This window comes from Carassius auratus, chromosome 22 (assembly GCF_003368295.1).
Source record: "Carassius auratus strain Wakin chromosome 22, ASM336829v1, whole genome shotgun sequence".
NCBI lineage: Eukaryota > Metazoa > Chordata > Actinopteri > Cypriniformes > Cyprinidae > Carassius > Carassius auratus.
The window spans coordinates 1,126,692-1,270,870 of record NC_039264.1 but is presented as its reverse complement, the minus strand read 5'-3'; the positions used below and the strand labels follow the sequence as shown (position 1 = coordinate 1,270,870).

At 36.9% G+C, this 144,179-nt stretch overlaps 5 protein-coding genes and 1 long non-coding RNA gene across 6 annotated transcripts; all 6 read right to left on the bottom strand.

Annotated features, from left to right (window-relative positions):
• Positions 1-29,520: 29,520 nt before the first annotated feature.
• Positions 29,521-48,385, bottom strand: LOC113040731 (SLAM family member 5-like; the record flags this gene model as incomplete). Its single annotated transcript, XM_026198992.1, has 3 exons — positions 48,215-48,385; positions 29,967-30,336; positions 29,521-29,831 (listed from the first exon to the last, which is right to left on the bottom strand). Coding segments are annotated over exons 1-3 (852 nt in total), but the record flags the coding sequence as incomplete, so codon positions are not given.
• An 11,827-nt stretch (positions 48,386-60,212) lies between these two features.
• Positions 60,213-75,434, bottom strand: LOC113039316 (uncharacterized). The gene is made up of 5 exons (XM_026197147.1): positions 75,331-75,434; positions 74,336-74,659; positions 73,920-74,252; positions 60,787-61,101; positions 60,213-60,649 (listed from the first exon to the last, which is right to left on the bottom strand). Exons 1-5 carry the CDS (start codon positions 75,374-75,376, stop codon positions 60,516-60,518), a joined length of 1,152 nt encoding a protein of 383 aa, XP_026052932.1. The 5' UTR covers positions 75,377-75,434; the 3' UTR covers positions 60,213-60,515.
• Positions 75,435-76,522: 1,088 nt separating this feature from the next.
• On the bottom strand, positions 76,523-78,703 carry LOC113039313 (SLAM family member 9-like). The gene is made up of 4 exons (XM_026197146.1): positions 78,462-78,703; positions 77,382-77,711; positions 76,993-77,292; positions 76,523-76,885 (listed from the first exon to the last, which is right to left on the bottom strand). The coding sequence occupies exons 1-4, from the start codon at positions 78,508-78,510 to the stop codon at positions 76,725-76,727; spliced, it is 840 nt and encodes a 279-aa protein (XP_026052931.1). The 5' UTR covers positions 78,511-78,703; the 3' UTR covers positions 76,523-76,724.
• A 6,109-nt stretch (positions 78,704-84,812) lies between these two features.
• On the bottom strand, positions 84,813-94,385 carry LOC113040729 (uncharacterized). The gene is made up of 5 exons (XM_026198991.1): positions 94,229-94,385; positions 91,203-91,538; positions 90,686-90,739; positions 85,390-85,567; positions 84,813-85,181 (listed from the first exon to the last, which is right to left on the bottom strand). The coding sequence occupies exons 1-4, from the start codon at positions 94,383-94,385 to the stop codon at positions 85,407-85,409; spliced, it is 708 nt and encodes a 235-aa protein (XP_026054776.1). The 3' UTR covers positions 84,813-85,181; positions 85,390-85,406.
• Positions 88,737-89,591, bottom strand: LOC113039315 (uncharacterized). Its single transcript, XR_003274949.1, has 2 exons — positions 89,257-89,591; positions 88,737-89,068 (listed from the first exon to the last, which is right to left on the bottom strand). It is a non-coding gene; the product is annotated as an uncharacterized LOC113039315 (long non-coding RNA).
• Positions 94,386-116,043: 21,658 nt separating the features above from the next.
• On the bottom strand, positions 116,044-118,480 carry LOC113040728 (uncharacterized). The gene is made up of 2 exons (XM_026198990.1): positions 118,163-118,480; positions 116,044-116,372 (listed from the first exon to the last, which is right to left on the bottom strand). The coding sequence occupies exons 1-2, from the start codon at positions 118,449-118,451 to the stop codon at positions 116,044-116,046; spliced, it is 618 nt and encodes a 205-aa protein (XP_026054775.1). The 5' UTR covers positions 118,452-118,480.
• Positions 118,481-144,179: the final 25,699 nt, after the last annotated feature.

The window sequence follows — 144,179 nt, the reverse complement described above, 5'->3', positions numbered from 1 at the left end:
ACTTACCAAGCAGACGACACAAGAAGAACAAAACAAACATGAGAACCATCTTCAGATAACAGCACTTAAAGTGTGTGAATGATTGTGAACCCACAGAACAGTGTTAAACTGTCAGAGTGATTCATCCACCAATAATAGTTGAGCACCACCCACTCATTACACATGCACACACTTCTGCTTGCATTGGTTACAAATATTCTGTTATATATATATATATATAAATATATATTTAATCTTTGTTTTTTAAATAAAATTAATTTGCTCTTGAAAGTATAAAATGCCATTGTAAAAGGTGTTGATTATAACTGTTTTTCTGAAAAAAAACAACAACAACAACTAATATACATGTGAAGAAAGGAAATAAAAAAAATTCTTCATGTGTTCTGTGTGCGTCACAGTTGTGGGTGAACTGGTGTCACGTGTGCAAGTTTAGCAGAAGCAGGTAACTAATAATGAATGCTTGGTTTCCACACAAAATAAAAGAAAGAGCACTGAAGCAGCAGCAGACGGACTCCAGATTTTATTCCACACTTCACCACACAACACACAATACAACACACAACACAACACACAACACAAAACAGATGTGCAGCATCAGCAGATCACACTCACACACACCACACGTTTGATTATAGAAATGCAGAAGCTGTTTTTTTTTCACTCAACAGATCAAACCACATCTCATGAGGTCATTAGAAGTTTCAGTTTGACTCACAGATCGGAGAAGTGGCTAGAATTAGATTCTTTTCATGTATAGTCTCAAGTCAGATAAGACCAAGAATCATCAGGAGCTATTTATGAACTAACAGTCATCTCAAGAACATAAAACAAGGAAATGAGGTTGTATATACAGTATTTGGATCCCAGCACATTCAGGCATTATAGGAAATTAATATAAAATATTAGAATTATAAAATAGCCAATTAAGATTTGGAAAAAAAATAAAATAATAATATGATGACCAAAACAAGAACAATATTTGAAACAAACACTGAACAGGGAAACATCCGAATGGATTGTGTGGACACTGGAGCACAGAACATGTGCTTGATATCTGCAGGAAATATGAAATGGAGAGGAAGGATATGATAACAGACATGGACAGAATAGGACTAGAACGTGGAGTAAAGAACCAGGGATGTGATGTGAGTGAACAACTGGATGTTCGTAAGGTAAGGTGGATATGAGATATTACTTTTGTTTTCTTAAAAATTTGCGTTTAAATTGCTTTTAATTGTAAGAATGCTTTGGTCATAATCATAGAGAGTATCATTGCAAATGTGTGCGATTTCAAACACTTATGACATGTTTTATGATATAGTATTCGAATGCTGGTCTTTCAAAGTCTTATTTCGCCTAAAATGAACCATTACAGATGTCTTAAAATCGGTTGCACCCTTAGGTTGATGTTAAATTACGCAATATAGTAATTTTCACGTAATAGTTCCTTTAAAAACAAACAAAAATGTTAAATACATGTGACTTCATGCCACAAGACTGCTAACATATGAAGGTATAATTAACACTGGATTTATTTAACATGCATTATGTACCATGTGTTGAGTTCAGTGTAAAATGAATTGAGTAAAGAAGTTAATATTCAAGACTTGGTATGTCCTTGTGCTTTGGACACAAACTTTCAATAATGAAAAAAGTTATTTGACCCGTTAAGTAGTTTGACTAACCATAGGGTTGAAACTTGGGCCGGTGTAACAGTCGATTCTGTTCCCCTCGGAATGTCTGTTCCCCTTTACACAAACATACTACAATTCTTGCGTAGTTGCCGAGTTACTATACGTACAATCAGAACTAGCATGCGCAAGAAGCGTGACTGGATGTACGGCAAGTCAAATGGTTCAAAATACCATCTTAAATCCTAAACTTGAAAATAGTTTTAAGACAAGAGGTTTTTCAACTTGAAATGTATTTCCATTTTTTTTTTTTTTTAATCAGATTTATTACCGATTACAAGGTTATGCTTGAGGCTTTGGCTATTCTGTTTTATACTGTCGTATATTTACTCTTTTATTTTAACTTTTTTATTATATGCCTTGCTGTTGTTGTATTTATGTATGCACTGAAAGCTTAAAAAAGTATCTGTGTGTGGTGTGTGCAAAACATGCTTTAGAATAAGTATACAATGAACCATAAATGTTGTGTATAAATCAGAACCCTATGCACACATGAAAATTGTAAACTGTTTTCCCCTTTATTCAATAAACTATAAACCTGGTTAACAGACTATGTGCCTTGGTCAGAAAGAGTGGTCTGTTGCCCCAAACCTGTGAAATAAATTAATGCAGTACACAACTGCTTCATATTTAGTCAGAATAGCATAGGGTATTTTGTGTAATGGTCAATAAACTCATTTACATTGTTGGTCCTTGTGTCTTTCCCCACTAAATTCATCCTAGCTGTTCACATAATCAGTTTATGTCTCACAGCAATGTTGAAAAGGAAAATACTTAGTAATCTTTTTAACCATTTAACAACGTCCACCCCCATTCCAGGACAGTAGAATCTAGCTGAAATAAAATAAAATAAAAATTAGCTGGCCTCTTTTTGTCCAGCAACCACTTTTCTTCTAAACTTTACATTGTTTTTTTTTTTTTTTTTTAAATATGATCAAGTCTATCTGTTGAAATAGCTGTATTGATAAAATCTAAACAAATAACCTGCAATGAGGTTCTAAAGGCCCAATTGAAGGAATACACCCATTTAAACTGAAACTAGAAAACAGGTCATTGTCAAAGTGCTAGTTGCTTTAAGTCAGTTAAGTATAGTTTCTTGACAAGCACTGACTTTTTGTTTTGGTGTATCACTATACCTCACTTTACTATGAAAAAATGTGTCAGTGTAGAGAAGTTATCACTTAAAGTACTTTGCTTACCATCAGCTTGGAAACTGGAGGAACATTTGCAAATGAAATATTTCTGCTCTTTTTTTTAAGACAAAAGTTTTGTTATTTAGAATTTCCTCATATAGTTTTGACCTATATGAGGAGATTTGTCCCTTTTTGCTTTCCTTACATCCAGGTTTGTTTGGTGTATTTGCATGCGGCAGTGTTGTCAAATCTGCGGAATTTAGACTACTTTGGGGAAATGTTTGATTAACTATTTGGTTGGGTTTATTACACGGACCTGGCAACCGGAGGGGAAACAGCAATTCCAGAGAGGAACCGAATCGACTGCTACACCTACAATACCACGACTTAGGTGCCCTTGAGCAAGGCACCAAACCCCAAACTGCTCCCCGGGCGCCGCAGCATAAATGATGAACACTGCTCTGGGTGTGTGTTCATGGTGTATGTGTGTAAGTTATTTTAAGTTGGGTGGACTTAAGTCCCTGTATGTTGAGATACTCAAAAAAGCGCTTGCGCTAAGTTGCCTTTTTTAAGTTGACAGAACTTTTTTTTATGGTGTATCTTTAATTACTCACCTTCATGTCATTCCAATCCTGCAAGACCTTTGTTAATCTTCGGAACACAAATAAATATATTTTTGATGAAATCCGAGAGCTTTCTGACCCTGCATAGACAGCAACACTACTGACATGTTCAAGGCCCAGAAAGGTAGTAAAGACACTTTCACCCCGTCCCGTATACGAGACGCCTACATTTATGTCACTATATTACAATTAAATCTAATCTAATCTTGACAAACTATATATCGTCGGAAAGGTCTAAGACTCCCAAATATATATTTTACTAATGTTGTTTGTTAAAAATTATGTAGGAAAAGAAATAGATTAATTTATGACAAGAGTGCACCCTCAAAAATGTACATTATAACAGGAATTCTGACCTTTTTTAAAAAAGACTTCTTCGTTGCCTTTTTCTCTATCACATTTTGGAAATCATCAGAAATGATATATCAACTGAAAACTTAAAATCTCAAAATTCATCCTTTAACACCCATTTTAAAATCAGACATTGCATTACCATGTAAATGTTGGATCAATATCATGTTACAAAATGTTTTCATTCATTTAAGAAAAAAAATTTAAGTTTGGATCGTGCACTATAAAGTCTATGTTCAAGAATGTGAGTGACAGTTAAGGGGTTTTAAAATAGTCCATGGGTAAAATAGTTTTTGTGATACTGCAGCGAAGACTGACATGGGAAATATTCAATTGTTCAATAAAGTTGTTATTTTTGTTTTCTTCGCACATAAAAATATTCTGATAAGCTACTACTAAATATTGTAGAAACTTAATTTTCTCTAAAGTTGCTTTTCAATGATTTGTATTATAAATAACACTATACAAATAAACTTGAATTATATTGAATCGTAGGTTCATAAAATGGTTCAATAAGTTGAACCACTGATGTCACACGGTAGAGCCCGACCGATATTTTTGGGGGCCGATGCCGATATTAACTCGAAAAGAGCCGATTTATAAGCCGATATTTTGATTTTGAAAATTATCTGGATATTAGACCCATTTCCTATAAACTGCACTTACACAACATTCAATAGCAAAATATCTGCCTGTTCTATGTATGTGGGCTGTACAAACCATTTTCCAGAAGGGATTTATGTTTAAAAAAAAGCCTTGGATTACGGTCTCAATGACTAAACAATTGCACATCAAAAGTATATATTTTTTAATGATCAAAAACAGTCCGGTTTTAAACATTTAACACTTTTACTTTCTTCCAGTTGAAGCTGGTTTTAACAGTCTGTGTGTGTACTGTAAATAAATTATAATACTAAAGTTAAAGTATTTGCAGAAGTAGTCCCACACTTTGCTGCTACAGGATTCACCTTTTTCAGCCATCTGTAGGGCAGAAAGAGAGACAGAGAAAGAATAAGCATGTGTATTAATAATATCACCATCATTACTCATGTCATCATTAGAATTAGAATTATAATAAACTGGGATCTCCTACATAGGCAAAAATGAGAAATATATATATATATATATATTTTTTTTTTATTTGTCAAACTATAGGTATTACCTACTTAATATTATTTCAACATTTTCCTGTTATGTCTGTAAAGCTGCTTTGAAACAATATGTAAAAAAAGAGAAAAAAGCGCTTGTTCAGCTCACATTTATTTACATGTCCTCTCTGGTTTAATCATTTCTGACGCACCTACTGTAGTTACTGTAACTACACTATATTTGCTCTCACAGACACATTCACAACGGACCCGTATATGTTCTCCTCTTCTCTTTGTGCAGTCTGAATCAAAACATCGTCTTGCCTACTATTACCGGAAGATTACGGAATCAATTTGAAGTTGAATGGTTAACGTTAGTGTCAATTTTGAGAAGAACCACCTTCAAACAAGTTAATAGCTAGCATTTAAGGGGCCTGCTAAATAGACCCCTTTTGCACGGATGTCAGAGGTACGTCACGGCGTTAGCTGGAGGCAAAACAAACGGAAAACTGGAGGCGGCTAATGCAAACCAACACAGGGTCGGCTACTCAAGGAGCTTAAAATGTCGTCTTGTTGTGTTGTTGGTTGCCAGAATCGACGGAGAACATTTTATATACATTGTTGTGATTAATTGTGACCGGAATTTAAGAACATGGTAAGAAAGAATAAATACAGAAAGTTTATAATTAATTTGCAGTCTTCAGAATTTTTATTTCTAGAAACTATTTACATCTTAATAATAATTTTACTGTAATGTGACTCTTTATTTAATCTAAGGATTTAGACGCCCTCATTTTCTCTTTACTATACACGCTCGGTTTCTCTATCAGGTAAGTGTAACACTCAATCGGAGGTAATCCTGTCAGATCGTCCATCCAATGAGTTATTGTGTACGGGTCGACCAATCTGGTTCCGTCCGTTAAAGTTAACTTTTTCAAATAATTATCGCGGTCCCGGACAGTGAGTGACCTTAAATATTCAGATAAAGCAGATATATTCAGATTTTCTCCAGCCATTGTTAAAAAAACAAGCTAAGAAAACTCGCTAGCTACCGTTTGTTCAAGTGTTGAGGGGAATCTTTCTGCCTCCAGCTAAGCCCCGCCCACACAAATACGTCACATTGTTTACCAACTGTAAAAGGGTCTGTATGAAGCTATATTAGCGTTAGAGTAACGTAACCAGCCTGAATTCACCAAATTGTTCTCTGGACCTGAGGGTAGCCTCTTCTTCCTTGCTTCTCTCTTAATTCTCATCAGCAGGACTAGCGCTATCGCTCGCTTCTTACAACGGGACAGATACATGTTTGCTGCTGACCGAAAGGAGGAACAACAGACTATGAAAGAGCTCCCGCTAAAAGTTTTTAAAACTCTGCCTACGCCATAGCGCAGCACAAATCGCATTGTATCTGAATGGCAACGCTGAACCCAGCGGCAAGTGCCTACATACCGTGTCCTGTGTGAAGGGCCCTTTACGCGGTCATTAAGTGGGTAACACACCGCAATAGATTAAGAATAAGTTAAACGCTAACGTTATAGTTTGACCTCTTATTAACGTTCGCGCTCTTCCACTGATAAACATGGTATTAGCTTTGTTTAATCTAATATAGCAATGCATTAGCGGCTGTAAGTGATGTTACAGAATATTTAGAAGTGATAATGATAGGACCGTTAGCTAGAACTACCACACCGTTTTTATATACAGTGTATGAACTAAATCTACAATCATTTCACGAACGACAGACTCACCGTCAAAACAGTACATATCCGTGGCTTGGCTGATCGCTTTCTTCTGTAGTGAATTTCTGGCGCTGTTTCCAACTCTGGAGCTGCAGAGCTCCCTCTGGTGGGCAAACTATGCAACACTCATAACATGAGTGAAGCATGAGACTCTGTTTCTCATGTTTCATCGGCCGTTATAAACGCTGATGCCGATTTAAATGCAATTAGCTCATATCGGCCAGCCGATATATCGGTCGGGCTCTAGTTACTACACAGAGCCGTAGTCTAGAATCAGAATCAGAATGAGCTTTATTGCCAGGTATGTTTACACATACGAGGAATTTGTTTTCGTGACAGAAGCTCCGCAGTACAACAGAATGACAGCGACAGAACATAAAACACATAATAAAAGAATAAAAAATACAAATAGGTAGATAAGGAATGACAATATACAAATTGACAATTGTAGGCAGGTATATTACAAAATGCAGTTATGTATGTACATGTATATTATGTGCAAAATTTAAGTGTATACTAAGTATGTGTGTTAGATAAATAAGTGTATGTGTATATAAATATAAAGTGCAGTGTGTTCCACAGTTATTATCAGCTGTTCATAAGATGGATTAAGTTATCTCCGCGGCCGCGCTCTCTCATTTGACTAATATACGTATTATCTGATCCACACTCCGGAACAGAAGAGGGCAGTAATGAGCCAATAAGCTGGATGCCAACCGCCGTTAAACTGGAAAGAAGACGAATATGACAGCTTGCTGTGAGAGACAACGGTGATAATATTTTTCCCCCCCAAAATAATTATTTAAATTGAAGTGTATAAGTCATTTTCATACAAAGGTATTGTTTTTAGAGTTAATCATTTATTAAAACTAAGGCGTAAAGTAAGCAACATATAAGCAAAAGGTCTAAAGACGCTATCCCCAGGTTTCACAGGCTTAATCTAAACCTGTCTGTGACCTACACTGTTAAAAATCGCTGTAAAAAAACGGCCAAATTTTGACAGTAACATACTGTTTTTCATTAAAACGATGCATTCTGGGTAATATTCATCATTTTCGAGAAGGTAGCCTGCTGCTATATATCGTTAATTAACAACATTCAAAGTCGACACTCAGCGGCTGTGTTTCAAATCACACCCTACACCCTCATTCAATATTCCTTACATGAGTTTACTAATATAGTCCACCTGATAGAGAGAATGAAAACTAATAAGTGAATTTAACTACATGAACTACAACTGACTTCAGCCACAGCTTTAGATGAAATCAACTGAAGATTTAAACAATCAACAAACAGCTTTACCAACTTCACTCATTACTAACCAGACTGACTTTATTTCTATCAGATCAGAGATCAGAGATCGAAAGATCTTACTGAGAATTACAGAGATTTAGATGATAATGTTACTGTTTCGTTTGACGTTACCATTGTAGAGATCAGTGTTTACGTTAGTTGGTCTCCTGACCCTTGTCTTTTGTACTTTAAATTTTGTTTTTTTTGCTGTATTTGTTTCTTTATGATACATTTATTACAGCAGTATTAATTTTGATGGTCAAATGATTATGGCTGTTTCTAACAGGCGTGATCTATTAGACTGACATAAAGTGTTGCTGTAGTAATGAAATATTAGTTTGGTGTTGAAATATGTGAGTGAATAACACAAATTATTTTTGTTTCTTCAGTTTTGTAAGATTGAACCATAATTTGATAACCAGAACTTATAGATTTAACGACAGATTTGGTTAAAAAAGTATTTCGGGCAGCAGTCTCCACAACACTCAAAGAGAGAAATCAACAATCAGCATATGAATCTCAACAATGGTGACAATCAAAAGGTTCATGATGCAATGCATGCTGGGTACCAGCACAGGATAAAACTCATCCATGACTCCCAGCATGCATTGTGGCATGAATAAATTATGCCCCTGAATTGTTCACTTATTTTCTTGAATTATTATGTACTTATCATTTTGCATTTATTATAAGTTTTAGAAGCATGTGTTGTGATGTTCAGAACTGATCTGTTTATTTATTTTGTGGATTGTCACCATTGTTGTGATTCATACGCTGATTCTTGATCTTTCTGTCTAAATTTCAGCAAAGGTTTTTTTTTTTTACATTCTTAGTGAAATTTTCTTAACAGTCTTTCATGACTTATGGCTCAGCAGTGTATCTTCTTATGCTGTAGTATCAATAAGAGAAGAGACACGGGATTAGTTCACAGATAATAGTGTTTGTTCTTGTCAATCTATAAACAACAATACCAGATTTTTTTTTTTCTTCTGTGGACATTTGTTTTGCTATAACAATTTCCAAAAGCACATTGTTATAACATGTAAAAAAAAAACTTAGTTATTGAAAAGTCACGTTCAAGAGCCCAACTAAAGTAAACACTGATCTCCATCATGGTAGTGAAAAAAAAAAACACCTAAACCTATTTAACTCTCAATAAGATCTGTAGACGTCTGACAGAAATAAAGTCAGTCTGGTTAGTAATGTGAATCTGGTAAAGCTGTTTTAGTAGTAGTTTAATCAGATCTTGAGAGATTTGATGTATTCTTTTATTCAGTTGATTTCATCTAAGCCTGTGGCTGAAGTCAGTTGTAGTAGTTCTTGTGTTTCTCTTTCCTTCAGTGATTCTGCAGGTGTTTATCACTAATGCTCAATCATCAATTAATCACCGAATTATCTCATTAACTTCACTAATTTAGTGTTACTCAAACACTCTGTAGTGTGCACACATTATAAGTGTTCATTTAAAACTGAGGATTTTGTTGTGGGGTTTAAAGGGTTAAAGATTTAAGATGAAGAAAAAACAGCATGTAACATAATTTAACAGTAATAAACTGTAATTAATTTACTGGAAACAAACTGTAGAAAAACAGTTATTTACTGGCACCCCTGCTGCCAGTAAATAACTGTTTTTCTACAGTTTCTTGCCGTAAATTAATGGTTGCCAGCAAAAACAGTGTTTTTCTACAGTTTGTTGCCGTTAAGTCAAGGAAAAACAGTAATATACTGTAAAATGTAAACGTCAGATTTACCAAATAAAAAAAAAGTAAATTTAACTTAAATATTTATGGACATCCATAGAAAAAAAATTTGGCAAAGTCATACACTGATAATTAGGGGTGCTCCGATCACGATCGGCCGATCGTTAATGCGCATCTCGTCAGTAAAGCCGGTTCTCTAATCAGCTGTTAATTCCATCAGGTGCGTGATTTCACATAGAGCCGCTGTTACTACACAGAGCCGTTGTTAATAGAGAAGATGCGCCAAAAAACCCTGAAAATGAAGTGGATTTGCGCATCTTCTCTATTAACAACGGCTCTGTGTAGTAACAGCTGCTCTATGTGAAATCTAGGGATGTTCCGGTACTAGTCTGGACAAATTCCAAATGGAAGTGATCATCCCTATCCCCTTGAAGTGAGAACTTTGAAGTGAGTGGGGCATGTGCGTGCCATTAAGTAGTCGTTAGGAAAGCACTTTGCTAAAGGAGCGACATAATTTCCTCATTATCTTCAGCTGAGATGTTCCCGTGACAGCGCAGCATGTGTCCGTCAGCAGATGTCGCTGTTTTACTGTTATAAATGTTTATTTTTTTATTTTATTTTTATTGTTGTTCGCATAACCGTTGCAAATAAGCATACATTTAATATTTAAATACGTTTTAAAAATATGCTACACTGTAAAACCCGACCAGTAAACTTAACTCAAACCGTTTGAGTAAACAGATTGTCTTGATTTAAACCATGTAAGTTTAAAAACTTTGCATTCAAGTAATTAAGTGATTAACTAAGTGCTGATTGTGAATTAGTGATGAACAGCTGCTGTTAACAAACAGAATCACTGAAGAAAAGAGAAACACAAGAACTACTACAAATGACTTCAGACACAGACTTAGATGAAATCAACTGAAATAAAATACATGAAATCTCTCAAGATCTGATTAAACAACCCACAAACAGCATCAGCAGCTCCACTTATTAATAACCAGACTGACTTTATTTCTGTCAGACGTCTACAGAAGATCTTATTGAGAATGAACTAAGGTTTAGATGTTGATTTATTGTTTCATTTGAAGTAACCATGTTAGAGATCAGTGTTTGCTTTAGTTGGGCTCTTGACCCTTGACTTCTGTCTTTGTCTTTTCTCTGGCTGTTATAACCATGTGTTTCTAAAACATGTTTGTTGTATCTCAAAAACCCAGAAGAAATGTCATTAGCATTTTTACTTACCCCATTGATGAAAATCATCAATTATTGAAATTAGCAATTATTAAAATGATCTGAGTGTAACTTCTGTTGAAATGTGTGTTTAATTAGTTAGATAATATAGTAAAAGTGATGCTATGTAATTCTGTGATAATTATTTAATATAAAATACTTTCTAAACAGTGTGGTCTTCTACAGTGTCAAGCAGTCACACACAGACATCAATAATCAGCATATGAACCTCAACAATGGTGACCATAATTACAATAAAATGCAGCAGAGCATGCTGAGAGCCATATATTAGTTTTGTACTATAATAATGCCCAGCATGCATTGCTATTTTTTATTTTTTAGTGTGTGTGTGTGTGTGTGTGTGTGTGTGTGTGTGTGCCACCATTGTTGAGGTTCATATTCTGATTATTGATGACTGTGTGTGACTAATTCCTGCCATTGAAAAAAGATGAATGTGCATAATGTGTTCAGTATTGTTTTGTAAACTGATTTCAATGAAACCACAGGCTCTTTAAACATATTCCATTATAATGAAGTAAACTAATCATGCATCAGGTACTTTGTCAGGTTCAGACTCTAAACAGCTCCATAATTGACAGTTGTTATCACCAGGAAGCTGCATAACAACCAATATCTGTTAATAATTTTTGTCTGGGCTTTTGAGTTATAACAAACATGTTTTGGAAACACATGGTTATAACAGCCAGAGAAAAGACAAAGACAGAAGTCAAGGGTCAAGAGCACAACTAAAGCAAACCCTGATCTCTAACATGGTTACTTCAAATGAAACAATAAATCAACATCTAAACCTTAGTTCATTTTCAATAAGATCTTCTGTAGACGTCTGACAGAAATAAAGTTTATTTCAGTTGTTTTTCATCTAAGTCTGTGTCTGAAGTCAGTTGTAGTAGTTCTTGTGTTTCTCTTTTCTTCAGTGATTCTGTTTGTTAACAGCAGCTGTTCATCACTAATTCTCAATCAGCACTTAGTTAATCACTTAATTACTTAAATGCAAAGTCTTAAAACTTACATGGTTTAAATCAAGGCAATCTGTTTACTCAAACGGTTTGAGTTAAGTTATATGTCGGGTTTTACAGTGTATATAATATATAAAAACGAATATATTTAAAACTTTTTAAAACATTAAATGTATATTGTTTTTATGTCGAAGTCCATCAGTGAATCTGCTGTCACGGGAACATCTCAGCTGAAGATAATGAGGAAATTATGTCGCTCCTTTTGCAAAGTTCATTCCTAACGACTAGTTAATGGCACGCACATGCACTACTCACTCCAAAGTCCCCGCTCCAAGGGGATAAGTTTGGTACCGGTACTAGTACCGGAACATCCCTAGTGAAATCACGCACCTGATGGAATTAACAGCTGATTAGAGAACCGGCTTTACTGACGAGATGCGCATAACGATCGGCCGATCGTGATCGGAGCACCCCTACTGATAATGAGATTAAATACTGAACTCGACTGTATTAATGTGTGTTTGCACAAGAGAGATCTGTTAGTTTAATGTAGTTTTGTCGTTCACCATTGTGCTGGAGAGTAGAGCCTGTGCTTCAGTCAGTGATGAGCCACAAATTCTGATCTTCTGCTGCTTTATATAAAGACAGTAAATGTGGGTCCACTGATACAGTGGTGACCTCTGTGTTGAGTGTTTCAGCACATACATGTGTGCAGAGGTGGGAAGTCCAGGTGCCAAAGAGTAAAAGTCCTGCCATATTTTTGTTCCACCCATGAACTCATCAGCCGATTTCACCAGAGGAGGAACCAAGTCATTCCTTCCAAGTCACAAACGAGTCTTGAGTCAAATCCCAAGTCCTCAAAGAGTTAAAGTTAATGAGATAATTAAGTGACTATTGAATGTGCATTAGTGATGAACACCTGCTGTTATTGAGAATTACAGAGGATCAGATGTGGATGTTTTATTGGTTAAAAAGATGCCACCATCATGGAGATCAGTGTCTGGTTTAATTGTGCTCTTGACCCTTGACTTGTTGTGCTAGATCTTTCTCTGTAGCTCTGCATGGGTTGTTGTGGAGAAGACAGAACTGTGACATATGAAAAACATATAGTTACAATGAGCTGGTTTAACTATATCTCAAATATTTTTGTCTTTCATATCACATGTCTAGGTCTTGAATAATTCCAGTGAAACTACAGCATGCACACAAAAAAAGCATTGCTCTAATATTTACAGGATATGGATCATTTTTTATTTGTAACACATATAAAAGTTTGAACTCCAGTGCTTTTTAGACACACACAGATATCAAGAACCAGCATATGAATCTCTACAATGGTTACAATCAACAAAATGCTTCATGTTGCAATACATGAATTACTCCCATAATGCACTGCAGTATGAATAATTTTCACCACTGTTGAGGATCACATGATAAATGTTCATGGCTAAATGCCTAAATAAATTTTTTTTCTTAATATTGAAGTGTTATAAAGCATTATATGGTGGCATTTGCATGAGATTTCTCTCTTTTTTGTGAAAGTGACATACAGTTAAGTGTGGTGACCCGTACTCAGAAATCATATTCTGTATTTAACCCATCCAAAGTGCACAGACAGAGCAGTGAATTCACGGCAGTTCTCTCTAACAACTAAGCCACGAACTCTTCTCATATAATCAAGAAATTTAATCAAGATCATACAGTCATCAAAAGCATAAGTCACCTGCTAGATCAAGAGTTGGATCAGCATTGCACAAATGTTTGCTGCAAAATAATAATATAATTGTATAGAAGCAAATTTGTTAGATATCAACTGAAGCAAATACTCACCACAATTATGGTGGCAAAGTTTTTTTTTTTTTTTTTTCAATTGATTTCATCCAAGGCTGTGCTTAAATTCAGTTGTAGTTCTTGTGTTTCTCTTTTCTTCAGTGATGTTGATTGTAAACAGCAGGTGTTGATCACTAATGCACATTCATTTAATTAGTCACTTAATTATCTCATTAACTTTTACTCTTTGAGGACTTGGGACTTGACTCAAGACTCGTTTGTGACTTGGAAGGAATGACTTGGTTCCTCCTCTGGTTAAATCGTCTGGTGAGTTCATGGGTGGAACAAAAATATGGCAGGACTTTTACTCTTTGGCACCTGGACTTCCCACCTCTGCATGTGTGCTATAGCTGACAATGAGCTGCAGTGATTTGAGTAAAAGTCATGTATTTACTTACTTTATTACTGCACATTAAGTGTTTGCATCTTTATATTAAGAACTATTCCTTCTCAATGAAATCAAATGAAATAAGTTCATAGTACTAACATCGTAGGAATGCTAGTTTTCTCGAACTGTTTGAAGCAGTGGGAGTGGAGTTAATTTCCATGGTAGAATTTACGGTAAAATACTGTAAAAAAATAAGAGTGATAAATTAATGGTTGAGAGCTGTAAATTAACAGTACTTTACTGGCACCCCTGCTGCCAGTAGATTACTGTTATTTAACGGCACAATTTTTTACAGTGTACATAATATAGCATATTTGTGATTTTGCTGTAAACATGTTTTATACTGCATAACTAACAGGGAGCTCCATTAAGTACACGACTCAATAGTGGATTTACATAAACCATATATACTTCTTGAAGACTATTACTAAATATCTATTTATCATCTGACTGGATAATGTTTGATAAGTATTGTAGATGAGCACATCTAACAGACATGAAACAGGTGTCTGAGTGATGTGTGTGTGATATTGTGTAGAATACACTTTTGTCAACACTGTTATAGATGGGTGTGAGTCATGTAAACAAACAAATCTACATAAAGTAACTAAACATAAGTTATCTATTTTATTTGTCCATTTGCAATATTGATAATTTGTGAACATTTGTGTTGGATAAAAAGTGAGTTACATCAGTTATTAGTTCAACATGTAAATGTAATATTGAGCAGATAAATCAGAGAGGAGACTGACTCTTGTCTGGATGTTACAGGAACAGATGAGACACACGTGTGTTTATCTGCTGCAGAGAAACTGATGAAGGAATGCTGACATCAGATGATTTGTGTAAGTACACTACAAAAATAAATGAAACATTTTAAATCTTAAGTTGTATTTTATTTTAATTAATGTAATTTTAAACAACTATTACACCTCTTTTCTTATACTTGATTTCTGTACATTTGCTGCAGATCTTTTGTGGTGGAGCAGGACCTGCAAGGAAAAGAATAATGTAATGACGTTTTGTATTGTGTATGTGTATTTTTGTAGGACAATGTCTGTAGACTGGTGTGTGCACCGAGGATGGAGAAGACCACAGCATCATCCTGGAAATGATCGAGAGTCACAGATGAGACGCTCCCTCACTCCACCTGCCCTGTACTGTCTCATCAGGACCAGATGCTGCTGTGGTGTCTTCATCCTCAGTTCGAATACCAGGGAACACATGTTAGGTAAAAACTGTTAGTCTGAATGCACTGTAAGTCGCTTTGGATAAATTTATAATTTATTTATATATTTGAACCAGTTCAGTGGTTTAGCCCACTACAAAAGTAATAAATCAATGCATGTACTTGTTAACTCTGTGTAAATGTTTTTCAGGTAGTCGTGCTCATGGGGTGCAGGCACATGATTGTTTGGAGCAGACACAGCAGTCAGATTGTCCTGCACGTGTTCTTCTGATCTAACTTCAATGTTGTGTGGTTCAGAGAGCCGTCATCAAGGTCTTCTTCATCCTGTTGCTCAACGACATCCCTGTTGAGAAGAGTGAGATCGTGAAGTGCAGCAGCAGAACTGTATCAGCTGTGTTCAGATGGCAGGAGGATGTTGGGTTCACCATCTGTAAATACTTGATTGTTAGAACAATACGTTTGAATGAAGCTTTGTTTCATGTGTTGTTGACTTTTACATGTATGCATTTATTGTGATGCTAACTTTTATACATTATTTTAATCATTTAGACATGTTTTTTGTTGTCAGTAAATAAAATATACATTTTATAAATAATATATTTTATTTTATCCATTCATGTATTAATTGCTTGACTGAAAATTGATATATTCACATCGACTGCATCTGTTTAACTAGTATATATGAATGTATAGCTATGTCACAACAGAAAATACATTTTGCTTCTTTTACTAAAATTAATTAATAAAAAAAAATTATATAATTATTGGTTGGCATTTATCGTTATTATTGAATGTAAGTGTTGGGGTGGGCAAAAGATGCAATTCATTATGGGGTAATGTTAATTTTCGAGTAGTAATACTTCCATTTTTAGAGTATCAAATCAACAGTCTTCTCCAAAGGTGAGATCTTCAAGCAGCTGATCGACATAGCCTGTGAGAGTCGCTGTGAGGAGTTAGTGCACCTGACCCACTTTTTTATTATTATTTCCAAATTATTACATAAAAGATCATGGTAAGAGGTTGTATCTAACAATAAACAATAATAATGCTATAAAACAGTAAATAAAAAAATGAATGTGTTTATCATAGTATGAGATACATTTTTCACGTAAAATTATTAAAAAAAAAAAAATCAAGAGATAAAGATTTTGGGTTTTCTAATAAAATAAAATGATTGAAGGATAACACTTGATCACATTAGTGGAGTTAAAAATATAAAAAATTTAAAGCAACAGTATTGGCTGTACTACAATCACAAAATAAAAAGGCAGCCGTTTCTTCAACAAGACTACAACATGGGCAATGTTCTTCATTATCAAGAGACTTACAAATACATTAATTAAACCTGTCACTTATATCTTTTAAGTTTTTGTGGTTGTTTTAACTTTGTAGGTCACATGATCAACATAGCGGATGATGATATACAAATTGCATTCATACTTCATACATATGCATTTAGGCTGTAGAGTATTTACTCTTTTAGCGCTCGTTAAGTTAGTACTTATTGAAATTAAGTGCTTAATTAAAGGGTATGCGGTTTCGAACGCATCCCGATAAAATCTCGTTTTGACATCTCGCGTGGTTCTGTGTGATTTGAACAACTTCAAGTTACGCCTCCTACTTCAAGTTACGCCCACTTCAAGTTACGCCCCTGTCTTGCAGTCTGCAGACGTACACGCTTGGGGCAGTGGTCTTAAACTCAGTTCCTGGAGGGCCGCTGCTCTGCACAGTTTAGCTCCAACCAGCTCCAAATTACACCTGCTTAGAAGTTTCTATTAATCCTGAAGAGCTTTATTAGCTGGATCAGGTGTGCTGTGCAGAGATGTGACCCTCCAGGAATTGAGTTTGAGACCACTGCCATGTAGACAGTTAAAAGTTGCTCTATCTATCTATCTATCTATCTATCTATCTATCTATCTATCTATCTATCTATCTATCTATCTATCTATCTATCTATCTATCTATCTTATATTTATCTTTTTTTTTCTTTAATGTATACACATACATTGTTTTTGAATTTCTTTGCTACCTTCATTTTATTTCCACAATTTAATGATTTGGTTTTGTACGAAGAAATATGTTTCCTGACAGCTCTCTCTTATGTTTGTGGATTATGCACGAGAGATAGGAATCCTGTACTTAAACAGCAGTGTGGATGGATTCACTTTATTTCAATGTAAAATTGTTCTGCGTGGAGTAGAAGATGAAATTCATATTACCAGAAAGAGGAAAAAGAGTAAGCACAGAAAGTACAGAGACACTGTGTGTCCAGCAATAGACTCTCTAATTCAGAGTCTGTTTGTCCACCCAAAAGATCTGACCACATCTATTCAAATAAATATGTAAATAACTGTGATCACAACAGGGTTCAGTTGACTGTCTGCTGAAGTGTCACATGCATTCAGTGAATTATATTCTCTCCTCTAGAGAAAACACACACTGAGGTCTACGGTGAAACTATAATATATAAGCAAATTTCAACTTTTTTTTTATTATTTTTTTTTATTATTAAATACAGTTGAGGGAAATACTCTGCAGCCAGCTGTATTTGATAGGCTAAATGATTCAAATTATTTGTGTGTGCATTATAATCTTCTTGATGGCTCTTGTATAAACCTACGGATTATGCACCCGATAGACGCAGGCACGATAATAAAATAAGGTAATCAAAAATGGCCCACCCACGATAAGCGATTATGCTAGTTTTGAGTTGCATATTAGCGGATTTTGTTATGAAAACCTGGCAACCATGGCATTGCAGGCGGGGTTTCCTGTCTCAGCAAGAGACAGGAAACCACAGACTTACAGCAAAGCGAAAGACCATCTGATATCCAACGATTCTCCAGTGTTTATTTCATCAGAGTTACTCCAGTTAGAATGATGGGAAGATATATGCTCATTCTGTTTGCTTTTCTCGTGGAGGGTAAGACATCTATTTATTTCTGTAGGCTTTTTTTACAAGTTACGATTTCCACGATAAAAAAGGAGACATTTTCAACTTTGTCTAACAACATTTCACTTATCTTTCCTTTTATTCAGTGCTATTTTAGACATTACTATAATGAACGAATACAATGATTTTGTTCATATAAATCCACTTCATGGGTGGAAGTTGTTTTGTTTCATTAGTTCTTCCTGTTCTAGACTAGACATGGCGGACGAAAGTGACGCAGTTAAAATTCTTGAAGGTCATGTCCACACTAATACGTTTTCGTTTGAAAAAGTCTATTTTTCTCTCCGTTTTCGCATTCCGTCCACACTGAGACGGCGTTTTAAGTCAACGAAAACGTAGCTTTTGGAAAACGCAGCTTTTGGAAAACGCTCTTCAAAGCGGATAGATTTGAAACGCCGTCTTCGCGTCGTAGTGTGGACTGTGGAAACGGATGCTTTTGAAAACGATGACGCAAGTTTAGTCACAGTTTGTTTTATTTGAGTATTTGTAATGTGTATCTTTCTTCTCATTTTTAATAACAGAGAAAATAATGACAAAGGTCTTTACGATCTTTGCCCACTTTGGCAAAATATGAACCATTTATTTTTTATTAAATATTTTGTTACCTTGAAAGGCTTTGTCTTTATAATAGGGAAACTAGTTTGGCTGTAATGCTTAAACAGCTTGGAATATAGAAAAACCCACATGACAAAGAATCGTGAGATTTCTAATAAAAAATAAATATTTTTGTTTATATACCCATCCCCATTTAACATTTACTCTATTAACGAAGGTTAGAAAAAAAGGGGTTTATGTGGTTTTGTCACATTTAGTTCATTTCTGTTTCAAATGTATTCTAAAAATATTTCTAAGTCACACACAAACACACACACACACACACACACACACACACACACACATACATATATATATATATATATATATATATATATATATATATATATATATATAAATAATTTTTGTGGATATTATTTAGCCATCTGTTGTATTTATATTATTATATATAGTGAGTATTAGTGGCGTTCGATTATATATATCGTCTATTATAATTTCATAATTGTCTTAAAAAAATGACATTATGGAAGGTTAATTTTATAAACGAAAACTGAAACGAAGACTAAAACTGTTGACTAAAAAAATATTTTCGTAAAGTGTAATTAAATAAAACTGTAAAAATAAATGAAAAACTCAACAAAACAAACAACAGTAACTGAAAAACAAAATAATAATTAGCAAAAAAGTCTCCTGACCTGTGGTTGTTTAGGGAAATACCTGTAGATGGCGCTTTATGCACGTGAGCTGATTCATCAGTGGCTATCATACTCACAGAGAATGCCTTGCTGCTTTTGAAAAACAGACATGGGAAATGCAATCAGAAAAAAAAAAACTATCATGCAAATATGAAATTGGAAATAATAATAACACACGGATGTTTATAAGCATGCTTGACGTGCGAGAACAACACGAGAGTGAGTTAACTCATTTTTATTTATTTTTTGGATGAGCTGACTTTAGAGCAGGGGTCTCCAACCTTTTTGTGAGTGAGGGCTCCCTGAAGGGATAAAATAGTCTTGAGTACAGCCCGAAGCCATTTGTTTTGAGAATAATGGCTGGCTGATGAAGTTATTGGCTGGCTAGCCGGCTCAGCTAAAACCTAAATGGCTGCTGCAGCCGCCAAAATTTTCATAGCTGCAAATGGCTGAAGCTGCCACTTCATGTCTACAGATGTCTGTTATACTGATTAACTAGATCCCAATCTTTCCAAGCAATGCATGGCTTACACTATATTTCTACAAAATGCAATACAATGTAATAAAGAAAACACCAGATTTTACTTTCACAACGTATGCACATATTTATTTTGTAGTCTGTATGCTACTAAACATTTTCAAATAGCCTACAATGTGTTGTGTTTAGGCTAAATGTATGTTGTATACAATAACTTGGCATTATCATGGATGAAGCTTATCATATTACACCTGATAGTTTGCCATTGAGCAGTAGGCAATGGAACTAAACATGCATTCCACCGGCACACTACCGTTATGCATATATTTATGACATGTACAGTAATTTGCTGTTCAACTTTATAGTTAAGGCGAGACAGTACGGGTAAAATTTTTAACTAGCAGATATCACCATGAAACTTTCCCAGTTGATTACTTACATTAAGATGAGAAAAATAATTATTAAAAGTTTTCTTTAATTTAATGTTTAAATATGCAAATTAGGCAATATCTAATTAAATATGTGCTAATTTGCATATATTTAAAAATATTTATTAATTGTGTTCACATTTTAGATGGGGGGAAAATTACAGAGGGATTTATGGATATCTATTTTTGTTATCCTGTAAATCAGAACATTATATGACAATAGCCTTAAAAAAATTATTTTCGCCATGTTTTTTGGAATAACATGTTATATATATCAGGCTATGAGTATTATATTTACAAATCCCTCTGTAAATGTCTTCATAATATAACTAGGTACTACTGAAGTGGAGATTTCGGACTTGGAGTATGAGAGAAAGGTCATTTTGAGAAAACGGGCTTTAAAGATTTATCATCAGCCAATGAGATCGCGCATTCAGTCTTTTTACTTTCACGATTGGTTGCTGATAAAAAGGAAATGACCATATTTGGATCCAACAGGATTGTACAGAAGAGAGAGAGCTTCCTAACGGTGCATGTGATGAGAGGGTGACGGCAGAGATCGCGGAGAATTATGTTGATTAAGAACGCAAACTTTTGTTGAATTTATGAGAAATCTACAGACGCAAACAGACGAAGTGTAGTAAAATAATGACCTAAATGTCTATTTCGGACTTTTTTTCCACCACAAGTCTGAAAGAAGACATGTTATTGAAGACAAATATCCAAAAATCTCAAAATTGACCAGAAAAAAACACGATGTTTTTGCCAGAAATGTCTCGCCTTAATATAAACACACACTGTTATCAGTATTATTTTGGACAAAGTTTTGCACATTTCACTTCAATGGACAGCATGCGTCGTGAATTAGCAATGTGGAAACGGTGGTTTGTTACTGTAATATCACGTTCAGTGCTATAAATCTCTCCGTTCCAAAATATTTGGTTCATAACATCAATCTTTGATTCAGGTGTTTGTGCAACCGTGCCCTGAAGATTTAACAAAAGTCTGGGTAGGCCTAAGTTAAAAAAAAAAAGTAAGTAGGAATTAGGAAAGTATGTGAGAAGTGAGATCAAAATTACCTTGCTTGCTTCTTTCCGCCATTTAACCTCAGTGCGAGAAAAAAATGCATCGATTCTTCTGCGAGCAACTTTAATTGGTCGTCAATTCACTGTGAATCTGTGTATCGTAGCAACGAGCACAGGGCTGTGCTGTTATGAAACCAGTGGGAAAATAGATATCCTGTATTGTTTATATATTTCGTGTGTTAACGTCTCTATGTGATAGAATTATTATTATTATTATTGATGCAAATAATTCTAGCCGGCTCAGCCAAACTTTATCAGATGGCGGCTCAATTTGGCTTAGGAAATTATTGGCTGGCGGCGGCTGAAATTCTAAATGGCGAAAATGGCGGCGCCTGGCGGCGGCTTCCGGGGTCTAGTCTTGAGGGCTACTTGTTTGAGATAGACACACACACACACACCCAAAGTTTCAAGTTTTGAAAAATACAACAACAAACAGTAATATTGTTAAATATTATGACAATTGAATTTATAATTACCGTATATACCCGAATATAAAACAAGTTTTTTTGGCCCAAAAAAAGGCTGGAAAATAGTAGGTCGTCTTATATTCGCGATATAGACAAAATCACGGGGGAAAAGGGAGAAAGAACAACGGCATAAATATGAAATAGTGACTGAATGATTTCGGCTATACTTGCATGTAAAATTAGAAAAGCAACATAATATCTGTGTTTAACTAAATTAAGACGTTGCTCCTCTGCCGCGCGAGACGCAGAGAGAACACAGAGCGAGAGAGACAGAGAGGTGCGCACGCGCGAGACGAAGAGCGAGAGAGGGAGAGAGAGGTGCGCGCACGAGACACAGAGAGAGAGAGAGAGAGAGAGAGAGACGTGCAGATTCTAAATATTTTAAATTATTGAATTATTTTATTATGTTTTAATGGTAGATGAAATGTCACCAATAGTTATTTTCAAATTTTATGCCATTATCATTAAAAAAATGAAAGATTACAATAGGACTTGGGCGTCGTGACGTCATTACTTGGCGTGGCCGCCACGTTGAATGCCTCCTTTACTGCTACTCGGACTACTGCGCAGTGTTTAGACATACTCCCTCTCATCCGTGTGTCTTAATTTGATGAATTAAAAATCTATTTTAACAATTTCAACCGTTGCTGTATTGTGGGGTGTAATAGCGCAACACATAATCGCCATGGGGAAAATAAAATGAGAATGGATTAACTTTACACCGGTTTCCTGCTTGGAGGCGCGACTACGCAGACCATAACATCTGAATATTCATTTATATAGCTTAAGTCAACATTGAAAATAAGGGAAATTTCTCGAGTTACTCATCCAAAATACGGGAAATTTCAACATTCATCTTTTTGTTGCTATCCCTCTGCTGACAGCAAAAATTAGTACTACAAAACTGCTGCATTAACTAACGTTAAGCGATTTGTGAAGCTAGGTCTAACGTGACTTTAGTTACAGATTGGTGTGAAATCGTGCTCTCACAACAACCACGCTATCTTAAAAAGCCCAACATCACGCTAAGGTTGCTTTCAAGTAAGCAAAACGATGCTTTGAAAACATCTGTTTCGCTGGAAGGACAAGGAGTAGCAACAGGACAACAACAGAGACTTGACAGGTCTGATGGAGAGGCTCACGGGATATTTTACAGGAAAATACTAAAACGGGAAGACAGCGGGAAAACAGCTACACTTTTGAAACACATTGTTAAAAGTCCATGTGTGAATGATTGTTAGCACTAACGGTTACTAAACTAGCAGCTAGGTAATGTTAGAGCGCAGCTTACCGGATTACTGTATACTGTTTGCCGCTGTTCCGGTTCTATGATTTGCAGCTCCTGAACCCATCCATTTGTGAACTGTACATGAGACTTCAATGTCTTGTAGCTTCGGAACTATTCTGAAGTGTAGGCGCTCACAAAACAACAAGGTAGCCTAAGATATCTGCGACAACAAGTCTCTGTCTGTACTCCACTATTTGTTGGGAATTTCATGTGGATCCAAACCGTTAATAGAGCCGATTTTGTCCACATACCGGTCCCTGGCATCCATATTTAGCGTATCCCTATAAATCCCACAACCTTTTCGCGATTTTCTTTCTCCCAACTCTGCTCTTCTCGTTCAACTCGCTGTATGTTTACATTCGCGAAGCTGGCAACATGGCCGCCACGTCCCAGAATGCAACTCGGCGCCCAAGCCCTATTCAGGCTATTTATAGAACGTGCTCGGCGGGCGACTCAGAGACTCTGGTAGCCCGGCGGGCACCATGTTGGAGACCAATGCTTTAGAGAATAGTGATTTTGTCACGCTTTACTAATACTATGGCAATTTTTGCCTGGAGTTCATGACACAAGCACTGCTTTGACTGTACAAAACACATCCAAACTGAGGGAAATCAGCAGCACACAGTGTTTTCACCGCTTGCCATGTCCTGTGTAAAAGGGGCTTTAGAACTGGGATTGATTGTGTCGCTCATCTGGAGTGTGTGCGCGCTGGAGCGGCTTGACAAAATTAAGTGCAAACATCATTTAAATCACAAAATCTCATTTAGTTTCGAATAGTTACAGGTGTCTGTATTATTTTTTATAAATGATGACAGGACTTCTCTGTGAACTTCTACACATGCGCTCTCTTGTTTTATTTCCTTTTACTTCTGCCGCATACATTGCATCACCTCCTATTCACCCACTGCCCCCTAGTGCCTATATGCAAGAACTACGTAACCCATCAGAATTACAAATCTATATTCAACAACTTGAATATTACAGTGTCAAAGCATTTTATATTGTTTCTTCTTATTGTGTACGTTCATAGAGGAAGACACAGAACATACAGTAGCGTACAATGGTGGCTAGTCTGTGCAAAAGATCCAATAAACACAGATGGACAAAAATACAGTTTACAGAGTTTCAATAACGATTACAAAAAACGGGATTTCTCAAATCCAGTGCAAGAGGGTCATTGTCCAGCAGAATAAAAACTCAACTGTCTGTACCTTGTTTGTAACCCATTGGCATGTTTATCAATATTAGATCTTTAATATGAACAAATATGAACCCAAATATGAATTAACATATTTTATATAAATAAGCTGCATATTTTTGTTTTTTGTTAATTTTGTGAATAATAGTTTTAGTTTCATTAATAAGAGGTTTGCACAAGAGGTAACTGTAAACTGTGCAAACATTAAACTTAGCTAAGATTAAATGTCTTGCTTTGGTCTACACTGGAATAACTCTGCTAAACTATAAACGATGTTAAAATAAAAATTAAACATTAAAAACTATAATATACTTGTTATGGAGTGATCAAACCAAACACACTGAGAGAGTGCACATTGTGTGATGTAGGTTAAACTGCTGTGCACGTGTATTTAGAGTTCAAGCGTTTACTGCATGATTTAATTTATTAATGTACATTAGTAATGAATCCCCCAGAATACAAGATATGAGCGCAAAAAATGATGTGTGACTTTGTCTTTTAAATAATCTGATTCAGTTAATCAATATCACCTTTTTTCTCAGACTCAGTAGTTACTGTGTTTTCTTTTTCTTTTTTCTATTTCACCAAAATAGTTACAAAACAACCCACAACAGAACCTGTGAGATCACCCATACACAATATCATCATGCTAATGTATTGAATTATTTAATAACTGCCTGTGTAATGCACTAACTACACACATCTTTCAGTCAAGTAGCATATGGATGGATGTCATTAAATGGTTTTAATATGACTGAACTTGTATTTAACAGGATAACTGCTTAATTAAAACATTGTAAGTTAATATTTATAATGCTTACATTTACTTCAAAAAGTTTTTCAAAAAGCAGCTACAGAAAATGAGCAAAAAAGCATCTGACTTCATCTGTCTAAACTGTATGATGAATAAATCTCTTATAATTATATTGCACGTACAGTAGAGCAGAATTCAGTGAGAGTCAGCTCAACAAAACTACAGCGACTCATCTGAATGTCTCTGATTGACACTGCATTCAGAAACTCAAGGGAATCCTGTGTGTGATTGATTATAATGTGCAACACTGTAAAACAAGTAAAAAGAAATATGATGGCACAAGTAAGCCCTTATATTAATTAGATAATGATACTAGTCTAATAATAATAATCGTCAAAGGCATCAGCCACAGGTCGTCTATCAGCACAACTCTACCCTGCAGTATACTAGATTTTTATACATTTGGTCCCCGCATTATATGTGCAACATATAGATACACACACACACACTAGTAACTGTTCATTTGTGTCTGCAGGTGAGTTAAGTGATGTAGCGGAAGTGAAGTCAGTGACGGAGGGAGATCCTGTCATTCTAAACTCTGGTGTTATCAAAGATCAACATGACATGATGCAGTGGTACTTTAATGACCGTCTCATCGCTCGTATCAATGGACATGCCAACGAGACCTGTTTATATGATGGTCCTGATGGGATATTCAGAGACAGACTGATGCTGGACTGCAAGACTGCTTCTCTGATCATCACAAACACCAGATCTGAACACACTGGAGACTATGAAGCAAAGTACAAACAAGGAGACAATTCAGGCAAAATTACAAAGTTGATCAGAGACCTCAAGTGTTACAGCACAAAAATCATCACAAAAGACGACAACCCTGATAAAACCATAAAATCAGTCAGTCTGACTGTCAGTGGTGAGTTGTTTTGTCATTTAATCTGAAATAATTACATTTTCATTTTGGACACTTTAAAAAGTTATCTCCAGACCTGCTTATAGTCTTTTCCAGTATGTTATTGTTCATCTACATAACATATTTTACTGCTGGTTTCTTGCAGAAGAAAATAATGTGAAAAGAAATCAGTTTTCATTGCCAATGCTGTTAGTTTAATTGCAATTTTTTTAAATTGGTCAAGATTAAGATGTCTCCCTTTGATCGTAGTGAGGACAAATATTTTGTGAATAACTCATACTACAATACTATTTTAAACATAATATAAATAGTGTTTCTTTATCTTTATCAGCTGTCACACTGCAGTAAGTCTATTTCCTGTTTTTACACAAATGACCCAAAATATGGCCCAATTAGTACCAGAGGACAAAGAGAAGAAAAGTATGTGCCATCCTTCTTTGCTTCTTTGTCAAATTACACAAAATATATTACAATGCAATCATAAACGTAGATTGTCCTGAAGGTGGCGTTTTCCCTGTACTTCTGTCAGTCATGTTCAAGTGTGTCAGCAATAATGTTACTGTTATTAAATTTATGAATAATAATAATAAGTCACCACTGATAAGCTATATCCAAATATTGTAGAAACTTACTTTTCTGTTAAGTTGCTTTGCAACGATTTGTATCATTAAAAAGTCCTGTACAGATAAACTTGAAATAAACTGAATTAGGCAAAGCAAGTTGGTAATTTAAAGTGCTCTGCATAAAAGTATTTTTTTTTTAATTGTGATCAAAAATAGGTTAATGATAAAAAAAAAACTAAAAGGAAATATTTAAGAAAAAAATCTGAATTGAAGAAAGTTTAACATTAAAATGAATGTGAGGAACCCAAAATGACAAGGGGCCTAAATAAACAGTACACTACAAGAAACTGTGTTCAATCAGGGAAATGCACAGATAAAAAGATGTGTTTCTTTCAATCTGGATCTATGAAGAGTTAATTAGAGGCTCATCTGACGTCTTCTGGAAGCTGATTTCATCTCATCATGTTTTAAATGAACTAGATGTTATGAACTGGTTTGATCTTTCTGATCTGAGAGCTCAGTTTGTTTTTAAACCATCAATAATATGACATAATCTCTGTATGTTAATAGATTAATAAGTTTTAGACATCTACACACTGGCCCTGTAAAGGTGTCCAGAGAATATATATACAGTGAATATGGCATAAACACACTGTCAGATTCACCCACACTAATGATGGTCTGTCTTTATCTGTTCCAGGATCAGGTCTGTCTTCAGCTGTTGTAGCAGGAATTGTTTTTGTTGTTCTGCTGCTGGCTGTTGTTGTTGGTGTGATGATCTTTCGCCGCAGGAGATCCAGAAATGGCAAGTATCAGCTACAGATACTCTAGTGAGAGGAAAACCTTTTCATTTTGCAAAATTGGCATTTAATTGTGTGATGATTTTTCAAAACAGACCTAAAGAAGAAGAAACTAGTGTCTAATGATGAGGTAAGATACTTCACTCCTGTAGTGTGTGTTTAGATCTGTGTTTGATGTGCTGTAAATGACATTAATTTCTCTCTCTTTACTTTCTGTCAGTCTCCCTTACAGACACAGAATGGAAAAGTCTAATGATCTGAGAGGATCGCAAAAGCTTGGGCAAAAAAAGCTTCTCTAAAAATACGTAATCGCAAAATGAGCCGAAACGTTGAAATGCTTTGCAGGCCTCTCATTAATAATTAAGTGCTTGGTGTTACCTGTTATTAAAATAATAGAACAGCTGTTACAGGAAACATAGCTAATATTAACTGTGTGATGCTCAATCATATTGTCTTTCTTATTGTTCATTTCAAATTTTATCATTTAAATATCCTGTAATTATTTGTCAAAGACAGATCATCTGATCATCACAGATCACAAAAGAACATCTGCAGTTTGTTATAGTTCATGTAACGAGTACTTTTTGGTTTATTGTTGTTTTATTTTTAAACTGTAAGTGAATGTTGTTTGTGCTTCATGAATTATTTTTACCTTTGTAAGTGGTTTGCATTTAAATAAATACATTTATTGTCTAAATTCATACTACCGATGCTTTGTGATTATTAAAATGATGAAAATAACTAAAAAGCTCATTTATCAGAAACAAAGAATCAGTTGAGCTCCAGATGAAGATGAATCAATGTTTGTAGCATCAAAACAAGGACAAGAAGACACTGTTCATAGCTTTTACTTTGACAGAAGTTGACAAAGAAAAGAGCTGTAATAACTTTTTTTTTTGATGGTTCTGTATGTAAACTTGTACATGTGAAGATAAGTTTATGTGTTCAGGTTTTTTCCCTCTTCTGATTAAAGTGTGTACTGCTCTGATTTATATTTGAGATTTTAGTAAAATCCTGATAGAATTTTTTTTTTTTAATAAATAGGAGAAATACTTCCAGATCGAAGGCTACTGAAACTGTCGCTGTATTGCATTTATATTGTCTCATAATAAACTTTACACTTGGGTTTTAAATAAACTGTTTACTGCTGCAAATATTTCTATTCAACCATAATATAGATATAAATCTGATTCTGAATTTTATTACGGCATTGCTGCAGTTATAATATAGGCCTGTGTATGATTCAGATGTATATCAGTTTGGTTTGTAAATATTCAGTTTCAGTTCAGTTCTAGGATGATTTATTGGTGTGACAAATATTACATTTGTATTTTCATGGTTACTGAAATCTGTTAGAAAACAAAATGAAAAAAGCAACATTATATAAATTAATTTAAAAAATAATAAAAACTGTAAATAAAGAAATGTACAGTGCATACTTGCGTAGTATTAAAGAAGAAAATGAAAGATTAAAGAATGTTCATCGTTTTGGATACCAGATGTCTCCTAAAACACCAGATTCAGGTAATGAACACTTTCTGTTTAAATTCAGAGGAAAATGGTGAGAAAAGCTTTGTTTCACCATCACTAAACACTTTTAGACCACAATAGTTTCATCTTTACGAATAAAGTTACAATAAATGTCAGAATATTTATATCTATATCTGCTCTGATTTCTTCTTTTATCCTCTAGCAGATCTGACGTCATTCAGCAGAAGAACAGCAGCGGCTGCAGAAGCCACGCCCACCAGAGCAGTGACGACCAATCGCATCACAGCTTCAACTGTATCACAACACTGGATGTAGACTTCTGTAAGTAAAATGTAATAAATAGTAATTTTCAATAAGCTGACTGTAGTCTCTATAGATTAACTCAAAAACTAAACTTTTTACTGAAGTGTATATCTGCACGATATAGCCTGAAATTAATTCATCATTTCATTCATTGTTTCTGGCATCTTGAGTTATCAATTTCAGTAAAATCAACTGATTTGGTGAATAAAAAATGCTTGTATCAGCGCTTCTGTACCTGGACATGTGTGACAGAGTTCACTGTCATCCAGATGTTGAGTCTGATTAGTTAATAATTGACAGAGTTTGCTGATGTCCAGATGTGTGGTCTGGTTTGTGATGGGATTGTTGATCACACAGCTGTAGCTGTTTTTCTCCTGATATTCCACCTCCAGAGGTAGAGAGAGACTGATGCTGAGATCAGACACACTGATGCTGGACAATAAACTGTTTCCTTTGTACCAGGAGAGAGTCACATCACCCACATTCACCACTGAACAGAACAATGAACAATAAGATGATGATGATGATGATGATGATGAAGAAGAAGATGATGATGAAGATGATGAACAGTGTGAAGAGTTACTGCTGATGACAGGAACAGGCAGATGAGCTGAAAAAGAAGCATCAGATTTCACTAGATGTTTAAAAGATACTCTGTTTGAAATTTTGATGATTAATGATAAGAAAAAACATTAAATAGTGTGGAAAGGGAATTCTGAGTTAAATTAATCAATATTTAACGCACCATAGACAGTGAGACTGAATCTCTTGATCACTCTGTTGATCTGTAGTCGATAGTCTCCAGTGTGTTCAGTTCTGGTGTCTGTGATGATCAGAGATCCAGTTTGATGATCCAGCTTCAGTCTGTCTCTGAATCTCTCATCAAGAACATCATCAAATACAGAGATGGTGCCGGCCATTACACTGATTTCAGCTAGTAAAGTGTTTTCAGATCCAAACCTCCACTGAATCAGATCTACCTCTGTTATAGCAGTCAGACCAGTGTATAGAGTGACTGAATCTCCCTCCAGCACTGACACTGACTCCTCTGTAACCGTATCACCAAACACACCTGAAGAACAGAGACACAGATTTGATGTTTTACTTAAATATCCCTCACAGAACAAAACTGCAGCTCAGTTCAATCTTTAAAGCCCTTGATTTCTAAACATACACTCTGCTTACTCATGTAAAACAGCACAGATATATTACAGTAATGCGTGCAGCATCCGTCATCAGTCCATCTTCAGATCAGTCACTCATCAATTCAGTGTCATTGTTTATGTGGCAAAATCATGAATTATTTGAAATAAAACAGATTTGCTGTTATTGCACCTGCCCTATGATTCACAATAATTTGTTTTGGAATTATTGTGACATTTTATTTTGGAAATTCTCTGGCTGATTAAAAATTACTCTGTTAAATCTCCGTAAATACAATCTATTAAACTAAACTAAAGCAAGAAGTGATTTCATAAAATGGATATCAAAACTTACCAAGCAGACGACACAAGAAGAACAAAACAAACATGAGAACCATCTTCAGATAACAGCACTTAAAGTGTGTGAATGATTGTGAACCCACAGAACAGTGTTAAACTGTCAGAGTGATTCATCCACCAATAATAGTTGAGCACCACCCACTCATTACACATGCACACACTTCTGCTTGCATTGGTTACAAATATTCTGTTATATATATATATATATAAATATATATTTAATCTTTGTTTTTTAAATAAAATTAATTTGCTCTTGAAAGTATAAAATGCCATTGTAAAAGGTGTTGATTATAACTGTTTTTCTGAAAAAAAACAACAACAACAACTAATATACATGTGAAGAAAGGAAATAAAAAAAATTCTTCATGTGTTCTGTGTGCGTCACAGTTGTGGGTGAACTGGTGTCACGTGTGCAAGTTTAGCAGAAGCAGGTAACTAATAATGAATGCTTGGTTTCCACACAAATAAAAGAAAGAGCACTGAAGCAGCAGCAGACGGACTCCAGATTTTATTCCACACTTCACCACACAACACACAATACAACACACAACACAACACACAACACAAAACAGATGTGCAGCATCAGCAGATCACACTCACACACACCACACGTTTGATTATAGAAATGCAGAAGCTGTTTTTTTTTCACTCAACAGATCAAACCACATCTCATGAGGTCATTAGAAGTTTCAGTTTGACTCACAGATCGGAGAAGTGGCTAGAATTAGATTCTTTTCATGTATAGTCTCAAGTCAGATAAGACCAAGAATCATCAGGAGCTATTTATGAACTAACAGTCATCTCAAGAACATAAAACAAGGAAATGAGGTTGTATATACAGTATTTGGATCCCAGCACATTCAGGCATTATAGGAAATTAATATAAAATATTAGAATTATAAAATAGCCAATTAAGATTTGGAAAAAAAATAAAATAATAATATGATGACCAAAACAAGAACAATATTTGAAACAAACACTGAACAGGGAAACATCCGAATGGATTGTGTGGACACTGGAGCACAGAACATGTGCTTGATATCTGCAGGAAATATGAAATGGAGAGGAAGGATATGATAACAGACATGGACAGAATAGGACTAGAACGTGGAGTAAAGAACCAGGGATGTGATGTGAGTGAACAACTGGATGTTCGTAAGGTAAGGTGGATATGAGATATTACTTTTGTTTTCTTAAAAATTTGCGTTTAAATTGCTTTTAATTGTAAGAATGCTTTGGTCATAATCATAGAGAGTATCATTGCAAATGTGTGCGATTTCAAACACTTATGACATGTTTTATGATATAGTATTCGAATGCTGGTCTTTCAAAGTCTTATTTCGCCTAAAATGAACCATTACAGATGTCTTAAAATCGGTTGCACCCTTAGGTTGATGTTAAATTACGCAATATAGTAATTTTCACGTAATAGTTCCTTTAAAAACAAACAAAAATGTTAAATACATGTGACTTCATGCCACAAGACTGCTAACATATGAAGGTATAATTAACACTGGATTTATTTAACATGCATTATGTACCATGTGTTGAGTTCAGTGTAAAATGAATTGAGTAAAGAAGTTAATATTCAAGACTTGGTATGTCCTTGTGCTTTGGACACAAACTTTCAATAATGAAAAAAGTTATTTGACCCGTTAAGTAGTTTGACTAACCATAGGGTTGAAACTTGGGCCGGTGTAACAGTCGATTCTGTTCCCCTCGGAATGTCTGTTCCCCTTTACACAAACATACTACAATTCTTGCGTAGTTGCCGAGTTACTATACGTACAATCAGAACTAGCATGCGCAAGAAGCGTGACTGGATGTACGGCAAGTCAAATGGTTCAAAATACCATCTTAAATCCTAAACTTGAAAATAGTTTTAAGACAAGAGGTTTTTCAACTTGAAATGTATTTCCATTTTTTTTTTTTTTTTTATCAGATTTATTACCGATTACAAGGTTATGCTTGAGGCTTTGGCTATTCTGTTTTATACTGTCGTATATTTACTCTTTTATTTTAACTTTTTTATTATATGCCTTGCTGTTGTTGTATTTATGTATGCACTGAAAGCTTAAAAAAGTATTTGTGTGTGGTGTGTGCAAAACATGCTTTAGAATAAGTATACAATCAACCATAAATGTTGTGTATAAATCAGAACCCTATGCACACATGAAAATTGTAAACTTTTTTCCCATTTATTCAATAAACTATAAACCTGGTTAACAGACTATGTGCCTTGGTCAGAAAGAGTGGTCTGTTGCCCCAAACCTGTGAAATAAATTAATGCAGTACACAACTGCTTCATATTTAGTCAGAATAGCATAGGGTATTTTGTGTAATGGTCAATAAACTCATTTACATTGTTGGTCCTTGTGTCTTTCCCCACTAAATTCATCCTAGCTGTTAACATAATCAGTTTATGTCTCACAGCAATGTTGAAAAGGAAAATACTTAGTAATCTTTTTAACCATTTAACAACGTCCACCCCCATTCCAGGACAGTAGAATCTAGCTGAAATAAAATAAAATAAAAATTAGCTGGCCTCTTTTTGTCCAGCAACCACTTTTCTTCTAAACTTTACATTGTTTTTTTTTTTTTTTAGATATGATCAAGTCTATCTGTTGAAATAGCTGTATTGATAAAATCTAAACAAATAACCTGCAATGAGGTTCTAAAGGCCCAGTTGGAGGAATACACCCATTTAAACTGAAACTAGAAAACAGGTCATTGTCAATGTGCTAGTTGCTTTAAGTCAGTTAAGTATAGTTTCTTGACAAGCACTGACTTTTTGTTTTGGTGTATCACTATACCTCACTTTACTATGAAAAAATGTGTCAGTGTAGAGAAGTTATCACTTAAATTACTTTGCTTACCATCAGCTTGGAAACTGGAGGAACATTTGCAAATGAAATATTTCTGCTCTTTTTTTTTTTTTTTAAGACAAATGGATAAACACCTTGAGTTTTGTAATTTAGAATTTCCTCATATAGTTTTGACCTATATGAGGAACTATATTCCACTGTTATTAGTAAGAAGGTAAATAGATTAATCAAATAGAATATTAGTTCAAATGTATTGTTGCTCTATATGGAAACAGTAATATAATACTCTGAGTTTGGACGTCAGCATGGACAGATTACACAAATTTGCAATGGAAAAATTAAACTGAAAAAACTCGGACATAAGACAAAAATAAAGGAACAATTGCAAGATGAATAAAAAAACAATAGAACATAAACGAGAGTTTGAGAATCATTTTACTATGCTGCAGCGTAGCAAGAGATTTGTCCCTTTTTGCTTTCCTTACATCCAGGTTTGTTTGGTGTATTTGCATGCGGCAGTGTTGCCAAATCTGCGGAATTTAGACTACTTTGGGGAAATGTTTGATTAACTATTTGGTTGGGTTTATTACACAGGGATTCCAGAGAGGAACCGAATCGACTGCTACACCGACAATACCACGACCTAGGTGCCCTTGAGCAAGGCACCAAACCCCAAACTGCTCCCCGGGCGCCGCAGCATAAATGATGAACACTGCTCTGTGTGTGTGTTCATGGTGTATGTGTGTAAGTTATTTTAAGTTGGGTGGACTTAAGTCCCTGTTAAGATACTCAAAAAAGCGTTTGCGATAATTTGCCTTATTTTTTTAAGTTGACAGAACTTTTTTTTTCATGGTGTATCTTTAATTACTCACCTTCATGTCATTCCAATCCTGCAAGACCTTTGTTAATCTTCGGAACACAAATAAATATATTTTTGATGAAATCCGAGAGCTTTCTGACCCTGCATAGACAGCAACACTACTGACATGTTCAAGGCCCAGAAAGGTAGTAAAGACACTTTCACCCCGTCCCGTATACGAGACGCCTACATTTATGTCACTATATTACAATTAAATCTAATCTAATCTTGACAAACTATATATCGTCGGAAAGGTCTAAGACTCCCAAATATATATTTTACTAATGTTGTTTGTTAAAAATTATGTAGGAAAAGAAATAGATTAATTTATGACAAGAGTGCACCCTCAAAAATCTACATTATAACAGGAATTCTGACCTTTTTTAAAAAAGACTTCTTCGTTGCCTTTTTCTCTATCACATTTTGGAAATCATCAGAAATGATATATCAACTGAAAACTTAAAATCTCAAAATTCATCCTTTAACACCCATTTTAAAATCAGACATTGCATTACCATGTAAATGTTGGATCAATATCATGTTACAAAATGTTTTCATTCATGAATTATAAAAATTTAAGTTTGGATCGTGCACTATAAAGTCTATGTTCAAGAATGTGAGTGACAGTTAAGGGGTTTTAAAATAGTCCATGGGTAAAATAGTTTTTGTGATACTGCAGCGAAGACTGACATGGGAAATATTCAATTGTTGAATAAAGTTGTTATTTTTGTTTTCTTCGCACATAAAAATATTCTGATAAGCTACTACTAAATATTGTAGAAACTTAATTTTCTCTAAAGTTGCTTTTCAATGATTTGTATTATAAAAAACACTATACAAATAAACTTGAATTGAATTGAATCGTAGGTTCATAAAATGGTTCAATAAGTTGAACCACTGATGTCACACGGTAGAGCCCGACCGATATGGATTTTTGGGGGCCGATGCCGATATTAACTCGAAAAGAGCCGATTTATAAGCCGATATTTTGATTTTGAAAATAATCTGGATATTAGACCCATTTCCTATAAACTGCACTTACACAACATTCAATAGCAAAATATCTGCCTGTTCTATGTATGTGGGCTGTATAAACCATTTTCCAGAAGGGATTTATGTTTAAAAAAAAGCCTTAGATTACGGTCTCAATGACTAAACAATTGCACATCAAAAGCATATATTGTGCAGGGAAGCGACACGCACTGAGAGGCTGAGCACACTGATCAGAGCGGGAGCGTCGCGAAATGTCACAAAAGGAGTGTGTTTTTGGTTGCCAGGGCAAGACAACCCTGCACAGATTACCAAAAGAGAAACAGCATTAAGGGACCAGTGGATGGAGTTTATTTTTACAGAGCATCAAAAAACAGTCTGATTTTAAACATTTAACACTTTTACTTTCTTCCAGTTGAAGCTGGTTTTAACAGTCTGTGTGTGTACTGTAAATAAATTATAATACTAAAGTTAAAGTATTTGCAGAAGTAGTCCCACACTTTGCTGCTACAGCATTCACCTTTTTCAGCCATCTGTAGGGCAGAAAGAGACAGAGAAAGAATAAGCATGTGTATTAATAATATCACCATCTATCATTACTCATGTCATCATTAGAATTAGAATTATAATAAACAGGGATCTCCTGCATAGGCAAAAATTAGAAATATATATATATATATTTGTATTTGTCAAGCAATAGGTATGACCTATTACCTACTTATATTTAACCATATCATTACAACATTTTCCTGTTATGTCTGTAAAGCTGCTTTGAAACAATCTGTAAAAAAGAAAAAAAAAAGAAAAAAGCGCGTGTTCAGCTCATATTTATTTACATGTCCCCTCTGGTTTAATCATTTCTGACGCAACTACTGTAGTTACTGTAACTACACTATATTTGCTCTCACAGACACATTCACAACGGACCCGTATATGTTCTCCTCTTCTCTTTGTGCAGGGAAGCGACGCGCACGCGGTGCGACGCGCCCGTTTTTTCCAGGCGCGTCCGCACCTCATCGAGTTAAAAACATCTCAACTTTTCAGAATGCCGCAAGCGCACCGCGGGTCATGTGACAAGAACTAACCAATCAGCTTCATCCTTTCCCGTAACAACGTAGTAAACTGAGCCAAGATGAAGGAACAGCTGTTCATAGCTGTATATGTATTGCCATGTTGAAATAAATTTAGTAGCAGAGCTACTGCGAGCGATTTTTAGTGCTGCAAATCCATTTATCCTTTGCTGAAATTTCCGCGTCTTCATGGAGAGAGCACATCATGGTTGCTTAGCAAAGGCAGACGCCTCAGGAGCACTTCTGCCCGAGCAAGAAGGAAAAAGCGGCGCGCCTAGCGTTTTCCACGCGTTTTTAGGCACGATATGTGAACGGCCCCTTACGTGGTCATTATGTGGGAAACACTGCAGATATATTTAGAATAAGATAAACGCTAACGTTATAGTTTGACCTCTTATTAACGTTCGCGCTCTTACACTGATAAACATGGTATTAGCTTTGTGGCTAATCTAATATAGCAATGCATTAGCGGCTGTAAGTGATGTTACAGAATATTTAGAAGTGATAATGATAGGACCGTTAGCTAGAACTACCACACCGTTTTTATATACAGTGTATGAACTAAATCATCTCACATGACGAACGACAGACTCACCGTCAAAACAGTAAACCTCCGTGGCTTGGCTGATCGCTTTCTTCTATAGTGGAGTTGCAGACTCTCTGCAACTGCGGAGCTCCCTCTGGTGGGCAAACTATGCAACACTCATAACATGAGTGAAGTATGAGACTCTTTCTCATGTTTCATTGGCCGTTATAAACGCCGATGCCGATTTAAATGCAATAAGCTCATATCGGCCGATAATATCTGCTGGCCGATATATCGGTCGGGCTCTATCACACAGACTATTTTAACAATGTCCTTACCACCTTTGTGGATCTTCAATGTGTCAGTTGCGTTGCTGTCTATGCAGGGTCAGAAAGCTCTCAGATTTCATCAAAAATATTATAATTTGTGTTCTGAAGTTGAACGAAGGTCTTCCGCATTTGTAACAACACGAGGGTGAGTAATGAGAGGATTTTCATCTTTGGGTGAGCTAACGACATTTCTGTGAAAAAAGTCCACACCCTATTAGCTTATCATCAGTCATAGCCTATATAAACGCATTAAGCACTTTTCACACAGAAATCACTTTTGCCAAGCTTTCTTTAGCATGAACTTAAACTTGAGTCACATTTGTTTTATATACATTTCTACCCTGATGTGAAACTCCACAATGCGTGGATTCCATTTTGGAAAGAAGTGATTTTCGCATCAAAATTGTGGTAAATGTGACCATACATGAAAGTTTTTTTTTTTTTTTAATAATGCCCCTGATGGAACATTCTTGTCAGTGCTTTTGGGAGAGAATGCAAATGTTTTGCGAGATAATTTGTCATCATGTATCTTTACAGCAACGACGGCGACACGTGACAAGCTAAGTAATACTACGAAGCCGCCAAATTATATTTAACGGTGCTGTGTGTAGGATTGACACTGAGTGGTTGGACTAGGTATTGCAGTACAAATTCAAAATATTGTAGAGGGTTTTTTCACCCGGCCCCTCCTCCTCAGATTTGACGCACATGCAGGTTGCCAGACTAAAAACACTAACAAGAACGAGCGCACTTGACAATTAATGAAATGAAATACGCTGTTTTTTCCACCAACTGGCAACCAGGGGTGCCAATATACAATTGGATAAACTGGCAGAGGGTGGATTTCACAAAACAGAGACGGACATTCCAGACCGGAATGCACATTTTCAAAAGAGAATAACTGTGGCTTTGTTTTTCAGATAAACAAGTATGTTAACTAAGCATGTTTCTTAAATATCTGCAAACATATTATGATATTATTATGCTTTATTAAATAAAACGTGTAAGGTTACGTATGTAACCCTGGTTCTTCGAAGGAACAAGATGCTGTGTCGAGAACATTTGGGGAACGGCTTCAACGGGTGAGACATCATAGGCGGGTGATGTCCAGTGTTGGTCATCTTACTTTATAAAAGTAATTAGTTACAGTTACAAATTACTTCTCCCGAATTGTAATTGAGTGGACAGAGTCTGAGGAATAAAAACATCAAACTGAGATCTGCTCAGTCAATAAACGTAAATATCAGCACCAACATCAACTAATATCAGCTGTACCTGAACATGAGTGACAGAGTTGAGTGATGTCCAGATGTGTGGTCTGGTTTCTGATGGGATTGTTGATCACACAGCTGTAGCTGTTTTTCTCCTGATATTCCACCTCCAGAGGTAGAGAGAGACTGATGCTGAGATCAGACACACTGATGCTGGACAATAAACTGTTTCCTTTGTACCAGGAGAGAGTCACATGACCCACATTCACCACTGAACACAGCAGTGAACAATTCTGCTGTGATGAAGATGATGATGATGATGAACATTGTGAAGAGTTACTGATGATGACAGGAACAGACAGACGAGCTGAAAATATGAGCAAACAAGTCTGGATTTATCTAATCAATAGTCCTATTTTTCATTTGATGTTTTTAAAAATGTTTTTTTGTTCACAGTGAGTGTGTGTGTGTGTTTTGTGTGTGTCATCTTAAACAATACAATGATTCAAAAATTAAGTATGTAAACAAATACAAAATAATATATAAGGGCATATAAATGATCTCTGCTCACCATAGACAGAAACATGATATGTTTGTGATGACCATTTTGCTCCACGTAGATCTAGTTTATAATCTCCAGCGTGTTGAGTTGTGATGTTTGTGATGGTCAGAGATCCAGTTTGTCTGTCCAGCTTCAGTCTTTCTCTGAATCTCTCATCAGGACCATCAGATCTGTAGACGATTGCAGCATCTCTACTGATTTCAGCTATCAGAGAGTGTTCAGCTCCATATTTCCACACTATCTCATCATCTTTATGTATTTCAGTAAGATCAGTGTTTAGAGTGACAGAATCTCCTTCCATCACTAACACTGTGTCACTAAACACACCTGGAGAATAAACAAATTTAACACAGATTAACTTCCTGTTGTTTAATTTGTAAAATGTATATTAAAGAACAGCAGCAGAGACAGATACTCATTTCATTGTTATGGTGTTTTATCAACAGAGTAAAATACAAGAATAAAGTTACACAAGTTCAAGCATGACAGTACAAGTTTATTAATGCGGCTCACGTTTAATAAATTTCTTCTATGAATGGGATATTTTCTATATGAGAAATCTAGCTCACAGTATCTCACTCATAGTTTTACTGAATTTTGACCAATGAATTAACATGATTTTTAAAGTTGCTTATTACTGCGGCAATATATATATATATATATATAGATGGCTGGGAAAGAGTTGTAACATGTTCAACAATCAGTTAAATGTAATATTGAACACCCATCCACCCTAAAAAAAAAAAATAATAAATAAAAAACGTTTTAAAGTGATTTCTGTGCCTCTATTATACTTAATTTTATAATGTTCATTACATTTCAATTGCATTTAATATGCTAAAAAATCTGTATATTTCCCATGATTTCTGATGCATGCAAAACGAAATCACAAATAGATATCTCAATCCTAAATGGATTAAAATACTTTTGAACAGTAGCATTATTTATAGCATGTTTATTGTCCTGAAGCAGAATGAAGCTGTAAAATGTTTTCATAACTTACCAATCTGATGACAGAAGCACAAACAGAACAAAACAAATGTGTGAATCATTTTCTTTAAGTGTCTGAAGTAGTAATACTCCACCAAAAACATTCTGACTGTTTATCTAATGTCTGAATCCTCCCCCGACAGTTAGATCCTCCTTTAGTTCACACACACACACACACACACACACTCGCTAAACAGTGTGTAGTTATGTAAAATACATAATGGTTACATTTTTAAAATGACAAACATTTGTCTGGCCACAATGAAGGCTTCAACAGTTTGAAGACTAAGTTAATGGTAGGGGGGAAATGTAGGCGTCCAAATACTGAAGGTGCAGAAGGTGAATCTTTTTGATTGCTAAAGAATCAAACCCTGGTTAAAAAAAAAAAGAAGTTTCACTTTCATCAGTTAGTCTCATTGAATCAATGAAAGCAGTTAAATCTTCTGTTTATTGAGCTGCAGCGACAGGCATTTCCTGGACTCTTCTGTCACATGTATTTGGAGTTTCAGCGCGACATCCCCTCTCTGGCCTTCAGATGGAGATTTACTGCTGATCACAGAACCATGCTTCACTGAAAGATACACATGACAATCCCAGCTTCTGCCCTAACATGATCAGTGTAAGGAGAGATTCAGAGACAGACTGAAGCTGGATCATCAGAACAGGGGCCCGTTCTTCGTACGTTGCTTATTACATCCGAGATCAAATAACACATCCAAGATGATATCATCGTGCTAATCATGATCCGGCTAATTGGGTTCTTCGAACACACCTGTTGTGTATGATTAGTATCGCTGGATTGAGTTATCTGAAATAATTGCGCGTTCATGTGTTGTCTTAAAAGGGGATATGTATCGATACTCGAAACCATGATCAGCAGTGCAGCGATTGGCTGGTGGCAAGACGGCAATGTAATGACGTCATATAATTTAAAACGACACCTGACGAAAAACTTGACAAATTTCTGGACTTTTATAAGGAAACAGCCAAGCAAACAAAACTACATAAATGTTATAATAGATACATGAAACAGATAATAGATACATGTTTTTATTTTATTAGAATTTTTTTTCATGATTCCCAATTATTTAGATTCGCAATTTATAATAGTTGTGCAGTCTTTACATTTTTATTTTTAATGTAGAAATTATCTATTTATTTCATTTTATATTTGGACAGATTTGTTACGTGACAGCATAACTGAAAGTTTCTTAAGGGTCAATATCATGTTATCTGCATCTCCTGCGCTCCATCAAGCCACTCTTATAATAGCAGTCATCACTCAAAATAATGCACGACTCTATTATCTGTATAGCATGTGTGTAAGACTCTAATACAATTATAAAGTAATACTTTTATGACAAATAAATATTTCAGTGAGTAAAACTGGCTGTGTCTATAGTAGGCTGTTATGGACTACACAGCATTTTTATATTATTTTTAAATAATTTTTAAAATGATTATTATTTTAAATTATTGTCCCTGGATCAGTACGATACTCCTGTAATAAAGTAGCGGTGGAATCAGACATATTTTGAGTATCAGTTCTGGTTAAAAGAAGCGATCTAATCCTGTTTACATGAAATAAGCTGCTCCCGAGCAGGTTTAAGCTTACGGACCTGTTGCTATGACAGCAGCTCCGGGATGAGCTCCGAAGAACCAAATGATCCATGATCACGCCAAATCGTCAACATTCAAATCCAGCTTACGGAGTTAGCGACGTACGAAGAACAGGCCCCTGATCTCTGACCATCATGAACATCACAAACACAGACTCTGGACTTTATCAACTAAAGATCCACAGTGGCAGCAGGCGTCATCACCGGAGCAGACAACATTAAGAGTTGTGTTGTTACTGTACAAAACTATAGGGGCCTACTTGAATGGTGAGTATAATTCATGACACATATCATTTGGGAAAGTGAAAATACTCTAACAGTGGAATATGAATTAAGATGGTTTTGTTTCCATCATTTTATTGTAGTATTTTGATGATTTGGTTCTAAAGCATTGGTATTTTTGACAACGCTGTATGAAACATGTTCTGTTCTACACCGAATCAGATTTGCATTTTACTCAAATCTCAGTGTTTCTTTATTATAGGTCAGGCTTCATATTAATAATAAAATAACTTTTAACCTGTCATGAAGATATTAAACCAGCTGTTTCTGGAAACATAGACAAAGTGGTACTTTATGTCTATTATTTTGTTAAGTGCAGGAATTAATTTTATTTCCAAGTTAATTTTCACTGCTATTTATATACTTTCATTATATTTAAAATGTAGGTGAGCACTGTTAGATCCTTGGTTTTGACACATTTGTTTCTTGAACAGATTGATAACACATACTGTCCGTGCCTTTAATGTTGGGTCATTCAGTGCCAATTCAACCAGAGGTTCCTGGCACAAAATTTAGATTTTGCTCATATTTTTTCTGAAGAAAGATAAACATGTATAGTAATGAAAGCCAAATATTACATGTCATGGATAAATATTTTCTGAGTAATCCACTATTTTGTGGAGAGGGGTCAAAAAGGGCTATTTTCACCTGAGATTCAGAGTCAAAAAATTACGAAGGGGTAAAAATTAGTTCATAAAGATGGCAACATCATAATGTTATTTTTACAGCTAGATTGGTAGATCTGTTGACTTTAGGAATCTTTGTTGCATTATGTGCCAATGATGACCGTTCAAAAATGGGGAAATTGCTTTAAAATTTTTACTCCAAAGCTTGCATTTCTGTAACTCAAGAAGTATTAAACATATTTTAACGTCTTTTTAGACAAACTAAACAAAGTTGCCTTTTGGTATCTTCATTTTTAAGGTCCTACATGTTTCAGTTCCAGAGATTATTAGAATTTCAATATTGGCTCCAGGGGTAAATCATTAAATAGTACATATTTTCAAATTTGTCAGTTCACACTAGTCAATTAGCAAAAATATGAGGAACAAATAATGTCGAAACTAGAGATTTACCTCATGTCCTTCTGTCAAAACAACTGCATGCAACATAACTGAGTGCCATAAATATATATATATATATATATATATATATATATATATATATATATATATATATATATATATATATATATATATATATATATTTCAAACTTTACATGCCTATAACTCAAGAAGCATTAAATGTATCACAATATGATTTTAGACTCCTGTTCTTAACTTTTCTTTTGTAATCATAATTTTCAAGGCCCTAAATTATTCAGTCCCAGAGATATGGGGATCTCAATGAGGCTCTATGTCCAGATTGTTGTATGTATTTAAAGAACAATGTCTGAAGAATAAATAATGTTGAAATTAGAATTCTACCTTGTTTGCTTCAATCTAAACAATTGCACAGAATATATTTGTCTGGGTGCCTTAAAATACACTGAAATGGTCAAGTTGAGGCACATTTCCTTGCTTTTGCCACACATTGCATTCACATCAATAAAGATTTACCACAGTTCGGTTAATTTTTCGATCTTTTTTTATTGTTATAAAATGTGAAGCATGTTTATTGAGTCCACTGCTAAAGGGCATATTTGGCAGAATCACTGATAATACATCAAACATTGAAGGTCTCTTACACTTGAAATAATGAACACTTGTTCATTCTAAACCCCAATTAAATGGGATCTTGGGTAATCTTATTTTCCATTTCATACTGTTCAGAGGTTTCTGTCAGTAGTTTATCTGTGCTGAAATATATATTTAAGTAATTATGAAACGGTGAAGGATCTGTAAATTCCATTTTGTAAAAGCAAAACTCAACATACAATACATTACATAGCATAAAAATATACAGCTTCACTTTACCGCAATGCTGCAAACAAGTACATTTGAAAGTTGCATCTTTTTTTTTTTTTAAATCCAACTAACTCCAATGTCTTTGAGGACCACTGATATAAAGCAGATTAATTGCATTTTCTCAAACGTCATATTAGCTTAGCAGTAGTATATACATTTCCTTCTGAAATCACTGCTGATTGCTCTTATTAGACAAAAAAAGAAAATATCAGTCAGTCTTTAAGGTTTATTTGACACATTAGAATTTAGAAGGCTTCATTATTATTTAGGGCTGTGCAAAAAATCGAATGCGATTTTCATGCACATCTCATCAGTAAAGACTAGGGGTGTAACGATACGCGTATTCGTATTGAACCGTTCGGTACGACGCTTTCGGTTCGGTACGCGGTACGCATTATGTATACCGAACGGTTTGTTGGACTAATTAATTATATATAAAAAAAAAAAAAAAAAGAGAAATATATGCGTTCAACAAGGTAGCCCAATAACCCAAACAACGTAACAGCTGACACCCCCGAAGAAGAAAAAAACACCAACTTATATGTTTATGTTAGGCTACTCAGTCAGGCGCTCGCTCACTCAGTACGCGCTGAAGGCTCGTTGCAAAATAGCCAATGCGTTTAACAGACCAGAAAAAGAAGATCCTCCAGTAACCAACAGGTCTGGTGTTTGGGTGCACTTTGGATTCCCTTTAAGCTATAATGGTGATGGCAAGAGAGTGGTGGATAAAAAAACAACGGTATGTTGCATCTGCAACATGACAGGGTACACCAGCGGGAGTACAAAAAAAAATAAAATAAATAAACACCAGCGGGAATACTTGAAACATGTCAACTCATTTACGCCGACATCACCTTATTGTGTCAGTATCTGGGAAAAGACGAAAAAAAGGAGAAACATGCACGCAATAAACTATCCCTGCAGCATTTAGACACCGGTATTATAGCTTACAGGGAATCCAAAGTGCACCCAAACACCAGACCTGTTGGTTATTTTAGGATCTTATATTTCTGGTCTGTTAAATGCATTAGACATTTTGCAATGAGCCTTCAGCGCGTGCTGAGTGAGCAAGCGCCTTAGGGGCCGTTCACATATCGCGCCTAAAAACGTGTGGAAAACGCTAGGCGCGTCTTTCTCCTCTTTTCCAAAGCTCTCGGGCAGAAGCGCTCATGAGGCTTCTGTCTTTGCTAAGCAACAATGACATGCTCTCTCCATGAGACGCGGAAATTTCAGCAAAGGATAAATGGATTTGCAGCTCTAAAAATCGCTTGCAGTAGCTCTGCTACTAAATTTATTTCAAAATTGCAATCCATATACAACTATGATCAGCTGTTCCTTCATCTTGGCTGAGTTTTCAACGTTGTTACGGGAAAGGATGAAGCTGATTGGTTAGTTCTTGTCACATGACCCGCGGTGCGCTTGCGGCATTCTGAAAAGTTGAGATGTTTTTACATTTTGCTGTATCTAAAACGTACCAAACCGAACCGTGACATCAGTGTATCGTATCAAACCGAACCGTGAATTTTGTGAACCGTTACATCCCTAGTAAAGACGCTCCTGTAACTAGAAGTATATCTCCAGCACATGCGCTCAGATCAGGGTTGCCAGGTTTTCACAACAAATCCTGCCCAGTTGCTTCTTAAAACTCGTCCAAAACTAGAACAATCGGGCTTCAAGAAGGTTCCCCGATAAAAAAAATTGCTTCCCGGGGTTAAAATATACGTTTTTTAGCAGGGTTGCCTTGGTAAAATTCGCATTTTAGGGGCTAAATATCACGTTATTTGTATTTGGGTCGCTTTGACCCGCGGACATGAAAAACAACCACAGACTTGGCAAGATTGGTTGGCATTTACTACACCGAGCCGTAATTCACTGACAATCTACACAAAATCAATGTTAAAATCGGTGGCGATTCTTTGTCGATTTTGAAAGCGATTTTGTGTTAGTTGTCGGTAAAGCACTCTCACCTGCAATACATATATATATATATATATATATATATATATATATGTGTGTGTGTGTGTGTGTGTGTGTGTGTGTTATATTTAGCATTTTATTTGCAACCCAGAATTGCATTAAAATCACACACAACCCATATTGTAATAGTGTTTCTTTTTATTTTTGATGTGTAAAATGTTTGTTTGACTGTTTATCACGGCGATACAAACTAGGAAGTATACAGGACAGCGTCATCCAGAAACGTGCAATGTGAGATTATTGACAATTTACGTTATTAGCATAGGGTTATTAGTCAAATGAGAGAGCGCGGCCGCGGAGATAACTTAATCAGGAATAGGGAGCTCGCATCGCGTCAGAGCTCGCGCTTGATGCCCTTTCAGCTCTTCAAAATTGCATAATGGTAACTCTGAATCTTTATGATAAATTATTTTGCAATCATGTTAGAATAAAGCAATATTTCTCCAAATATGCAAAAAAAATTTTGACTAAGAGCCCGAACGGAACGGACGCTGTTCAGTGAAGCTATGTGAACAACACAAAAAGAAAAAAACCGCAGCAGACGTGGGTGAATTCATTCGTGTTGATAATCTATTCACAATATAACGTTAAATTGGCCGAATGGTGAGAGAAGTAGGTTTTAGTTTCACTATCTCAGCACTGATGTGATGATCCGTTAAAGCATATCACTGCAATGACGGACATTGACCGGGAATTCACAGTATAATAACTGAACGGGGCTTGTCATCATAAATCGATTATATTTAGGTGTTTTGCAACTTCAGTGTAGTGATTTATTGCAACTTCAGGAACGTTTACTGCATTATTACCTTCGAGAGATAACTTATTGATGTGTGATGATGATCACTGAAGCAGCTCCTGTGCTTTCGGTGTGAGAGCAGAACATTTTCCAGCCGCACCAGCCGTATTGATTGGCCAGGCTCTTGACTCCCAACAAATCAAACGGACGATGGGCGGGGCTTAGTCTAGGCCACAGAGCAGTGCGCTCTGACTGAGGTGGCTGGATCAGTGCCAGATCGCGCATTTCAAAATAAAATGGTTTTATCGGCAAATCGGTTTTGAAAATGGCCGATGCCGATAACAATAAAAATGCTTAATATCGGCGCCGATAATCGGTCGACCCCTATTTCAAACTGTCTCCTAAAATTCATTATCTGAGTGGGATTATTAGTTATTTTGGGATTGGTAAAAATTACCACATACAGCAGCAGAATATACAATTAATTTTGAAATACTTTTTATTTTCAGTTTTGCACTAGTTTTTAAAATGGAAGCCCGTAAATTCTGAGAAAAAAAAAAGTCAGAATAGTGATATATACATTTTAAATTTTGATTTCAGTGTCTCAAGAGCTGCTTGGTTCACAGTAAATGTCATATACAGTATACAATATCTATGGGAAAACAATGTAATCTCTGTAAGTGTTATGACTTTAATTTGCTGATCATTTACATCCATCTTCCCACATTTGTAACAAGAATCAGATATGAATGTTTTGTCAACAAATGAGAAGCTTTAAGTTCTCCTCGAGATTTTATGCCGAATTAAATGCCGTTTTATCATTTGAAACTAAAGATATGAAGAAAAAAAAAATAGCAGTACTGCATTTGCTGTTCTGCAAAGAAATCCTTTTGTTCTACTACTTTTAGAGGCCCCTGCCAGTTTGGGGCTCTAGCAGCTCGGTTGCAAATTAAAAATAAGAACTGCTGTGGTCTGATATTTTTCCATCTGCACAGAGATGTGGTTTGATCTGTTAGATACACAAGCAGCATCTGCATGAGCATGAGTTTATAACCGGACATCTATGGTTAGTGTTGGTTTGTGCTTGTTTATCTTGATGTGTCAGTAGCGTGTGGTTTAACAGTGTTTTAGACACATACCACATTCACAGTTTGACTTCTGCTTTACACAGAATAGCTTTACCAAGAAATATCCATCAGTGCTGTGCTTGTCAAAAACAAAAAAAACAACAAGAACGAAAAAGAGAGAACACATCAAGGTGTGATTAAATATGGTAAAATAGGAAAATATAATTTTCTTAGATTTTGTTTCTTGTCAGAAGTAACCTACTGTCTCGTCCTCTTTGCTCTGCAATGTGTTTCACTGCAAGAGAAAATGGACATGTGGCCTGAGAACATGAGAAGTGTGAAAAATAAATGTTGTGACCCTGCAGATTCATCCAGCCATATGACTGATGACTTTATATTACAAAATCTCGTTTAAGATGCTTTAAATCTGTAACTCTGTTTTATCTGTTTTATTTTTTAAATAGACCACTGATACTGAACGGAGGCATTATGAGTCAAAATACCGAATCACCACACATAGATATTTTGAGACACTGACATCATTGGACACATCTAAAAGCAGACTAAACTTCTCATCTCCCTCATCTGATGTCATCATCTTCAGAAAATAAGGAGCCAAAACTCCATTAAGCATTTCTCTGCACTTGGTGCAGTGCATGTGGAAGTCTGTTGCTGCCACACAATCTGAAAAGGCAGCTTTGCTAGTCATAGCTAAATGGTCGCATGCTAGCAGTAAACAGTGTTCCGGAAAGGCCATTGCTATAGTAGCTTCTGCACTTTTGCAGTTATCCACTTTCTTAACTCGCTGTGGTAATGTCGACTGCTTTGTGGGGTTATATGGTTTTGTTTTATTTATTTAGCATTTAATTTGCATACTGCAGCATAGAGCGTCATCTAGTGTTAAAAAATAAGACTTCACCTTTGGAACAGCTTTAATAGAGTGCAGTTAGGACTGGACAATAATGCAATATCAATATGTTTCCTGAAGGATGTAGCAAAATTATAATAAAGACATTTATAATGTTACAAAAAGATTTCTATTTAAAATAAATGCTGTTCTTCTGAACTTACTTTTCATCAAAGAAACCTGAAAAATGGTACTCAGCCATTTTCAACATGTACACATTTTTGAGCAGTAAATCAGAATATTAGAATGATTTATGAAGGATCATGTCACTAGAGTAATGATGCTAAAACTCAACTTTGAAATCACAGGAATAAATTATACATTTTAAATATTTTCAAATAGAAAACAGTTATTTTAAATTATAACAATATTTGAAAATGTTATTGTTTTTTCCGAAATTAAGAAATATATCGTGACATAAATTTAATCACTTAATGTTCTAAACCAGAGTGACTTGTTCGCAAAGATCCACCTTTCAACAAATTTCAGCTTCAACACACCTGTTTGCATCATTATCAAGTGTTCCTGGAGACCCTAAAGAGTTGGTTCAGGTGTGTTTTTGGTACGGGCTGACTGATTAGACTGATTAGGGCATCCGCAAATCAGCATTTCTGGTTCTGATTCTAAATAGCCAAATAAAAATACCGTGTAGACTACACAATTTCCAAAAAACTGTCAAGGAATGCTAACAGTGTTGCTAAATCAATCTACATTATTTAAAAGGACTCAATGTGCATGTGCAGTGGGAACGTTGTGGCCTAGTGGTTAGAGAGTTTGACTCCTCACCCTAGGGTTGTGGGTTTGAGTCTCGGGCCATCAATACCATGACTGAGCCCACATAGCAACATTGTTTCGGCCCAGATCCGGCCCACATCTGGCACCCATGGAAAGATGATCTGGCCCACATGCAGCATGGACTGATGGCACTTGGGTGGACCACTTCTGTTTGCCAGATTTGAGCCACAAGCAGGCCATAGCAATGCCACATGTCAGCCAAGAGTAAAGAAATTAACCAGAAATGGACCTTATCTGAGCCATAAAATCTGTGTATATATTAAATATGAAGTAATTTCAGCCTTAATAAGCCTGTTAACAAGCAGAATCACTGAAGGAAAGAAGAGAACAGAAAAAGAGACAAGCAGAAACACAAGAACTACAGCTGACTTCATCCACAACCTTAGATGGAATCAAATGAAGATAAAAGAAGACATTAAATCACTCAAGCTCTCAGAAGAGGAGGATTAAACAACTCAACAAACAGCTTTACCAGCTTCACTTATTACTAACTTACTTTATTTATTTTACACATCTACAAAATTTTTTATTGAGAATTAACAGAGGTTTAACTCCAATGTGTTTCACCATAACAGTGATTAGTGTTATCATTAGTTGGGCTCTTAACTCTTATTATATATTTTGTTTTTTTCGGTCGCTGTGACGGTGTGTGTGTTAAACACATTTGCAGCTTCAAAGAAAGCTAGAGTGACATGATATCAAGTGACGGCTGTTTTCTGTTGATGGTTTTATAATCATCATGAAGTACACTGGTTCATTGATGTTTTTTAGTTTTGTTTTTTTTAATCTAACAGTTATGGTTTTCCAATGATACATTCATATTACAAACCTTATGTTTCTGCCGTATGAGATCCAGCAGTATTATAACAATCAGTTAAAATCTTTTAACAAACATGAGCTAAAAAAAACATTAAAGTTTGCTGCCACACACAGATATAAACAATCAGCACATGAATCTCGATAATGGTGACAATCAAAAATATTTAGATAAACTGATCAATTCAGAACTTCACTGAAAAGCTACTAAGTCACAACTAAACAACAGCAAAAAATATAAGAAAATATTAAGAATTAAACTAAATAATAGGACAATTCAGCTGCATAATTTATGCATGTTGCAATGCATGCTGGGAGTTTTGTACTATGCTAGTACCCAGCATGCATTGCAGCAAGGTACATTTGATTGTCACCTTTGTTGAGATTCATGTGCTGATTGTTGATGTCTGTGTGTGTCATCATAGATTGAGTTTTTCATGTTTGTTAAAATCTTCCAACTGATTATTGTAATATTCCTGGTTATTATGCTGCAGAAACACAGGGTTTGTGATGTGAACATATTAATTAAACAATTGTTAGATTAAAAAAAGCAAATCAGCCTGTTTCACGTTGATAATAAAACCATCAACAGATAACCGCCATCACTTGACCTAAATTAGTTTTAGCTTTCGTTGAAGCTGTAAATGTGTTTAACAAACACACCGTCACAGCAGCTAAAAAAGACAAACGATAGAATACGAGTTAAGAGTGCAACTAATGGAAACACAAATCACTGTTATGGTGAAACACATTGGAGTTAAACCTCTGTTAATTCTCAAGAAAAACTTTTGTAGATGTCTAACAGAAATAAAGACAGTCTGGTTAGTAATAAGTGAAGTTGTTAAAGCTGTTTGTGGAGTTGTTTAATCCTCCTCTGGTGAGATCTCCAGAGATTTAAGGTCTTCTTTTATCTTCAATTGATTTCATCTAAGGTTGTGGTTGAAGTCAGTTGTAATTATTGTGTTTCTGCTCTTCTCTTTTTCTGTTTTCTCTTTTTTTCCTTCAGTGATTTTGCTTGTTAACAGGCTTATTAAGGCTGAAATGACTTCATATTTAATATACACAGATTTTGTGGCTCAGATAAGGTCAATTTCTGGTTAATTTCTTTACTCTTGGCTGACATGTGGCATTGCTATGGCCTGCTTGTGGCTCAAATCTGGCAAACAGAAGTGGTCCACCCAAGTGCCATCAGTCCACGCTGCATGTGGGCCAGATCATCTTTCCATGGGTGCCAGATGTGGGCCGGATCTGGGCCGAAACAATGTTGCTATGTGGGAGGTGCCCTTGAGCAAGGCACCGAACCCCCAACTGCTCCCTGGGCGCCGCAGCATAAATGATGAACACTGCTCTGGATGTTCACGGTGTGTGTGCACTTTGGATGGGTTAAATGTAGAGCATAAATTCTGAGTATGGGTCACCATACTTGGCTGAATGTCACGTCACTTAAAGCATGCATCTCAGAACACTGTTACTTTGGCCACCGATCAAGAGCAGGTCCGTACTTGCCGTGTGTGAACTCCTCTTCTTAGGGCTTATGCAGGAGCCTGTAGGCTGGTTCAGCCCTGCACATGATTTCTGTGCTACAGGTATTTCAGGCCAAACTTCTCTGGCCAATATCCAAGTGCATTGATGGAGCTGTGTGCGGAAACGGATCTGGTCCTACGTGCTACCAAGGTGATGATGCAGGCATTCAGAAAGGCCATGGCCAGCTTGGTGTTGCTGGAACACTACCTGTGGCTAAACCTGATGGAAGATCAGGGACACCAAAAAATGGCTTTCTTTGACTCCCCGTTCTCTACAAAGGAGTTCTTTGGACCTGCCATGGTCAGGTTCACAGAGCCCTTCATGAAGGAACAAAAGACATTGCAGGTGCTGCGTCATTTCCTCCCCAAGCACCCCAGCTTGGCAACTGTTTCAAGCCGCCCCAATACAGAGTCCACAGAGCAGCCTGCCAAAAGTGCAGACTCAATCCCCTTCTTAAGCCTAAGCCTGGGCTTCAACAGCGCCCCCAGATGGCTAGGAAGTACTCCTTCCCAAAACAGCAAAGAAATAGAAGTTGGTGTTTATTTTTAAATTAATTTGAAAGTTTGAATGTAAAACTCAAAACAACTGCATTATATTTCTCTAGGGGGCAGTAATACTTAAGTCTCTTTTGAAAGTTTTGCAAGTGAAACTTGAAAAATCAATAGCGGGACTTCTGTATCTCTTCTGACAATACTGCAAAATGTTATTTGAGAAGTGTGTAACAGGACACAGCCTTTTAAACTGAGATAGAAGTTTCATTTTTTACTTTATATGTATAATAATCCATTTTTGTTTCAATATTATGTGAATATTATTTTGTTTGAATATTATGTGTTCTTTTATAGTTCTGTGGCTAAAACAACTATCAAAATGATGATACCAGTAACAACACACATTCTTTGAAGTTAAAATAAAAGAGCATATTTACTTTACATTGACTGAGGTATATTATATTTAAATATCATGTGCTGTGTTTTAAATGTTCGTTTTTACAACGTTTAAATGTTAGTGTATGAACCAGTAAAAAGACACCTAGTTATAAATTAAAAATGAATGTGTTAAATTCAAATTTAAATAATAGTGTTTACATATCCTCCTGTGTGCATTCTAAATGTATTTAAAATTCTGAATGTCAAACTTGTTCAAAACAAGTGCAATGTCTTCCTCTAGGGAGTGGTAAACTGCCCAATAGGACTGTGCAAAAAAATAATAAATAAAATAAAATAAGATTTTCATGCACATCTCGTCAGCAAAGGCGCTCCTGTGATTAGCAGTATATATCCAGCATGTGCATTCAGATCAGGGTTGACAGGTTTTCAAAACAAAACCTGCCCAATTGCTTCTCAAAACTAGCCTAGACATGAAAAACCATCGCAGACTTGGCAATACTGACCTTTAGTGTCACTGACTCTGGAAATGCGATTGGGCTAGTTTTGGACTAGTTTTGAGAAGCAACTGGGATGGCTTTGTTGTAAAAACCTGGCAACCTAGATAAACTACTAATTACAGGAGCGCCTTTACTGATGAGATGTGCATGAAAATCGCATTAGATTTTTTGTTTTTTACCAAAATTTAAATGTTGTTTTATGAACCAGTAATAAGATTTATTCTTATGCATTTCACAACTGAAGCATTTAAATGAAATAATTGTGCTTTTTGCTCTTTGCTTGGCACTTTTCAGATGGTCCCTAAAGTCTCTGATACCCCCAGAGTTTATATGTGAAGTTTTGCTCAAAATACCAAACAGATAAAAAATAAAAATAAAAAACAATAAATATATATATATTAGGGGTGTAACGATACGCGTATTCGTATTGAACCGTTCGGTACGACGCTTTCGGTTCGGTACGCGGTACGCATTATGTGTACCGAACGGTTCGTTGGACTAATTAATTATATTTGAAAAAAAAAAGAAATATAAGAAATATAATGATATGCGTTCAACAAGGTAGCCCAATAACCCAAACGACGTAACAGGCAACGCCCCTGACACTCCCGAAGAAGAAAAAAACACCAACTTATATGTTTATGTTATGTTACGACTCAGTCAGGCGCTCGCTCACTCAGTACGCGCTGAAGGCTCGTTGCAAAATGGCCAATGCGTTTAACAGACTAGAAAAAGAAGATGACTCTCAAACATATTGTTTGAGATGCATGATTCCATCTATGAGCTGCTCGATCAGAGTGACATGAGAGCCCCTCCTTAGAACATTATTTGTAAATCCATGTTATGGTAAGTGTGCACGTGAAGTCTTTGCACACTTTCTGAAATCCACACTGTGGTAAGTTTGCACACTACACTAGTGCTCTGCATTCTTTCTAAAATCCTATATAGTGAGGGCTTCGCGTGGTTGCTTCATTGCTTCAAAAAAAAAAAAAAAAAAACACCAGCGGGAATACTTGAAACATGTCAACTCATTTACGCCGACATCACCTTATTGTGTCAGTATCTGGGAAAAGACGAAAAAAAGGAGAAACATGCACGCAAGAAACTATGCCTGCAGCATTTAGACACCAGTATTATAGCTTGCAGGGAATCCAAAGTGCACCCAAACACCAGACCTGTTGGTTATTTTAGGATCTTATATTTCTGGTCTGTTAAATGCATTAGACATTTTGCAATGAGCCTTCAGCGCGTGCTGAGTGAGCGAGCGCCTTAGGGGTCGTTCACATGTCGCGCCTAAAAACGCATGGAAAACGCTAAGCACGTCTTTCTCCTCCTTTCCAAAGCGCTCGGGCAGAAGCGCTCATGAGGCGTCTGTCTTTGCTAAGCAACAATGACGTGCTCTCTCCATGAGACGCGGAAATTTAAGCAAAGGATAAATGGATTTGCAGCTCTAAAAATCACTTGCAGTAGCTCTGCTACTAAATTTATTTCAAAATTGCAATCCATATACAACTATGATCAGCTGTTCCTTCATCTTGGCTGAGTTTTCAACGTTGTTATGGGAAAGGATGAAGCTGATTGGTTAGTTCTTGTCACATGACCCGCGGTGCGCTTGCCGCATTCTGAAAAGTTGAGATGTTTTTGCATTTTGCTGTATCTAAAACGTACCGAACCGAACCGAACCGTGACATCAGTGTATCGTATCGAACCGAACCGTGAATTTTGTGAACCGTTACACCCCTAATATATATATATATATATATATATATATATATATATATATATATATATATATATATATATAAATAAATAAATAAATAAATAAATAAATAAATAAATAAATATATATAGCTTGTTAAAATTGCTGTTTACATTTAAGGGTATGAGCCAAAATGTGCCATTTTTGTGTGTGTCCCTTTAACCCTTTCACACGCGAGTTTAAAGGGGTCATATGATGTTGCTAAAAAGAACATTATTTTTGTGTATTTGGTGTAATATTTGGTCCTCCTTAACACCAGCATTGTGGACTTCAGGAAGAAGAAAGGAAGCATGAATGACCCCATCCACATTAACGGGATGGTTGTTGAACGTGTCTCCAGCTTCAAGTTCCTGGAAACCCACATCTCGGAGGACCTGTGCTGGACCACAAACACCTCCAGCCTGGTCAAGAAGGCTCACCAGCGCCTTTTCTTCCTCAGGACACTGAAGAAGAGCCAGCTGTCTTCATCCATCCTAGTGAACTTTTACCGGTGTGCGATCGAGAGCATCCTGACCAGTTGCATCACAGTCTGGTATGGGAACTGTTCAGTTGTTGACTGAAAGGCACTGCAGAGGGTGGTGAAAACTGCCCAACGCATCACAGGGACACCACTTCCTGCTCTTGAGGACATCCAGAGTAAACGCTGTCTGCGTCGATCTCACAGCTTTCTCAAGGACTCCTCTCACCCTGACCATGCTGTTTAACCTCCTGCCCTCTGGGAGGCGCTGCAGGAGCCTCCGGACAAGGACCACAAGATCCAGGAACAGCTTTTTCCCTAAAGCTGTCTCTTTGCTGAACTCTGCCCTCTGACACCCCTCAACACCCCCCACACCACACACACAGACTCCTCCCCCTCCTCATCACTACATCTGACTGATTTATTTATTTATTTACAAGCTAAAAACAGTAAACTTGTTATTACTTGCACTACTGTCTGTTCATCCAGAATTAGAGTAATCCATTTGCACACTTTAATATTTTCTATGCCCTTTACTGTCAATTGCACTAGTGTAAATGATGTTCATACGTTCATAATCCTGCCTATAGTGTACATACAATTTTACATAATACACACCGGCGGCGCCAGGGGGGGTCTTGGGGGGTCTCAAGACCCTGCCAAAAAATGCCTTGACCCCCCATTTGACCCCCCACCCTCTTCCTGATTAAAAAATATATATATTCGGGATAAAGATCCAAAAATGTTTCTCTTCAAACTACGCAGAACAATAATAAATAATTATTTCGACATTTATTCCTACACTGAACCGAGAACCGTTTCTGTCGGACGCGTCCGATTCGAGAACCGAGGAGCTGATGATACTGCGCATGTGTGATTCAGCGTGAAGCAGACTGACACAGAGCGCATCTGAACCGAACTGATTCTTTTGGTGATTGATTCTGAACTGATTCTGTGCTAATGTTATAAGCGCGGGTAAACCAAAGGCTTGAATGAAGGGCGATCATCGCCAATGACGGCATTACATCGAGCGCAAAATAACCGGTGAACCATTTTTTTTTTCAACTGGTTTATTTGATCGAATTGTCCGAAAGAACCGGTTCACTTGAGCACCTGCTCCTTTGCCCCTTAAGTGCCCTTTTGTCAAAGCAAAATTTCCTCTAATTTTTTTTTGTAATAACACAAACTTTTGTGAATGCCTGCCCACGCCCAATCATAATATTAGTAAAATTTATTAAAAATAATTTAGCCGTAAATAAAATGACCAACATGATGACCTTTCACCTGACAATGACCCCATCCAACCGGGAAGATTCCTCACGCTGCACGCGCATTTTTTAATTGCTAGAGGATATTTTCAACATCGTGGCAGCTGGTAAGTGGTGTTTCATTCTCAGCGAAGTGATTTTGATGTTTATTTACTTATTATTATTTTACAAGAACGATGTGATGTGAGAACATGCAGATATGTTGTTTATATTGCTGTGTGTAGCCTGTAGTGTAGAAGTAACACTAGCGTGCTGTTTGAGGGAGAAAAGTTTCACAGGCATCGAGGGGTCTGGTCTTTTTATGTTATTTGACTAAACTTTTATTATATTACAGTACTTATTTATTTTTAACACGTAAAAATAATTATCACAACACTGGTAAGGCTTATTCAGATTTTCTCATTCTCTGAATTATCATTATAAAATAAAAACAATTCAGAAATGAATTAAAATATAATTATATTTTAAATGTGATGCAAATATTTTTTCTACAATAGCAACAGTGTTTACAACAGCAAGACCACTTTAGCCTGTAAACTCAATAATATCTCTCTGGAAATAAATGTAAAAATATCAATGTCAATAAAAATGCATAATATACCTGACATGAAAGTGCAGTGTGAAGGATATGAATAAAAACTGTAGCCTGTCATTTGTTTAGATTGCAAAGGTGTTTTGTTGTTTAGTAGCAGTAATATGCAGTTATTAGCCATGTCCACTGTATTTTTTGTTGGTTTTCATGAGACCCCCCTTGAAAAGACCAGGACCCCCCATTGCCCCCCCAATCAAAATTGTCTGGAGCCGCCACTGATAATACATCTGTATAGTATGTTCATAGTACACATCTGTATATCATGCTGATAGTATTTAAAATCTGTAAATTATGTCCATAATGCCACCTTATCTGTATTATTTATTGTACATTTGTAATACATAGTAGACCTTGTATATTCTGTACTTGGTGCCTATTGCACTTCTGGTTAGATGCTAACTGCATTTACAAGTGCAATGACAGAGATGAGTCTAATCTAATCTAATTAAATGGGTTTATGTGGTTTAAGGTTCAATAAAACAATTATTATACAGCATTTAATGCGTGTAACATTACTTCGATCCTCCCAATCAACATTAGCGCGCCACCCACTGGATAACACAAGGACATATCTGCACAAATGTTGTCACCATGTGTTCAGAGATTACAATATAAAGCTTTCAAAATGTTTTTCATATAACGTTATCCTATAGTGCTACGACCCAGAATCTCACCTAAACTTACAGTCAGGAGCCGCTATTGCCTTTAAAGCAGATTAAAACAAATAAAACACGTGTGATCCCTTCTACATTTGAAAACAACTGAAACACCGTATTTCTTGATATTATGCTAAATCGTTAAAGAGCTAACGTTAGGCTACTGAACTGAATATTTCAGAGGCTGAATCTCTGACAAACGTCGAACCAACTTTATACCGGTTTTAGCAAGACAATTTCAAAATCCAAGCACAAAATGTTGAAGATGAGTCATGTAAGTTAGAAAAAGATTTTTACCTTAAGGGAAACTTGATACAAAGTTGTAATGATGATGATGATGATGATGATGGTCTGCACCTGGTTTTCATGAATCGCGAAAAATGATGAAAACGATCCATTTCTCAGGAAACAAAACAGCTGAATGTCGTATTGAGTCTGTGTCCCAACGAGTTTTTCTTTTTTTTTAACTTGTCAAAATAGCTCACCCTCAAATGTGTGGTATTATTGTGGTGGCTCAGGTCCAAGATTTAAAACTGACGCGGAAGTCCATATGACGTCGACGTTGTGCGTATGACGTCACGCGAACAAGGCGGCACCCTACGAGTGGTTCAATAAAAATATTATTTTTTTTTTATCTACAAACTAGTGGATCAAATGAGTCACAGTTCATGAAAATAGAAACTTTTGGTAAACGTCTGATGCGTCCCTATCCGTTTATAATCGTACACTAGACTGCCAGTGAAATTTGTTCAAACTTGCCACTTTGTTTGATACAACAAATATGCACGTCTTCACTTAATGCGCCTCTATTATAATAACCTTCTAAATTTCCATCTCAAATGTTCTATTAGTTCAACATAACTTACACTGCATCATGCAAGTGTTATTATTTTATCTAGGCTACTACTACCTTTCTACAAGAGCTACAGATATAAACCTCAAAATGTGAACTATTATCATTTGACCACTAGACGGATCGGTCACATTTCCGTGTAAATTATGTCTATAATGTGTTATTTGCTGCTGCTACTCATCTGCTGAGGCAAAACAAAGGCCTACGCTAAATAAAAAAGTATTTTTTTTTAAATATTTAAATATTTACTTTACCAGAAATAATTATGTATTGTTAAACCACAACGCGTTTTACCATAGTTTCACCCGTCCACCATGTCACTTTAAATAGTTTGTTCTCACTATGAAAACATTTAAAATAATGTTGTATATTACATTATATAATATAAAACATTATTTATGATAATAATATCTTAAGAGTAAGTTTTTTTCTTTATATTTATAGCAGTGGTTGATACCAGTTTTACCGTAGTAACAATCTATATAATGTCTGTGTATATATTTATTTACTGTATTTATTACATCACACACAGTCTGCCCATGTGACTGATTGATACCATGATCAATACATACAAGCAATAGGCATATTATACTGTACTAGGAATACAAACCAGGAATTGAAACAAAAGGCATACCCTGAAATGGAGACTTTCCCATATTTCTAATTTACTTGTAAAGACAAGACACGGCATAATAAAATAAGATTTGACAGTGACCGATGAAATGAGCAACAAATGAACTGAGAGAATACAACAAATTCCCAACAAATATGGAAGAGATAACATAAGTCACCTAGACAGCTTTATATTATGAATCTTCAGATCATTATTTTCAAAGAAGCCTAAAATATTAAAGGTCAAACTTTTAAATCATTCAGCAAAAGCTCAGTACTCCGTTATTTGAGATAATTAACTCAAAAAACATTTAACGGCAAACAAATTCACAGTTTACAGCAGTTAAGAGTAAAAACATAGATTCCAATTTACAACATACAAAGATTTCCCTAAAAAAACCTGCTTGATTTTAAGGCACTTTTTTACTTGGTTGCGAAAAAAAGCTTAAAGTATTTTAGAGATTTTTTAGAGCACAAAATGACAGATTGCTTTCAGTTTTCATTTATGTTCACCATGTTCTATTCAATACTACATATAAATGTGTGTGGAAACTGTGCAGCACAGAAATATTCTCTTGTCAGACAAACTAATAGAAACACACAGCATTAGGGCTTGAATATTGATCAATATTGGACATCAAAACAACATTAAATTATTCCTTTTGAAAAGGTCATGGTACAAAAGCTGGTTGAGCTTGGTGCATATTTTTAGCTGGATTTCATTTCCTCCTCCGGTGGGATTGCACACGATCAAAACAATGCTCTCATATTACAGAGCTGTTAACTGAAACACAAAAAAAACAAGAGAAACATCTCAGATTTAATCAAGAACACTAGGTCTTCTAGACATGTTGAAATACACAGTCTGAAAATGTGTCTAAAACTAACATTAAATAAGACGGCGTTGACCAGACTGCTATCACTTCTCCAAAAAGTCAGCATTTGAGGAAGTTCTTTATAGGGTTTCTTTAAAATGTCCAAGTTTATAATCTGAACTCCAGTTTGGACAGTAGTGTCACAAAGCCCCAAAAGAAAGTTAAATTACTCAAAAACACAATTGTATTATGTTGCACATAACAGTGTAACAGCATCTTACCTGATACTGGATTCCCCCTAATGGCACTGAGCCCAATTAAACACATTTAAAATGCTTTCACATCACATTTTTTCTTCTTCAAAGTCTCTGCTACACAGTAAATCTCAAATTATCTGCTTAATACATCAGCTTTTTGTAATACTTGCCATTTTGTGTTTGACGACAACGAATCACAGCAATAGCTCCAATCACGACCAACAGCAAAACAGCAACAACAATTACCACCATAACATATCGAAACCAATTCTGTGCTGTAAAGAAAAAAAAAGTTGAACCAATCATCAGGGACATTTGCACATTTCTGTTTTGTTTTGTCAGTTTTATAATACAGTAGTATTAAGTTCACTCAGCACTTATTAGTCTACATTAAAGTACTTCAGATACTCACAACAGACAGAAATAAAGAATCTCTTGAATATTGTGCGCCGCTGGCCGGTGATATCCAGGTGATAAAGTCCAGCGTGTTCAGTTCTGATGTGCCTGATGGTCAGAGATCCGGTCTTACTGTCCAGCTCCAGTGTGCCGCTGTATCTCCCATCGGCTCCGTCCAGCGTAGTTAAGACCTTCCCTCTATCGATTTTTGCTATGATGGAGTCTCCATGCTCAGACCTCCATACGATCACGTCATCGCTGTGTATTTCAGGAACACCAGATAGTAGCGTGACAGAATTTCCCTCCGTCGCAGACTGCCTGCTCTCTCCTTCTGTCTCAACATTAAAACACAGAGGAGCAATTAATGCATTCCCCAGGAACCAAATCTAATCCTAAACCGACACGACTCGACTCTGCAGCACATGTAAAAAAAGGACATGCACTCTTCTTAATTTTAAAGGGATAGTTCAAATAAAAATGAAAATTCTATCTTTAACTACTCCCATTCATGTCATTCCAAACCTGCAAGACCTTTGTTAGTCTTAGGAAAACAAATAAATATATTGAAAATATAATGAAATCCGAGAGCTCTCTGACCCTGCGTAGACAGCAACACTACTGACACGTTCAAGGCCCAGAAAGCTGGTTAAAGGGGGGGGGTGAAATGCTATTTCAAGCATACTGAGTTTTTTACACTGTTAAAGAGTTGGATTCCCATGCTAAACATGGACAAAGTTTCAAAAATTAAGTTGTACGTTTGAAGGAGTATTTTTGTTCCAAAAATACTCCTTCCAGTTTGTCACAAATTTCAGAAAGTTTTTTTCAAGTATGGGTCTATGTGACGTTAGATGGAGCGGAATTTCCTTATATGGGTCCTAAGGGCACTTCTCCCGGAAGAGCGCGCGCTCCCGTATAGCAGAGCACTGAGAGCACAGACATTCACTGATCAGAGCGAGAGACCGAATTGTCACAAAAGGAGTGTGTTTTTGGTTGCCAGGGCAAGACAACCCTGCACAGATTACCAAAAGAGAAACAGCATTAAGGGACCAGTGGATGGAGTTTATTTTTACAGAGCATCGACGGAGTTGTGCAAGTGTTTTTGTTTGTTCCCTGCATTTCGAAGATGCTTGTTTTACAAACAAGGCCCAGTTTGACGCCGGATTTGCACATAGTTTATTTCTTAAGGATAATGCAGTCCCAACGAAAGAGGGTCAAGATCGTGTGTTGGAACCGCAGGCGGTGAGTAAAACTGCTTCAAATATCTCTGTGTTGTTAACTACGCTCTCAACGCAAAAGCCTACTCGCGCTCGTGATTCTTTAGCTCCGCCCACACGTCACGCCTCCAGCCACTAGGGCTGTCAAAATTGCTCAAAAATGACGTTCTAATATTCCCTCTAAAAAATACATGAATATTCGAACTATTCGAACATCTGGTTGCGCATGTTGTCAATGACGCGCATTACGTCAGTAACAGGCCAAAATAATACAAAGAGATATAACTATTTGTATAGATAGTCTATTTAAGTTTAAACATATTTGACAACGTATTACCTACACAAAAACAAGGAAATCAACTAATGGCCAAGACTGCAGACCTCACGCTCTCTCACCCTCACGTTCTCTGCGCATAACGGTTTAAATGAACAAACACATTTTTGTGCAAGCAATTTAAGATCGCGGACTGTTGTCCCAAATATAGCAGGCTTCATTCAGTGACTGAAACAAATATTATTAATATTAATTGAAGTTTTACAGCATATAGAACTGACATTGAATGCTCCGAGCGAGCTGTGCTGTGGTAAACATGGAACTTTTCCTTGACATGAAATGATAAATAATCAAACCTACGATCCATTGCTTGACAGAACTCCCCGAAGCCTGCCCCATCCGCGATACTGATCGGTCTCATGTCCTTACAAATGAACAAAATTATTTTATCCGTTATGGCCTTTTGTCGTGTTGCAGACAAAGAGCTAGTTGCGGGCGATGTAAAGTAACGTTAAGTGTCAAGACGTGACTGTTTAGCTGGAGTTCCACACATTATGCCATGCTCATTTGGGTTCACATTTCTGAGATGTGACCTCATGTTGCTAGTGGTCGAAATTAAATGGTATGCTATGCTATCTTAAATAGCTTGCATACAACTTTATCTCGCGGGTCAACAATTTTACCTCATTTTCTCTGCTGCGGTCGAGTAGGGCTCTGCACTTGCTGCCATCTTCCATGAAGACGCGTCAACTTTCAGGAGAAGGGTATTCCTGCACAACCGGAGGCTGCAGTTTCAGGACCGCAATTCTGTGACCGCAGCTTTAGGACCCTAGTATTTTTGTGACAGCGCCACCTACTGTACTGGATCAACACTAATTAAAGATGGACGACGTGGACAGCAATCAGACGGTGAGTACAGATATTTAATTAAGTTTTATTTTATAACGTTTAAACGCTGCAAAGTTTACATAGTGAGAACTGCTAACTATGAATTAATAATTAATTCCCACCAAATTAAGAATTTGTGAGCTAGTTTTATTAATTACTACGACGTTAATTCGTGGCTATGATTTCATAAATCCTTGTTGTGTTTTAATGACGAAATATTATAAGTGAATCTAGCCTGCACATTAATTAAACTTATCAGATGACAAGAGCATGGTTGATGTAAGGTTCGTAAGATTTACCTGCAGCTTAATGTATTAGTGTGAATACTGGCTTAATAGTCGTTGTTTTACCATATTTATATATAAAATATCTTTCATAATTAAACTGCACTGACTGCCTAGTTGCCTGTTGTTTTGGCATTATTTTGCAATGATAAATGAGGCATTTGGCAATTTTAATAGTTTGTTACAATTTGGCCTAATCTGCAGGTCTACTCCACATACAGTTATACATTGCTATCATGTGTTAGTTTCTGTCATGTTCTGTGTAGGAGCCATTTTTGGGTATGGTAAAGTTTTTGTCCACTGGGTGGTGCTGTGGCTAGGTTTAATTAGAGCACCTGAGCAACATGTGGAGCGCGTTGGTGGTTGAGAGGCAAACAGTTTTTGACCGCACGACAGAGTAGCTTGGAGAGTGGATTCTTATTTGTATGCTGTTCATTAGGTATGGCCTTTGTGTGTACATTGGAAGAAAACGAGAGGTCACATGAAGTTGAGATTATGTATAATGAGTTCACGAATAAATTAGACATTTTTATGCATCTATAACCGTCTGCATGGACTCTGTTTGTACGCGTACCAAACTTGCTTTCTCCTATCATCAACGGCAACGGCATTGGAAAGCCTTTACACAAAGTCAAAAACTGTGCTTCATTGGAAACAGGAGATCGTCTGGAGTAAAAGTCAACACGTTTGTTTCGATGGACAGAGGGAGGCTGTTTGGATAAAGTCTTTGTGTTTCTGCATGTGAGGATCGTCTCGTTAACATATAGTTTGGATTATATTTTCCCCTTGCTGATTTCGTCGTTGGATTTACGCTGCACGCTCATCTGGCTGTTAAAGGGCTGATCATTGGATCATAGGTACGTTGTTTCAGCATTAACATGGCCATGTGAAATTGTGTGCACACATTTGCGTAATTCCAATGCATTGGTTGCCAAAGCCTGACGAACACTGTTTGTGTATTTGAATTGTATGTTTGTTCACAATTGTTTGTAAAATGGAAAATGAAACGTCTATGAATGTTAAGGGGTTTAATGAGTCAAAACAAGACATGCTTAATGTTGAAAATGAGTCTGAAAAAGAGAAAAGGCCTGTTAAATTAACAGCTAAGGCTTTAATGGAAAAACTTGAAACTTTGCAAAAATTAAGAAAGGCTAAGTTAAACAAGGCTCAGAAACTAATTGAGTCAATTAACAGGTTAATCCATGAAAACAAAGAATATGAACCTGAGGTACGATTGCCTTTTGAAGAGTTTATGAGGTTATGTTCAGAGGCTACAGAAGCACATGAGTCACTGTTGGTTATCTTACCTGTTGATGAAGCTGAAAAACATGAAATATGGTTTAAAGCCAAAATGATACCAAATAATGAGTTAATTGAACGGGTGAACAAATGGTTATCAGATACAGAAAAAGGTCAGAAAAGCTCTGAAGTGGCTGAAGTTTGTAGTGATGTTGGTCCTGGAGATAGTGTCTCACACGTGTCTCATGCTACCTCTAAACGTAGTAAACGCAGCTCATCTATATCATCTACATGCATTCAAGCAGAGGCAGAAAAGGCTGCACTTATGGCACAAGCTGCTGCATTGAAGGCCAAGCATGCAATTGAAGCTCAGGAGGAGGATTTGAGACAGAAAAAGGAACAATTGGAGTTGGATGCTCAAATAGCAGCTTCAGCTGCAAAGATCGCTGTGTTGCAGAGGTCTGATAATCAAAGCAAATGTTCACGTAATTCAAGGTCAAAATCAAGTGAGATTAATACAACTTCTCGGCCAAAGGGTCTTAATCCCAATGCAAATAAATACGTACCAGTGAGTTCAATGCCAATAAATATAGCTGGAGCAGCTGATGTCTCTGCATCTCAAGTCAAAACAGAGAATCAAAGGAAAGGATGGAGAAATCAACAAATATTCCACACTGCTCAACAGTCTGATTTCCAATATTCTGCTCAAGTGCAACAAAGCAATATGGGAGTTGATCAAATGTCACATGTTCTTCCTCCTCATGGTGATCCACTGCTTGAAGTCTTAAAAAGACAAGAAGAATTAACATCTTATCTCATTCAACAGCAAGGAAATCCTCGTATTCTACCAAAAAGAGAGATCCCAGTTTTTGATGGTGACCCACTGCAGTATATTGCATTTATGAGAGCGTTTGAACATGGCATTGAAGAGAAAACTGAAAATGAAAAGGATCGTTTGTATTTTCTTGAGCAGTTCACAAGGGGGCAGCCTAAAGATCTGGTCCGTAGTTGCCAGCATATGAACCCAGACAGAGGCTATGTATTGGCCAAAAGATTACTAAAAGAACATTTTGGTAATGAATTCAAGGTATCTACTGCCTATCTTGAGAAAGCTTTGGGCTGGCCCACTGTAAGGGCAGAGGATGTGCAAGGATTACAGGCTTATGCTTTGTTTTTGCGTACATGTTGCAATACTATGGATGAGCTTACATACATGCAAGAACTTAACATGCCTAGCAACATGAAGATTGTTGTAACAAAGTTACCTTACAAGCTGAGAGAGCAGTGGAGGGCTCAGGCTTGTGAGATTATGGAGTCCAGTCAAGGCAGAGCAAAATTCTCTCACATTGTTGAGTTTATTGAAAAACAGGTCAAGGTGGCAGCTGATCCTGTGTTTGGAGATATCCAGGACAAACAGGGCACAGGTAAATTCAAATCCCAAGTGCGCAAGACTTTTAGAGGGAATAGTTTTGCCACTGATGTTGCTGTTTCAATTCCAACTAAGACTGACACTGGGTCAATACAGCAAAGACACTGCTCTTTATCTAAGTCTAATGGAAACTGTTTGTTCTGTTCAAATCAACATCCATTGGAAAGATGTTTTGCTTTGAAGAGGAAGACTCAACGAGAAAAGATTGAATTCTTGAAATCCAAGGGAATTTGTTTTGGTTGTCTAAAGACGGGACATGTGAGTAAGGAATGTGACAATCGTTTGATTTGTGATGTTTGTGGAGAAGTGCATCCAACTATCCTGCATATATATCGTAAGGAAGTAACTGGGAAACAGTTGGAGGAAAGGTGTAACGTAGTGTCTGCTAAAACTTGTGTTCATACAGGGGCCGGTAACGAGAGGAGTTTAATGCCAATCTTACAAGTTCAGGTGAAAGCTATAAAAGGTAACAACGTGATACATACCTATGCTTTTCTGGACCCGGGAAGCTCCGCTACTTTTTGTTCAGAACATCTAATGGAAGTGTTGAAGTTGAACGGAAAGAGGGTTAACATTCTTCTTCGTACCATGGGTCAGGAAAAGTCTGTCTCCTGTAATGTTATTGATGGACTGGAAATCAGTGGAATAGATACTAACCATTTCTTCCCTCTTCCTGCTGTATATACGCAGCAGAACATGCCTGTTGACTCTGGAAATATCATTACTCAGGAGGAGTTATCCAAATGGTCATACTTGAATAAGGTTAAGATACCACACATTCAAGCAGGTGTTGATTTATTGATTGGAACTAATGCAGCTAATGTGATTGAGCCATATGAAATTATAAACAGTCATGGTAATGGGCCATTTGCCATTAAAACCCTACTGGGATGGGTTGTTAATGGGACTTTGGAGGAAAATGGGGACCACAAGAATGAAGCTGGGCATTCTGCGGTTACTGTTAACAGAATTTCTGTTGTTAAATTGGAGGAGTTGCTCAATAATCAGTTCAATTATGATTTCAGCGAAAGGACTGCTGATAAAGAAGAAATGTCAAGGGAAGATCTTCGGTTTGTGGACATAATGAACCGCACTGTCATGCTCCAGGATGGACATTATAGCCTACAGTTGCCATTCAAGACTGGTAATGTCACGTTACCTGACAACTTCTGTGTCGCTAGGCAACGATTAAATGGCCTGAAAAGGAAACTGGAAAGAAACAAAGGGTTTCATGAAAAGTACTCTCATTTTCTTGCTGATGTTGTCCTTAAAGGTTATGCAGAGGAGGTACCATCTCACCAACTAGATCGTGAGGATGGCAAAGTTTGGTACATTCCTCATCATGGGGTGTTTCATCCCAAGAAGGGATCACTGAGAGTTGTGTTTGACTGTGGGGCAACATACAAAGGAACCTCACTTAATAGTCAATTGTTGCAAGGCCCTAACCTTACCAATTCTTTGGTAGGTGTGCTGATGAGATTCAGGCAAGAGCCAGTAGCCTTCATGGCTGACATTGAACAATGTTTTATCAAGTTAAAGTGGCTGAAGAAGAGGTGGATTTTCTTCGGTTCTTGTGGTGGCCTGATGGAAATTTGACAAGAGAGCCCATTGTATTTAGGATGACAGTTCATCTTTTTGGAGCGGTGTCTTCTCCAAGCTGTGCTTGTTATGCCTTGAGACAGACTGCAAAGGACAATCAAGCAGACTTTCCAGCTGAGGTAATTGACACTATCAACAATAACTTTTATGTAGATGACTGTCTGAAGAGTGTCTCTTATGAGGAAGTGGCCATCTCTATGGTTCCAAATCTAACTGCTCTCTGTCAAAAGGGAGGTTTCTGTTTAACAAAATGGATCAGCAACAGTCGCAAAGTGTTGCAGTCAGTTCCTGAGGAACACCGAGCTAAGGATATACAGCAGCTAGATCTGGATCGAGATAAATTGCCTGTTGAGAGAGCTTTAGGTCTTCAGTGGAGTGTGGAAACCGATACCTTTCAATTCAAGACTTCATTAAAAAATCAACCATGCACTAGGAGAGGCATTTTATCGGTGGTAAGCTCAGTCTATGATCCCTTGGGCTTTCTGGCACCACTTCTTCTGCCTGCTAAAGTACTTTTGCAGGAGTTGTGTAGACAGGACTTGGGCTGGGATGACACTATACCATCAATCCACCAGAAGAAATGGAATAATTGGATTCTGGAATTGGACGGAATAGCTGGATTCCAGGTGAACCGATGTTTTAAACCTTTGGAATTTGAATTGCCTTCCCACGCTTGTTTACATCACTTCGCTGATGCTTGCGAAGATGGATATGGCACAGTTTCATATATTAAATTCCAGAATAGTGTAAACCAGGTACACGTGGCTTTCTTGTTGGGCAAGGCTAGAGTAACACCACTGAAATCAGTGACCATACCTCGTTTGGAACTTACAGCGGCTGTACTTGCTGTTAAGGTTGACATCATGCTAAAGAGGGAGCTGCAACTTTCATTGGAAGATTCTGTCTTTTGGACTGATAGCATGACTGTCCTTAATTACATCAAGAATGAAGACAAACGGTTTCATACATTCGTTGCTAATAGGGTGTCCTATATAAGAGACAATACACAACCTCAACAGTGGCGATACGTGCCCACTAAAGAAAATCCAGCAGATGATGCATCTCGTGGTTTGAAAGCAAAAGATTTTCTGAGCAATACCCGATGGATTGATGGTCCCAGTTTTCTCTGGAAGCCAAGTGATACATACTTTCCAACAAGTGATCTGATATCGACTGATGACCCTGAGATTAAAAGGTTGAAAGTCAATGCTGTGGTTTTACAGAATGGACAGAATGCCACAAGTCAACTTATTCATTTTTTCTCAGAATGGAAACGTTTGAAAGTTGCAGTTGCTTGGTATTTGAAACTGCAGAAACTTCTGATGGAGCTGAGACGTAAACGAAAGGAGCTATCTTTGGAACAGATTGACAGTGTTGCTGTGGATGTAAGGTTACAGAAGTTTAAAGCATCTCTGGGCAGACAAAGTTTGACTGTGGAGGATCTTTCTATGGCTGAGAATGGCATAATTCGTTTCAGTCAACAGGAACAATTCCAAGAGGAAATTGCTGAGCTCAAGGGTAGAAATGTTGGTGTTAAAAGAAACAGTAATGTTTATAGTCTGGATCCTGTGTTGTGTGATGGATTGTTGCTAGTGGGGGGAAGACTTGGCAAGTCAGCTATGCCAATTGAACTAAAACATCCCATCTTGTTGTCTAAAGATCAGCACGTGTCACATCTCATACTTCGAGACATTCATGAAGAGTTGGGTCATAGTGGCAGAAATCAGATGCTTTCTAAGCTCCGGTTTAAGTATTGGATTACAAATGCCAACTCCGTTGCCAGAAAGATAATTTCCAAGTGTGTCATCTGTAGACGTTATAAAGGGAAGTTGGGTGAACAGAAGATGGCAGACCTTCCAGTGGAAAGGATCATCCCTGACCTGCCACCTTTTACTAATGTTGGAGTGGATTTTTTCGGGCCCGTTGAAGTGAAAAGGGGACGAAGTAAAGTGAAACGCTACGGAGTGATTTTTACTTGTATGGCAAGTAGAGCCGTCCATTTGGAAATGGCATACTCACTAGATACAGATTCGTGCATTAATGCCTTACGCAGATTTGTCTGTCGTCGTGGACAGGTCATTCACATGAGGTCTGATAATGGGACAAATTTCATCGGAGCTGAGCGGGAGTTAAAGGAGGCTCTCACTGCATTAAACAATGAAAAGGTTCAAAGGGCCTTAAGGCAGAAGGGAGTTCAATGGAGTTTCAATCCTCTTACAGGCTCTCATTTCGGTGGAGTATGGGAGCGCATAATTCGAATGGTGAGACAAATTCTTTGTGCAGTTCTTCGGCAACAAACATTGGATGACGAAGCTCTGCAGACTGTCTTGTGTGAAGTGGAAGCTATTTTGAACGATCGTCCGATCTCTAAACTATCCAATGATCCTAGTGATTTGGAAGCCCTTACGCCAAACCACATCCTGCTTATGAGAGGAAATCCTGCGTTACCACCTGGGTTGTTTGAAAGATCAGATCTGTATGCCAAAAAGAGATGGAGACAGGTGCAATATATTTCCAATCTCTTTTGGAAACGATGGGTACAGGAATACTTACCCTTGTTGCAAAAGCGACAAAAGTGGAATAAAGAACGAAGAAGTTTTTCTCCAGGAGACATTGTGATTATTGCTGATGCTACAGCACCACGGGGTTCATGGCTACTTGGAAGAATTGTGGAGACCTACCCTGACAACAAGGGCTTGGTACGTTCAGCAAAAGTTCAAACTAAAAGTAACATCTTAGAACGTCCAATTAGCAAGCTTTGCCTTTTATTAGAAGCAGATTAAATTAGGGCATTCAATATTTTGAGTGTTTTATTGTCCTATAAAGACATTGGTACAAAGTTTGAATTTGTATGCATGGCTCCATTTTGTAGGAATTTGTAATTGTTATGTCAAAATGTCATAATCAATTAAGGGGCCGGTGTGTAGGAGCCATTTTTGGGTATGGTAAAGTTTTTGTCCACTGGGTGGTGCTGTGGCTAGGTTTAATTAGAGCACCTGAGCAACATGTGGAGCGCGTTGGTGGTTGAGAGGCAAACAGTTTTTGACCGCACGACAGAGTAGCTTGTAAAGTGGATTCTTATTTGTATGCTGTTCATTAGGTATGGCCTTTGTGTGTACATTGGAAGAAAACGAGAGGTCACATGAAGTTGAGATTATGTATAATGAGTTCACGAATAAATTAGACATTTTTATGCATCTATAACCGTCTGCATGGACTCTGTTTGTACGCGTACCAAACTTGCTTTCTCCTATCATCAACGGCAACGGCATTGGAAAGCCTTTACATTCTGCATGGCCAATATGAAGTGATTTTATGGATTCAATTAGGCTCATTGTAGGACAGATGATTAAAAAAGGCACTAGGGATATTTTCACGATCTCAAAATATTCTAACAAGTACACTCTCTCTTTTCCAAGATACATATAATATAATATGGGAGATCCCTGCCTGAATTGAAGAGATGCACCACATGCTGCAAGGACTTTCACTTTTCATATATATATATATATATATATATATATTCCAGTTGAATATGTTAAACAAATGTGTCTTATTTATCTCTCTCTGTCTCTCGCTCTCTCTTTCTCTAGAGTTGAAGCCTACAGCCATTCTATCCATGCAGCAACTGATGAAAAAGGGTTTTCACTTTGGTGCTGTTGTGATGTTGTCACAAAAATGACATGTATAGACTGTACAGACCAAGAGTTTGGACGCACCTTCTCATTCAAAGAGTTTGCTTTATTTTCATGACTATGAAAATTGTAGATTCACACTGAAGGCATCAAAACTATGAATTAACACATGTGGTATTATATATGGAATTATATACATAAATAAAAAACGTGTGAAACAACTGAGAATATATCATATTCTAGGTTCTTCAAAGTAGCCATCTTTTGCTTTGATTACTGCTTTGCACACTCTTGGCATTCTCTTGATGAGCTTCAAGAGGTAGTCACCTGAAATGGTCTTCAACAGTCTTGAAGGAGTTCCCCGAGAGATGCTTAGCACTTGTTGGCCCTTTTGCCTTCACTCTGCGGTCCACCTCACCCCTAAACCATCTCGATTGAGTTCAGGTCCGGTGACTGTGGAGGCCAGGTCATCTGGCGCAGCACCCCATATATATATATATATATAAAAAAAAAAAAAAAAAAAAAAAAATATATATATATATATATATATATTTATGTATGTATGTATGTATGTATATAAATAAACATTCTTGAATCATTCTTGTGTTTTGTCTTGCCTCTCAACAACTTTTAAAATATTGGCAGTAATTTAGTGACTCGATACCCTGATTCCAACTTTAACTTACCTGATAATGAGCTAATTCACCTTAAGGAAGTGAAACAATATACTGTATAATTCAAGAGACTTTTCAAGAGACAATTCAAGACTTTTAAGGTTTTTCATTTTTTACAATTGTTTTAACATTGATATACATCAATTTTACAAAATGGACATTTCATTTATATTTTGTGTAAATTCATGTTTAAATTTAAAATTGTGACTCAAAGCACACTTAGTAATTAAACTCTGCTGCATTTTGAATCAAAAATCACATTTAAAAACAAATGCTACTGAGATTAATATATTGACGCTATATACAAAGTAACGTGACTGCAAACTAAACCAACAGAGTACTAGAACTGCGTTCCTGAAACTGCAGCCATCGCTATATCGTCCAGTACGGTAGGTGGCGCTGTCACGAAAAACTAGGGTCCTAGAACTGCGGCCCAGATCCGCGGTCCTGAATCTGCAGCCTCCGGTTGTGCAGGAACATACTATTGACTTTCAGCAGTGATGCTGTGTCAGACAGTGCGACTCCTGTGAGGCTGTGACCTGTCCCTGAACCCTCAGGAGCGCTAGCACGCCCACTCGCAAAGCAGACAACCACGCCTCTACTACCGCGGGCCTTTTTTTCCACATTTTTTTTTAATTCGAATATTAATTTTCACATTCGAAATTCGTTTTTTTAAAACTATTTGAATACATATTCGAATTTAGAATATTCGTTGACAGCCCTACCAGCCACTCGTGTTTTTCCGGGAAAAATCGGTACAGACTATCTTTCTCTTATAAATATAATACAACTAAAGACTTTTTGGAGTTATGAAGGATGCAGTACTACTCTATAGGTACTCAAGATTAACAGGATATTGAGTGAAAACGAGCATTTCACCCCCCTTTAAGGACATCATTAAAATAGTTGTTGTGCTACTGCAGTGAAGACTGACACGGAAAAGATTAAATTGTTGAATAAAGTCGTTACTTTTGTTTTCACTACACACAAAAATATTCTGATAATCTACTACTAAATATTGTAGAAACATAATTTTGTGTAAAGTTGCTTTGCAATGATTTGTATCACAAAAAGCGCTATACAAATAAATGTGAATTGAATTGAGTGGTAGGTTCATAAAATTACAGTTGAACCACTGATGTCACACGGACTATTTTAACCATGTCCTTACCACCTTTCTGGGTCTTCAACGTTTCAGTTGCGTTGCCGTCTATCCAGGGTCAGAAAGCTTCGGATTTCACCAAAAATATCTTAATTTGTGTTCTGAAGTTGAACGAAGGTCTTACGCATTGACCATTATGAGCGTGCATAACGCATTTGAAATAACAAACTCGAGCACAAAAAAAGACGTGATCTGTGAACATCACGGTCAAAATGTTTACTTTCGGTTAACAGTTAAACGGTCAATATGAGCATCCATAACTGGCATATAAACATAATATAACATACAAAATGTATTAATTTTAAGCCACACAAAGTCAACATGTTGGTATTTCTTGCTCTGAAACGGCCATAAAATAAAATAAACGTTTATTTATCTTTGAAAAGGTGTACCTGCATTATTATGCCATTATCATTATATTAGTTGAAACTGGTCTTAGAACGACAACATTATCGTTTATCGCGATAATTTCTTGGACAATTTATCGTCCAGCTAAATTTGTTATCGTGACAGGCCTACTAACAAGAACGAGCGCACTTGACGATGAATTAAATGAAATACGCTGTGTTTTCCACCAACTGGCAACCAGGGGTGCCAAAATACAATTGGATAAACTGGCAGAGGGCGGATTTCACAAACCAAAACAGAGACGGACATTAATGCCCGGAGTTTTCAAAAGAGAACAACTGATTGTAGCATTGTTTTTCGGATAAACAAGTATGTTAATGCATTTCACTATGAAGCGACTCACCCTTGGAAGTCACATTGAACGTCTTGTGCATGGTGTATCTGCTGCTGCTCTTGCTGATGTTGATTTCATAAAGTCCAGAGATGTTGGGTTTGACGTTAGTTACGATGAGCGATCCAGTCTGATTGGTCAGATGCAGTCTGTATCTGAATCTCCCATCAAGAACATCATCATATGTAGAGAAGATTCCAGCGGTTTCATTTATTTTAGCTATGAGTGTGTCTTTAAACTTCCAGGTAATCTGATCTTCTCTCTGTATTTCAGATAGACCCGAGGGTAGAATGACAGAGTCTCTCTCCATCACCAACACAACCTTCGTGTCATCCGACGCCACACCTAATGAACAGAGATGTTTCTGACGGTCAGCAAACACATTCACCTCGAGTCTGAAACTGCACCTGAACATCTGACACACTCACCACTGATACTGAAGGACTTCTTTGATGACCCTCTGGCGCTGTTGATATCAAGTTCATAGAGTCCACAGTCTGCGGTTCTGATGTTTCTGATCTTGAGATCTCCGGTCTGATGGTCCAGCTGCAGGTTGTCTCTGATTTTCTCAGTAACTTCAGCCTGTACTTTGTTATTGCGGTCACTATTGATTATAGCAATGCGATGTCCACTAAACCTCCACTCAAACACATCATTGCGCTGTATTTGGGTCACTTCTGACTGTAGAGTGACAGAATCTCCCAAAATCACAGACACCGCCTCCACAACTTCTGTCTCAACACCACACACCACTACAAAACCAAGAAGCAGTCGTTTACAATAAAAGTCACATGTGATATGAAAACAGAAGCCTTCCCATAACTTAAACCACAGGTGTCAACCTTTAGTTCCAGCACACATACCATGCAGATCTCAAATAAGCTTCAATCACTTGATTAGCTGGATCAGATGTGTTTAATAAGTTTGAAATCTAAACCGTGCACCCCTGACCTGAACAATACAGATCACATTTTTACTCCAAATAAAGTTTAGATAAATCTCAAAGATGTTGGAAATGGCGTGTGCCTCAATTTCAAGTTTCATAACATAGGGTTCTGAATACTTTTGATATTTCAGGTTATCAAGTTATCACATGGTTTATTGAATATAGATTAATGTGGGAGAAAGCAATAAAATAATAGGTGTAGGAACATTTAAGATTTTGTAAGGTATACACACACACACACACACATATAAATATATATATATATATATATATATATATATATATATATATATATATATATATATATATATATATATATATATATATATATATATATATATGAATAAGTAATAAGCTCAAATGTGGGGCTTAAGACCCGGAAGGCACAAAACTTCCTAAAAACACGTAAATCGAACAGAACTAAACCTCTGTATCGTTTCAATATGAACAATTAATTAAATCAATATTACAACTTACCGTTTACAAATAATAGTAACACAAATATTAATCCGAGGTTCTGCATATTGAGTTTAGTGTTGACACCGAGTCCCCAGTGTGTATCACGCGACTGTTCACCTTCAAAGAACAGTCGCTTGAGGCTGGAGTTGACACAAACCACGTGATGGATGCGATGTTTCATATGATTGATTATGGATTGGTGTTGGTGATTAGTGAAGGGACGAACACGTTTAATGAGGTTGATAAAGAAAAAAAAATTATATACGGTAGATGACATCTGAGTGGAAAAGTTTCCTTCGTTTGGTAATGTTTCCTTTTGATACTCAATGCATAGTTTACGTCGGTTGTACGTTTTAACAACCTGCAGGAGGCGCTGTTGTCGGATAAACTACTTGGATAGACTTAAACTAGTGGTTTTCTTTTTGAATCATTTATTTATTATATATATATATATATATATATATATATATATATATATATATATATATATATATATATATATATATATATATATATATATATATATATATATTATATATATATATATTAATGTTTAGTTCCATCACACAAGGCACAGTGCAAACGTTGCACATCTCAAAGCATGCAAAACAGAACAACAGCAACAACAAAAATGCAAAATGAATACAAACATATAGGCTTAATTTAAATAAAAGCAAAAATAAAATAAAAAAGTTAGAAAAGCTTCAGAAATTGTATGGTTTTTGTAAGCTCCTTATTTTGTGATCTCATATTAGAAAGAGATTCAAAACATATTTTACGATCAGTGTTACATAATGTAATAGATGACGGTTTCTTTTGAATTACTTTTAACTTATGAATATAAGTTTGCTAAGTTAATTATTAATTAACCGATTAATAATATAAATGATATGAATGATGAATTCAACAGATACATTACAAAAGGTACACTTATCACAAACACTATGAATATATCTGCTAACAACTGCATTTACAGGATAACATTTGTGAATCATTTTGTAAAGTACTTATTTTACTTTATTAGAAATTACCTATTTATATGGTAACATCCATATATATTGCCATTGTTCAATATAAAACACCTGCTAGGAGAAAAATCGTGTTTGTACAAAATTGACAAGTAATATATATATATATGATAGCTGATAGCTGTTAATATTGTTATTGTAGTTGCACATTGTAAGCCTCTTTGTAGAAGTAATTTCTACTGTTGTTTTTAAATGCCAAGTTTTTATTAATTGCCACACATATAGACACAAATTGCAATGAACAAATAAAAAACACAGTTTAACTGAAATTTTGAACATTCCATATCACACTAAACAAAATGAATATAAAATCTACCCAAGCCAAAGGAATGCATAAAAACAAGAAAAAAATATATATAATGATAATGGATTTACACTGAATTATCATGAAGCTGTTTTATATTGTAAGTCATGATGTCTCTCGTTTACACCTTTCCTGGATGTGATGATGTCATAAAATACAATAGCGACAGTAGCCACGCCCACCACAACGGAGAGAGCCAATCGGACGAGAGCTTCAGAAGCATGACAACAGAAGGCACAATCTGAGAAAACAAAAGCAAACGACATTTTACATTCGCAAAAGATGAACAGCGACTCAAGTCCTAAATTGTAGCCATGCATAGCCTTTTCCCACAAGATGCTAACATACCTGAACATGGCCGACAGAGATCAGTGACGTTGACATATTTAGTCCGGTTGTTGATGGGATTGCTCACCACACAGCTGTAGGAATCATCCAGACACCCCAGACGTAAAGACAGACTGTTGTTGAGATCAGACACACTGATGCTGGACAATAAACTGTTTCCTTTGTACCAGGAGAGAGTCACATGACCCACATTCACCACTGAACACAACAATGAACAATTCTGCTGTGATGATGATGATGAAGATGATGATGATGAATTTTGTGGGGAGTCACTTATAATGACAGGAACGGGGAGACGAGCTGAAAACAGGAGAGAATAAACAGCAAGTGTCAATTATATATGAAATATGGTATTAGATAAACAAAAGAAACTGTAAACCTCTACTCACCATAGACAGTAACATTAAATCTATAAACAGACTTTGTCTTGCTGCTGATGGTTACTTGATAAACTCCAGTGTGTTCAGTTCTGGTATTTGTGATGGTCAGAGATCCAGTTTGATGATCCAGCTTCAGTCTGTCTCTGAATATCCCGTCAAGAACATCATCTATTATCGAGGTATGGTTGGTGGTGATTTTTGCAATAAGATACCCATTAGTTTTAAAGTTCCACATGATCAGATTGTCAGATTGTTTAACGCTAAGATCAGGGTTTAGAGTGACTGAATCTCCCTCCGTCACTGGCACCGACTTCACCGCGTTTGAATCAGCAAGCACACCTGGAGAGCGAGTTTTGGTTAAATATTTATTTATGTATTTATGCCGAAAAGAGTTCCACACTAATATCACTTTATGACATCTAAAATGTAAGTGAAATCCCTAAGGTCTTACTCGTTAGACGTCAGGCTTGAATCCATCACAAGGATGCATTAAATTAATTTACAATGTTTCACTTTCTATTCATCAAACAATCCTGAAAATAGTATCAGTTTTCGCAAAAAAAAAAAAAAAAAAAAAAAAAAAAAAAAAATATATATATATATATATATATATATATATATATATATATATATATATATATATATATATATATATATATATATATATATAACAATCATAACAATGAGAAATGTATTTTGAGCAGCAAATCAGCATATCAGAGTGATTTGTGAAGGATCATGTGACACTGAAAACTGATGTAATGATGCTGAAATTCCAGTTTTGCATCACAGGAAACAAAACTATAGACAAAAACAGTCATTTGAATATATAAATCTTAACATTTCACATTATCACTGTTTTACTGTATTTTTGCCACAAATGCCTTAGTGAGAAGAGACTTCTTTAAAAAACGAAAATGACAAAAATCGTACAAATCCTACATCTCATAGTAATACCTCGATTGGATTTAAAGCACTTTTCCATCTAAGAATATAAACCAGAGCACATCTGTCTGATTTTGGTTGAGCGTTATTTATTTGTACTAAATAATTCATCTGCTACCATAAAGCATGACACGTTTAACTTACCAACCAGACAGCAACAGCACAAACAGGACAAAACGAATCGGTCGACCATTTTCCCCAACAGTTCAGCGCTCTGAAATAAAATCTCTCCAGGTGCTCAAGATTAAAACACTGAACGTCTGTGGTTTGCAGACAGTGAAAACAAGTACTCCTCCGCTGCATCTTCTCTCTCTCTCTCCTCCCTACACAGATACGACAGCTAAACCCGAACACGCAAAATAACTCATCTGAGATTTCAGTGATGAGGATTTCATTTACAAGTCATGGAGGATTCGGAGAAGCTGATTTTACTTGTCAAAGCACAAGCACCAATGATGGTTACATTTACGGTTCTTCAGACTGTTTTATGTGGTTCAGAGGTGGCTTGAGTGCATTTACACAAACCGCAGTGCAGCTAAACAATGTGCCTTCTGCTCAAACAATATTGATGCTCATGAGCTTATAAAGAAACAATGCTGACTTCCTTGATAACAATCAGATTTCTCTTACACTCATCCACGCCCTTATGAAAAATAAACTCATTCAAGTGTGCTATTAGTATACTTCTTTTAAACATAGGAACATATAATTGTAGTCTAATTGTTATGTACTTCTCAGAAATTGGTTTTATGTACTCATTTAAGTGTACTTGACTTATACTTACAAAAAGTCAAAATAGATTTGAACTATACTTGTGCTCCTAGAATCTGTGTTTTCATTATTATACAGTAGAGGGCGCTAGTACACATCTTCTGCACAGAATTAAAAAGTGAAGAAGAAGAAAAAACAATGCATACTAACACATGTAAATCTAACACGGTCATCTGACATAAAACAGCATCATAACTGTAACATTATGGAATAGAATGTCGACAGATGAAGATGTAATAATTACATATATATAACTTTACTTATGTATACCTAATAAAATAAACTTGAAGTATACTACTTTTTGGTAAAGGCATTCATTCAGATTATTTATTCTGAGAAAGTAGATTTTTTAGAGTAAAATCTGTGATTTAACTGATTTTAATGTGATCATGAAGCTCATGTGAAGTGGGGAACTCCAAAAGGGAAGTCCAAATGTGCTTTTGTTGTGACTGTGATTGAATGCAAGCAATACAAAAACTTGCTATTTGATGTCCAGTCTGGAAAACAATGTGGTTTGATGACACAACTGTCGATTCTGCTGGACAAGCAGCATATGCATGTGGTGGCTATAGGTGTGAAGATTGCATATGGGTTTTTTGTTTTGTTTTTTCTTCTTGTTTCCTCCTGATAAGAAGCTCACAAAACATGAACCATGAAAGCAAAATGTTGATATTTAAAAGCGTATTTCTTTGTGAAACATAAAATAATGCCATATAGTCTTTGGAGTAAGATGAATCTTGTTGTCCATGACATTCAGATTATGTAACGGTGTGATATTTCGGTAGAATTTAGCAAAGGTCACTTCTAAGAACCTTATCACACCTAGATCCCACATCCTGTAGGAGGACCTTCTTACTGAAGACAGAGAGCACTTGTTGTTCCTGAGTATGTGTGTCAATGCTTGTGAATGTCTAAAATAAGTCTTCTGAGGGAAACATCTAATGACGAACTTTCACTGTTTTGGAGAACTAACAAATGCATCAATTGGTGAAACACTCTCAGGAAAAAAAGTACATGCAAAAACTGCACTTAGGGGCTTGTCGGGGGGAAGTACTTTGTTTACCCCTAAAAGTTTCTAAATTACGCCAAAATGTATGTTCCTGCAAATATCCTTTTAAAAACAGGTATGGTTTTAGATGGAGGTAAACAATTGAGAAAGAAATTGCTCAAAAGTATCCACACCCTTGTTTAATATGACCAAAGAAGTCATCCTCTTGATCTTTTATTGAAAAAAACAAATGACAAAAACCTGACTTTTCATTCTGAATCCCATTATGAAATAAATATTTTTTCTCTAATACACACTGGCCACAATTAACCATACCCTTTATTCAATACTTTCCCCAAGATAACAGGTCTGAGTTTTCTCCTGTAATAACTGATGAGTTTGGAGAACACCTGATAAGAGATCAGAGACCATTCCTTCATCCAGAATCTCTCCAGACCTTTTCAGTTCACCACACTCATTTTCTATAGGGTTCAGTTCAGGGAACTGGGATGGCCATGGAAGAATATGAGTTTTGTGCTCAGTTACCCATTTTGGTATTGATTTTGATATTTGTGGATCATTTTCTTGTTGGAAGATCCAACCATGGTCCATTTAGAGATTTCTAGCCTGAAGAGTCAGTTTTTAAGTCCGCGGTTTTCCCGCAGAATTGGCCTACTTTAACATTGTTGCCGCTGGAGGGTTTGTTGTGAAAACCTGGCAACCCTGCCCCTTTCTCGGAGGATTGCAGAGCTTCAAGAGCTCGTGCTCAGAGGCACACCAGTGTTATGGTGACCGTGTTACTGACCCTACACACAACGGAATTTTAACTACCGCATTCCTATTCCCAATCATTCTGGAAGCACGTGAATGAAGCATTAGTGAAAACAGGCAGAGACAATGGTAGCCTTAGCAACATTAGCCTTATAGAGAACCCAAAAGCTCTTTTGGAAAGCAAAATATTATGCGTGATGCTTACTTTGTCTGGAGTCTGGACGTTTGCGCACAAATCGTTGGTATCGATCCCCCTTCAGAAGCAATCTTTGCACACCTCCAGCGCTGAACTGAGCCTCTTTTTTTTGTGTGGCATTTGAGTTCAGTGTAAAATTTTAGCACAAAGTGTAGGACTTTTCCATTTTTTTCTGGGACATTCCTTTGAAAATATAAGTTAACCACCATGTCCTCAGCTGTCTATGGAGACTCTTGTTCCTTGGTGCATCCCAACACACCATACTTTTAACGGCTCTTTGGCACTGACATTGTATCTCCAGCAGATACAGCAAGAGAACAGTAATGGCGGACCGCAGCTTCTCACTCATGACTGTGTTAAAAACCCAACTTTTTGTTTCATCTTATCACAGAAACCAGTGTTATTTGAAGTTCCAGTATGCTGGAGTTTGTTTTTGGATGAGAGCATTTTTCTAGATTTTTCTTTAAACCCTCCCCAACAACATTTGCTGATGTAGGGGCTTTTGAATTATTATTAGTATTATTATTATTATTATTATTTAGGCTTTCTGACCCGAGGCTCAACAATTTTCTCCAGTTTATTTGATCTTGCTCAGAGTCATTGGCTATGCAAATGCTCCTCACCACACTTTAAGAAAAATTTGACAAACAACCTTTTCCAGACATTTTTTATAACATCTTTAGCTGATTGGAAATTCTTAATTATAGCCTTGATGGTGGAAAATAGATTTTTTTAAGCTTTAGCTCTTTTTTTACAGCCACTTGCTACTTAATGAAGTTCAACAATTTTTTGCGTTCACATCATTTCAGACAGGAACCACTTTGGCAAGTTTACTTGAGTTTATTGAACACAATTTATCTTTGGTGGTATGGTTCCTTATGGGGGTCCTTGCTCCCAGAATAATTGAACATATATAGAGCTTTAACATTAACCCTTTGGGACCATGAATTTAGAAATACATAATAATTAAGACTTTTAATAAAGTCTTTAAAGCAAACGGTGATAATCATATAGATGTGGCAGTGGTACGTCTATCCTGGTTATGAAGATGGGTGTCTCTCCGCAAAGTGGTCCATGCCAGCTAAGATTTTTGGAAGCCTTAGTGATCTGAAACAAACAATACAACAGCCAGAAGGTGCGCAGTAATGTGCTCATGCATATAATGGGGAGGGAGGGAGGGTTGCGAGTTGTTGAGCATACTTACCGAGCAGTAGTGGCACATATATATATGTCCCGTGTCTAATAGGAGAGATGTGGTGATTGGAGCGATTTGACAGCTGACCGCATTAGCTGTTCACAGCCTTGCCTCCGTGGCCTGACTGAACTGACGCTGCGCTCGATATATATATATATATATATATATATATATATATATATATATATATATATATATTTGTTTATATTCCTTTGAAACAGGCAGCCGTGGCTGGATAATTTCATGGTCCTAGTCACCCTGGTGTGATTAAAAATGCTAATATGAATGGGAATATACTCCAGATATATTTTAATCATAAGAATTTCTAGGGCTACTAATAATTGTGACCATTGTGTATTAGAGAAAAATCATTTTTTTCACAATGTGATTTCCCCCAACGTTCATTTATCAATTTATTTTTACTCCAATCAAAGGTTAGATTTATTTTTATATTTTTGGGGGGAATAAAAAGATCAAATGGATAAACAATGCAGACTTATTTTCAGGGCTGCCTTTGATCATATTTTCCAAGGGTATGAATAATTTTGAGCACAACTGTAGCTTTCACACAGATTTACACAGCCCTACCTCTGACCCAGTTTAAATTAGCCTGACTGATTCAGTATTTGTCTGCAGATTGCCATACAAGAGGCTTGTGTTAAAATAAGGTAAATACTCCAATCTCCTCCTGAATATCCCAATAGGCCCTTGGTGTTTTGTGGACCCTACGCAGCTTGTGTATTTTGTGTAAAGGGAGGATCGGCTCTGTGTATCTGAGAGAAGACAGATTTCACAGTAAACAATCTAGCAGTAAGAAAAAAGGGTTTTAAAGCTTGTTGTTTTGTAGAACATCACAGTTATATATGATATGAGATCAGTAGGGCCTGTAGGATTTGTGTTATTTAATAAAAATATAATTATATTCATTTATTATATATTAACTCTTTTCCCCCATCATATAGGTTTGCATTTTGTGGAAATGTGTAATTTAAATTAAGTTGAAATAAAGTTTATTCTCATAGTATTTTGCTTTTATTCTAGTAATTTAGACTTTATTCTCATCATTTCAACTTTATTCTCATGATATTTCAACTTTATTCTCATCATTTCGACTTTGTTGTCGTGATTTTTCAACTTCAATCTCATAATTTCGAGTTTATTCTCAAAAATTATAACTTTAGTCTCATAATCTTTTTTTTTATATGTCACTAAAACGCCGTCATACTTGACTTCTAACTCTTGACTTCTAAGACTTGTGTATGATGTATTTCCAAGTGTAGCACCTCCTCACTAACATCATTTGGCCACTAGAGGAATGAGAATCAGAATCCCACAGAATAAAGCATGTAATGTGATATTTTCTTAGGCAGGCATCTGTTACTACTGCGTTTGAGATCAAATCAAATAAAACATTAAAATGAATGAAAATGGCAGATTAAACCATGTGTATTAAAGTTGTTTGCCATATAGTTTCTGCAAATAAAATAAAATAAAAAAAAGTAATATTTGTCATTTTAGTTGATAATTACCACCGTTTTACTGCAATAACAATAATTGAAATAATTGTGGCTGTTTCACATGGAAAATGAATGTAACCATAATATGTGTTATAAATTGTTGGAAATGTTACCTGGTAGTTCATGAAGACATTCACTCAGATTACTTTAACCAGAGTGACATCTGGTGTTCAACTCAGGGACTCACCTTTCCATGTCTAACTTCAGGAAATAGAAGTTTGACTCAACCAGTATTAGCTTTGGTGTTGCTAGAGGTCAGGAGTGGATTTATTCTGAATGTTTGATAACTTTTGACAAAATATAATCCAGGAGCAAAGAGAAATAATTTCTACTTTAAAAGCACAGAGAGATCGTGACTGCACACAGTCTGCGCACAAGCAGTTCATCTGTATCAGTTAGGCCTATTTGAGAGCTCGCATCTGCGATTACATGACAGCGTTCTCATGTTACAATAAAGCGCTCGCCATATTTGAATATTTATGATAACACTACCATGTAGTTTGTTTCTCCAAGCTCCAAGGTTCAGATATCAACACTTGGTCCCTTTACGATTGGATTTCTTTATTGGCTCTGAATCTCTCATCAAGAACATCATCATTTGATTAGACTCTTGTTTATAGTTTATAAGTTTTATTTAGATATCTGAGTAAGAATAACAATAAATGTCAAACATCCAAGATCGTGCTGTAGATGTTGTCAGTTTCTGTATAAAAACAAGATTGTGAACAATATAGCATTACAATTCACAAAGAAAGAGCAGACAAACAGTATGAAAATTGAGAGTTGGCTTGATTTAATTCAAATAAGTATTTTTTTTAGAAAAGTAATATCTATACAACATCTTTACATTTTTACAACTGATCAGAGATATATTGGGCATGGTAGCAACTAGTTAATAGGAAAAAAAAAAATTATACATACATAATTTAGAACAATATAAAAAGTACAGCTAGTTGCAAATATTACACATAGAACACACACAAAAAGCATGTAAGTAAATATTTACACGTTTTTGAATAAAAAACTATAAAGTATAAAGTATGCTACAAGTGTATACATTTAAAACAATGAACTTATTGTGTACAGAGTTTGTGTAATCTGCCCAAGGATTTACAGGATTTAAGGTGTTCTGGAAGAATTAAATCCTTGTGTGGGGTAAAATTGAGATCAGCAAGGGTTAAAATACATAAGAGCTATAATATCTTCTTTTAAAAACCAAGCAAGAAATAACTCATTAAATGAAAATTATTATCATGATGATTAATGAACAAGCCATGCTGAATAACCCCCATTTTGGTTTTTTGCAGAGGATATTTTTACCTTGCAACCCAAATTGTGTGTCTTTAAAACCCAACCTCAATTTCTTCTGATCTATTCTTCTCATCCTGCATCAGTCCATCTCTGAAATTTGCTTTATCACATGTACCTGAAAGAGAGTCTAAAGGTGTAATATACACACACACACACACACACACACACACACACACACACACACAAATACAGTACAGTCTACCTACACATTTCAGTTATGTATTATTAATAAAATGGGTGTTCAAGGCTGTTTGACAATGAAAAACCTGAACAGAACACACATCTCCTAATTAACATGATAAAGTTAATTATTTTGATCTTACTTTTTCATGTGCAATACTTAAATTCCGGTCTTTCTTGGTTTATTCTTCTTGCAGTGCCAGTAAGTCACACCAACACCAACAACACCAATAACACCAGCCACCACCAGCAGGATTATAGCCACACGTACTGCTGGTACTAAATTACTAGAACCTTGATCCGATCCTGTAGTTTTTACAGCTGTAATGAATAGAGGAAGACAGATTTGATCTGCATGCAACACGATAAAGTGAAGTGACATTCAGCCAAGTATGGTGACCCATACTCAGAATTTGTGCTCTGCATTTAACCCATCCTCTGCATTTAACCCACACACACACACTGTGAGCACACACCCGGAGCAGTGGGCAGCCATTATACCGTCCAGCCCGAGACTAGAACCCACAACCCTTCGATTGGGAGTCCAACCCTCTAACCATTAGGCCACGACTTCCCCCAAACACCTGCAAATCCGGAAGTAAATATGAATCATTTAGTTTAAGAGCATCCAACTTCATACATGATCTCCATGAAGAGAAAGCACTCCTTAAATAGTTGAAAGAAAGTGAAAGTCCTGATGTTTGCCAAAAGTATGTTAACCACATGAAGTTCTCCGGCACTGTGCCGAATTTCCGGCCTGCAGCGTTTGGCTGGTAAAAATAATAATCCTACATTTAAAAAAGAAAAAAATCAGAAAAGGGGAGAAAAAAACACCCACACAAACCGTTTTCTCTGGTGGTATAAATAATGTAACAATTTACTGTTTTTAAACATTAAAATAATATACACTTTTCTTTCATAGTTCTTCAACAGGTATGCAAACAATGTCATCATTTCTCACTTTTTTCAACAGGTAACATTACAATCAAACACAACAGGTAAGTATCCACAAAAGTATTCAGCTAATCAACAAACAATGCTCAAAATATCAAAATCAGTTGCACTGGCAATGAACCCATACACTGCTTATAAATTCACAGTTATGTTATACATTGCATGCCACATAGCTTTACATAACCGATTTTAGCTAGCTGCTGAACAATATCCCATTAATAGCAATTAGCATTAGTCTAAAAAACGAAATATAATACCAAAAACACTCGACATGTCAACAAAACGATAACAGAACATCTTCCCAAACACATATCAAGCTTATTTAAAAACATCGAAAGCATAAACCTTGGAAAAGGGAGACGTAAATAACCATAAGTTCCCGCCTCCTCAGCGCGAGCTGACCGATAACATTCCAAGAGAGGCGGGACTTAAGGCAGAACAGCCAATCATCAGCCGGTCACACCCAAAGCCGGTGTCATGTTTGAGAGGGAGGGAGGGAGGAGCGAGCCTCGGCGAGCGCAGACACAGAGCGGCCAGAGAAACGGAGTAAGGCGTTTGTGCAAAACTGCGGAAAAACTGCAGAAAACGTATGGGTGTTGAACCCTCTCACCGGGAAAAGTGTCCCACATCCCCCACGGGTGCGACGCCCCTGGCCATAGCCCTTCTGCCACCCCACTCAAAACAGTTTTTTTTTGTCCTTTCTTTTCTTGACAAGAAATGTAATTTATTAAGATGTGGAACGCCGTGTCTCTTCATGAGCACATCAAACGGGAGAATTTTCAGACGCGCGCTTCAGTTTCTCTTCAGCGCCAGGCGCGAGTCAAACGAGCGCAAATGAGCTTCAGAAGAACAACTTTGAACTGCGCTCTGTTGAGAAGTAAAACACACTTCACTGACTCATAAGCTGCAACCTGCATGTATACGCAGCACCCAAGTGTAACAGGATAAATATAGTAGAGGGTTCTTTAAGTAAATCCTGCTGTAATGTGATGAGCACTGAGTTCGAATGATCTGTAGCAGACACCAGACAGAGAACGGCTGTGGGTGAGTCGTTTCTGTTGAAGCTCCACATTAAAAGTAAAAATATATATATATGGGTTTCATATCGAATGTTAGATGATGTATGTAAAGGATTGCATACAGTGGACACTAATTGACTTTTAGAGTGTGTTTTCCGTTCATAATTCTGAGTATTTGGATATTGTGTGTTTTCGTGAACTCCACAATCTTTCAATCTGCGCCATTTGTTTCATGTGCTTTCTAAACAACTGAAATATTTTCTCAAATATATGGAGCTGCATTAGTAAGACTCACCATTCTCTCCTTTCCGCTGCTCCGTGTGCAGTTAATTGTTGTCATATAGCATTTAAGGATTCACAGTGTTTGGGAAATGTTTATTGCAAACTGAATTTGTAGAGCACTCAGTTCACTGTTTACTTAATGTTTTCCATTAATCTTATTCTACGTTTAACAGAAAGTGGATGGTTATTTTGTACTATATATATTAGCTATACTTCCTCTGTCTATTCATATTCTTAATTGATGTTGAACATGCAATATACGATCACAGAACATTACATTTCAGAAGAGAAAAAAAAAGAAGAAAAGAAAGTAAAGCCATGTTGTATTGAACATACATGATATATGTGCATCATATAGCTATGTGCTCATATGCTGCTGCTAGTTAACAGACGCACACAATCAGACAGAGACGCAAGATGAACGCACTGACCCATGAACCGTGACACCTTCTGTCACGATCGGTGATACAGGAAACACAGAGAGAGAACCAATTGCAGGTATGACATTTATTGAAGGGTAATCCAAAGGGGTAAACAGTCCAGGCTGGGGTCAATACCAAACATGAAGACAAGGCAAGGGCAAGACTGATTTGACGGACATGAAAAATCATTAGACAAACAAGGACTCCATAACACAGACTCAGACAGACCTGGTATAAATACACAGAAGGTAATGAGGGAACTGGAGACAGGTGGGGAACAATCAATTAACTCAAACAAGGAGGAAGGTGACCAAATAAGGGAACAGGAAGTTGATAAGGTGACAGACACCGTGGGAAAGGAGGACACCTAGTGGAAACCCAGGGAACACAACCCAGACACTGTGACACCTTGTCTAAATCTTCAATCATGAACGTCTTTATTTGATTAGACTGTTGTTAATAGTTTCTAAGTTTTATTAAGATATTTGATCTGAATAATGTCAGAATGCAACATAGTTCAGTCCGCAGCAAACCACCTGAGGTACAGCATTGAACAACATAAAAAAGCACAAAAGTTATACATGAAAAAAGTATCTAGTAGAGTGAGGATAAAAATAAATCTCAAACATCCAAAATCGTGCTGTAGATGTTGTCAGTTTCTGTATAAAAACAAGATGGTGAACAATATAGCATTGAAATTCACAAAGAAAAAGCAGACAAACAGTTTGAAAATGGACAGCTGGCTTGATTTTATTCAAATAAGTAATTTTTTTTAGAACAGATATATTTACACAACATCTTTACATGTTTAAAACTGATCAGAGAGATATTGGTCAGAACTTGCTAGTATGTTAATTAGCAACTAGTTAACAGGGAAAATTGGTATTTTATACATAAAATCTTGAGATGTATTCTATAATTATACATTATTTTAATTTATGCTAAATATTTTTATTCCAGCCATACACTGACTGAAAAAGATATAACAATAGGTATAGAAAATACAACTATTTGTAAATATTACTTATAGGAGCTCCACCCTCTGGGCCCAAATTGTGTCTTTAAAACCCAACCTCAAATTTCTTCTGATCTATTCTTCTCATCCTGCATCAGTCCCTCTCTGAAATTTAAATCATCATCTTTACCTGAAAGAGAGTATAAAGGTGTTCTATATGTACACACACATAGTACAGTCTACCTATACATTTCAGTAATGTATTATTAATAAAATTGGTGTTCAATGCTGCTGTTTGACAATGAAAAAAAAACCTGAACAGAACACACATCACACAACTCCTAATTAACATAATAAAGCTAATTATTTTTCTCTTACTTTTTCATGTGTAATACTTGCATTCCTTTTTCTTGGTTTATTCTTCCTGTAGCACCAATAGGTCACACCAACACCAACAGCCAGGACCAGCAGGACAGCCACAGGTACTGCGGGTACTAAATTACCAGAACCTTGATCTGATTCTGTTGTAATGAACAGAGGAAGACAGATATTAGTCTGATCTGCAAGCAACAATATAAAACACCTGCAAATCTGGAAGTAATATGAATCATTCAGTTTAAGAGCATCCAACTTCATACATGATCTCCATGAAGAGAAAGCACTCCTTAATCATGTTTGTTCAGATATCCAGTATTTTCACACTTTCTGAACAATTCATTTAGCATATTTTATTGGTAAAAGAACAAGTGTCCACTACAAAAACATTTCTTCTTCATCTTATGACTTTTTCCTTTTGAACATTGATTGAGAAACACATTTTGTAGAAAGATAATTCATAAAAGTGGTTTGTTTTGTTTGAAAATGATATAAACTTATGAGGTGGTGGCCTAATATATTCTTTTAAAATGTAAAGATTCTGAAGACTTTTTACAGTGCTTGAAGGATAAGCCATAATTATTTACCATGGTTTAAATTAGTAACAATAAATATATTTGATTATTTCATATGGTTAATATAATATTTATAAACATGACATTTTCATTAAAAGCATGGTGATTCTCCCTAATGTGGACACCCAACTTAATATATATATTTACCATGCAAATCTAACAGTTTCATGAAGTTCAGTTCCACTTCAATGCCTTGCTCAAGAGATTGCTGAGATTCGAACTCGAAGATTGTGTAGCAAACGGTCATTCAGTTTGTAAATCAGCATCACTATATTAAGTCAAAGGCAGGGTACCACTTAAATTGATACTAGCCTAACTAACTTTTTTTTTTTTTTTGATAACCCTAATTTATAATTCCCACTGAAGAGAATGGACTCATGGACAGTGAACTTTTCATATTGAGCCTTATAATGCTTAGCAAAGTAGTGTTTATAAGCACTGCTTTCGTGTATAGTGGCATCTGTGGAAACCAGTTTTGCGTTTCTTAAGCATAATGTTGTGCAATCTATGAGCTGTCATCATGTTTTCTCTTTTTATATTATTAGATATCTCTCTCTAAAATTAAACTAGTTCTGTAAAATAAACATATCATATAATATTGTAATATTAATATATCGATCAATATACTCCTGAATCTAATTTAATTATAATCGTATTGTGGCCTGTTTTGGGGGTATCAGCAAATATAATCTCATATGTGTCCTGATAAAAGGTCTGTTTAGACTTATTCCTGAGCCGTTTTACCGAGATAACAGATGCACACCCATTCTGTATTCTTTAGGGCACTGTGTCAAGTGACTCTGGTAACATGACATGCAGCAGAGCAGATCTGTGTCTTTCCCTGGAACTATTATTACCTGATAGAACAGGGGCTTCATCTTCTCCATCAGAGCCACTGGTTTTGGCCTCTCCTAATCAAAAAGAGTTAGCGAGATCAGTTAAAGAGCAACAAGCTTTATGTCACTGCATGAAAACACAATATGCAAACACTATCATTTAGTCACTGTTGCCAGCTATTTTGAATGGAAGAAACCTAAACCTACTAATGTCTTTATCATTTTCATTCTGCCCAGTCTCAGCCCTTTACATTGCTTGCTTCTCTTTCTCTCTGTGCTCACATAATGTAATATGTAATTGAATCTAACCAAATTCCCAATAAAGTTGTTCTCATTTACATGTTTTTCTTTCTGTTTCTGTTGTCAAAAAAATGGAATGAATATGAAACCATCAGTTTAAGACTATATTTTAACTAGCTGCCCTTTTCAAGGTGCTGTTCTGCACTTAACTCCTGATTTCCTATTGACACATTGAAAAATCGTTAATATATATTTTTAATTAGTTTACCATTAATTTTTAACAAACATAATGATTCACCAGTGATAGTGACACTGAAGATGTTTTCACTGATGCTGCCGCTGATTATCGTCTCTACTTTATAATCTCCAGCATCTGTGGTTCTGGTGTTCATGATGGTCAGAGATCCAGTCTGATGATCCAGCTTCAGTCTGTCTCTGAATCTCTCAGTATCTTCATTACACTGAACATCTGTACAGATAAAACTGAGATCTCCAGTGATTTGAGCGATGCGAGTGTCATTGAAATACCATCTGATTCGGTCTCGTTTGTTTCTTTTAACACCAGTGTGTAGAGTGACTGAATCTCCCTCCATTGCAAACGCTGACATTCTGTCTGTATCATCACCAGAGGCACCTGAGGAAGAAATGAAGAGTTAATTATAAATCACATCTGAGATATGATGTGATGTCCTTAACTAAACACAGAGGTTTTCAACGCATCCCTTTTGAGAATGTAGTATTTCAAGTTTATTTCGAATTGAAAGTAAAGTTTTTGCTCTTGACGCCAAAGCAAGCAGCACATATATCTAAATGCTGCTTTTGGCAGTGTACTGTAGATGAGGTATTTTTGGGACTTACACCGATTCAAGTTTTAATTAATCATTGACTTCTCACAAAATGCTTTAAAAGACATATTCACAGGGATGAGTCAAAATAAGTATTTGTGTGAAAGTGAAGTGACATTGAGCCAAGTATGGTGACCCATACTCAGAATTTGTGCTCTGCATTTAATTCACGGAGAGAGAGAGAGAGAGAGAGAGGCCGCGCGCACACGCTCACCTTCACCGTCTTCAAACAACAAGAGCTCTGTCTTGCTCTCTCTCCTTCGTGCATATTAAGCAAAATCAATTGACACGATGGTGTCGAACAAACAAATGAAAAAAAAACTATCCAATGATGAAATGTTTTCTGTGTTGTCAAATCTTGTGCGATATCCTAAACTACAGAGATAATTTACTTTTCTAATGATTCCTTTGAACCGATTCAGTTTAATGAATTGTTTAAACAATTGACCTGTCCACCACTGAACTCACGAGACGTCTGAATCGGTATAAAAAAAATCTGTAACACTTTACAATAATGTTCTATTTATTAAACTATTTAACTACATTATTTAACATTTACTATTACTAAACTGCACTTCTACAACATTGTTAATTTCAACATTTAGGCTTTAGTCTTCATTGTTGAAATCAGAAGTTGTACAGTATTTGTTAACATAGTTAATGCACTGTGAAGTAACAATACCAAACAATGGACAGCTGTGTTTTTATAAACCAAGATAAACAAAGATTAATAAATATAGTAACAAAAGTATTGCTCGTGGTAAATTCATGTTAACATGTTAACAATTCAAACCATATCCTAAAGTTACTAACAAATTATTTACTCTAATTTAAATAATACTCTGATGTTTAAATCATTTAAAATGAGAATGCAAGTGTCCTCACCCCATTTTTGTTTGTAAGAAAAAATTAGATTAGATTCAATATCGCAATATATATTGCAGACAAATAAAATATCGCAATTTCATTTTTTCCCAATATTGTGCAGCCCTAATTGTGACCCATACTCAGAATTTGTGCTCTGCATTTAACCCACCCAAAGTGCACACACACACTGTGAACTAGGGATGCTCCGGTACTAGTACCGGTACCAAACGGTACCCAGGCTAATTAAATTTGGAAGTGATCATCCTTATCCCATTGAAGTGGGGACTTTGGAGTGAGTAGTGCATGTGCGTGCCATTAAGTAGTCGTTAGGAATGCACTTTGCTAAAGAAGCAATATAATTTCCTCATTATCTTCAGCTGAGATGTTCCCGTGACAGCAGATTCACTGATGGACATCGACATAAAAACAATATACATTTAATGTTTTAAAAAGTTTTATATATATATATTCGTTTTTATATATTATATACACTGTAAAACCGGACAAGTAACTTAACTCAAACCGTTTGAGTAAACAGATTGCCTTGATTTAAACCATGTAAGTTTTAAAACTTTGCATTCAAGTAATTAAGTGATTAACTAAGTGCTGATTGAGAATTAGTGATGAACAGCTGCTGTTAACAAACAGAATCACTGAAGAAAAGAGAAACACAAGAACTACTACAACTGACTTCAGACACAGCCTTAGATGAAATCAACTGAAATAAAATACATGAAATCTCTCAAGATCTGATTAAACAACCCCACAAACAGCATCAGCAGCTCCACTTATTAATAACCAGACTGACTTTATTTCTGTCAGACGTCTACAGAAGATCTTATTGAGAATGAACTAAGGTTTAGATGTTGATTTATTGTTTCATTTGAAGTAACCATGTTAGAGATCAGTGTTTGCTTTAGTTGGGCTCTTGACCCTTGATTTCAGTCTTAGTATTTTCTCTGGCTGTTATAACCATGTGTTTCTAAAACACATTTGTTGTAACTCAAAAGCCCAGAAGAAATATCATCAGGTGTTAACCTGTACCTAGATTGTTATATTTTATAGCTGTGATGGTAATAATCAGTTATTGATCTGTACAGAGTCTAATCTCTGATGAAACAGATGTTGTGTTATTAGTTGAAGTGATTATAGTTAAAATTATTCTAAGAGCCAGTGGTTCAGTGATCTTTAATTAATATAAAAAGGACTTTCCAAACACTTTTTACACCTATTTTTTTTTTCTATGGCATGAATTGGTCAAACACAGAAATAAATAATCAGAATACGAACCTCTACAATGGTGACGAAAAAAACACACACTGCAGTGCATGCTGGGTACTATTGAAGTACAAAACTCATCCATGGCTCCCAGCATGCTCTGCAGCATTTTTTTTTACGGTCACCATTGTTGAAGTTCATATTCTGATTATTTATGTCTGTGTGTGACTTCTTAAGAACATAGAAGACCAAACTGCCTGGAAAGTCCTTTATAATATCTGTTTATCACAGAACTACTGTCTCTGAAACACTTTTACTATAATCAATCTAAATAAATAACACCCGTTTCATCAGAGATTAAACACTGTACACCTCAATAATTGATGATTATCACGTGCCCATGTGTGACCCGAGTCTTTAATCCAGTTCTGGGCCACTTCCGGGCCGTCATTCTTTGCGGTACTTGGGCCAAGGGAAAAGTCATGTGTGGCCCGGATCTGGGCCAGAAGACCTTTGCTATGTGGGACCCCACCCAAAAACCAAAATCGCATGACCCACGCATTCACAGGGAACTTTTCAAAAGTTATCTATACATGATTTATATTATTCTGTTCTATAGACTGTTTCAAATGCAACAATATCCTATTATAAACTATTATTTATTTTATTTATCACTCCTTCGGAAAATGTGCCTAGTCTCCAAGCCGAGTAAGTTACATACGTCACAATCGTTGTTCGACTTTATCGACAAACAGCGAGATTTTATTAAATAAATGACACGCACAGTCAAGCAAAAGCACACACTCCACAATACAAATGGTAAGTGTAGCCTATTTCTGTCAAATATAAAGCGATTAGACATTAACATATTGACAAGACGCCTAACATTATAAATTTTAACACATATCACGCTATGTCCTCCTAGCCTACATCTGACAGCTTCTGTTTTGTCCCACAAAGCACGCTGCCTAAGTGTGAGTCTGCTTTGACTGAAACTTGATTATTTTAAGCTTTCAAACTTTGCCAAATACCGAAAGAGAAATACAAATAACTTACCGCGATAGAGCAAACACCACCACAACACGAGCAAAATGAAGCGGCTATTCATTTTTTACACCGATTTTTATATAAAAGCGATTACTCCGATTATTTAATGCCGAAGTAAAGTTTTTTTTTTTTTTTTTTAGCGAAGCTACATTTTGGGCCAAGCCTCTGTCGTCGTCTTCTTCTTCTTCTTCTTCTTCGTGCTTATTTGGCGGTTCGCATTCTTAAAAAGAGCATTACCGCCATCTACTGTGGGTAATAGATCAGAGACAAAATACACTAGACTAGATCACCACTACCAGAACAATCAGGACTCGTGCTTTCAATGTTGCTGCGTGTTCAGCTCCTCCATCTACGGCAAAGTCCATCTCATTCCAGAGAGGGATGCTGTAACAAAAAAAAAAAAAAATTATAATATTTTAACTGTCAAAAAAAAAAAAAAAAAGTATACATTTATAACCCTTCTATATTCTATAGATCAAATTGGTTCTTCTTAAAAACATTATTAACCTACGCCCTTCTACTGAATTTAGAATTATCCTTAATGTTAATTGCTGATTACCTTCCATCTGCAGTTCTACTCTTAGCTTACTTCTTTCCTCTGAATATTTATTACACAGTCGTGGCCTAATGGTTAGGGCGTCGGACTCCCAATCGAAGGGTTGTGAGTTCTAGTCTCGGGCCGGACGGAATTGTGGGTGGGGGTAGTGCAGTACAGTTCTCTCTCCACCTTCAATACCACGACTTAGGTGCCCTTGAGCAAGGCATCGAACCCATAACTGTTCCCCGGGCGCTGCAGCATAAATGGCTGCCCACTGCTCCGGGTGTGTGCTCACAGTGTGTGTGTGTGTGTGTGTGTTCACTGCTCTGTGTGTGTGTGCATTTCGGATGGGTTAAATGAAGAGCACAAATTCTGAGTATGTATCACCATACTTGGCTGAATGTCACTTTCACTCACTTTTAATTAGTACATGCTCCACTGTTTCGCCTATACCACACCATTCACACAAACCTGTATGATGTTTCCCTATTATTTGCATTGTTGAATTAAGTCCTGTGTGTCCCAATCTTAATCTAGAAATAATACAGTCTTTCTTCCTTTTTCCATTTGACTTCCTTCCTCTACCTTCCACTGGTTGTATTGAATGTAAATGTCTACCCTTTTCCTCATTGTCCCAGTACATTTGCCAATTATTATTTATCTCCCTTTTAATTATTGATTTGATTTCTAATTTGCTATATTTAATTTCCATATCTATAGTTTCTTTTGCCATAGCCTGTTTTGCTAACTTGTCTGCTGCTTCATTTCCTGCTACTCCAGTATGTGCCGGAACCCATAAAACTGAACTATCTTATTTTCCTGTTGCATCATGAACAATATCTGTAGGATTTCCAAAACAATATCTTGTCTAGTATCTGATTTCTGAGCTTCCAGGCACATCAAGGTCGAACTTGAATCTGAGCATATTAACGTTTTACTTAAACCCATTTCATTTATTTTATTAATTGCTACCATAATTGCTAGCAATTCTCCTGTAAAACACAGATACATGATCTGATATTCTTTCCCCTCTCGCCACTTTCAATCTGGGTATGATGTACGCTACCCCCACCTGTTCCTTTTGTGGATCCTTAGACGCATCTGTGAAAACATGTACATATTCTTCATACTTACTCCCAATATACTCTTTTGTCATCTCTGCCTCCAACATCCTCCGATTTTTATCTTTGCCTTGATTCCAATAATAATAAATCTACCTTGGGTTGAGGTAATATCCATAATGGTATTGTTGGTAATATTACTGCTGGAATAACACTGTACTCATTTAACTTTATATCCTGAACTAAATCCTTAATGATCCAACCAAAATTGTTAACTTTCCCTTTCCCATGTTCCCAACATGTTTTAAGTATACCTTTTGTTGGATGACTATCCTTCTGCCCTTTTAGATTAACCCAGTATGCCAGTGTCAATTGCTTCCTTCTTAAGTGAATTGGCATCTCCCCCATCTCCACCTGTAACGCTGAAACAGGAAGAGGAAGGGTAAGCTCCACAACATATTCTCAACGCTTGAGATTGAATTCGCTCTAACTTTCCTAACTGTGACTTAGCTGCTGTTCCGTATGCAATACAACCATAATCTAATATTGCTCTTATCATTGTTGAATAAATTGTTTTTAATGCCACTCTGTCAGCCCCCCATTGCCAAGCCTCTGTCATCTTCTTCTTTGATTTTAATGGCGGGTTGCGAACCAACTTCCAAGGTGCATACCGCCACCTGCTGTGATGGAGTGTGTAAGAATGAATAACCCTCCTATATCCTATTATATAGACCACTATTCTTAATAAATCTCATGACTGCATGCATTTGTTTTCTTGAATTTAGACCATAATTTAATAAGCTAGTTATATTAAATTCCTGGCATCCTACTGCTTGTAATTCTTCCTTAAGAATCCTCCTTTGTATTTCATAAGTCTTGCATTTCTGCATAACATGCTCTACAGTTTCCTCTACTGAACAGACATAGACCTGTGTCATGTTTCCCTATAATGTGTAAAGTGGATTTAGATTAAAATGTCCTGTTCGTGAATGTGTGAAAATAACTTGTTCTTTTCTACTTAAGTTGTGAATTATTTTGCTTTTCTTTATGGTTTTATGAACTTTGTAATAGTGGCGACCTGTATGACATGAGTCCCACACTGTCTGCCATTTCCTATTTGCATGCTTCTGAAATTAAATGTTTTCCTTCTGTTCTACTGAGTGCAATCTTTATTTTTGGTTCTTTCATTTTAATTGATTCTTTGGCAATCTTGTCTGCTTCCTCGTTACCTTGAATTCCCACGTGTGCTGGTACCCACATAAATTGTATTATTATTCTCATCTGTCGTAAACCGTATAACCTTATCATGATTTCAGTTAAAATGTCAGTTCTATTTGTTTCCAATGATTGTAAGCTCACACTGAATCAGAACATATTATTACTTTATCCGGTCTAACTTCATACACCCTCTCTAGTGCCATTGGAAAAGCCTTTACCAGTTGCATTTAAAATTTCCCAGCAACCATTCAGAACTTCTCTTACAGGATGACTATCTTTTTGTCCTTGTAGGTTTACCCCAGTACGCCATCGCTAGTTTCTGTCTTCTTATACTTAATGCCATTTCTGATGTCTGTTGTCTGATGATGAGAAGATAAAGCTGAACTAATCAATTCCATTAAACAGCATTTCAAAGACAGTGATGCTGGTCTAAGGCTGGAAAGCTCTGGGACACTTGAGGAGACTGGCTGCACAAGACAGCAGCAGCAACTTTCTCCTGCACACCCACTGAGGCTAAGCGGGGTTGAGTCGGGTCAGTATCTGGATGGGAGATGTCCTGAGAAGAGCAGGTTTCTGCTGGAGCTGTTAGTGAGGCCAGCAGAGGGAGCTATTACTGTGCTCTCAGTGGCAACTAATAAACAATACTGTAAAAAATGCTGTGTATTTATTATGAACCACAGAGTCTTTGTCTAAAAGATTAGGGGTATAAAATAGTCTCTACATTACCTGCACACACCCACCAAATCATTGCAGGTAGTTACTGTAGTTCAACATAACAAGTGACATAATAGTTTATTGAGTTCTTACAACCTTCATGGAATCCCATATTATAGTGTTTTTTATTTGTGTATTATTATTTAATGTGCAACATAGCCTACTATTCTGATACAAAAAAGGTCAAACTTTAAGGTCAAACAAACTCTGAATATAATGAAAGTGAAAGTAACGTCACATACTCCGAATTCATGCTCTGCATTTAACCCATCCAAAGTGCGCACACACACAGCAGTGGGCATCACTTATGTTGCGGAGCCTGGGGAGTAGTTGGGGGTTCAGTGCCACGCACGCACACACACACACACACACACACACACTATAATTTGATGTTATACTCCATATAACTCCATATACATGCCAGAAACTACGCTTTTTTTGCACATGCCTATCTAAAGTGTTAATGGTCCCACCTAGTGATCAACTGAAAAACAAATTTGTCCTCTTCCCAAAAGGGAAAACCACCAACAATCAAGAATGCATGACTATATGGTGTCATGGCTTTGCAACCAAAAAAATTCATTATAATGGAAGTCAAAAAATGAGGGAGAAAAAAATGTAATCTAATGCTGCACAAAAACTAACAATGCATCAAAGCCAATGTTGTTACTAATCTTTGACATGCCCAAGACTGTCATACAAGTTTTAAAAAATCCGGTCCACAATCATATTGAAAATAAGTCATGTTGTGTGTTTTTTCCCCCAAAATCAATGACATCATTTATGAACTTGGTAATTTTTTTTTTTTTTTTTTTTACATGTGGTATTTTTGATTAGGACTGTGTTTATTAATAGATTAATGCAAAAAAGTAAAAAAAAATAAAATAAAAAAATAAATATATATATACATTTGATACATTTTTACAGCAGTTTAATTTAGAGGATGTTTTCATCCCAAGCATAATGAAAGGGTAGTGAATTTGCCCACAGTGCATTGTTGAGTTTTTTTTTTTTTTTAAAGCATTTTCTTAAAATATGTCAAAATAAGATTTGTCAACAAAAATCATTCCATTTGATGAAACACAGAGAAAGTTATGGCCAAAATAAGACGCAAGTTTACCCCCTAGTGGACGGAAACGTTCCCAACACCGCATAAAGTTTAAATTGATGGATAAATTGTGTTCTACTAGGGGTTTCATAAGTAGTCCTATTTAAGTCAGTTATAAAGTAGTTCTGTTACAACAGCACGTTTCCTAATTGATCGATTTTGTGTTTCTTTGCAGAAATCAAAGACTGATGCTGTGTATGAAAATATCCCCAAAAAGCGATGACCAAATACAGTGAGCATGATTTGACCAAGTATATGTTCCTGGATCATCCATGTTGATCCTGGAACAACATTCCTATCAACCAATCAGAATTGAGATATAACTTTTCAGGAAATGCCTGTTTTAGGCAGGTGCTTCTAAACATTTGTTAATCAGCTATCATCTCCACTGATTTTAGGAATAAAGGTTAGGTTTAGGGGTAGGGATTGGGTTAAGTCTGTATTTTTGGACAGTAATGTTGATCCAGGATCAACAAACGAAATTGATCCAGGAACATGTCTGACTTGGCAAAATCATGTGCGACAATCAAATACTGTTTTTTTTTTTTTTTTATACTGTACAATAACTAAGCTGTGTGATTACTTGGTGTTCCTTAAAGACATGGAGTTGGACAGTGCAATGCCTCAGCTTTACAAACTGTTCTCATTAGTGGCAACAATTGGAGCTACATCTGCAGGTGTAGAAAGGAGCTTCTCCTGTTTAAAGCGACTCAAGTCCTACACCCGAAACACAATGGGCCAAGGCCGTTTAAGCAGCCTAGCTCTGCTGGCCATTGAGAGGACACTGGTCAAGTCACTTGAAAAGACTCCTAGTTGGTACGACAGGGTCACAGACCATTTTCTTGAAAAGGAACGTAGGGCAGAATTTACTTTTAAATAAATAGACAATTTTATGATGTAGGCCGAAAATGAGCTTCCCCTCTCTGACAGACCAGTAGCCGCCACTGAATAGTAGGTAATACAGTACAGCAGAAATGTAATATTTAAACCATAAAAAAATAAAATATAGGATCTTAGAAACAAACGAACAACAAATTAAGTCAAGACAAGTGCAATTTTGAAAACCAAGCAAAAACTATTAACAAATTCTCCGTAATATAGGTCTACTGACTCAGTTAATGCACAAGGGGCAATTCTATTCTTTATTCACTGGTGGGTTGCCAACTACTGGTGGTACCACCTGTCACATCATTCACAGTTCTATGTAGGCCTATGTGAAGTAGTCAAGATGTAATCGTTCCTGAACCTGTTTTGTTTTGCCTTGTTGGTTCCATTTATTTAATAGTTATAACTTTTTTTGGACCCAGACCTTGTTTTCCTACAGTGCTCTTACCAGACTGTGACATAATTCAGCCAGCAAACATGGGTCCAGCAGGGAAGTTTCTCAATGTCCACCAGGGAGACCATAGCATTGAGGATTACGCCAGGGACTTAGTTGGAGTGGCTTGCCAGTCAGCCACGTAGAAGACCTGCCTCATGGTCTTTTTCTGGGGAGGCCTAGCTGATCCCTTCAAGTCCCTGTTGCCATACTGGTTCCCAGAGGAGTTGCTGGAGGACTATATTAACCTGGACTTGCATTTGAGTGGCTCAGCCTTCAGGGTGCGTTTAGTTGTTGACCCCACTCACAGCTCTCAGGAAATGGTGATTCCAAGGGACAGCAGAGGCCTCGTCTACTGCACACAATACCTCATGCCTGTTCTCGGAGCTGAGAGGGGGAGCCTGCTGATGATTCCTCCGAGGTGGCAGGGCTGGCTTCTGGCCTTCAGGTAGCGGCAGAGCCCGCTTATTTCATTTCTGTGGTGGCCAATGGTTCTGCCTGGGTCCCCATCCCACCGGCTCTGCCTCAGTCCCCAACTGACCTCTGATCAATAACTCTTTACTGAATGTTTTTAGGTTTGATGTATTGATTCAGTTCTTAATTTCACTGTAAAGCAGTTTTATCTAGACAGGAAGTCAGACGGTGAGTTCATAACACAACAACTGAACACACATCAGACAGATGCATGACTTGTTTAAGATCCTATGTGAACAATTCTAATCAAAAACAAATTCACACAATACTTCTTCATTTTTGTTTTTTATTTATTTCTCATTTATTAGTATTATTTATTATATACAGGTGCATATTCATATAATTAGAATATCATCAAAAAGTTGATTTATTTCACTAATTCCATTCAAAAAGTGAAACTTGTATATTACATTAATTTATTACACACATACTGATACATTTCAAATGTTTATTTCTTTTAATTTTGATGATTATAACTGACAACTAAGGAAAATCCCATATATATATATATATATATATATATATATATATATATACATACATACATACATACATACACACACACACACACACACACACACACAGGTCCTTCTCAAAAAATTAGCATATTGTGATAAAGTTCATTATTTTCCATAATGTAATGATAAAAATTAAACTTCCATATATTTTAGATTCATTGCACACCAACTGAAATATTTCAGGTCTTTTATTGTTTTAATACTGATGATTTTGGCATACAGCTCATGAAAACCCAAAATTCCTATCTCAAAAAATTAGCATATTTCATCCGACCAATAAAAGAAAAGTGTTTTTAATACAAAAAAAAAGTCAGCCTTCAAATAATTATGTTCAGTTATGCACTCAATACTTGGTCGGGAATCCTTTTGCAGAAATGACTGCTTCAATGCAGCGTGGCATGGAGGTAATCAGCCTGTGGAACTGCTGAGGTGTTCTGGAGGCCCAGGATGCTTCGATAGCGGCCTTAAGCTCATCCAGAGTGTTGGGTCTTGCGTCTCTCAACTTTCTCTTCACAATATCCCACAGATTCTCTATGGGGTTCAGGTCAGGAGAGTTGGCAGGCCAATTGAGCACAGTAATACCATGGTCAGTAAACCATTTACCAGTGGTTTTGGCACTGTGAGCAGGTGCCAGGTCGTGCTGAAAAACAAAATCTTCATCTCCATAAAGCTTTTCTTACGCAGGAGCTATACCATTTAAGGCCTTATAGGTAAGTAATGATAATTTGTAACTGATACGGAACTTAATAGGTAGCCAGTGCAGAGACTGTAAAATTGGGGTAATATGATCATATTTTCTTGACCTGGTAAGGACTCTAGCTGCTGCATTTTGGACGACCTGTAGCTTGTTTATTGAAGAAGCAGGACAACCACCTAGAAGTGCATTACAATAGTCCAGTCTAGAGGTCATGAATGCATGAACTAGCTTTTCTGCATCAGAAACAGATAACATGTTTCGTAGCTTGGCAATGTTTCTAAGATGGAAGAATGCAGTTTTTGTAACATTGGAAATATGATTTTCAAAAGACAAATTGCTGTCTAATATAACTCCCAGATTTCTGACTGTAGAGGAAGTAACAGTACATCCGTCTAGTTGCAGATTGTAATCTACAAGATTCTGTGTAGTGTTTTTTGGTCCAATAATTAATATCTCTGTCTTATCAGAATTTAATTGGAGAAAATTATTTGTCATCCAATCTTTTACATTTTTAACACACTCTGTTAGCTTAGATAATTGGGAAGTTTCATCTGGTCTCATTGAGATATATAGCGGAGTATCATCAGCATAACAGTGGAAGCTAATTCCGTATTTTCTAATAATATTACCAAGGGGCAACATGTATATTGAAAATAGAAGAGGACATAGGACAGATCCTTGTGGCACTCCATATTTTACTGATGATAAATGAGATGACTCCCCATTTAAGTAAACAAAATGGTAGCGATCGGACAGGTAGGATCTAAACCATCTTAGAGCCTGCCCTTGAATACCTGTATAGTTTTGTAATTGATCTATGAGTATGTCATGATCTATGGTGTCGAACGCAGCACTAAGATCAAGTAAGACTAGAAATGAGATGCAGCCTTGATCTGACGCAAGGAGCAGGTCATTTGTAATTTTAACAAGTGCAGTTTCTGTGCTATGGTGGGGCCTAAAACCTGACTGAAATTCTTCAAACAGATCATTTTTATGCAGGGAGGTGCTCAATTGAGCAGACACAACTTTTTCTAAAATTTTAGACATAAATGGAAGATTTGAAATAGGCCTATAATTTGCCAGTACACTAGGATCTAGTTTTGGTTTCTTAATAAGAGGCTTGATAACCGCCAGCTTGAATGGTTTTGGGACGTGACCTAAAGATAACGACGAGTTAATGATATTGAGAAGCGGTTCTTCTGCTACAGGTAACAGCTCTTTCAGTAATTTAGTGGGTACAGGATCTAATAGACATGTTGTTGGTTTAGATACAGTGATAAGTTTATTTAGTTCTTCCTGTCCTATGGTTGTAAAGCACTGCAGTTTATCTTTGGGTGCGATGGATGAAACTGAAGTGTTAGACGCTGTAGAATCTACATTCGCTATTGTATTTCTAATGTTTTCTATTTTATCAGTGAAGAAATTCATAAAGTCATTACTATTTAACGTTGGTGGAATATTTGAATCAGGTGGCGTCTGGTAATTTGTTAACTTAGCCACTGTGCTAAATAAAAACCTTGGATTGTTTTGGTTATTTTCAATGAGTTTGTGTATATGCTCTGCCCTAGCAGTTTTTAGAGCCTGTCTATAGCTGGACATACTGTTTTTCCATGCAATTCTAAAAACTTCTAAGTTAGTTTTTCTCCATTTGCGTTCAAGACTACGAGTTACTTTCTTGAGAGAGTGAGTATTACTGTTATACCATGGTACAGTACGTTTTTCTCTAACCTTTTTCAATTTGATCGGGGCAACAGCTTCTAATGTATTAGAGAAAATAGTGCCCATGTTGTCAGTAATTTCGTCTAATTCATGTGTATTTTTGGGTACAAATAGCAGTTGAGATAGATCAGGCAGGTTATTTGCGAATCTTTCTTTGGTGGCTGGAACAATAGTTCTGCCCAGACGGTATTGCTGCGACATATAGTTAATATCAGTGATACGCAGCATGCAGTAAGATCGATTCCATGAGATATAATTAAATCTAGTGTATGATTAAAACGATGAGTGGGCCCGGTGACATTTTGCTCGACTCCAAAGGAGTTTATTAGGTCAGTAAACGCAAGTCCTAATGTATCATTTGCATTATCAACGTGAATATTAAAATCTCCCATACTATTTAAAAGTCCTTGATCCATCTGCATGTGCAGTAACTGACACCCAGACTGTGACTGTGATTTAGTGACACTAAATGTGTCAGTGCAAGTGTGTTGTTTTTAGTTTTAAAGCCATGAATAAAGGCTTTTTACTTTTTCACAATATTTTTGAGTGCCTCGGATTGCTGAGTTTTTCTGATGATATAAAAGAATCCTACAACCAATGAGCACTCATTTTTGGGGCCCTATTTTAACGATCTAAACGCAAAGTGTAAAGCGCATGGCGCGGGTGCACTCAAGGCATGTCCAAATCCACTTTTGCAATTTTAACAACGGAAAAACGGTTGGCGCGCCCGGGTGCATGATCTAAACGGGTTGGCCCTATTCTCTTAATGAGTAATGGGTGTTTTTTGGGCATAACGTGCAATAAACCAATCAGAGTCTCATCTTCCATTCCCTTTAAGAGCCAGTTGCGCTCGTGCCATGACGGATTTGCTATTTACACGGCGGAATTTGGAAAGCGCAAAGACAGAATGCGTTTCCGAGATGAAACGGAGCTGCTCGTACTTGAGCAAATAGATAGTCTAATTCTGATACATGCGATGACTATCCATGACATGTAGGCATTTATATATATATATCTTATGCATTGCAATCCTTTAATTTTTTATATTTGGCATGTTTGTGTGCTGCTGTGCAATGCGCATGAACACACCTCTATTTTAGACCAGCACACCCATGGGCGCACAAATGAGCGCAAATGCATTTGCTAATTAAACGACGTGGCGCAGGACGGGAAAATGCGAACGGCGCCGGACTGAACTAGCAAACACACTTACGCTGCTCCTTGTGTCGCATTGCATTGGGTGTATGATAGGGCCCATGGAGTTCATGCCCCTGCATATTTTTGGATAAACAATTAAGCTCAATTAAAATAAGCCAGGTTACTGCTGGTACTGCTGGTTAGATCTTTAGGGCCCTAAAAGTTTGTGAGGTTCTTAAAGCCCTGCCAGATGTGCCAGGAGTCTCCCTTGCTGAAATGTCCCTGATCTTCTATTGGCTGATTTTGCCTCCTTGATGCCTTTTTAGGTTGGATCTGGCATTGCTGTATAATTTCATGTTTGTCCTCTTCTCTTGCCGGAGTCGCCATTTCTATCAGCACTGCCCTGTTGAAAAATACCAACATATGCTGGTTAGGTATGTTTTGAAGCTGGGAAGCAGGTTTAAGCTGGTCCTTTGCTGATTTATGCTGGTCCTTAGCAAGTCATGTGCCCTCTTAAACTGGTCGGAGCTAAAACCAGCAAAGGACCAGCTTAAACCAGCTCAAAACATACCTAACCAGCATATGTTGTTTTTTTTCAACAGGGTATACGGGGTCTGATAGCAGGATAGCTTCATTGGGTATCCCCGGGTGTAACCACATCTCTGTTATTACCATAACAGAGCAGTTCTGTACCAATTTCTGTGCCTTGATTGTCATTGCTAACTCATCCATCTTATTTCCGAGTGATCTGGCATTTGTCAAAAATATACAGGGAAGCGCTGGCCTGTATGGACATTTCTTTAGCCGGGTCTGAACGGCAGCTCTGCACACACACTTCTGCCGTCAATCTCTGCGCCTCCTCTTGCGCCTTTCACCTGGTATAGTAACTCACACATAGTAATTCCTGGTATAGTAATGGTTTAGACTCCCTGCTGGTCTGGCAATCTCAGACGAAAGGTGATCGATGTAAAAACTCATAGTGAAATAAGTGAAAACTCTCAGTTCTTAAACAATAAGAACAACAACAGTCGTTCGGAGAGTGAAGCCTTTATGTTCTACTGAAAAACAAAGTCACCTACAACTTGGATGCCCTGAGAGTAAGCAGATAAACATCAAATTTTCATTTTTGGGTGAACTATCCTTTTAAATATTTAATTTTGATGATCAAAGTTGAGTTTTAAGAGATAAAATGTTTGACAAGGGGATTTTAAATAAGTGATTGGAAAGAGATTGGTTCTGTACTTAAATTCTAGTATCAGTGCTACTGTACCTGAACATGTGTGACAGAGTTGACTGATGTCCAGATGTGTGGTCTGGTTTCTGATGGGATTGTTGATCACACAGCTGTAGCTGTTTTTCTCCTGATATTCCACCTCCAGAGGTAGAGAGAGACTGATGCTGAGATCAGACACACTGATGCTGGACAATAAACTGTTTCCTTTGTACCAGGAGAGAGTCACATGACTCACATTCACCACTGAACACAACAATGAACAATTCTGCTGTGATGAAGATGATGATGATGATGAACATTGTGAAGAGTTACTGCTGAAGACAGGAACAGACAGATGAGCTGAAAACATGAGAGAATAAAAAATAAATAAAAATAAAAGGTTCAATCAGCGATTGTGTTGTCATGCATGAATCAGTTAAATATGTAGGCTGATCATCAGTGACACCCTGTGGGATTTAAATAGTACATTATTTAAACTACAAGCACATATTTTATATATTTTAAGATCTGTTTTTGTCACGATCTCCAGGTGAAGTGCCCATGAACTTCTCTAGAGGGCACTCCATCCTAGGGATGGGCATTTTGGGAAATTTCTCATTTCGATCATCGATAGGTTTCAAAAACGATTAATCGATTAATCGGGGGGGGGGGGGGGCATGGTCATAATGTACATAATGAAAAAATCTGAAGATTGTTATGAAAATGAAAAAAATAAAAATAAAAATCTGACATGAAATTCTGTCTATGAAAACATGAACACATGATTAGGACAGGTTAGATAATGATTATGATGAAGCAATGTTATTAATAAAGGAGCAAAAAATATCTGCCTGAGGTGAAGAGTAACCTATACCAATAAACGGAAGCTAATTCTATGACACACACATCCTATGATAAATCAGATAACTGAGATACATATCAGACGTAACATTACAACTTGTATCAGCACAATATGATGCTAAGTTATGCGATAGAGAGAGAGAGAGAGAGAGAGAGAGAGAGAGAGAGAGAGAGAGAGAGAGAGAGAGAGAGAGCGAGCTCCCGCTGATGCGTTTTCATGACAGCGCGCTGAAAGATGGGCAAGGACAGATTTTACTATTGAGATTGAGGAGTCACGTGCCGATTTGGGAGGGGTCTGAGCCGGTCGGCCCTGATGGCAGGATACGCTATCTGTTGCCAGGGGCAATGCCTTCAGAACTTCACAGAGGCGCGACTAAACATTTCAGAGCGCATTCATTTTTGCGCATTTATTTTGTCGGCGGAACAGATCGAGACGGATCTACGAATACGCGAAAGAAAAGGAGGAAAAGTAAAGCAATGCAAAAACATAAGGCGAAAGAATGGGGACCTTACAGGAACAAGCTCACACCAAGCGCAAAACAGCGGTGTTTGGAGAAGCTCTCAGGCAGCTCCCTGCAGCGGCACAGAGACCTGAACAATTTACCTCTGTGCACACATATGGATATTGGGAATTATATTGTTTACAATGTAAGTCACTTTGCATTCACGCTGTTAATGGCTTTAATCTAACCCGGACATTTACATCTCGCAATCACACATTTAACTACCCTAGCTAACCCAGAACTGGTTTGTCCACTTTGCAGCCCCCAACAAAAAAAACCTGGTACAGTATGTGTCATTGGGCTAAAATCAAATCATAACTAAACATGCCACAGCTTTAGCCTACATCAAAACATGTTGGAAACGTCCGTATACATTGAACATCTCGTTACAATCTAGTGTTCAGTCGCAGTTAATTACTTTGTCATTTTGGTCAAGAAGTGCATTCTAAATGCAATGTAATTACAATACGCTAAAACGCATGTGAATAAACTTACTTTGGCCAGTACAACACTGTTTTCTTCACTTGCTGTAGATGGACCCAGCCACAGCAGAAAGACTCGTAACTTTCCAAAGACTTGTGGCTTTTAAACTCCTGCATTGTGTAGTAACTTAAACCAAAAAAATATATATAATTCCCAATGTCCATATCACTGTAAAACCCGACAAGTTAACTTAACTCAAATCGTTTGAGTAAACCGATTGCCTTGACTGTAATACCCGAAAAGTAAACTTAACTCAAACGGTTTGAGTAAACAGATATCCTTAAGTTATGTTAACTCAAACCGTTTGAGGAAACTGATTGCCTTGAACCATTTAAGTTGAAAAAACTAACAGTTATGAGTACTCTGAACTAGTGATGGGATTTATGGCTCTTTGAGGGGATCCGGATCTTCGCGATCCGTTCCTTTCAAAGAGCCGTTCAAAAGAACGGCTCTTTTGGCTCTTTTTAAATATCTAGTCAGTTTTAAGAAGCCAGCTTGGGGGCATCTCAGTTTATCCTGGAAATAATCACTGGGAGGAATGATGAGGTGAGATTTGTAGTCAAATAATTAAAACTCGGATATCACACACCAATATCTGAGTTTGAATTATTCTGAAATATTGATTATTACCTCATTTGTCATGTGTGGACTATATTCCATAGGGTTGCACAAATCCCTCTGCTTAGACAGTGACATCACTATTTTGGATTTACCTTTAGTACAAAGTGTGTGTGTGTGTGTGTGTGTGTGTAAAGCTACGTTGACTTATGTTATTCATACAATACCTACTCACAAATAAACATCAAAAACAAAGCCGGCTGCAATGAATTTCTGTGGAAAACAGCTTTTACTACAAACACTTCCACACAAGAACATTATCACACAAGAACATTTTGATAGAAAACAAAAAATATTTAAAGTAGATAAAATTAGAATAAATTAAAGCTGCAAGCAGCGATGAACGGGCCCTCGCACCTGGGCTCACCGCCATCGTGTGGCTTTAGTAAAAAGGAGAACGTTGAGAAATATGCATTTAATGTCCTAAATATAGGTGGAATATATCAAAGTATATCCCATATATGTGCCAATCTTACCGTTGCCAGCAGGTGGCGCTATCATTATAATGTCATCACGCTATAAAGAGTTGGCCTGCGCTGGGTGCGCCCCTCCCCCTATAACTGTTCTGTCTCGCGGAGGAGCTCATTTGTATGAATCTGTGTGAAACACGCATTGGAAAAAAGAACGACAGAAAGAACGGCTCTCCTCCAGCCGCGACTCGGCTCCCATCGTTCATGTTTATGAGCCGTTCAAAAGAATCGGTTCGTTCGCGAACGTCACAACTCTACTCTGAACTTAATTCAGTTGAGTTCACTGAAAGAAGATATACAGTCTTGTTCAAATAATAGCAGTACAATGTGACTAACCAGAATAATCAAGGTTTTTCGTATATTTTTTTATTGCTACGTGGCAAACAAGTTACCAGTAGGTTCAGTAGATTCTCAGAAAACAAATGAGACCCAGCATTCATGATATGCACGCTCTTAAGGCTGTGCAATTGGGCAATTAGTTGAATTAGTTGAAAGGGGTGTGTTCAAAAAAATAGCAGTGTGGCATTCAATCACTGAGGTCATCAATTTTGTGAAGAAACAGGTGTGAATCAGGTGGCCCCTATTTAAGGATGAAGCCAACACTTGTTGAACATGCATTTGAAAGCTGAGGAAAATGGGTCGTTCAAGACATTGTTCAGAAGAACAGCGTACTTTGATTAAAAAGTTGATTAGAGAGGGGAAAACCTATAAAGAGGTGCAAAAAATGATAGGCTGTTCAGCTAAAATGATCTCCAATGCCTTAAAATGGAGAGCAAAACCAGAGAGACGTGGAAGAAAACGGAAGACAACCATCAAAATGGATAGAAGAATAACCAGAATGGCAAAGGCTCAGCCAATGATCACCTCCAGGATGATCAAAGACAGTCTGGAGTTACCTGTAAGTACTGTGACAGTTAGAAGACGTCTGTGTGAAGCTAATCTATTTTCAAGAATCCCCCGCAAAGTCCCTCTGTTAAAAAAAAGGCATGTGCAGAAGAGGTTACAATTTGCCAAAGAACACATCAACTGGCCTAAAGAGAAATGGAGGAACATTTTGTGGACTGATGAGAGTAAAATTGTTCTTTTTGGGTCCAAGGGCCACAGGCAGTTTGTGAGACGACCCCCAAACTCTGAATTCAAGCCACAGTACACCGTGAAGACAGTGAAGCATGGAGGTGCAAGCATCATGATATGGGCATGTTTCTCCTACTATGGTGATGGGCCTATTTATCGCATACCAGGGATCATGGATCAGTTTGCATATGTTAAAATACTTGAAGAGGTCATGTTGCCCTATGCTGAAGAGGACATGCCCTTGAAATGGTTGTTTCAACAAGACAATGACCCAAAACACACTAGTAAACGGGCAAAGTCTTGGTTCCAAACCAACAAAATTAATGTTATGGAGTGGCCAGCCCAATCTCCAGACCTTAATCCAATTGAGAACTTGTGGGGTGATATCAAAAATGCTGTTTCTGAAGCAAAACCAAGAAATGTGAATGAATTGTGGAATGTTGTTAAAGAATCATGGAGTGGAATAACAGCTGAGAGGTGCCACAAGTTGGTTGACTCCATGCCACACAGATGTCAAGCAGTTTTAAAAAACTGTGGTCATACAACTAAATATTAGTTTAGTGATTCACAGGATTGCTAAATCCCAGAAAAAAAAAATGTTTGTACAAAATAGTTTTGAGTTTGTACAGTCAAAGGTAGACACTGCTATTTTTTTGAACACACCCCTTTCAACTAATTGCCCAATTGCACAGCCTTAAGAGCGTGCATATCATGAATGCTGGGTCTTGTTTTGTTTTCTGCCAATCTACTGAACCTACTGGTAACTTGTTTGCCACGTAGCAATAAAAAATATACTAAAAACCTTGATTATTCTGGTTAGTCACATTGTACTGCTATTATTTTGAACAAGACTGTACATTGCAATTAAGTGATAAAGTGATTAATTGAGTGATAATTGAGCTTTAGTGATGAACACCTGCTCTTAACAAACAGAATCACTGAAGAAAAGAGAGAAAGGAACTACAGCTGACTTCAGACACAGCCTCACTCAAACCTGAGAAGTTATGTTAACCTAAACCGTTTGAGGAAACCGATTGCCTTAAACCATTTAAGTTAAAAAAACTAACAGTTATGAGTACTCTGAACTTAATTCAGTTGAGTTCACTGAAAGAAGATATACATTGCAGTTAAGTGATTAAGTGATTAATTGAGTGATAATTGAGAATTAGTGATGAACAGCTGCTGTTAACAAACAGAATCACTGAAGAAAAGAGAAACACAAGAACTACTACAACTGACTTCAGACACAGCCTTAGATGAAATCAACTGAAATAAAATACATGAAATCTCTCAAGATCTGATTAAACAACCCCACAAACAGCATCAGCAGCTCCACTTATTAATAACCAGACTGACTTTATTTCTGTCAGACGTCTACAGAAGATCTTATTGAGAATGAACTAAGGTTTAGATGTTGACTTATTGTTTCATTTGAAGTAACCATGTTAGAGATCAGTGTTTGCTTTAGTTGGGCTCTTGACCCTTGACTTCTGTCTTAGTCTTTTCTCTGGCTGTTATAACCGTGTGTTTCTAAAACACATTTGTCGTAACTCAAAAGCCCAGAAGAAAAGCCATCAGGTGATATCCTGTATCTAGGTGTAGGTTGTTATACTTTATATAGGTGATGATAATTATTCATTATTATTCACAATTATTGATCCGTACGGAGTCTAATCTCTGATGAAATAGATGTTGTGTAATTAGTAGAAGTGGACCTAGTAAAAATGACGCTAAGAGCCAGTGATTCTGTGATATTCAGTTATTATAAAAATGACTTCATAAACATTTTGTACACATTAATTTTTCTTCTATGCCAGTAATTGGTCAAACACAGACATTAATAATCAGAATATGAACCTCTACAATGGTGACAAAAAAACATGCTGCAATGCATGCTGGGTACTATTGTAGTACAAAACTCATCCATGGCACCCAGCATGCTCTGCAGCATTTTTTTTTTTTTTTTTTATGGTCACCATTGTTGAGGGTCATATTCTGATTATTGATGTCTGTGTGTGACTAATTGACAACATAGTAGACCAAGCTGTTTGGAAAGTCTTTGTATTAACTGATTTTCACAGAACCACTGGCTCTTAGAATCACTTTTACTATAATCAATCAAATTACACAACACCTATTTCATCAGAGATTAGACTCCAAGCAGTTCAATAATTGATGATTATCATCACCAACATAAAGTATAACAACCTACACCTAGGTACAGGTTAACACCTGATGGCAATTCTTCTGGGCTTTTGAGTTACAACAAATGTGTTTTAGAAACACACGGTTATAACAGCCAGAGAAAATACTAAGACTGAAATCAAGGGTCAAGAGCCCAACTAAAGCAAACACTGATCTCTAACATGGTTACTTCAAATGAAACAATAAATCAACATCTAAACCTTAGTTCATTCTCAATAAGATCTTCTGTAGACGTCTGACAGAAATGAAGTCAGTCTGGTTATTAATAAGTGGAGCTGGTGATGCTGTTTGTGGGGTTGTTTAATCAGATCTTGAGAGATTTCATGTATTTTATTTCAGTTGATTTCATCTAAGGCTGTGTCTGAAGTCAGTTGTAGTAGTTCTTGTGTTTCTCTTTTCTTCAGTGATTCTGTTTGTTAACAGCAGCTGTTCATCACTAATTCTCAATCAGCACTTAGTTAATCACTTAATTACTTGAATGCAAAGTTTTAAAACGTACATGGTTTAAATCAAGGCAATCTGTTTACTCAAAGGTTTGAGTTAAGTTTACTTGTCGGGTTTTACAGTGTATGTCTGCATGGAGGTAAATGGTCCAGGTCTCTGTGCCGCTTGAGAGCTTCTCCAAATACCGCTGTTTTGCGCTTGGTGTAACCTAAAAAAAAACTGTATTCCATTGTTCCTATGTTTTCCATATGTATCGTGTGAGGTACTGCAGCAGTTTCTAACGCAGCAGTAACTTCCAGGCATGGTAAAACAGTGCAGAATTGCGAGAACCTCCTCTTAACAACACATGTAAACAATCCTGTTTCGCCGCCGGTATCCTTCCAACATGGCGGAGACCGTGATATCGAGGGAGGGGCTTTGTGCTATGACGACAACTTCTCATTCTCAATAGATTCCTATAAAGTTCTCATTATAAATGTATGGCAGATTTGTGCTATATTTTATCTCCGTTATTAAGTGTAATAGTTGTAATTAAGTTTTATTTTTAAGTTAAGTTTTATTTTCCATAAACCTGCGCGTTTTCGAAGCCATATGAATTGAATTATGCCCACAAATATGACGGAAAAAAAGCTCGGCTGCATTATTATAACATCAGTAATAAAATATCAATAATAATAGAAAAGTAAAACATTTAAGAGCAATATATTTATCGGGCATTGCTTATATGAGCATGAAACTAATCGATGATATGCAGCGATTTCAGCATAATAGTTCATGTTAATTAATCAGAGACTAGCTCTTGCAACTTCTATCTGAAAAACATTCGCCGATGCAGATGTGAACTTGACCGAAAGTGTAACTCGATCAGATTGTGCTTTAAAAACACGAAAGTACAATAAATTCACATTAGTGTCACTATCGTTATTTTTTTTATGTATTTTAATATTTAATTAATATTTTGTATTCAATTTGCACTTTCTGATCAACCAAAATATTATTTAAATATTATTTAACAGCATGGAAATCACTGATTATTGCTAAATAATTGAATGAGATTTAAAATATATTTAAGATAAAAACTATGACAAACAAATAATTTTGATTTTCGTCATCTCTACAAATATAACGTAATTAGGCTACAAATGTATCCAGTGCATTTTTATTTTATAAAGACCATTTCATTATTTGTCTGTGATTTAAAAATTAACACACAAAGATACTTTTTCTTTTTTTGCTACTTTATTCAATGGCATTTTTTTTAACAAAACATTGTCTTCCAGTATAACTTTAGCAGCATATTTTGATCCAGCGGTGAAACTTAGTTTTTAAAAGATAAAGAAAAAAGTTCACCAAGTTTAACCAAACAACTATTATAAGGTATAAAACAGAGACCAAATAGCCTAGATATTTTAACTATGGCTAAAACTCAAAACAAAAAAAACAAAAAAATATTATAAAAAAAAAATGGATATTATATTTACCACGACCGGTGAAACATTCAAATGTCTATTCAAAAAGATAAGTCGGTCTACGTGCTCAGGTGAGAGCCGAGTGCGCAGCCTGTTCACATTTAGTGGAATAAATTCGCTCTGCTGGAACAGATGTTGCAGGAACAGCCAGGCACCACTGGACAAGTAAACCTTCTCTGTCCCTGAAATTAATGGGCAGCAAATCTTTCACCACCATTTCAGCGAACAGCTTTGTCGTCTTCTTGGTTCTGCCTGCGTTGCATTTAGGTCTTACGGCAAGTGATTCAGTGCTCGTCGAGTTGCCGCTCTGTTATCGCCAGATATTTTATGTACAAATTTTAGATGATAGCGCATTGTATTTGTTGTAGATTTGTGTGAAAGCTTGGCGCTGCACAGCTTACCCTGAACTGTTTTTTCATCGTTCTTCTCAAAGGGAAGCCAGCCATCACTATGTGACTTTGAGGCCATTATTATGTCTTCTTACGTCTTTTGAGGCATCGAGTGGGAAGCTAACCAATCAGAGATCAGGGCGCCGCCCAACGTGCTGCCATAACCAATCAAAAAAATAATAATAATAATTTCGATCATCGTTTACGTGATCGATCATCGCTGTCGCGGTCGAGTACTCGAGTACTTGATCACTGTTGCACATCCCTACTCCATCCCAGTACCCTGCCACTGCAGCCCAGAGACCATTTCCCTAGGGTGAACATATTTTAGTTTTCAAAAAAGAGGACAGTGGGAACAGCAGGATGCAGACGACAATATATATCATTTCTAAAACTAAGAATACATATTTTAAGAAAACAGTCCTGCACTTTAATAAAAACATTTTAGGTCCTAAAAGAGGACATGTCTGGGAAAAAAGAGGACGCGTGGTCACTCTAATTTTCCATAACATGCCTAGGAACTGATTACCAATACCCGTTTCCCCATTAGGAGGAACATTTAAGTTAGACATTCTCACACACTCATTGCAAAGTCTTGTACAGCTGTAAGCAGACACTACTGAGCGGTTTCCATTTTTTTCCTTTCCTTGCCTTGCCTTGTTTTGCACCTTGTACTATTTCATTGGTTTTTTTTGTGATTGTTTGCTGCCTGCCCAGACCATTGCCTGTTTTTTGGATTACTCTTTTCTCTAGCCTTGGATACTGTTGTTTGCTGGTGTTTGACCCTGCCTGTTTGGACCATGATCAGTTTTAATAAATGCTTCCACTTGGATCTTCAATCTCACACCCAGTCCGTTACAGCTTTATATTTCAAAAGATTTAACAATAAATAAAGCAATCTGTAGTATATAATAGACTGAGCTGTAATTGTCTACTCACCATAGACAGTAACATTGAATCTGATTTTAGTCTCTGAGCTCCTTCTGCTGATCTCAACTTCATAAATTCCAGCATGTTCAGTTCTGGTGTTTGTGATGGTCAGAGATCCAGTCTGATGATCCAGCTTCAGTCTGTCTCTGAATCTCCCATCAGGAAGATCCACGGTGTCTCTGGTCTCTCCACTGATTTTAGCTATTAGATTCCTGTTAGTTCCAAATGTCCATGTTATCTCATCATCTGTCTGTATTTCAGTTACATTAATCTGTAGAGCGACTAAATCTCCCTCCATCACTGACTTCACTGCATCCAGACCAAAGACACCTGAAGAAAAAAATAGAATCAGATTCTCAGTCACATATTACATTTAAGTATAATAATGCTTTAACTCAAGTTTCCCATAGTTTTGAAATTTGATTACAGACTTTAGAAAGGTTGAAATGCCAAAAGACAGAAAAATCAGCATATAAAAATATATGGCTGAGTACAGAACACAGATATCTGAAATCTGAATTCACAAATCTTCATATGTTGTACATTTCAACATTTGGTTTAGTTTTAAGAGCTAGTAAATAGTGCATCACTGTGTGGTACAGTATGTCAGCTATAAGCCCCTGGCACATATTGCCCATTTTAGACCTTAATGTTGAAGTGTTTCATGTTTTTGAGCTATGTCTGAAATCCCCCACTATACCCTCATTCACTGTTTCCTACATTAGTCCAACAATATAGCACCCTTAAAGAAGTGAATGAAAACAAGTTAGCGAATTGCATAGTTTGTGCTTACTGTTTAATAATTATTTGACACTTAAAAAACTGACAGTTACAGTAGTAATTAACTGATTAACCTTGTAACTGGAAACTAGCGTAAACTTGAATTAAATACATTTGAAAAAAAATGAATGTATACGTGTATGGTTTTCTGCTGTACCACATTAGACAAGTAGTTTGGAAAATGGATAGATGGATTATTCAGATGCAGGCACCCTCTTCTGGTGAGACACAGGAATTTATTTTCCATGACCCTCATAGTGCATTATGGGTAATCTCTAGCTGTTGATTGTACATCATTTATTCACTCTTTATTGTGATGCATTATAGGATTTAAAGGGATACTCCACCCCGAAATGAAAATTTTGTCATTAATCACTTACCTCCATGTCGTTCCAAACCAGTAAAAGCTTTGTTTGTCTTCAGAACACAATTTAAGATATTTTGGATGAAAACCGGGAGGCTTGTGACTGTCCCATTCACTGCCAAGTAAATAACAGTGTCAAGGTCCAGAAGATTATGAAAAGTATCATCAGAATAGTCCATCTGCCATCAGTGGTTCAACCGTAACGTTATGAAGCGAAGACAATACTTTTTGTACGCAAATAAAACAAAAACAACAACTTTATTCAACAATTTGTCTCCTCTATGTCTATCAGCATACAGCTCAGATTCACCAAAAATGGAGCTACACTGATGTGGAGTAACACAGAGGAGACAAATTGTTGAATAATGTCGTTATTTTTGTTTTGATCGCATCCAAAAAAGTATTGACGGCGCTTCATAACGTGATGGCAGATGGACTATTCTGACGATACTTTTCATACTTTTCTGGACCTTGACACTGTTATTTACTTGGCAGTCATTGGGACAGATATATCTTAAATTGTGTTCCCAAAGATGAACAAAGCTTTTACGGGTTTGGAACGACATGGAGGTAACATGATTAATGACAAATTTTCATTTCAGGGTGGAATATCCCTTTAATGAGTGCACTCGATAATGTTACAAATGGTTGTCCCCTCAAATAGTGGTATGGGGTATATATATATATAGCCCTAATGTTTCCTATGTTTCTTGTTTACTCTTTTCCTTTCACACATGATATGAAAGCATTCAGTTATTTTCCTTGGGTTACCTTGTTCCTCTTTTTAGTTGGTTATTATTATTAATAAAATATTAAGTTGCATGAGGAACCTGCTCTCTCGTGTCTCTGAATTTACCACAGAACATTTTGTACTTGCACAATGAAAGTAAAGATGAATCTTTTATCAAATTTTGTCAACAAATAATCCAAATCTGTAGTATATGTAGTACAAAGTGAGCTTTAATTGTCTACTCACCATAGACAGTAACACTGAATCTGATTTTAGTCTCTGAGCTCCTTCTGCTGATCTCAACTTCATAAATTCCAGCATGTTCAGTTCTGGTGTTTGTGATGGTCAGAGATCCAGTCTGATGATCCAGCTTCAGTCTGTCTCTGAATCTCCCATCAGGAAGATCCACGGTGTCTCTGGTCTCTCCACTGATTTTAGCTATTAGATTCCTGTTAGTTCCAAATGTCCACATTATATCATCATCTGTCTGTATTTCAGTTACATTAATTTGTAGAGTGACTTGATCTCCCGCCATCACTGACACTAACTTCACTGTGTCTGTATCAGCAAACACAAAAAGTTTCTCAGTCACATATATTAATAGAGCTTTAAATTAAGTGTATCAGTTTTACAACTTTTGGAAAGGTAGAAAGACAATTAAATGACAAAAGACGGCAAACATCAGTATGGAAATATATGGAATGATGCAAAACAGATATCTGAACTCTCAAATATTCTTATATTGTACATTTTAAGCTTTAAATTTTTGTTAAGAGCTAATTAATGGCTTTTAATTTACTGATGGTGAAACTGAAGTTTATTGGAGCTCCAAATAAACAACATTTAAATATAAATCATAAAACTTGTTTATAACTTACCAACCACACAGCTACAGCACAGACAGCAAATGGCAAGTGTGTAAAACATTTGCTTCAGAAGTTCAGTGGTCTGAAATAGTTTCACTTAAGTTTGAAAACCTGTGAGTTCAAGCAGAAAAGTTGTGTAAAGAAAGGCTGTTTGATAATGTGAACTATTTGCTAACTTATGCAAAACTGCATTAGGCCACACCCCATGCCTTTAGACACAATTTGTGTTTGACTTGAAGTAGCACTGTGCAGACCAATCGGTGCATGACATCCACATACTGCGAGAGTGATTCGAAAGCACATGCTGTCTAGAGCTCTCGCGGTACTTTGATGTCATATACCGATCGCTCTGCACAAAGCCACTTCAAGTCAAACACACATAAGTTCTCTCTCCAAAACCAGACCCCGAAGACCTACAGTATCAGCCAACCCGAGTAAACAAAATGATTGACAGGTAAAAGAGCATTAAGTTTTCTGATTAAAAACTCCCACTCCTCTTGTTTTATATTAATAAAAAAAAATTAAAAAATAAAATAAAATAATAATAATTTAAAGTTAAACCATTAACAGTGGAAACAGGTGAACATTGGGGAGAGGTAGAAAGAGTAGGGTCGTAAAATGTAGGGTCTCACTCAGCCGAGACAGAAAGACAGAAGTGGATGTAGACTTTTCCTACGTGACTTTACTATAAAGTGCATAACTTTTCCAGAGCTGTTGGAAAAAAATGATTTTATCAGTGTTGCTGTATTTATGCTTTTACTGTTTGTTGGTAAGTTACACGATTTTGTTTCTGATTCTGGTAGAAGTTAACACTAAACCTCATAACACTAGACCAAAAGTTAAAAAGTACAATTTATGAATGTGTGTGAATTTAGATATTTGTGTTTTGCATCCTGTAATTCATTTCCACACGCCTTTTGTCCTTCCAATCTGAAATCAATTCAAAACTATGGCAAACTTCAATTAAAGCATTATTAAACCTAAATGTAATATGTTACTGAGAAACTGTTTGTGTTTTTCATCAGGTGTGTTTGGTGATACAGACACAGTGAAGTCAGTGTCAGTGAAGGAGGGAGATCCTGTCACTCTACAGATTAATGTCACTGAAATACAGACAGATGATGATATAATGTGGACTTTTGGAGCTAACAGGAATCTAATAGCTAAAATCAGTGGAGAGACCAGTGACATTGTTGATGTTCCTGATGGGAGATTCAGAGACAGACTGAAGCTGGATCATCAGACTGGATCTCTGACCATCACAAACACCAGAACCACAGACTCTGGACTTTATGAAGTTGAGATCAGCAGAAGGAGCTCAGTGGATATACACACAGATTCAATGTTACGGTCTATGGTGAGTAGAGTATTACAGCTCACTTTATTATAGATTTATTCACAAAATTCTAAATACTGCAAAATAAAAACAATTTATTATGGTGATTTTTTTCCCAACTTCTTTGACACTAATTCCATGTCAAATGCATGAACTTATTAACTTCTGGTAGTGTCATGTTACATTTTTTATATTGCTGTATTTATTCAATTAAAACTCGTAAAGCTCACTCCAAATAAATGTCATGCAACAATGAACAGAAGAGCTTCTGTTTTTTTTCTGGTCAGAAATGGCTGATTATGTGGCTCATGGTGTGAGAAATTAATTTACGCTTGATTGTTTGACACTTAAGTCTTCATTTTACCTTAAAACATACTTTAAGTTTCAAACCTCAAAACGTCCTTTTTACTGAAACAAAGCTGTGACAAAAAGCTGTTCTCTATTTCCTCCACATTATGAAATTACACAATGAAATATGTCAGCACAAATCCCACAGTAACACAACATTGCATCCATGAGATGTCCACTGATGCCCAGTAGATAAAGTGATAAGAACAGGGCAGTCACTATTCCTACATACCAAACAGAATTATTAAGAGATGTTATTCTTGCTCTATTTTCTATCAGTATAACTGTTGATCTATGGTAACACAGGAGACAGGTCTCATTGTTTTATTCTGTTATAATATTCTGAAATTATTAAGTAAATAATACTAGGGGTGCAAATGATTAGTCACGATTAACCAATTCAAAATAAAAGTTTATGTTTACATATTATAAGTGTGTGTACGGTGTATATTTATTATGTATATAAAACTACACACACGTTCACTACTGTGCAAAAGTCTTAGGCATGTTAGTATTTTCACCCCAAAGAATGGTGTTCAGTTATTTATATATTTTGATGTAGTGTGTCAGTAGAAAATATTATTTTACATTTACAAACATTCATTTTGACATTAATTTTAATAATAATCTAGTGAGATTTTTGAATGCACAAGCAGTCTGACAACAGCCGGTGCTCCACATGGAGATCTGATCTCACCATCATTGAATCTGTCTGTGATTACATGAAGAAACAGATGAAACTGAGATGATGAAACTAAATCCAGAAGAACTGTGGTCATACTGTACGTACAAGACGCTTGAAGAAACCTTTCTGCAAATCTACCTAAAAAACAATGTGCAAGTGTACCTGGACAAAAGCTGTTTTAAATGCAAAGGTTGGTCACACCAAATATTTACTTGTTTTAGTTAATAGAAGTTAATAGAAGATATATTGACAAATAAAATCCATTTAGACAATATTTTTAAAGCATCCTTACTTTACAGCATATTTACACAAGTGCCTAAAACTTCTCACAGTACTGTAGCTTTGGAGGCAGGTTTCTTAAAATGTCTTGAAGACGTTGCTACAGTTCTTCTGGATTTAGTTTGTCTCAGTTTCATCTGTTTCTTCACATAATCACAGACAAATTCAATGATGGTGAGATCAGATCTCCATGTGGAGCACCGGCTGTTGTCGGACTGCTTGTGCATTCAAAATCTCACTAGATTATTATTAAATTTAATGTCAAAATGAATTTTTGGAAATATATATTTACACATTTGTGTGTATTTATATATACATAATAAATATACACAGTAAACATAGTTTTAATTGCGACTAACTGTTTTGCAGTTCTAAATAGCCTAATACAATTACCATCACAATAAACTCTTAATGACTGATATAATTTCTCAATACACTACTATTTTCTTCTACTCATTTATTCACACCAATGACTGTCCCTCTTCAGCCGCAAAACCAGACCCACACACTCCCTCACAAACTACTTCAGATTCTTCTTCAGGATATCCTTCAGACAAAAACAAACAAAAAAAAAACAGGTAAATCTAACACCGTTTCTTCACCAGAACAGTTTGAGTCTGTCTTCACAAGAACAAAAATAAGTTTTTCACACAACGGGCGAGAAGTACAATTGGCTACAAAAAAAGAAAATACAAAAATAAAAGCAAATTAGTCACAACTGAGAATGGGGAAGGTGTTAGCAAGGTTGATTGGGTTTTTCAATTTTATTTACAAAATAATTTAAATATAGTAAAATACCATAGTTAAACGTATATTAACTTTTGAGTTGAAAAGATAATTCATTTTTTAAACCATTTTAGTAATGCATCTTTAGACACAGTCAATGAAACATTAATCTAACACGACCAGTGTCAGGGAAAGTTATTTTTCTCTAAAAATAATGAATTACAGTATTGCGTTATTTCATAAAAAACTAACTAAGTGCATTACTTAGTTACTTTTTATGGAAAGTAATGCATTACATTTGTGTTACTTTTTGTCATCTGGGCTGGTCTGGGCTTGCTTATTCGTTTTTAAATAACAAAAAAAAGTTTTATTTTTGTCAACTGTAAAGACCCTTTTCTCACCAAAAAAAATAATAAAAATAAATAAATAAATCTAGGTTTTAAATTTAGGCTTTAAAGTTGTTCTTTTCATTGTGTGTATTCTCTATAAAAAAAAAATAATAATAATAAATTAAAAAAAACCTGTGGCAATCTAGGAAAGTTAAGGAAAACTGACTTCATAGGTCCACTAAAAAGAAAGAAAAGTGAAGTCATTTCTGAGAAAAGAACATGCATCACGTTTAACAGTTAAACAAGAAGTCCACCCAAACTCAGAGTGATGAAAAATTAGTTCCCAACAAATGTTCCTAGTCTTAACCCAATCTGCTGGTCCATGCACTTTGCACAATGAGGGTATCCAATGGTGGCTGAAGGTTTCCTGTGTGTTCGGTCTTTTAAGGACGCATTATTCAATTTAAATTAAACCGTAATCTGACTCCATTTTTTACGATCTCACATTTGAGTTAGAATGCCAATTATTATTGATCATTTATAGGATAATGTACCTAAACATCTGATAATTTTATTTATTCTTTAATATTATTGTAGGCTACTTGGGTGCTCATGTCGCTCAAAAGATATCGCTTCGGCCGCTAGCGTTTCTTACAGTAACATTCTTGTCAGTCTTGGTTATTAGGTGAAATTGGCTAATATTTTAGACATCCGCTCCTATGCTTGATCATTCTAAAAGTACTTTTAATTAGCCCCCATAGATTTATACACACTTGAATAAAGCAACATTATTTCTAGTCAGAGGTCACGACCACTACTATAGTTACAAGCAACATTACTTTCCCTGATAGTAGCTTTGGTATGGTCATGGATTTGTCATGTCGCATCGTGCCACATCCACAGCAGAAATCATCTCTGGGTTCTATTTACTTTTGTAAAACTGCGCCGCTTGTGTCTGGTATAGACTCTTATCGTTCATTTATCTCTCTACATGAGCCGTGTTTCCACTGCTGGAACTTTACCCAGGAACTAGTGACTTGGGCTTGTACTCGGTATTTCCACCACAGGAACCAGGATCTAAATATATTTCCGGTTAAAAAAATGCCCCTCAGAAAGTCCCTGCTGGCGAGGTAGTACTTTTTCAAAGGTCCGGAACTTTCGGGGGCGGGACTTGGGCGCTTGGGCGCTAAACATGCTGATTGGTTGAGTTCACGCAGCACTGCGATTTCAACCACCATTTATTCAAATAATTTTCAAAATATTACTGTTATTGTGTCATGAAATTTAATTTAAAAAGTATTACAGGCAAGAATGCAGTTGTTTAAAACTCATCTGCAGTTTAATTATAAAGAAAGCACCTATTTAAAAATGTGTATCGCCGATTTCTGAGTCTATCAGCTCTACGCGATCAGTGGGAGCTCAGTGCTCATGTTACTGAGAGCACTCTCAACTCGGCTAGTCCTTCTGACATTTGCCGCTGGCTCTGATGTCTCTTTAGTGGTTAAAGATAAAATATAATTCATTTTTGGTAAATCTAACAGGTGATCTTTAGTCTTTATTCAATTAATCTATATGTTAAAATGAAAATAAAAAGAGGCAATTAATATAATATTTCATTTTATTGTAATGTAGGCTGTATATATATATATACACATTTTCCCTGAACTACATTACAACAGCTATTAATATGTTTAAATGAAAACAAAAGGAGGCAGTGGGTATTTGATATTATATTTTGTCTTACTGTAAATGTACAGTGAGGAAAATTGCAGTAGCCAAGGCGAGCTGACTAATGTTATCAAGTACGCTTCTGTTTGCAGAATTATTACTGGTTTAAGTCGTCCAGTCCGCGGGAGATCACACTCCCGAGTCGAATGCGCAAAGACCGAACTACCGAGGATGCAAGTCCGAAATTTTTATTGAGAAATGCGCACAGACATCACCAGACTATTTGCCTAATCTTCCCGGTACTTTAGACCGTGGTGGAAATGCAGAAAGCAACAGGTCTGGGGGAAAACAGTTCCTGGGGAAAAAGTTCCTGGTACAATTGTTCCGGGTAATTTCGGTGGAACGCGGCAATTGGCTCCCTGCAATACAACTCTGATTCTTCAAATCGCGCCATCTAGTGGTCTGTTATTGAAACAACCACAACTTCTACAACTGATAACGGAGCACTCTCAAGTATGAACAGCAAGTCATGATGATGTAATTAAAATGTTAAATTAATATTTTAATATATCATGATAACCGGGAAAATTATGCAGTGTAGTCTTTATCACCCTGCAGAGGTGTATTTTGCATAAAAAAATCTGCTGACTGTACACTAGCTCTCAGTTTGGGAACCACTGGAGTAGGTGATTTGCGCTCTATTAATTTGGTCTGTTACAATGCTCTATGTGTTTGATTTAGTAATGCCTGTGTAGTATGGCGTTGCACACCGAAGACAAAAACGTTTTATCATCATTTGAGTTGAAATTTGCAAAGCAAACCAAATTAAACAGTTGGTTGCCCTATGCTCTATCTCAACTGAATTTTAGTCCTTTACTAACCTGACGCAGGAAATGAGGTAACAAGACATGTGACTTTCAACCCATTGCTTTTCTAGATTGCTCCAGGACTGATTTCATGTGTGTGTGTGTGTGTGTGTGTGTGTGTATATATGTATATATATATGTATATATATATATATATATATATATATATATATATATATATATATATATATATATATATATGTATACAGTACAGGTCAAAAGTTTGGAAACATTACTATTTTTAATGTTTTTGAAAGAAGTTTCTTCTGCTCATCAAGCCTGCATTTATTTGATCAAAAATACAGAAAAAAAATGTAATATTGTGATATATTACAATTTAAAATAGTTGTTTTTAAATGTATTCTACTTTAAATTATCATTTATTTCTGTGATGCAAAGCTGAATTTTTAGGATCATTATCACATGATCCTTCAGAAATCATTCTAATATGATGATTCATTATCAAAGTTGGAAACAGTTCTGCTGCTTAATATTGTAATACTTTGATGAATAAAAAAAAAAAAAGCTATGTTTTTAAAATATAAATATTTTGTAATAACAATATACACTACTGGTCAGTAATTTGGGGTCAGTAATTTTTTTCTTTCTTTTTTTTTTAAATAAAATTAATACTTTTATTCAGCAAGGATGTGTTAAATTGATAAAAAGTGATAGTAAAGAAAATATATTATTAGAATATATATTATTAGAATTCTTTTTTTTATTATTTTGAATAAATGCAGTTCTTTTTAACCTTTTATTCATCAAATATATTAGACAGCAGAACTGTTTCCAACACTCATAATAAATCAGAATATTAGAATGATTTCTAAATGATCATGTGATAGACTGGATGTTACATGTGACACTGAAGGCTGGAGTAATGATGCTGAAAATTCAGCTTTGCATCAAAGGAATAATTTTTTTTTTTAAAGTATATTCAAATAGAAAACTATTATTTTAAGTTGTAATAATATTTCACAATATTACTGTTTTATCTGTATTTTTGATCAAATAAATGCAGGCTTGATGAGCAGAAGAGACTTCTTTCAAAAACATTAAAAATAGTAATGTTTCCAAACTTTTGACCTGTACTGTATGTATGTATGTATGTATGTATGTATGTATGTATATATATATATATATATATATATATATATATTAGGGCTGGGCGATAAATCGATTTTATCGATTAACTCGAATGTGTAGTTTACATCGGTTTGTTTGAATGAAAATCGGTTTTCTTTTTAACATCCACCGACGCTCCACTCAGGGCTCCCGTTGTTCCGATTGGGCTCAACCCTCCTCTGTGCGTTTGGCATAAAGACATGCTGCCGAGCAAAGTATGTTTCTCCGGGGCGCTGAGTAGAGCGGTGCGATTTTGACTGGAGCGAGGCGCGGGTTTTTTAGAAGTCAGAGCGTCGTGGTTTTCACTCGCTCCAACAGCACTCCTCCACTGCTCCATCACGAGTACAATTCATGCCAACGGCCCGTAATATAACTGCATATTTAGCAATAATTCACATGTTAAACATATTTAGCTATAGCTTGATACAGATGAATCTCTCAAATCAGAAGATTATAATGACGGCAATAACCGAGCGGGAAGTTATAGGCTAGTTCTCAAGGAGTTTGTCTTTTCTTTTTTACTGAATATTTCTGGGTTAAAGCATGATTTAAACAGATACAGCACATTCACACGCAATCGCTTTCGCAATAATGCATTCAAACAAATGTAATCTTACAATACTTCATCTTTATCTGATTTTGTAATCTGTAAGAAATGCATCGATCTGTAGATAAAATAACTGACGAAAATGAACTGCTATTTTCATTACAAACAAAATTTGCACAGCAGAAAGCAGCAATTATACCTTTTAATGCTGACAATGTTATTAGTTTGGCATGTGGTAGGAAAAAAAGTTTGCACACAATAGCCTAAGCCACTTTGAAACTCTACTGTTATTTTATTTACTTTTTATTTTAATATAGGCTATGTTATTAACATAACATTTCAAACATACTGAAATACTTTAGCCACGGAGCGAAGGCGGAGCGGTGTTTCTGGTATCAGTGAGCGTGGAGTGATTATTAAATGCTCTGAACGCGGAGGGAAATAGTTGCCGCTCCACTCCACTCACATACTCCGCTACCGAGTGAGAGAGATGTTTTGCCCTACAAAATGAACAAGACCGCGGCAGCACAAGCACAGCATATCCGCCAAAAAGCAACCTGCAGCAATGCTCATTGCACGGCTCACCAAGCTTTACTTTTGTGGCTCGCATGGCAGTAAATAATACGATGATATGATCATGCAGTCAATACAGATATTTAATAAAAATTCACTAGTTCACGCTTACATATAATTAGCTGAGGTATGGTATGCGTATTTGGCGTGCTGTCCGGGGAAGGGCTCCGAGCTCGGGAATGGCCCGAACCTAGAGTACCCCCCAAAAAGCCAAATGTACAAGAGGACAGCCGCCAGTTTAAAGAATGCCCACCCAAAAAAGCATAGAGTACTGGCGGGGACTGATTTGGTTTCTGAGAAGTCATCTCGTTGGCAGGCTGGAAGGGCCTACGTACTCCGGAGGGAGCGACTTGGGCGTTGGGAGAGTAGGCCCTACCGGCTGCAACTAGTGAACTACATGGTTGTTGGCGCCCGGTCGGTAGGGCTCGAGCTGATGCTCAACCGGAGCTTTTTGGCGTTGGAACGGTGAGCCCTACTGGCCGATGAGGGGGAGCAGCATGGTTGTGGTGCCCGACTGGGAGGACCCGAGTTGCCTCGACCGGAATAGGTCACGGTGTCGGCGTACGGGCCCTACTGGCTGATAGCCCCTGCTATTCAGTGGGTGAAGGGGCTAATGCTGACTGAGAGGGCCCATGAAGCCTCCGACAGGAGATTGAGACTCAGGATGACGGACGTCTGGGTCCTCTCGGTTTGGCAGATAAAAAGCTTTGGGCTGGCCGACAAGGAGGACTCTGGCGACATCCGAAGTGAGATCATGACTCACGGCATCGGATGGATGAGACTCACTTGCGGCCGGCAAGCATAGGCCCGACCGGGAGAACTCTCGCCAGACGTCTGAAGGGAGCACACGCATCACACGGGTAAGCCTCGCCGGATGGGGAGAGTTGGAAAGGAAAACCCGCCTGGAGGACTCTTGCAGCATCCGATGGGGCATTAAACTCAGAACATTGAACGGGTAAGCCTCGCCAGGCGGGGTTAAAAGATGTGAGAGTAGCTGAGGGTAGCTGAAAGGTTTTTTTTTGTTTCAGGATTTGGCGAGAGGACGAGACTCGTAGCGTCAGACAGTTAAGCTTCGCCTACCGTCAAAATGGAAAGGTGAGTTGCGTGGCCGAGAGACTGTTACCGACGTCCGAAGGGAGCACACACATCGAACGGGTAAGCCTCGCCGACCGTAGAGTGGAAACGTAAAGCAAGTCTGTCCAGGAGGCTCTCGCCCGCGTCCGAAGGGAGCACACACATCGAACGGGTAAGCCTCGCTGACCATAAAAGAGGAAAAGGTAAGGTTGTCTAACCGGGAGGCTCTCGCCGGCGTCCGAAGGGAGCACATGCATCAAACGGGTAAGCCTCTCCGGATGTGGGACAGAAAATACCCGCGATGTCATATGAGTAAGCTTTGCTGATAGTTGAACGGAGAAGGCAAAGGTTGGCTCAACCGGGAGCACTCTTGCAGCGCCTGACAGGGAGTTCGATACTAAGGATGATTTGTTTGTCTACGAGGGTAGACACTGTGAGGCTTGCTTTAATAATTGTTTAGCAAATGCAATGAGCCTCTTCCGATAAAGAGTCCGTAAGAATCTTGGTGCAGTCATTGTATTAGAAATTAAGCGTGCAAAAATAAATTGGATTTCCTGTTCCAGTGTACCCCAAATAGGTGCCATGTATCGGTGATGTGGTCGTTGTCGAATCATCATATTGTCAGCACGTGAGATCGATGGTACATATCGACGATGTAATCGTGCATGGGTGGAGTAAGAGAAAAATTCTTTATACTTGTCTGGGCTTACTATTTGCCATTTTAACCATGCAGGTGCACGAAAAGAGCCTATGGAATTACCAATAATCGAAAAATTTACTTTCGGACGTACTGATAAACTGGCATTAAATATAAAATACTATATTTAAAACTTCTAGTTCATGTAGTCGGCACTACTGTCATCTCGTTTGTCCTGTGAATTATTATTATTATTTTTTTATTTTTTTTTAAACGATAGTAGATTCCATTTTAAGTCCAATGATTTAACCCTAATATGGACGTAAACGAATGCCTTAAATATAAGGTATTCAAAAACCGCTAAGTTCATATATTTGGAGTGAGTTCAGTTGAAATGATGCCTTGGTCGTATGCGCTTCGGACCACATGCCTCATGGTGGGACCGATGCGCCGCCCCTAAAACCAGAATGAGATGCGTTCTAACGTAACTGTGGCATTAAACTCCGTTAGTGAGAGCTCCTTTAAAATATGGCACGTATCGGATTACCTGTTAAAGTACGATGGAATACCTTATATCTGCAAACGATATATGTCTATTTGTGGATGGAGACTTCTTTGCCACCTACAGGCTCACATCATCCTTTGAGAGCACGGGCGAGCGTGAAGTGCAGTGCTGAGATGGGATAACAGAGCGGTTTGGTAGCCGAATTATGGTAAGCCGCCTAATAATTATAATAAAAAACATTTGTTGGAGAATGGGCCTAATATTGTCTTGGCTATTGTCGATACATGATGCTATCACCGCAACCTAGGATGCGTGGCATACCTTCAAGCGGAGGTGATGTGTTTTATTTTTATTTTTTGCATGTGAACAGACACTGGGGAGGTATAGGAAAGGCTCCCAGGGGAGCAGACACTGCTGCGGCAGTGGGGAGGTATAGGAAAGGCTCCTGCGGGAGCAGACACTGCTGCGGCAGTGAGGAGGTACGGGAAAGGCTCCTGCGGGAGCAGACACTGCTGCGGCAGTGGGGAGATACGGGAAAGGCTCCTGCGGGAGCAGACGCTGCTGGGGCAGTGAGGAGGTACAGGAAAGGCTCCTGCGGGAGCAGACACTGAAGAGTAAAAAAGGGTTAGTAACATTTGATGGGCAAGCTAAAAATGAAAGGGTAGCCTACTGTGTTACCAGCTTAGCAATTGGTTGCCTGATTTGACAATTCCTCAAGCCTTGTCCACATTATTATGTTCCTGTTGGAAAAGCATCTTTCCTCTCATTTGGTCTCTGGGCTCTTGAGACGGTCTCCCAAGCGGATACGTTTGGAACGCTGTTTTCACGTTGTAGTAAGGACTGTGGAAACAGAGGCTTTGGGAAACGATGGAGCATGTTTAGTCTTGTAAGACGTTGTACCGAAAGACATGATTATAGCAGTAACGTTAACCCCTTACCAGTCACCCCCCATTTTTGGCATGGAGACAGAAATACATACCCAAAATAAAGAGGTTTCTGCTCATGATTCTTTCTGACTAGATCCATGATCAACATTTGTCCACGAGCTAACACTTTCGACGTTTACCGTTCAGGAATAGGAATCGTTTTCCTGACATAATTACTAAATAACTGTCGCTGAAATGATGTTTTATCGAAATATTGGTCAAATATCAAAGCCAAAGTCTTTAGACTTTCAATTGATGCACGGTTTATCCAGATCGAGTAAGAGAGTGATGTTTAACGTGCTGTGAAAGTGAAACGATAATAAACTGGGGCCGTAGGCGATGCTTGCAAGCAAATGGGTTAATAGCAGTTATGTGCTATTCGCTTCCAAGTGGTTTCTAAAGATATTTACTTGCCAGGTTTTTTTTTTTTTTTTGTATTACGGTCCTTAAAAGGTGACAGTAATTTTACTCACACTTGCTATCCAGCGTCAAAACATGAGGGCAGATGTGTTTTAGATGAATTTTGAGTGATCACGCCGGTGAAAGGTGAAATAGATCCCTAAATGATTTGGTCCTACCAGAAAACTTTCATGGAGATTAAAATTTTAAATTAAATTAAGCATTTAGCAGACACTTTTATCCAGAGATTTACAAGTTTTTTTTTTTAAATCATGGAACATGAAACTGTCTGTATCGTTTCAGTGAGGTTTAAACGTGCGCGGTAAGGCGAATGTAATGCCTTGGCATCATCATCCGACGGAACGTTGTATCTGTAGTCCAAATCTATGCACAATCCACACTCCAGATCAGCAGGGGGCGGTAATGCACCTTTACGCTGGTTTGCCAAAACCATCATAAAACACTAGTAGAAGAAGACGGAACTGCGTCATGACGTCGTTTAACAAACTTTAGCCGCGAACCTGCTTTTAGATGCAACACTTTGGATGCCAACTGCCGTAAAATCCAATGAAGAAAAAGGATAACCTGTTTTTAGCATTTTCGCCTGAAAATGTATTGGTCTGCGCCGCTAGAGGAAGCGGCCTCAAACTGCCACTCGGCCGGACCGCCGGGGTTAAAGGCTGAGGCCGCGGAGAGAACTGGGGTTCGGCCCGGGCTGGTTGGATTCTTTCTGCTGCAATCCAGCGCTCGAGGAGAGCTCGGTCACGATCGTTGTGTCGAGCGAGGCGAGCTCGGAGCTTGCACGGTCTATTGGCCACGACGTGTGGCTTGGCGAGGAGAGCAGCTGTTGCGCTGACGCTTAATGCTGCTCAACGCCCGTGTTTGGCTGGGTAGGAATGATCATGGGTCCGGCAAAAGCAGCAGGTCTTATAAATCCCCTGTGTAGCTCTCTTCGTTGGTATGAAAACTGGGTCTGTGATAAGGTGACAGACGAAGCGAACCAGCATGCTGATAAACCATCAATGGATAGAGGAAAGTCAGTGATATTTATACTATGGGATTGATTACTTGATTATGGTCCACCTGTGTTGATTAGGCTAAGTATCTGACGCGCTCCTCCCGAATCTTATTAATAAGTTACATAAATTAAAAACAAGCAGGGCTGTAACATAACCCATTTAAAAACGCATTTAATGTCTACACCGGGCATGAGTGGTGCGATCCGACAAAACAATAGAACTCAGTGATGTTGTCTAAACTGGACGCGGCGTGATGCAACACGATCCCCATCAGTAAACTGATGCTCGTTCTATTTATGACAAAATGTTCTGACACTACGTTCAGATGATTTGCAACTGTAGTGTGAGGTCAAGTTTAGACAGACTTTTAGCACAGCGGGGCGCAGCACGACAACTCTCGCGTCCAGTGTAGACACAGTTAGACAGTGTCTGCTCTATTTACAAATAATTTATATAAGAAAAAAATATCTCACAGCGTAGTTGCCAATTTTAATTTTAACAGTTCTTAACGCCGAGTGGATGATTAGATGCATGATGGGCTAGTATTAAATAAAAATTTAAAAAAAATCATCTTCTCAGTTATAAATTTGACTGGTAAATAATAAATAATGAATTATATTAAAACGTGTTTTGAACAGTTTCTTTGTCATTTGAATATTGTAGAGGGGGGGGGGGGCAAAAAAAATTGATTTAAATCGTAAATCGGATTTTTGGTGAAAAAATTTGGGATTTTTTTAGGCCATATCGCTCAGCCCTAATATATATATATATATAAATGTGGTAAAAAAAATTCAAGGCACTTCAGTGTCTATAACTTTTAATATTTTTGAGTATTATCAACTCTGGTTGATAAAAAGTAAAGCCCAAAGGGTCTTCTTTCCAAAGACACCAAAATTATGTGTGTAACACACTGAAGTAAGGAACTGTTACAATTTTAAGTTAGGTAGGGCACTTTCAGCTGTGAGTCTCATAATGTGGGGTCTGGTTAACAGGTTAAAGCTTTCTACAGATATATTTTCACAGAGTTTTGGTTCATTTTTGTACTCCTGTTAAAAACGAGTCGGCAGGAAGCACATCATGTTTGTTTTCTTAATTTTATAAAAGCACAATGTTTTGTTGATATTGTAAGCACACACAAATAAAAGTAGACCCTTTGCGGTTACGAATGATGTATTAATCTTACCTTTATGAGCAAAAAATATGGTGTATCCAGAGCGCGCTTTAGCTTGCACTATCCGCACAAACTATTGGATATGGAGCACATTTTATCTGGGTCTAATGTTTAAACATTGTTATATGCTTGAACTATTTTATATCTATAGATTTTATTTTAGGCAAGTCGTGATGATTTGAGAAGGCATAATTGATCAAACTGAGCTCAGGACCTAGTCAATACAATCACAGAAAACCTTTATGACATCAACTTTGTCAAAGGTAACCCAACTATAACCTAGCTAGACTACTTAGATTGTAACCATCTTGCTAAAGGTTACACACATTGGTTCATGAATAATTTTCATTTGTCTCTCGTTTGTGTATTTGTTTTTACTAGGGGTGCACGATAAATATAGTCAGATTATTAATGTGCATCTTGTCAATAAAGCCGATTATACAATCAGCGGTAAATTCTATCAGGTGCATGATTTCACATAGAGCAGCTGTTACTACACAGAACTGTTGTTAACTGACAAGCTGCACAAATCCACGCTGATAAAGGAATTGATGAGATGCGCATTAATTATTGGCCGATATTTATCATGCATCCCTAGTTTTTACTAAACCTGCCATTGCTTAGAATATTGTTTGCTCTATGACAACTTGTCTCTTTGTATTTTCTTTCAGAACGTTAAACAGGAGGATGATGTGGTGTATGCTAGTGTCGTCCCCAGACGTTAATGAAATTATCTGTGATGCTGTTTCCACATTAATGATGTTTGATCACAGTAACTTTAAATGTACAATTAAATGCTGATTACTCTTTCTCTATTCGTCTTTAAAATGCAAGAGCAGTGTTCATGCTTACGTGCATGTGTTAGCAGCAGCTTATATGAATGAAAACAAAGAAAAAGCATCCTTCCTTGTTTTTGAGGAGTGCACATGTGAGCACTGGTGCATTTCCACTAAGTGGTATTGCTCGGCTCAGCACAGTTTACGTTTCCACTGGAATTTAGTATCACTTTAGAGTGGGCGGGATTATACAAGTCATTATAGTTTCACCACCTCTACTGCTACGACTCCTAAAAAAAAAAAAAAAAAAAAAAACTGTTATCCCACATTGCTGCAGCAAGCTCTCGCTTGATCCGCTCCACTGCTATCAACGAGAGGAACGTCTGTACTTCAACAACAGACAACAAAACTTTTTGGTTGTTAAAAAAGGTGCGCTCGTTCAAAACAGTTGCATTTGATCTTTCGCTGGCTGTGCTGATTTAAATCTATCGGTTCTTTAGTGTTTGTGTCGCAAGTACAGTGACGCAGGTAGTGACAATTCTCGCCTGCCAATCCATGATCAGCAGAGTTTACACATTACGTTTTGGTAATGGTATGGTTCACTTGGAACCTCAACCGAGGTGGTACTAAAAAAAAAAAGTACCAGGTACTGTACCCAGTCGAAAACCCCCCAAAAGTCAACCGTACTGAGCCGTGCAATGCAGTGGAAAAGTACACAAGATAACTAAAGTAAACAAAATGTTTATTTTTAAATCTGCTTACTAATGGTGAAACATGCATGCAAGCAAAGAGCATGAAACTAGCACAGATTTTCAGAACATTGCTTTCTGGAAAAAATATATACCCAAAATAAAATTATTTCTTGAGTGCATGTAAACTGAACACAAATTTTACCTTTTTAGTTATTTTTATTTCTGTGAAATTTAACGTTTAACTTTTAACAATTTGTCAATTGTGAACATGCATGCTAATGCCCATTTGAGTTGTACTAAAGGTCAAAAGGTTAAACAATCAAATAAAGAGATGGCTGAGCATCATGTGGCTTTAATTACATTTTATTCTGGAATTACTGATTAAAGTGTTGTGTATACAGATTCTGCACATTTAGTTTAAGCTTGAGTCCTCAGAGCTCTTAAAAACAATCCTAAATCCCATTCTCAACAATCCCAAACTCTTCCACATTTAGCAGACATTAATCATCGCACAAATACTGGTGAAAAGCAAAAAGTTACATAAATGAAAATATATTAAACTTCCCTTGAGAGCTCACATGGGAATCTGGCTCGGACATTAGGTCTCAATTATTTATTTATAGCATTTTTTTAAGCAGACTTAACCATGTTATATGTTCTAGAAGTTTAATCCTCCTCAATGCATTCACATCAAAGTCACTATTTTAAAAGATTATGGTCATTATTCTCATGGTATGAATTCAAAGGGGAAAAGTCGTGGCCTAGTTGCTAGAGAGTTTACCTCCTAACCCTAAGGTTGTGGGTTCGAGTCTCGGGCCGGCAATACCACGACTGAGGTGCCCTTGAGCAAGGCACTGAACCCCCAACTGCTCCCCAGGCACCGCAGCATAAATGGCTGCCCACTGCTCCGGGTGTGTGTTCACGGTGTGTGTGTGTTCACTGCTGTGTGTGTGCACTTTGGACGGGTTAAATGCAGAGCACGAATTCTGAGTATGGGTCACCATACTTGGCTGTATGTCACGTCAAGATTCAAGATTTTTATTCATCACATACAAAATTATATATAGCATATATAACCAGCAGTGAAATGTGAGTCAGGTCCGCTCCATGGACAGTGCAATTATTAAAGAAAACAACACAGATGAAAATATACATAAATATAGCTATGTAAGAATGAAATAAAAGTAAACAATAAAAATATAAGAATAAAATATAAAAAGATGTATATTGTAGAATTAAATATGGAACGCAAAATAATGTGCATGAATGTAAACTGTAGTCTTAAATATTAAGATGTACAGGGATGTGCAATGTGCATATATGCATTTTACTGTATTCTTAAATATAAAAAAACACAGGAATGTACAAGAAGCAAATGTGCAAACATGGTGACACTGTAGTGTGTCAATGTGAGGTAGTGAATAAAGTGAAAATGATAAAGTGAACATTAAGTGGAGGCATGAGGATGTTAAGAGGCTGGTTTAGAGTTTAGGAGCCTGATGGCCTGGGGGAAGAAACTTCTCCTGAGTCTCTGGGTTTTTGCCATCAGGCTACGGTAGCGCTTACCAGATGGCAGCAAAATGAAAATATGGTTACTGGGGTGGGTGGAGTCTTTGATGATTTTAGCAGCTCTACTTCTGCAGCGATTGAGGTAGATGTCCTGCAGAGAGGGGAGAGCAGACCCTGAAATGCGCTCAGCTAAGCGCACAACTCTCTGCAGGGCTTTGCAGTCTTGACTGCGTTGTAAGCAGCAGTGCGTTTGTTTACTGCTGCACCGATTGATCTGTCCACCCACGGTTTCTGATTTGAGAAGGTCCTTATAGTTATTGTATCCGTAGCTTGTTCGGCTAGCGTGTTTACAAAGCTTAACGCTACATCCGTGAACTCGCTGAAATCAGATGAATTTGTGCGAAACATGTCCCAGTCTACGTTACCAAGAGCCGCCTGTAACGTTGCTTCTGATTGGGCGGACCATTGCGTCACCACCCTCTGCACCGGGGGATCTTGAACGAGCCGTTGTTTATATTCCGGTGTGAGGAAAATGGCGGCATGGTCCGATTTGCCGAAAGCCGGTAGTGAGCGAGTTTTGTAGGCATTCTTAAACTGAGTGTAGCAATGATTCAGTGTGTTCGGTCCCCTGGTTGGACAGGATACATGTTGATAAAAATTAGGCATAACTTGCCTGAGTTTGGCTTTATTAAAGTCCCCAGCGATGATAATAGCAGCGTCAGGATGTTTTTTGATATTGCCGCTGAGCGCATCGTGAAGCTCAGACAAAGCCAAGCCAGTGTCTGCTTGTGGAGGGATGTAAACAGCAGTTATGATGATCGATGAAAACTCCCGAGGCAGATAGGATGGGCGGCAAATAATGGATAAATGTTCCAGATGAGGCGAGCAGGAGCGCGACAGAGTGGAGATATTCGTGGGCTCACACCATTTCTTGTTAATCATGAAACACACTCCTCCGCCTTTGGATTTGCCGGCCTCGGCTGTCCTGTCCATCCGTGAAACCGAGAAGTTTTCAGAAGAATGTTGTGATACATGTTAGTGGAAAACAGATACTGCGGTCTTATTTTTTTTTTTACACATTACTGCATTTATAGCTACATACCAAAAAGGCCTTTTTTCTGTTGGGTAGATGTATGAGAATGCATCTACTACTGGACGTTTGTGGTTAATAAATGTGCATTTGTGTGTGCATGTCTTGAGGTGTCAATGGTGTGAGGGTGTATTTCTGTAAATCGCCTTTATTAGAACTTCCACAATTTGATTTCCCTTTTTATGTGAAACAGAATTCATGAATGTTGATGTTTGACAAAAATAAATAAAAACAAATTACTGTGTGCATGTGCAATGCTGTTTAAATACATCATATACTATACATATGTGAAAGATAAGATTGCAGTTCAGCAGCATATGCATGTCTTTAAACTGTTGATTTGCAAACTAATGCTGTGACCCAGCAGATAAGAAGTGTGAGTTTCAGCAGAAGTTATTTCTAGCTCTAGCAACACTTCATTATTTCTGAGAAGTTTCCACTGTTCTTGTAAACACACATAGATCCATCTATCTTTTTTTTTTTGTGAAGAATGTGATGGTCTGTCATTGTGAAAGACAAAAACAAGTGAATAATTTCAAGAAACTTTTGTATTAATTATTTGTAAGTAAGCAGTAATAAATAATAAAAAGTAATAAAAAACTGCAAATTATGGTTATTATGCAGATGTGAAGATGCTAAAAGTAAATAAAATGATGAGAATGACGTTTTTGGTTTTATCCATTTTGAAAATTGCTAAATGCAATAAGAACTTCCATAATTATAATAGTTTTTGTTGTTTGCTTTTCAAAAGTGATGCTTTTCTAGCAAGAAACTTGTTACAAGCACTAGCAGTGTAGAATGACAAACACCAAAAATTTTACTCACAATTTAATGCGACCAGTTGCAATATTAAAACTTTCAACTTTTAAACTTATTTCAGCAGACAGTGAAAAAATGCACATATATCACATTGTTAAAAATTACCACTCCAAAAAATAATTTCCCTGTTGAAAAATACAGCATATGCTGGTTAGATATGTTTTAAAGCATGGCTGCTGGTTTAAGCTGGTCGAGTGCCGGTAATGAGCTGGTTTAAGCTGGTCCTGAGCAGGAGCTAGTTGCTTAGGACCAGCTTTGACCAGCACTCAACCAGCTTAAACCAGCAGCCATGCTTCAAAACATACCTAACCAGCAAATGCTGTATTTTTCAACAGGGTTGCCTACTTCTAAATAGCCATCAATGGAAAAGGATATGCAAAATGGTATAATCACAGTATCTAACTGCAGGGGTAACAAATGCCTTGTCCAAACACCCACACTTGCAGGTCTTGGCAAATTTAGAGCATGTGTGTGACAGGAAGTAAGTGTAAAAGACTGTCCCAGGTCTTAAAAACACAAAAAAGCGCAGTGCCCTTAACGCACACTAAATCCGTATCCCATCATGCATCATGTTTTGGAATAAATCGTGAGACTTTTTGCCGAGATCTCGCGAGAAGTCATGGAAACCTTTCTAATGTATGTAAAATATTCACGTAATAATTAGATATTACATATATTTTTGTAGAAAAACAACGTGTTGCACGTTTTATTGGTGCAAAGATAAGTATATTTATTTTGTATCTGCTTTTTATCACTTAATTAGAAGCACCACAAATTAAATTGACATCTGTTATAGGGACTGCTGAACAAACATTTAGAAGTTTATTTTAAAATGCAAAGTAAAACTAAAAATAAATCTCTGTAAACACTAGAATTTACAGCACTATAAGTGTGTCCCATCAGGTAAAGAAAGGTTCTACTCACACTTGTGGTCTTAATGCTCACTTGGGCCAAATACAGGAAATACGTAATTTAAGTAGTCAAGAGGTCAAGTGCAAAGACTGCAAGTGTGGCCCTGCGTCTCAATGTTCATACTATCCATCCTAAATAGTATGTGAGATTATAATAAGTGTGTCCCAAATGGCTAAAATTGCCACAAACAGGAATAAAAACTTGTTAGAAAAACTACAAATGTGGCGGTTGCGCGCGATCTACAATTAGGTAGAGATATACAAGTTTACAGTGGTTTGAGTTACTAATAATCAACATTTAACCTAGTAAAAAATATATTTATTTATTGTTATCCGTGTTATATTTAATCTATAGTAATCTATATTTAATAAATGTGAACTTTTATAAATTTATATATATCTATTTGGTCGTTAACTTTTAAATGCATCATTATGTAGATATTATATGAGCAGCGTTCTCCGCATGAAAGACCCGTGACTTGCAGATCAACAAGCTACTTATTTTCTCTCCAGTACGGTAGGAAGTGTGGAGGATGTTAACTGTTACAAGATGAGTGACAGGCCAGTTTACAGTGACAGGGTGCGTGTAACAGGTGCAACAGAGCGGTCTGTGAAAGACGCAATTGTGTGACGTTTCTTTTACTGTCTATGCGTTATAGCAGGGATCTCCAACCCTGCTCCTGGAGAGCTACCATCCTGCAGACTTCAGATTCAACCCTGCTCCAGCACACCTGTCTGTAATTATCAAGTAGCCCTGAACACCTTAATTAGCTGCTTCAGGTGCGCTTGATTGGGGTTGGAGCTGTAATCTGCAGGACAGGAACAGGGTTGGAGACCCCTGCGTTATAGTATATCCCAAAGCTTGCCTACTCTTCTACTACACATTCAAAAGTGTGTACTTTTTCTTCAACAAAAGAGTGCATACTTTAAGGGCGTAGTATAAGTAGGCACATTGAAACGCAGGGTGTGTATTTGGACACGGCAGAAGCCATAATAACCAGCTAAACTCTGACCCCCTGGAAATAATACAATGGGCTTACATTGTTAGACTAGCGCTCTCTAGAGTTCACCGCAAGAATTCACCTCTACAAGAATAGCTCTACTGTTAGCATAAATCGATTTCACAGATGAGCAGCAAATCAATGACGCTCCATGGATCTTTCACTTTTGAATCTATCGTTATAAAAATGACTAAAAAAAAACTTTAAAATCGGATTAGTCACATATGCTTTAAATACCGTCGTATTCTTTTACGGTTTTAAAAATATTTTGGTCTTAATAAAAACCTTCTTTATCGTTGACAGAGAGTAATTGATACATTTGTATGTTTTGTTTTTTGGATCGGTCCTTTTCAATGAATTGAGCAAACTGTTTACAGAAGTAACAGGGCCTCTTTCATAAAACGTGAACAAAACGAATGAATATCTCCTGTTATCTAAGAAAGAAGTCAGAAATGTTTTGTTACGTCAATTTCCTCGAAGGGTTTTAAGTTAGAAACAATTTACAACGATTAAAAAAAAGGGGTAAAGAAAAAGTTACTAAATAAAATCTCACCTGGGATCCGGATGGAGTCAAACTCTGGACACAGACGTTTGTGAGTGTAAATATCTGAGCTGTTTTCTGGGATGGGTGTTCTGCTTGTTAGGTGGTTGTTCCTATTAGTCAAAAGAGCTTTTCCATAAATATGAAATGGTTCAACTCTCTCCGTTCTGTGATATTTCCCTGTGTTACAAATCCACCGGTCGTAAATCTGGTAGATATTTACAGTATGTGTTTCTCGGAAATACATAATTTAAAACGTTTACTAATAAAAGTACAAAAAAAAAAAAAAAAAAAACGCCATTTGAAGTCAAATAAACAACTTCTGTGCGGAAGTCCAATAAGATGTTGCAGAGATGCGCGTGTATGTGACGTCACGCGAGCATGGCGGGACGCACTGAGATGTCGACATGATTTAAAAAAAAAGATGTAACAATGATAACCATTCACTTTTTAACAAATAAAACATGTCAAACCACTACATAAAACTCGAAGCAAATCAGGAATCAAATGTGAAAGATGCTAAATGACACTCTCTTCAGTTAAGAGATTAAGAGAATTATGGCATATTATTTTAGGAATATTTACCAACGCTAGTGTTGACTTCACTGTCTGTTTTGGCGCCGTGTACACCACTGTGGACAAACTACGAACTACAACAGTATTTGTTACCAACTTTAGAAGCAAACAACGTTCTTTTTTTAGTTTCCAAATAACACTTTTTGAAGTTACAATAACAAGAAAAAATAAAAAATGAAAATACGTGTCCGAAATCAGCGAAATCCCTGCGGGTGATCAGACAAGACGACACTGCTGGAGCACCACCTAGTGGATGTGGATCTACCAAAACATTTCCTTAAAACTGTTGTTTAAAATGATGTTTATATTTCACATGATCACATTTCTGTGAATGACTTCAGGTTTTCTTTTTAGGACAGCATTCCAGGATTGATTGAATGTGTAATACAAGTGATTTTAAAAAGGTTTCTGAATGTTTGTATGCTTCCATATTTATAATTTTACTTTTGTTTATATTAGTGTCATTTATTTTACATCATTCTTTGTTTTCTCTCCTTGTTGTAGGGAGTCTAATGGTTTCATTCTCAGCAACTTTATTAACTTATACACCAGTGTGACACGAAGAACCAAAACCATGTCTTGAGTATCTTTTCATACTCTTTTTTTTTATCTTTTCAATTTTACAGTCTGGGAAGATTAGGATGAACATAAACCAGACAGCAGTTGCAATAATATTTTTTATGTTGTTTATTTTTTTAGTTTTATTCAATAACAGCATTAAGTGAATGTTGTCTGTTCAGCTATTTAAAAAAAAAAAAAAAAAAAAAGCAAATCAGAAATTATCCAAGCTGAAGCTTGGAACGAAAAAAAAAAAAAAAAAACTGAAAATAAATCAGAGTATCAGAGTTTACAAGTTCACATTTGATCAGAGAGACAGATGGGCACTTTATATAATTAAAAAATAAAGATGGATAAAATATAAATGTAATTATGTAGTCACAAATCGGTCAGGCTCATCACCCAGCCAATCACAGCGCACTCCATCTCCGGAGTTCTAATCACTGGCGTCTGTTGGTAATTCACTCACCCATCATCCACCACATATTTAAAAAAAAAAAAAAAAAAAAAACACACCCCAACACACCTCAGTTCACATAGAGTCTGATCTTGTGATTACACAGTGGAATCCTCCTCTGAACTAGTTACTAGCATTGAGTCATTTGTTTTGAGCAGTCTACTTCCCTCCTCTCCAGAGAATATCTCCTCTCTTCTTTGTGATAGCTCTGTGTCTCCACGAATATCCTCTCAGATCATCTCCCAAGTCTTCCTCTGTTTACATTGAGGTGTGTGTCCCATTACTCTGTCTGCCAGCTTGTGGAATCCCCTGTCAGAGGATTTATATCGTCAGTCTCATACTCCATCTCAAGTGTCTGTCTCAGTTAAGTATCTGTTTACCTTTAATCTCTCCTTGAGCTCCATCATCCTTCTGGATCAATAAATATACCTGAGTTAACTAACCTTCTGTCTCCGAGTCCGTGTTACGTGGAGGGTAAGCGAGGAACTCATACGCAGACAGGAAGTACAACACAACGGTTTATTCAAGACAAAAAGGGGAAAACAAAACCCACAAGGGGGAAAACAACGACTAGGGCAGAGACTAAATAACTTAACAGGACTGGGTTGACACGATAAACAAACTCTAAACACTAACTACAAACAAAACACTCACGTTGTTGTATATTTTAAGTCACATTTGAGTAAATTTTAAGTTTACTTCATGCTTGGAATTCACTTCATTACTTGGACATACATTTTTTTTTTTTCAGAAAGTAATAAAACAAATAAAGTGAATGCATTATAAAGTGTACAGTCAAGTAAACACTGTCTATATTACATGGCCAAAAATACTCACTCTGCATTAATAATATATCACTGCATTATTATAACATATCATTATAAATTTTATGGAGAACTAAAGCTGAAAAACAACAACTGGCATTGAAATCTGTATAAAGCTGCAGAAGTAGTTCCCCATAATCAGTTTTTAGTGGAATGTCATAAAGTTTGTCTTTAGACCTAATAATTACACATTTTCAATTGAGTGATTGAGGATGGACAGAAAATGCATTGAGACACTCTATAAATGTTGAATATATATTTAGCTGAACATCTCTAAAAAAAATGTTCCTCCATACCAACTCTTTAGCTAAATCACAGAATCTGTTTGTGCTGAATACAGAAGATGCCCCATCCTCACTCTTGAAAGACACCTGGGTCATAATTTCACAAAATGTCTCATCACTTAACTTTACAACATAATTTTTCTCTTTTTAATATTTGTGTTATTACAGGAATGATAAAAAACACTGCTCACTGCTATGGTGAGTGAGCCCGCTAAAAGGGGATCTGATCTCTTCGCTGGATCTGAGACCTGAAGCCGATCAAGCAGCCGAGATCACCGCTGACCATCTCACCACTTTGTGCAAGAGAGAAAAAACTTCTCCTTGCTCTCCGCCCTCTAGCAGCTTGCCGCTCACAAGCAGCACACCGCTTCGAGCAGCCAGCCACCCTCGCAGCTCTTCGCCTCAGCTCTCCATCCCCGAGCAGCCCCTGACCGGCGTACTGCTTCCGGCAGCTGGGTCAATTCGCCTCTCCCCAGCAGCTCTACTCCGATGCCACTTCACAAGCGCACATTCAGATGTCGAGGATTGGTCGGGCTCGACTCAGGACCCTGCCTTCTTGCCGTCTAACCAGCCAGTTGACGTCAGGACTTCTGTGGACACCAAGATGATCTGTGTCCTGTCTAAGGCCATCGAGGAACTCGGGCTGAAATGGTCTGCATCTGATGAGCCCTCATGCAGCCGACTAGATGAGTGGTTCCTGCCAGGATGCCGCCAGGCCCCTCCCCAGAGGCACCCCAGACCCGAGCTGTGGGCTCTTCATGTATGGCCTCTCGAAGGGAGTCGGTAGACCTGCCGGAGAACATAATGAATACCATATTTGCAGGCTAGAGCTCCATCGACAAGGTGCCTTTATAGCCTTAAATGGTTGGTTTTCACTGCCTGGTGCAACGCTTGGAGTGAAGACCAATTCACTTGTGACATATCTCAGATATTGTTCTTCCTCCAAGACTTAATTGATAGGTGCCGTACTCCCTCTACCCTTAAAGTCTGTTGTGGCTATTGCAGCCTCTCATGCTCCCATAGCTGGACAGTCCGTGGGCAAGAACAACTTGGTTGTTCGTTTTCTGAAGGGGTCCAGAAGGCTGAACCCTCCTTGCCCCTTCACGATCCCCACATGGGACCTATCTACGATTCTTAGGGGCC

Coding starts and splice junctions, on each gene's coding strand:
- LOC113039316 (XM_026197147.1), bottom strand. CDS start 75,376: ATGCAGAACCTCGGATTAATATTTGTGTTACTATTATTTGTAAACG. Junction 74,660..75,330: donor GTTACTATTATTTGTAAACG/GTAAGTTGTAAT, acceptor TTGGTTTTGTAG/TGGTGTGTGGTGTTGAGACA. Junction 74,253..74,335: donor GAAGTCCTTCAGTATCAGTG/GTGAGTGTGTCA, acceptor TCTGTTCATTAG/GTGTGGCGTCGGATGACACG.
- LOC113039313 (XM_026197146.1), bottom strand. CDS start 78,510: ATGGTCGACCGATTCGTTTTGTCCTGTTTGTGCTGTTGCTGTCTGGTT. Junction 77,712..78,461: donor GTGCTGTTGCTGTCTGGTTG/GTAAGTTAAACG, acceptor CTCGCTCTCCAG/GTGTGCTTGCTGATTCAAAC. Junction 76,886..76,992: donor TCTCTGTCGGCCATGTTCAG/GTATGTTAGCAT, acceptor TTGTTTTCTCAG/ATTGTGCCTTCTGTTGTCAT.
- LOC113040729 (XM_026198991.1), bottom strand. CDS start 94,385: ATGCGATTTTGGTTTTTGGGTGGGGTCCCACATAGCAAAGGTCTTCTG. Junction 90,740..91,202: donor CTTCAGTGTCACTATCACTG/GTGAATCATTAT, acceptor CTTTTTGATTAG/GAGAGGCCAAAACCAGTGGC. Junction 85,568..90,685: donor TGAAGCCCCTGTTCTATCAG/GTAATAATAGTT, acceptor TATTCATTACAG/CTGTAAAAACTACAGGATCG.
- LOC113040728 (XM_026198990.1), bottom strand. CDS start 118,451: ATGGCGGGAGATCAAGTCACTCTACAAATTAATGTAACTGAAATACAG. Junction 116,373..118,162: donor ATTCAGTGTTACTGTCTATG/GTGAGTAGACAA, acceptor TTTTTTCTTCAG/GTGTCTTTGGTCTGGATGCA.